At 37.1% G+C, this 144,179-nt stretch overlaps 1 protein-coding gene, 1 long non-coding RNA gene, 1 other non-coding gene and 1 pseudogene across 3 annotated transcripts; 3 read left to right on the top strand and 1 right to left on the bottom strand.

The window, feature by feature from the left end:
- Positions 1 to 23,778: 23,778 nt before the first annotated feature.
- On the bottom strand, positions 23,779 to 124,332 carry DKK2 (dickkopf WNT signaling pathway inhibitor 2). Its single transcript, XM_029919821.1, has 4 exons — positions 124,111 to 124,332; positions 28,207 to 28,357; positions 26,858 to 27,013; positions 23,779 to 24,029 (listed from the first exon to the last, which is right to left on the bottom strand). The coding sequence occupies exons 1-4, from the start codon at positions 124,330 to 124,332 to the stop codon at positions 23,779 to 23,781; spliced, it is 780 nt and encodes a 259-aa protein (XP_029775681.1).
- Positions 65,521 to 74,681, top strand: LOC115276157. Its single transcript, XR_003901843.1, has 3 exons — positions 65,521 to 65,558; positions 66,096 to 66,215; positions 74,368 to 74,681. It is a non-coding gene; the product is annotated as an uncharacterized LOC115276157 (long non-coding RNA).
- Positions 72,884 to 72,998, top strand: LOC115303016. The gene has a single exon (XR_003913766.1). It is a non-coding gene; the product is annotated as a U5 spliceosomal RNA (small nuclear RNA).
- Positions 80,057 to 81,316, top strand: LOC115276097 (annotated as a pseudogene).
- Positions 124,333 to 144,179: the final 19,847 nt, after the last annotated feature.

Here is a 144,179-nt window from a genome sequence, read left to right as displayed (position 1 = left end):
TAAATTTTCTTAGTTTTTTGACAATGGACATTCCTAATTTTTTCCTGTCTAACACTCAAGAAATTGAAGGCCTGGAAATAGCTTTCAGAATTTAACTTTCTAATGGTTTCCAAAATGATTAATTTGAGTTAAAGATACAATTTTTACAAAAGTTACTTGTTCACCTTTTAATTTACTTCGGAGTAACTTTAAACCGAATTTTAGAAACTGTACATCATGAGCTTTTTTAGTGTCTGCATTGTATTAAGGTCAAGCACCCCTCCTCCACACACTTAACTGAAAGGTCACGTGCCAATGACATTTCTCAACACAGTTGTTTTAGTTCTATTAAAAACTAGTTGTAATTAAAATAGACAGTTCTAAGCCTCCAGCCTTGTGGATGAGTCAGAAGATGAGTAATGATCTGTAGTAGGGAAGGTTCTTTCTCCACAGAATCTTCTGCTCAGACTCTTATGCTCCAACATGCCCACAAAGAAAATCTTAACTAAGATGAAGGTAGAAACGGCCACAGAAGCCCTGAAAGGGAATTAAATGACAGTACTAAGGCACATTTATTTGAAAAAAATAGAGTATGTACAAGGAAGGAGACTCTCCTTGGTTGAGATGCCAGGAAACGGTTGTGGGAATGAACCGGATGAAACCTTAAAAACATCCTGCGCTGGCTTTGAAAACAGGTGACAAAGGAGGATTTTGAAGCTGCTTAGTAGATATTCCTCTCAGGTAGCTTAGATGAAGTTCTATCTAGCAAATGGGAGATGGTTTTGGAAAATCTATTATCCCATTATGGGAATAACATTTAAAGTTTACCATTTGCCTGTCAAAGAGTTCTGAAACTATATCTCAATACATATAAAGCTTTATTTACTGGCTGCCAGGGCATGATAGCTGTGCTAAAATTGCCAGAAATTGACTTTGTACAGCTTTACAGAGGGGGAAGTAGAAGTTATTTTTGATATGATCTTTTTGTTGTTGGTTTGGTGAGCCTCTTTGTCATCTTGTTTGATACTGCTTGTGTTTTGGAAGGTCAGGACATGGAGCATCTGGAGACCAATGCTTAAGGCTGGCATGTTAGATACTGTGTTTAATAATCTGAAAGCCTGCATCACTGATGTAGGCATCATCTTTGAGGAGACAACACTTTGAAGGCAAATGTTTATGGGAGAAGAAATGGAGATCTTATTAGAAGTCAGACATAGGGCTCAAAAGAGGAAGATGACAATATAGAATTCAGTGTTAGAGCACGTATCCTCCCTCAACATTAGCAACAGACATTTCCTATTAAGGTTTACTCACTCATGTGACACTCTCTACTGGATGTTTAATTTACATCTTCAGTCCATAAGACAAATACAAGGTTTCTAACTCATTACATTTTCTAACTATAATTTAAACCCAGTCTAAACATTTTTGTACTTTATTTCTTGGCAGTAAGCTTTCTATTTTTAAAACCATTATAATTAAGACTAGATCTCCTTTTTCCCATATGCCATGAATTTATTTGATCTTCAAGATTATTTGCCATTCACGTTTAGGCTTTTTGGCATTTCCACCCATTCTTTTCCACTACAGCTGTTCAGCGTGAAGTCTGAGTCAGGGTCACCCTGCTCTACAGGGCAGATAAATGTCTAAATCTCTGCTTTTTGCCGGATTCAGATTGGGTGGGAAAGGAAATCCACAAGTGTCGCTGGCATCTACAAAAAGCCTTTAGCATTCGACAGTTGGTGATGGTCACATTCATTAAACTGGGGAATATAATTCCAAGAATGTCCTTCCCTGTATGGATCCAGATGAGAAATTTGAATAAAATCTAGTAATAAATCAGAGGTGAAGCAGATCGCTTTGCTCTCAGATGACTTTAGGGGCAAATTTAGGGATGCTTCTCTATTCAGATCTTCCCAACATTGGGTCCTGCTGACCAACAGTGGCCTCAAGACCACCCATCACCAGATGCTTGGGATGTGATTCCACAGACGTGGTCGCTACATATAAAGATTAGCATCCATAGGCCTCACCACAATCCACACCCCCTCCGCCCCCACTTGCCTGACCTAACTTTAGCAGCTGGATGTAATTGGCTTCTAAAGTAACTGGTCTATGTTTCAAACCTTCATTCTCCAACTCTTCTCACAACTGATTAAAGTATGAATACCATAATGAATTTTCTATAACACCCATTGCTTCTCTGCTATCTCCACTGAACACTAACCAATAAAATGGGAACTTGCCCATCTAAAAATTTTTGTGAAAAATTGTCTCACACTGTCGTAACCCTCTTCTCATTCTTTCTTCTATTTCTTCAGTGTTTCTGATTAGTCTCTGTGATGGCTCCTGTACAAGCTTTTCTGACAGTGAATTTCAGAACGCTAAAACAGCCAGCACAACCACAACTGCTGCCACCACCACAACAAAGCTTTTGTGAAGTTTATTCCTATTGTGTGATGATTAGATTTTTCTTTACAAAAAGGTTTAATCAGAGTTCTTCTATTCATAGATGCATATGAAACCTTGTCTGACTAGTATGAGCCAGTTATTGAGGTAGAAAATAGTAACCAAGACAGATGTCTCATTACTTATGAAATTTAAAACCTAATAATTGATTACTAGCAAATAAATAGTAAAATGCAGTATACAAAGTGTTATGGCAAGGATGACCCTACACTAGTGGAAAGAAGGGTCAAAAATATTTCCTAGAAGAAATGAGATCTACCCTGATATATATTCCAGGGAAAAGAAATACAACATTCAATTGCTTAAGATAAGAGGGAAATGGCAAGTTCCTTAAGGAGCTGAATGTGTTGAGTATGCTGAGAACACAGTCTGAGTGGCAAAAAGTAACAGAACAGGAAACAAGAGGTAAACAGGGAACATTCAAGCTGTATTATTCTAAGAGTAATAGGGACTGATTAAAAAACATTAGTCCAGGATGTCACATAACTTCCTTGTAGAAATATTTTGTTGTAGAAATATTGCTGTCTGTGCATAAAAAATGAATTTGAATAAAGGATTGATTAACTAGGAATGATAAGGGTACCTGGGTGGCTCAGTCAGTTAAATGTCTAACACTTGGTTTCAGCTCAGGTAATGGTCTCATGAGTTCATGGGTTCAAGCCCCACATCAGGTTTCACACTAATAGCACAGGGCCTTCTTGGGATTCTCTCTCTCTGTGCCTCTGCTGCTCATGGTCTTTTTCTCTCTCTCTCAAAATAAAATAAATAAGCTAAAAAAATTACTAAGAATGAGAATAAAGACAAAACAGTCAGGGAGCTGTAGGGATAATCCTGTGGATCTCTGTCTGCTTTGGGTATCAAGGTGATGCAGTGTGAAGGTTCCTCAAAAAACTATCAGTAGAACTCCCCTATGACCCAGCAATAAACACTGGTAGGGATTTACCCAAGGGATACGAAAGTGCTGACACATAGGGGCACATGTACCCCAATGTTCATAGCAGCACTTTCAACAATAGCCAAGTCATGGAAAGAGCCTAAATGTCCATCACCTGATGAATGGATCAAGAAGATGTGGTATATATATACACAATGGAGTATTACATGGCAATGAGAAAGAATGAAATATGGCCATTTGTAGCAAAGTGGATGGACCTCGAGGGTGTCATGCTAAGCGAAATAAGTCAGGCGGAGAAGGACAGGCATATGTTTGCATTCATAGGTCTAAGAGGAGAACAGGAGAAACTTAATGGAGGACCATGGGGAGGGGAAGGGGGAAAGAGAGTTGGGGAGAGAGAGGGACGCAAAACCTGAGAGACTATTGAATGCTGAAAAGGTTGAAGGGGGAGGGAGAGGGGGAAAAGAGGTGGTGGTAATGGAGGAGGGCACTTGTGGGGAAGAGTACTGGGTATTATATGGAAACCAATTTGACAATAAACTATTTTTTTTTAAAGGAATAATCCTGTGGACATGGCCCCAATCTAACAGATATTCCTAACAGATAACTAACAGAAATTTTATGGGATTTTATAACTTATTTAATACAGGGGCAAGTAGAAATAAATGATGACTCTCATGTTTATTGCTTGGGCAAATAGAAGGATGGTAGTGCCATTCACTGTGGTAAGAAACATAGGGGTCGTCTACTGCTTGCAAGGAAGGTAAGAAGATAATGAGTATAGTTTTCTATAAATCAAGCTGGAGGTGCCTATGGAATATCCAAGAGATATTATCTTCAAGATACAAATCGTAAGAAGAGATCTTGGTAGTAGATACAGGTTTTTGGTTTGTGATGGACACATGTTGTTTGGTATCCATTGTCCCCAGTAATGGAATCCTCATTTCTATGAGAAATCACCACTATTCCACCCCCAATCCTTGTAATCCAAATAGAAATTAGCATTCACAGGCTCTGAGGGTGAACACGTGACTCAGACCTGAGTAATTATAGTCCTAATGACAGGCTCTGGAATGGCCAAAGGACTTAACTCAGCAATGAAAGTCAGTTCAGAACTTCTAATAAAACTATGAACAAACTCATTTTCTACTTAGTTGCTAATCCAGGAAGAGATATATACCTGAAGCTGCTGCTGCTGACCTTTATCTCAGATATGGGGAAAGCCTACCTTATGAAGGAAGTCAGGGCTTAAAAAAAGGACCGTGATGGTGGTGCCTAGGTGGCTCATTCATTTAAGCTTCCAGCTTCAGCTCAAGTCATGATCTCATGGTTTGTGAGTTCAAGCCCCACATCAGGCTCTGTACTGACAGCTTAGAGCCTGGAGTCTGCTTCAGATTCTGTGTCTCCCTCTCCTTCTGCCCACCTATTTCCCCCCCACCCCCTGTTTGTGTTCACTGTCTCTCTCTCTCTGAAAAATAAACACTTGAAAAAAATTAAATAACATCTTGATGGAAAGGACAAGTTACTTCTCCTGCTACCTTCTCCTTCCAGGTTAGCAATAGCTCCATCATTCTGATTGTTCAAGACAGAAAATAGTTGTGTCGATCTCAATTCTCTCTCTCATATGCTACCTTTAGTTTTTCAGCAAATTCTCCTGGCTCTACCTTCAAAATATAGAGAACTCAATTACCTATTTTTAAAAATACTCTGTTGTGGATCATTGGCCTCCCTGCATACCATCTGCAACATGATTTTATTGCTTTTTCCATAAACTGATAGAATTACTTTCCCACCCCTTGCATCTTGACTGGTCGTTGACTTGCTTTTGCCAACAGAATGTAACAGAGGTGACTGACAGTTCTGTGGCTAGCTTACAATAGCTTTGCATACGCTTGCTCTGTCTCTTGAAACCCTGCCATCACCACATGAACATGCCCAGGTCAGCCTGGTGGAAGATGAAACAACATGAAGAGAAGAGGTCAGACATCCCAGCTGAGACAGTCAGAGGCCAGCCTACAATCAGCCAATATTCCAAAATGTGGGATGGCCAAGATCGACTAAGCTACCCAGCAGCCAACCACAGATGTGTAGGTAGGCACTGTTGAGACCCCACAAAGAAAACATCCAGACTACCTGAGGATACATGAGTAATAGTGAACACATATGGTTTTGAGCCCTGAGTTTTGAGATGACACATTATCAATTAGTCTTCCTGATTTCAACTTTGCTTCTTTTATTCTGTCCACCAGAATAATTTTGTCGAAACATTTGTTAGATGTCTGTCTAACATAAATTAGATCACAATTCTCTTCTTCTCAAAACATAGCAGCAAGTCAGATTTCATTCAGAGTAAAGAGCTAAAGCCCTTACAGAAGCCCCCCAAGCTTTATGTGTCCTGCCCACTGGCTACCTCTCTACTTTCATCCATGACTGTATTTGTCATTACCTTTTTTGCCATTGTTCTGGACTCCCTGCAGTTCCCACAGACTCTAGACTTACTCTGCCTTAAGGTATTTGCACTTGCCATTCCCTCCACCTAGAATGTTTTTTCTCCAGCTATCCACATGGCTTACTCCTTCAGCGCCTTTATATCTTGACACAAATATTACTTCCTCAGTGAGATTTTTCCCTGAGCTACTACTTATCCCAGCCCTCCCATTCTCTCCTCATGCCTTATTTTTCTATCACTTACCAGCATCTAACATACAATATATTTTGGGAGCATTTCAAATTATTTTATTATTAACGGCATGATGTTGAAGACTGTCTTCTATTTAGTTGATGTTTCTGTCCCTAATCCTTAAATAGTGCTTGGCTTATAGTAGATATTCAGTAAAAGCTTGTTAAATGAATAGATACATTGAACTCTTGTATCATAACTATGCCTAGGATTTTTGGTTGTTTGGGTCAATAAATAACCATTTTAAAAACATTTTTATTTATTAAATTTGAGAGATAAAGAGAGAGGGAGCAGGAGAGGGCCAGAGAGAGAGGGAGAGAATCTCAAGCAGTCTCTTCACTGCCAGTGCAGGGCCCATGGCGGGGCTCAAACCCCTGAACTCTGAAATCATGACCTGAGCTGAAACCAAGACTCAGATGCTTAGCTGACTGAGCCCCACAAATACCCCAATACCCTTTTTTTTTGAAATTCAATTGGTTTCATTTGAATTTCTGACACTTGCTTCTGTATGAGCCCTGACCAATCAGGAGTTACTGTCAAATGGTGGACTCTAAAGCCAAGGATAGGATAAGATTCTCTGGGAGGGACCACCATTCTCTGGGTGGCCCCAGAGACCATCAGGGCCACTGTCGTGCCAACACCACCAAACAGAAGGAAAGAGGATCTAGGTTCCCAAAAGACATCAAGTTTTCCAGGCAGAAAGATAACAGACTAGCAGCCTGGATATGAGATTAGTATGGAAATCAAGAAAAAAATTTCAAGACAGAGGACATAACAAAACAGTGTCAGATAAAATGCAAGCTGGAGAAGCTGCCTGGAGTTTCATCTTGCACTTTCTTGCTTAGTGTGTAGTGTTTATGTGTGTGAATATTGTCTAGGATCTCTTTTTCCTTTCTAATTGCTTTTGCAATTTTTTTTTCTAATTGCCCACATTCTTCTCACACTGGGATTGAACCCCTCCAAGAAACTTCTGAGCTTTACCTCATTTTCTTGTAGATAACCCATTTGGACTGAAACACCAATGGAATGATACCATTATAGAGACTAGAATCACTTCACCATAACTAATTATGAATTTTTTCCATATATTTTGGAGCTTGATTCAGGGACAAGAATCATTCACCCCAGCCACTTACAATGACTTCAGGAAGAGTTTTTTCCTTCAGTAATTTTAGAAACCATAGGGACCACATGAGGACTCTATAAATGAATACCACAAATTAAAAGAAAGAGGAAAACCAGTGCAAATGATTAAAAAAAACACTTTATAATGGAAAGTGTTCGCTTTTAAAGATGAGCAGCTGGGATTTCCATATCAGGCAATCAGAGCTAAACCCCTGTGTATTAACGCGCTAATGCATCCTAAAGATTTTTAAAAAGTGTTTTACAGTGAGGTTGTATATGTTCTCTCACTCTGTCTGGGAGCCTTCAGGTGCACAATTTCTAATAAAGATGACCATGGCTCACTCTTTCCCATACCTGGGGGAATCGTTCTGCTGAATAACATTTCTCAGCTTATTCATCACTTCTCCTTGAGGACTCTGATATGAAGGCTGCGCATGAAATCATTATATCTTTCCAAGTGATAAATTTTATGTTTCTTTATATTCCCCAAAGATAGCAATAGGTTTTGGGAAGTACTCCTTCAAAACCAGAGTCTACCACAATTATAGGTCAGGCTGAGACACAGGTCCTGCCACTACTTCTCCAGGAATGACCTCCAGAGTTCCTTCCACTCAGTCACAGAAGAAGTCTATCAGTAGGAAGGAAAAAATGTGTCCCAGCGGCCCATTCCTACTCTGAGTCTTTTATGACCTAACAAAGACTGCCAGTTAGACCAAAGTTGTCCTTCGGTTACATACTGGGAACTCTAGTTCTCTGGGAATTATGCCAAGACCACCAGATTTATCAAACTCACAACTTTTTACCATCACATCATTAGAATGAGTTCCTGTCCCTCTAGTCAATATTGGATTCTGACCAGTGTGAGTCAGGTGAAAGGTTATGCACTTAAAAATTACTTTGATTTTTTTTTCTATCCCTCTTACCCTTCCCCATCGTTCTAGTAATTAACTTGTGTTTATCACTTCTTAATGCAAGCTTATGTATCACTGTAGACTACAGGATTCCAGCAGGCTACTGGCTGACAAATGTCTGTTTATCTCTATATGGTCATATGATTTAAGTTGAAAAATTTTAAACTAATTTAAGAGGGGTTAGTTTATAGGAAAACTTTACAAATATGAATAAAAAGTCACTTTAGAATCTGACTCATACTGCATACACATAAATAAAACTTTCTGACTCCTCCTTTGGGTCTTGCCTTTCTGAAAAATTAAATCTTAAATGGACAGTGTAGCCTCATTGCATTGGCTAATTAGAGTAGAATAATGCCAGTGGAGAATAATTATGCAGGATGGGAAAGTAAAATTCAAGGTTCAAGGATACATTGAATTCAATATATGTCACCTATCCTGTATGAGAATGATATACCTCAAAATATTTTGGCAGTGAACATTATCAAATTATTCTTGAGTAAGCTATAAACTATCCCCTTGTCCCTAAAAATGCATCTCTCCTCCCCCATAAATCCAGCATGTGAAATGAGCATTCTTCACAGGCAAGGGTTTTGATAGCAATTTTCATTATTATAATCATTAAATGCTTACTGAAAACCCATTTTGTGTTGGAAATACAGATTCATGGGAGAAATGTCCTGTTTTCAAAATTCAGAATATCCCATTTTTTAGTACCACCTAAAGTAGCTGCCCCAAATACCTAATTCAACCCACAGCAACAAAAATTATAAATTCATGAAAAGAAAAGCAAATATATATTTTCACCTGATGTTTACAGAGGTTCACAATGGGTTTTTGTTTGTTTGCTTGTTTGCTTGTTTAGATTTGCCTTATGGGTCAAGGAATGTGTTTAAGATTTTCCAGACAGAGTGGCACTTCTTCTCCAGCTCTTTACTCTTTTTTGTCAAATAAGGAAATTGCCTCCATATTACTATCAAACATGGAGTGGAATTTTCTCTGTGCTAATAGAAATCATTGTTCAGCAAAGGTCACACCCACCTAGGAACAACTGTGATGGAATTTGGAAGGGTGTTCACTTGGAGCTAGGGAAGTCCTAACCCATCCTTCCCTTAGCCAAATCTTTAGCCTGTTCCCAGAGTGTGCTTTCTTTCCTGAAGAAACAGGCCTAGTGTTTTCTAAGTGGAACACTTCACAGGGAGCTGTCACTTCTGGCTTCTATTCCTACATACACCATCAGATCATGGAGTAACCTCGTGTAAGTGAGCTTCTCTGTGATGATGGGTAGATGGTTACCCATGTTTGGGGAGGAGGCAGGATGCATGTTTAATGTTTGCTCCAAGCATCTGGCCTGAAAGGTGTTGCGTGCTCTTTGAGAGGAAGGTTAGCACATGATGTCATTGCTGCCAACATATGCTCAGATGTTAAAAAATGAAGGGAGGATAACTAAAGCAGTACTATTTTCTTGGAGGATGGTGTCAAGGATTGAAGGAGAGGTGCACAGATAAGTAGGTGGCAGGTTGTTTTCCTACCATAAAATACAACTTTGCATCATATCACTCTGACAAGTGGAATTGAAAGGATATTTCCAGCAAATATGAGGCACACTGGAAATGTCTGATGAAAGAACATGGGGAAGTGATTGGGGACCTGGAAATATGGACTTGATTTGAACCCTTGGATGAAAATCCTCTTTTCTGGGTTGTTTCCACGACTTGTAATATTACAGTGATGACATTTGCATTCTCCAGCCCAGGATTAGCTAGAGAGGAAGTAAGGGCTCAGTTCAATTGCTTTAGTGAGCACATAAACCATGACATCTCCTGAAGATAAATCTAATTAAGGGATAGTAAACCCTAAGTCCATTTGCCTCTCAACATGGGTAACAGAATTGTATACAATTGTGACATTTGCCTAAATATAGAGGGAATTTTTCTTCATCGTCATCTGTATCCTGGTTTTGAGTTGAAAGAAGTCATAACTTTCAAATGGTGATGTCAGATCCATTCCCACAACAGAGATTAGACAATACCACAAACACAGATTTATGGTTTCATGGGAGAAGTCTCCTGTTTTCAAACATTTATCTTTAACAAGGGGCTACTGGCAGGAAGAGAGAGCCACCAGTTGCAAGTGAAAGATACAGTATTTAGTTGTCAATGATGAACAATACGCAGACACTGATTCTAGTTGCTTCTGTTGTACCCATTCCCACTCAGGACTCCCATTTATCTTCCATATTTAACATTAGCCATTATATGTTGAACACTCACGAGATACAGGGTATCACAGTTCATTTGTGTAAGAAAATTACCAGATATTCATCACACTTAACAAAAAAATATGCTAAGTTAGGGAAATTGCAGTGACAATATTACTTCATTTCCCTCCCCTGTAGGAAGATGAGATTGGACTGAAACACCAAAACCCTTTCTAGCTTTAAAACTATTCCATTGCATATTTTTTAACTTCCTATAAGTTACAAGTTTTCTAATAGTGTCATCACATGAAACTTAGTCATTTCAGAATAAATTACTTAAAAAAAATATTGGTCTTTTATGGTGGTCTAGTGCTCTTTTGTGTGTCTTTGTTTCTTTAAATACTGTGTTGTTCCAAAGGACATGAGGACGTTTGTGAATGTGTACACAGTGTAGTAAGATGAAATAAATATAGGGCAAAAGTAAGGCAAAGAGAAAATAGAGATGACATTAGAGTGAAGCTAGCATTAACATTTTCCCTTGTTTCTTGGAGATGAATCTATATTTGGATTTCATTATTCCAAAAACCCCAAAATGGAATGGGAAAACAGGACCAATTACAAGATTTTAGCTTCTCTAAAGCAGTAGTTCTGCATATGTCTCCTGAGTATGTATACTTCAGGATCCATTAGCCCCTTTGGGGAGCTGCAAAGTGAAACTATTTTCATTTGCTTTCTCACTGTCCTCCTCTCAAGATCATGCGTAGAGTTTTCCAGGGACTGTGCAACTGTGGCTCTGAGGGTGCGATCACTCTTAGGTTAATGGAATGTGTGCTTGTGTATCCTTAAAAAAATTTATTTTACTTCCTAACATGGTAAGTATTAATAGATACAGTCCACATAAATAAAAGTACTTTGAGGGTCCTTAATCATTTTACGAGTATGAAAGTGCCTGAGCAGGCTGTCCTGAAATATGAAGTTTTATTTTTCACTTTCCTTATATTAAATTCTGAAAATTGTCTTTCATAGAAGTTTAATATTGTTCCTGATGATGGACCAATGAACAACTTTCACATCATGTATGATGTATTATAGTTATCAGTAGAGCAATAGATCTTACTGGTCAAAGCTCCTTTGAAGAACTGATAAACACTTCTCAACCAGATATAACAATAGACACACAGCATTTTGCAAAGACTTGCATAAGATTTTTGAGTGCCCCCAAAGTCTGCCTGTTGATGCCATATGGTTCTAAGGACTCCTGCACAAGGACGGAGACATAAACCCACTTAAATTGGTTTCCTATCATTGACTTCTTGAAATTGTTTTAATACATTTTTAAGGTCAATTTAGGTAATATGATAAAGAGAAGTTTAATGAACAGTGGTTCCTTTTTCTCTTCTCTCTCTTGTCATCTCTGTTTCTCCCCACAGCATAAACTAAGGTGAAGTATTTCTAATGATACTCAAACTCAATCTACAGCAGAAAGGAATATTGTTTCCAGTCATGTTGGTTCATGGGAGGTTTTGCAGGCTCACCTTTTCTTCCTTGGATCCTAAAAATGATAACCTCAATTACATAGCATAAATCCATTTGTGTCAAATATTCTGTGATCTCAAAAATAGAAATGCTAAAGTCTCATAGATGCTAAACACTTGGTTACGTGCAGACAGGTGACCTGACAGGACTATAGAGATTCTCATGAGGACTGATTGGTTACGAGTGTATTTATTGCATTATTGTAATACAGACCCAGGTACTGAATGGGCTGTTTGAGGACAGTACGCCATTTGGTGGAGGCTCAACTAATTTATTGGGTATAATTCATAAATGAGTAGACATGGTATATGTGAGAGACGATATAACATTGTCCAGCAGAAGGGTTAAAAAGAATGTTCTAAATTCAGAAAACTTGTAGGGTAGAGTATTTCCTGGCTGTAGGGCTTGTTTAAATATCTTAATCTGGTCTGTTGAATTGGCATAAAAATAGTACCTAATGATGCATAAGGTTATTATGAGAATTAAATTTAGCAACACATATAAAATACAGAGAAAAGTGTGCATCATATAACAAGTGCTCAGTAAATGTTATTACAGAAAGTGCTGTGGGATGTCATGCAATGAGAAATGTAATATGATTTTGGAGAAGGATAGGCTCACCAGGGGTCGGAAGGGTCTAAGAGAGAGTTCATGAAAGAGGTAAGACTTCAGCTGCGGGGCTACGAAGTGAAGTGGGGAGTTATAAAGTTCCTGGTGCACAATAAATTTAAAATCTAATGGAGGAGAGAGGATCAGCCCCAATATGTATAAGCACAAGTGTCAGAAACATGGAGAGAATGCTGGGGTCTCTGGAGATACACGTAGAAGTGCTAAAACACAGGCGAGTGAAAGGGATAAAGGGTGGGGGTGTGTTACTAAAGTGATTGGAATGGAGCAAAGTATATTGCACTAGGTATGGGACCAGGTTGTTCCATTCATCCCTCCCAAATTAAATTTCACTTTTCTCGTAGGAATCTTTTGTGGTTAATGGCTCCAGAGGGAGGGTTTGTCTTTTATTTTATTTATTTTTCAGGAGAACACACCTTATGCACAAAGAAACACACACACTTACACACCCACATCCCTAAATGAAGCATGTTTATATGCCCTTTAAGATATGTGTGGTTTGTCTCTTCACTGAAGGAGTTAAAAAATAAATAAAAGCTTGTAAAAGGAATTTTGGAAACGGCTCACAAATACACGTTAATGGAAACAGAGATACTTCTACAGAAAAATTTCAGGGACATTCTAATGTAATGACTTTGCAGTGCTTTGCCGATTTGTTTAAATGGACATGATGGTGTATCCTGGCTTTGTTAGTGTGCTCTTCCTGATTAAGAACCCCATTACTCTAATTAAAATAACACCATCTGGTTTTAATACTACACAATAAGTCTTCTACCCCTGAATCCCAGGACTGAAGCAACATTCACAGTCTGGACCATGGAGAGGTCATGTGGTAATAGTTCACTTGCAGCTACAATTTATGGATTTGCTGGTGGAGGAGCCTGAGAGGTAGTGGTGCTGGAGATTAAAAAAAAGTAGAGGGTCCAGAAGAAAGAATAAGACACTAGAGTTGTGGGCATACATGCTAGATCTTCTCAAAATGGGGACCTTCACATTCTAGAGAGAAGACCTTTTTGAAGAGACAGCATTTGATGGACCTCTATGAATTAAGTTCAGGTGGGAGGTGTATATAGAAACTATAGTAGACAAAAGGACTGAGGGAAAGGTGAGCTTGATAAGGACAACTCTAGTGAGGAAAGAAAGAAAACAAATTCATCTGAAGTGAAGAGAGACAGGAGATGAGGTAAAGAAGGTAGGCAGAGGCCAGATCACATTGGATTTAGAGGCTATTCTGAGGTAATGGCAGACTGGGTATTTGTACCAGAGGAACATGTGACATTTTGCTTCTTTCTAAATGTACAAGAAAAAAAAGCCCAACACCCCCCCCCCCCCGCCACACACACACAGCAATGGATGCTCAAAATATCAGAAAGAGGTGGGAACCAAAAAGAGTTAGAGAACTCCAGCCCCTCTTAGCTTTAGTCACTTACTGATGCCAGAAATGCAGGCCCAGCATTTTCCTGGTGTTTTTTTTTTTTGTTTGTTTTGTTTTGTTTTTCAGGAGAATCTAGAAATCCAGAATTTTAGGTAAGAACTTTTCATTTTCTAAATGTTAACAAATAATACAATTTTTCCCCTAAAATTGGGATACAAGCCATCACACTAAACACAAGTGTTTAGTAGACAACACTAAACATGCATAGAAGCCAGATGAAGCCCAAGACTTGATAATTTACCATCTTATGATGTTAAATCTTGACTTTCAGACTGTGAAGGAGAACAGTGAAAAGAAAACACACACTAGCATTAATACCTAGGTAAAGTATCAGTTAGGGTCCTGGCAGGAAACAGATGGCAGAAAGAGACAGGTCATTAAGGAGATATTGATGAAGGTGAATTTATAATGGTTTAGGCAGTGTTAACGAAAAAGCAACAAGAGATGTTGATGGACTCAGGGCTAGGATAAACAGGTGTTAATGTTGCTTTGCCTGAAGGAGTCATTCCTGAAACCTGGAGAGGAGTCACAAGAAGGTGTTCATCGCCATCTGTGACCTTTGGTGGAGGAATACAGCCACTACCAGACTATGTGGTGTCAGGGAAAAGCCACGAGCCCTCTATTTTCACTGTCAGATCTTCTTCAAGTGCCTTCCTTGGCCAAACTGAGATTTAGGGAGCCAGATTAGGGAGCTAGAGATTTAGGGAATCTACTAATGCAGTTTATATCAGTCAGTCTTGTGGGACAAAGAGGGCAAAGAAAAACCATCAGTCAGTCAGCTACCTTTAAAAAATGTCTTTTGGTTTCAAATATGTTACAACTGAATATTTATATCAATCCAATAAGCAATAAAGATCTTTTCAACTTAGGACATTTTATGGAAACCAATTACAAACATTGTCCAAAATACTAAGTGGGCCAGTTTGTCCCTGGAAAAGAAAATCCGTGGGGAGAAATATCTGCCGGGAAGAGAGTGATAAACTGTTAGGCCTAATTCCAGCACAAACTACTATGTTTTCAGGAAAAATAAAGGAGCTGATTTTAGAAGTACTCTTAGAATGAGAATCTTAGAGTGATGAAATGGTTACAAAAGATAGACTTTAGCCTCAGCTCTGAAACTAATGGGCTCTGTGTCAGTAGGCAAGCCATAGACTCCCCCATAATCACAAACGGGATGGTTGTTTTCAATGGAGGCAGCATAAGCTAATGGATAAGAATGCAGACTCTTCTCAGAGTCAGGGTCTCAACTTGTGTCTCCAGCTCGCTCAGCTGTAGTATTTGAAGAATGACACGAGATGATGTAGAAGCACTGCTGAGCCAGCACGTCGTCCACAGTAAATTTTCAAGAGACACAAGAGTTACTAGCATATTGTAAGGAATAAAGTATCACACTGACAGCATTCTGAGTCAAAATAAAAAGAGCTGATTATTATCATTATTATTGTCTACATCCTATGAGAATGTCCCTACAAACATTCTTTTGTGCCAGCTGATTCGGAGATAAGAGCTGGGTTCTTGGCAGACTACCTGAAGAATCTGAAAGGATGTTGAATTAGCATATTTTGTTGGATAGTCCCTAAGTCACTGTTTTTTCTGTGAAACTCCTACCCCTAACAACCAGTTTTCCTCTAATTAATCCTTCTCTTTAAATGCTTCCTTTGATTTATTTCAATCCTACCAAAACAAAAATGCTTTCAAAGAAAGTTCACGTTCCCCTGCTCCCTGAACGTTTTCTTGAATCGCCAGTCTGTTCTTCTTCCAGATGGTCAATCTCGTCAACCTACCCCACTCTTAACACTGGTAGGTTTTTCTTTTTTTTAATTTTTTTCTGTTGTTTATTTATTTATTTATTTATTTTTGAGAGACAGAGAGAGACGGCGCGAGCAGGGGAGGGTCAGAGAGAGGGAGACACAGAATCCAAAACAGGCTTCATGCTTCGAGCCAGCTGTCAGCACAGGGCCCAATGCGGAGCTCGAACCCACCAACCGTGAGATCATGACCTGAGCCGAAGTCGGAAGCTTAACCAACTGAGCCACCCAGGCACCTCTAGTAGGTTTTTCTTGAGATAGTTTTTCCATGTTAAATAATACCCATTCTCTTCTGAAACCCTAAAACTGTTTTTGGGCTACTTTACACTCATTAAAGAAATAAATCCTAACTACCTTTGAGTTGTATTTACTGATCTTAATTAGAAAAAGTCTTGCATAGCATCCCTACATATCTCCACCGCTAAGAATGATTTTAAACAGTGCCAAACAGAAGCTGCTGGTGTATTTGAGAATATACATTCCAGAGAGAATTAAAGGTCCCTTGAAACATGTAAAAACGAGTTTTGCCGTGTATTTCTCTCACATATTGTAAAAGGTAGCATCTTGGAAAAAGTTATAAGACTTGGGTATGTGTTTAATAGTTTGAATGTTACTGTAAAACTTCCATAGACATTGCTTGGTTTTCCTTTTCTCTAAACAAGCGTTAAGAGTGGCATACAATTGGACAAAGAGTGGGGCATCTGGGTAGCTCAGTTGGTTAAGTTTTGGACTCTCGATTTCAGCTCAGGTCATGATCTCATGGGTTGGTGAGCTCAAGCCCTGCACTGATGACAGTGCAGAACTTGCTTGGCATTCTCTCTCTCCCTCTCTCTCTGCCTCTCTCTCTCTCTCTCTCTAAATATATATTAAACAAACAATTAGACAAAGAATAAATGAGTATTATAACAGATAAAAGCACAGTGGTAAGGAGAGATAGGCAAAGTAGGAAATGGAGGATAGAATGATCTCAATTTCATAGTCTGCCTGAAAAGCTTAAGGGGGACTTAAAATATTTTATATGCATTAGCTGATCTGATGTTCTCCATCTGTTACTAGCCCCTGGAGACTGACTGGCCATTAAACACAGAATGATGACTAGTGTAGCAGGTGTAGCGAAGTGGGAAGGTGTGGAGCAAATAAAACAAGTCCATGGCATCTATAAGAAATGTTGACCCCCAGGAAATTTTAAAAGGTTGTGCATTGTGGTATTCATGACGTATGTGTGAGAGGTATGATGGCAAGTGTATTTCTCATGAAGCACTTCAATTACTTGCATGTTGTTATTTCTTTAGAATTCCCAGGTCCTACACTATACAATTACTTAAAACTCAAAGAGAACTATGACTTGCTTTGACAAATTGCCCTTACTGCAATTCATTGGCCCAATGTCAATGGAAATGTTGCCTGGGCTACACCCTTTGCTGAAATAATTCTCTAAACCTACTGCTGTGAGTCAGCTATTCTCTTCCTGTAAGTTCTCCCTGACACTGTTTGACATCTGTATCAAATTGAAGTTTTTTATTAGCACCTTTTAAGCTTTCTAGCGTTCCACCTGATGCATCTCTCTCCTACATTAAAACTATCTCTGCTCAGTCTCTGTACTCTGGGCCCTGTTTATTCCCATTTCTGTATCTATCATTCATCTGCAACTGCTTTTCTTAGTGCATCCAACAAGCTCCCTCTTTTTGTTGACTTCATCTCTCCTCTTTTCTCAAGCTCTCAAGGTGGCTGCCAAGAAATTTGCAACTGTTAATTTGCTAAAGAATCACCAGTATTCTATGAGGGCAGTTCTTCCTTTAGGTATTAAAAACAAGGGCACTGTACAGGATAGAGTGTTTAACCCTTTTTCTCTTATCAACAATTTCTTGGTGACCTTGATCCTTGGGTTAGGCTACAGAGATTCTTTCACTCATGAAAACTGCATCCAGTCCAACAGCAAATCCAGTTGGCTCCACCCCTCAACATACCCTAAGTCCAGCTGTCTCTTGTGACCTCAATCTTACCTCAAAAATCTAAGCCACCTGTTGTTCTTGCCTGGATGTTCTCTACACAGCAACCTGGATGAACCCTTGAAAACATACTAGCTCTTGCTACTCCTCTGCTCAGAAGCTCTTGGAAGCTCCATCTCTCTTTGAAAATAAAAGTACTTATGAAGTAGTCAGTAAGGTTCTACACAATCTGACCCAACTCCTTACCTGACCTCATGGTCCAGCTCTCTCCCCTTACCCATCCTAGCTGAGTCTCCCCCTCAACTTCTTTTCAATGTCAGAAGTTTGCCCATGCTCTTCTTCCTGTGCTGCTGTTTCTCCAGAAATTCCCATTCCCAGCCCCTTACTTCACTCAGGTTTCTACTCATATTTGCCTTCTCTAAGATATCTCCCCAACCACAGAATTTAAAATATCACTGTCTCCCTCTATTTCTTTACCCTGCTTCAATTTTCTTCATGGGTCTTATCCTCTGTCTCCTACAGTATTTATATAATTTTTATTTAAGTATTTTCTGCCTCCCAACTACTGCCCTAAAAATTAACTGGAATGTAAAAACAATGAAAAGAGGAAGTTTATTGGTTTGGATTTCTGCTTCTACCCACTGTGCCTACTAAGCTGCCTGGCATACAGAAGACACTCTCCATGAATATGTGTTGATTGAAGGAATGTAAGTTGGGAGTATCTTTTGTGTCCTGGGCACCCTTTGCTAAGGTAATTTCAAGAGTATCAATAGAAATTTTATTTCAGGAATTTGATGATGTGCTTCTAGAGCTTGAATAAATGCAGGGATGAGGAAATAAGTAATGCACGAAGCAGTGGAAGCAGCATTATAGCACACCCCTAAAAAGGTCAACCTGCAAAATATTATGGAGCCCACATCACCAAGCCAAGCCTACTTTCAAGCACCAGCAATGCTGTGAATATGCTAGGTGTGTAAAAAAGAAGCCCCAGTTAAGGCTAATACCAAAAGGTGAATTTCTAAACTTTACCAGTTTTACATTAAGGCAGTAATGCTTCAAATACCACTCACTCTCTAAAAGTAGATGGAATACACAGGTAGATTCTTCTCCACCCTACCATATGATACAATACAGTGCTCTATATAATGTCTTGGTAGGATGTTTTTTCCCCAATTAAGTTTAAGCACATCTGTCATGGGTTTCAGATAACTGATCTGGGTTAGTTGACATTTTGCTTTGACATTTTTGACCACAAGCAAAAGCAAAGAGTTTTTTCTCCTCATCTATCTTCCTTCACTCAGATTCCAAGCATCTTTGTTATGGTTTTTGACAACACTGTATTCTTGATTGTTGCCCGGTATCTCTATTCTAAGAGCTAGAGATTGCCTATTTTCTAAACGTGATGACATCTTTTGCTTACTCTTATGTATCCAGAAATTAATTGGACATTATTAAAAACTAAGTCTCTCATTCCAGTGAGATACTTTCTAAGCCATAGCTGCTGAAAGAGTCCCATTCCAAAAAATAAATAATTAAAAAAAAAGAGTCCCACTCTACCCAGGCATCAATAAATACTGTGGCTGAAACAAAGCAGTGCAGAATATGGAACGAGGAAGGACAACTTTAGCCATTATCTTGAAGATTTTGAATTTCAGTTTATTTGGATATCTTATTCTAAAGAGGAAGATACCAAATATACACATTAAATTCTTTGAACTTTAACTCATTTTGACTTTAACATGCAAGATGTTTAAAATTTTGTACATTAATTTCTCCTATGGATTTCTTATTATAAGAGGACTTATATTCAAAAGTCTTTGGGCTATTGGAATTTTATGATTGGAGTACTTTTTATACATTATCAGATTCCCAATGTGTCATTTAATCTCACTGAAGAATGACTGATAACATGACAGACATAATTTAAGATGCTAAAAAGAAAGAGGAGGTTTTTCCAGCCCTGACTGTCATGTGGTCTTGGAGTCAATTGGATTAATTAATTATTTTCATTAATCTTGCCATCTTCTGGGGATAAAAATCTAAACTTTCCTGAGAATATCCATAAAGGAGTGACTGGCATTGAGGGGAAGACCTCATTGGGTACTGCTTTAGTAGACAGTTGATCTATGGTGGTACATTCAACATAGACAAATGGCTATGTGCAATGGCTTAAGAATATAAAGATCTGGGGAATGATGTGGGGGAAAGGTTTCTTCTTTCCTAGTTTGTTAATTTTTTTGAGAGACAGAGACAGAGCACAAGCAGGGGTGGAGCAGAAAGTGAAGAAGATACAGAATCTGAAGTAGGCTCCAGGCTCTTAGCTGTAAGCACAGAGCCGGATGCAGGGCTCAAACTCACGAACCTTGGGATCATGACCTGAGGTGAAGTCAACCACTTAACCAACTGAGCTGCCCAGGTACGCCTCTTCCTTCCTAGTTTAATGTGGAATGTATAATAATCCTTGTCCCACTCTATCCCTCACTCATTCCTTTCACATGCTGTGTACTACCCAGTTTTGTAGAATTTCAAATGAAATTCCCGAGTTCTGGTCCTTCCCCACCCTTCTTTGCACAAATTGCCAGAAGAAAATGTGTCATTCTGTTCTACCCATCCATGCTATGAGTTTTACAGGGGCAGTTCCCATAAATAGAAATGATATTATCTGAGAATAGGCAACTTTCTGCTATCTTGCTCTGGAATCTGTCTCTTTCTAGTATCCTCTAGCCCATAGTACACATCACAGTCTCTGATAACTTTACCAGCCTTAGGGTAATCTGTTGTCTGCCTTTCTTTCTCAACTTTTTTTTCTCAAATGGCCTGATTTTGGGGGTGGAGAAAAGTGTAATTGATTATTTCCCTTCTCAAATCCTAGGGCTTTGATAGGGTACTGTGTTTCTTGGCTAAAAGGGAAGTCAGGACAATTTGTCAGTTCTCAGAGCATCTCCCTGAGCTCAGTGGAAAAGAAAAATATTACCCATATGACTGTTATAGTCTAAAAATACACTAGCTAGAAATACAAATGTTCTCAATTTAAGGAAATGGATAACTATTTAAGAATAACTATTTAAGTGGCTAATTAGAATAATGTGGGAGTTATTTCAGCAATGCTTGAGGTATCTTCAACTCTGACCTCTAGCTATGGTACTGTTTTAGTTTCATTATGCTGCCATAGCTACACTTAATCCATCCCACTGTCACAGAATGTTTATTTTCCACATTTCCAACCCATTAACATCTCTAATACAACATGAGTTGTATTACAACCACTCCCAGTCTCAAAATTGGTGAGTACTGTTTATCAAACACTTCTGACATGTCTGTGTTAGGAAGCAGAGGAAAGACATTCCCAGGAAGTGAATTTGAGCCAGGTAACTCAGTCTGTATCCATAGAGGGATAAAGATATTTTGTAGCTTCTTTGGGCCATTGGGGGATGGGAGAATGAACCTATATCCTAAGCATGTTGGTATATCTGTTTTGGGAAATTTTATTTTATATATATGTATATACACACACACACACACACACACATTACACTTATTTATTTTTGAGAGACAGAGTAAGACAGAGCATGAGCTGGAGAAAGGCAGAGAGAGAAGGAGACACAGAATCCAAGTGAGCTCCAGGCTCTGAGCAATCATTCAGCACAGATCCCCATGGAAGTCTCAAACCCACAAATGGTGAGATCATGATCCGAGCCAAAGTCGGACACTTAACTGACTGAGCCACCCAGGAGCCCCAATTTTGGGAAATTTTAATCTGGAGAGAAGATTATAGGAAATATACTAGGTGGCTTCAAGTATTTTAAAGAAGTTTGTGGAGAGCCCTTGTTCCAAAATATTCTGGAACACAAAGTAAGAATACACGGGTAGAAAGCCCAAGCTGAAATACTTTAGTTTAATGAAAAAAAAAATAACTTTCTAACAATTACATCTGTTTTGCAATGAATAAGCTGCCTTTAGTAATAGTAAATTGCCTTGGATCATCTCATGGTGATGTCATCCAAAGGACTCGTACCCCAACTGTAAAATCAGATCAAGTCTATTTGAACTATGAAAATCTATGATTCTATGAATGTTTTTATCATAAGCAAAACACAAGGAAATTTGAAGGAGAAAAATTTAATATATTTTATCTTATTATACATTTTCCCTAAATTACAAAGTCAATAGCTGCAAATATATTCTGCTACAAAGCTTTCTGTAAGAAATATCTCTATAAGAAAATACATCTCATTAACATTTCCTGTAAATAAATTACTTCAAATAATAATTTTGGGATGTACATAAGGGAAATAATGCAAAAACCAGATTGTAGATGTAATTGCTATATAGGAAATGTTTGACTGAAATGTTCCATTTTCATGTTGCCAAGCTTATAGAAACCTGTTTGTACAGACTTTGGTTCTTGGATAGATCAGCTTATAATTTTTATGTTAGCAGACATGTGGGGAAAATGTAAATCCTTATCATCCTAGTAAATGTGTATGGGAAGCTGAAATTCTTAATAGATATGCAGGCTCACATTCAATTTCTACTGAGAAAACTTGAATTTAAGACTGCAGAAGAGGTTTAAGTAAAAGAAAATTAAGGAGTGACTTGGAGTCTATAAAAGAAAAGGTCAAAAATAACAAGATAACTTTTTCGCTTTATGCTCTAGACATAATATTTAGAATTGAGTAAAGTAAAAAAATAATAAAATGGTTTCAAAGAATTTGGAAACTGTGGTTTCTATAGGTTAACAATACATAGATTTTACACATTATTCTATTTAAATTTTTAATTTCAATGGCTGCAGAAAACAGAAATAATGTCTTTGGCAAAAGAGAAACTGGCACAGAAATTTCAAATGATGCCCTTTGCAAGTTAGAAACTTATCAAGGACAATGGTGCCTTACTATACTAATCTGTGTTGGGAATCCATTTCATGAGACCTATTATTTTAGGACCTCAAAAATATAAAATAAATATTCTGAGGTCAACGAGTGACCTACTATGCAGAATTCATCTGCACAGTAAATATTGTGATAGCAAATCCCATGGAAAACTTCCATTTAGGTTGTGTGGTCTTGGGCTTCAAATATGAATAATCAGTTTGTGCTTCAGATATATGACTGGCGTGTTGCCAAAACTCAGTATTTGACATTATTTTTCCCATTTCCTTTGTGTACTTTAGTCCAGAGCAAATATAGATCAAGTTTCTATTATCAGCTTTAGCCAACTATACTGCAGCATGTGTAAAGAATAAAAGTATTTACCAATCTAATTCTATCAAACATAGAGAATGCCAAAGCTTCAAAAAATAACAATTAGCATTGATTCTGTATTTTGGACACCTTAAAAAATTTTGCAAACTATGAAATCCTGCTCTGTACTATTCACAAGCAGGATGGTTTAGAAAATGAAATACAGTCAGGGTAGGATTCACATACAATCAAGAAAAATACAATGTCATTCTTTTAGAATGTGAATAGGTTAATTTTGTCTTCTACTGGTTCTTACTAATTACCAATGAAATTAAATATTTGAAAAACGTAAATAAACAGTTTGAAGGAAAACAAGTTTGGTTTTCCCTAAAGGCTTTCATAAATGACTTGCAATTGTTTTGAAAATATTTGGAAAATACTGATTTTCCCCCTCATCTACCAAAGCCTTTCATTGAGCAGTAGAAGTAGTGTTCCAAACTAAAAGGTGATTTTGTGTTTAACAACTCTTTTTATGGTAGAGCCTATTGTACTCCAAGGTATCCAGGGACTATTTTGTTAAACTATAACTTTGAATTAGAAATATGGCTTTTAGGTTATTTCTATAGGCAATCACCAATCTGAAGGAAACCGATCCTCCTGCTCAACTTAAACTCTGGGAAAGTCACATGGTATCCATAATTTTCACTGTGTGCTTTTTTTCAGTAATAGCATCTTCACAAATGTGTACATTATTTACATAAACAAGTTGAATAATGGAAACGCATCAGTTGTACTACATTTGTCACGGTTTCCAATCTGCTTATCCTCTTCTCCTTTTTCTCTCTCTGTGACCTCTATATTCTTATCACATTCCTTATTTTTAACCATTCTTCTGAGATCCAAACCCTATTTTCCACCATGCTGTAATGCATTAAATACACAGATTCACAGTCTGCTAGCATTGATTTTCCTCAGAGGTGATCATATTTTCTGACACACGTGGAGTCTGGCTTTGGAGGAGTAGGTGGCATCTTTCCATACTTTACATGACAGGCCCTTTGCGCAGTCACACCGCTGGAAAATTTCCAGCCCGTGAGAACCTTTCTTGCGCTGTTTGGTACAGACTTCCCCCTGATGGAGCACTGGTTTGCATATTTTGGTCCAGAAGTGACGAGCGCAGCAAAACCCTTCAATGCAGTCTGACGATCTTAGGCAGGAGTCTCCTTCGTGCCCTACAGAGATGATGACGAAAAGATATTACCATGACACTTGAGGAAAAAATTCTGCTATGCAACCAGAAGCACATATTTGTGCTTGTACTGCCTTCCATGAAGTTATCATTTACTATGGGAAATTTTGGATTCATATCAATCAGGTGTCCCTCTTATCAAATCAATTCATTATCATCCATTTTGATTATTTGCTGTCTGCGTATCAAGTTCTATGAATAGCTGGAATGTGCTTCATCTTCTCTTTACTTTGGCTTGGTCTGCTTTTAGATATTTCCCTGACCATGTTTTTTGTTGGTTTGTTTTTTTGTTTTTGTTTTTTGTTTTTTTTACTAGGTAAGTAAAAAATAAGTAACTAAGAGAAGTGCTTTCAAAATAATTAATTTGATACCTTCCTGGAAGTTGTAAACAAACTCTGATTCAAGGAGAAGGCTGTAATTCTCAGGAATTCCTAAAACCATGTATCAATGTCTAGCCAGTAAACAGAAACTTAAAACATAAGAGGTTTAATGCAGAGAACTGGACACACAGGTGGTGAGTGGCTAAGAAGCAACAGAGCGGGAAGCCACTTCCACGTTTAGGCTGGAGGGTCCAAAGGAGAAGGGCATGGAATGTGGAGCCTGGAACCACTAGCTAGGACTGAAATCCCAGCAGGCCCACCTGGCAGGCGCTGGAGCCCCAGGGAGACACAGTTCTGCCAGAAACAGTACCTGAAGCAGACTTAACATGTTGGCTTTTTTTTCTTCACTGCTTCTCTCCCACAGCCAAACCCACGTGGCCAGAAGCCACCTGACAGGGAGCCTAGAACATGCAGTCTATAAAGAGCTGTGGAATAGAGCGGAGTAGAGAAAGGCACACAGCCCCAAGGTCAACAAAGAACGCTTCATGAAAAACATATGGAAGAACACATCTGGATATTTAACTCAAAAAAAATGACTAAGTCAAGGCGCAAACACACATATCACAGTTGGGTTGATGTGTAACCTGTTTCAAGGAGCCAATAAACTTCTCTGTAATTTTGCCAGATTGTAAATATTTTAGGCTTTTTTAAGCCGTGTGATCTGTCACTCCTCAGTTCGGCTGCGTATCACAAAAGCAAATATAAATAATGCCTAAATGAATAGGCAAGTCTGTGTTCCAATAAAACATTATTTACAACAGGCAGCAGGACAGATTTGGCTCAGAGGCCATAATGTGTCAATCTTGGCCTAAAGGTTTGTCTGTTGGCCCCCATATAATCACACCACTGTGTGATATGGATACAACTCACTAGCCATTGTCATAAGAGTTCTTCCTAGTTGCCACCAAAAAATTACACATAGGCAGCGCCTGTGTGGCTCAGTAGGTTAAGTATCTGACTTGTGATTGTGGCTCAGGTCATGATCTCAAGGGTTGTGGAGTTGAGCCCTGCGTGGGGCTCTGCACTGACAGTGTGGAGCCTGCTTGGGATTCTCTCTCAGTCTCCCTCTCTGCCCCTCCCCCATTTATGGGCACACACGCACACACACTTTCTCTCTCTCTCTCTCTCTCAAAATAAACTTTAAGAAAGAAAAAAGTACACATAAAATTATATAAAAATATTAGTAAATTTGAAATTGTATTGTGACATAGATATCTATTGGAATAATGAAGGATACTCATGTAATTACAGATGTATGTGATTTTGGTGAAATAGAAATAAGAGATTGGATAAAGGACATAGGTCTTCAGAGAGTATAGACAGAGGATAATTGAAGAGGAATTGTTTATCTCTTTATCACTATCCAGGTCAATAATAATATTCCAGGTCTAACAGAAGAGGAATTTCATAGGATACTGGCTCCCCAGAGCATGCAAATGTGGGGAAATGTTTTTGTAGTCAAGAAAACATAGACAGAGAGTGTTTAAAAATTTAGTCAGATTTCCTCATTGCTGGACTTCTCAGAGCCTTCAATATACCAATATTTATTATATAAAATTCCCAAAATGGGAAGATGCATTATTACAAAACCTTTTTATTCATAGAATGTCTTAACTGAGTAATGCCCCTCAGAACACACTTGAGAAATGACTCCTTTAAAACTAGACATGTTTCATGCCTTCAAAATGTTACTATTAGTATTTAAGTTTAATAATTTCATGCTTTGAAATTTTACTGTTAGTGATTAGGCTTCCCAATATTTTGATACAAGTAAGGGGATTTTATGACCATACATCATCCCACTAGAAACTAATTATTTTGGGAGTGCTGGGTGGCTCAGTCGGTTAGTCCTCTGACTTCGGCTCAGGTCAGATCTCACATTCGTGGGTTCGAGCCCCGCATCAGGCTCTGTGCTGACAGCTAGCTCAGAGCCTGGGTCCTGCTTCCGGTTCTGTGTCTCCTTCTCTCTCTGCCCCTCCCCCTCTCATGTTCTGTCTCTCTCTGTATCAAAAATAAATGAAACATTAAAAAAATAAAATAAAAATAAAAAGAAATTATTTTTGATAAGTTGGTTTATGAATATAAATATGTGGTTGTTTATTGAAATAATATTTCTGTAATGGTGAGAAAAGGATTCAAAAGATTAGGAATTTAATCATATGACAGCAAACATTTAAAGGCAGGACTTTTTAGAAAATGGCATGATTTATCAGGGTGCTGTAGTTCTTTTACTATATATTTTCTAACAATTTAAGATCTCTTAGAAACTGCCAGAATCCTCAAAATTAAGAATTAATAAATTCAGTTAAAATCTTGCCAGTAAAGTAGCTTCCTTGTATTTTTTATAAAATCAAGGCAGTTCATGACCTCTATTTTCATTTTACTTCTTTTAAAACAAGAAAAAGTAAATGTACAACTAGAGATAGCCTACCTTTTACATGTGACATCTTAGTGTGTGGTCTTCCTAGATTCTGCCAACCCAAGTCGTGGTTTGAGTAATGACCATGGTTTCGATCTCTGTGTCGAGTGCCATCCAGAGCTGGGATATGAGGGGTTAATATGCTCTCAGTGACAGGGATGCAGATGCCTGGAGATGGTGGGTAAACAGTTAGACTTATACAGTTCTATAAAGTATGGCTCTTATCCAAGTATTCTGCTGAAATGAAGTATGAAACTATCTTCTGTCTATCTATCTATCATCTATCTATCTTTCTATCCTCTACTTAGCCATTTGTTTATTTACATAAAGATTAAATTGTACTATTTAATATTAAATAACATTAAATAGTTTGGTCTGAGCTAGGCTTCCTTCACTTGAATCTTGTCTCTCTTAAGACCAAGTGACTATGGGTAAAAAATAGGAATTAAAACATTTCATTAAGTTATTGTGAATTTGTGTGAAGTGCTTAGAATGGTGACTTAGTAAATATTAAATTAATATTTGCTATTAGGACTTAAAAAATGTCTGACCAGACATCCATCTTCAGGATCCAGCTTCCTTTGTTCAATCAACAATATAATCCTAGTTTACATTGTAAACATCTTTAATGGTATGAGGTCTTTCTTCCCTTCACTTGCCACAGGTACTTCTGAAAGGACTCTGCCCAGAGGTCGGGAGCAAGTATAGGAAAAGGAGTATGATCATATTGTTTCATATGATTAAGTTTATGTTTCTGATCACCTTCTGTAATTATTTAATGATTTTATCATATATTGTCTGTGATTCTTCATTTTATCATTAATGCTAAATTGTCTGCCTATAAATTCATGGAGATTGGGTGAAGTCATGCTTATGGAAAGGCTGGGAAATAGACTCCTGTGTTTCTTTTTGGAGGAAACAATCACTCCCTCCCCATGACTGTGGTGCAGGCTGGGGCCTTTAAAAGAAGACACCTCGAATAGAAGAATCAAGGTGTGAAACTAACATGAAACTGGAAGAGGCACTCACCACTGTGTTGCTAAATCACAGCAGGTTCTTTGGTCTCTTGTATGTATTCACTCATGTGCTGAGTGGAATAGCTATTTATATACGACACTTCAACATGGCAAATCCTAGATCACCGTAAGTTATACAATATAGAAAGTGATCAGAGTCCAGGAAAACTAGGATTTGGGAAGTAATCCAAGTCATTGTACACGTATCTAACCCATGATCCAGTCTCTGCTGGTTTTGAAAGCCTCCTTATGTTTTAGGGGGTAGCTAAGGAGAATTTAGTCTAATTTTCCTGGCAACAACCACATAAAAAGAAAGAGGCCTGTCAACACTGAACTAGACCTTACCATTATTGCAGCGGGTACCGGGACAACACATGCCGTCTCTATGGCAGCGCTTCTTTTTCCTTCGACACACCATGCAGGCCGATGATCCTTGGTGGGGACTGTGGCAGTATCTCCCAATTTCACACTCCTTATCACTGCTACAGGGGTAGACCTGTCATAAAGTGAAACAATACCATCAAATGCAAACTAGATTAGATCTTGTAACACTTGTAAAAACTGCAGCAAATCATAGTGGGGAAATAAATCACAATACATTGCTCGTGAAAGGAAACATACCATTGTAACAATGTTCTGAGCATAGATCCTATGTAGTGACACTTTACTGAAGGCCTTATGAATACTGATTGTTGGCAATAACAAAGATAATGTTGATGCTATTCATTTACTTTTGGTGACACAACTTTGGAATTGGGATTTAGATTTTGTGTTGATCGGTAGAGCTCTTTTTTTTTGTTTTTAAATTTTTATTATACTTTATTTGCTAATTTACATTCAAGTTAGTTAGCATATAGGAGTAGATTCCTTAAAGCCCCTTAGCCATTTAGCCCATCCCCCCACCCCAACCCCTCCAGAAACCCTCTGTTTTCTATATTTATTTATTTTTTTCTGTCCTTGACAGAATGTATTAAATAAGCAAACACCACCAACAAGCCAAACAAGTACTACAATGTAAAAACATTAAAAAAAGAGACAACCCTCTCACATGCATAAATGAAAGATTGCACACAAAGAACTCACATCTTTTCAAGCTTCAATAGTAAATATTCTGCTACTATGTATTAAATACTGCATGCTTTGCCCAAGCTAAGATGAAACCACATCATGAATCAATAAGCATTTGTAGAGCTCTTAAGAGTAACTTTGGGGACCCAGAAATATTTCTTGTTAACATTTTAAATATTTATTTATTTTTTAGAGAAAGAGACAGAGTGAGCAGGGGAGGGGCAGAGAGAGGGAGACACAGAATCCAAAGCAGGCTCCAGGGTCTGAGGTGTCAGCACAGAGCCCGATGCAGGACTCAAACTCATGGAGGGTGAGACCACAACCTGCGTGGAAGTCGGATGCTCCAACTACTGAGCCACCCAGAGGACCCAGGTGTACCACTGACGTAAGGTGTAAATGAAACAGTCAGCCTAGCTACATTGTTTTTCATCCACGGAATTGGATGAGGGGGAGGTTAAGTAAAATAACAAAAGGGTGTGCTATAACCTAAAACACATATTCTGCCGAGTTATGGAACAAATATATTAAGAGGGACTCCCCAGAATTTCTGCCTGTGAGGACCATGGCAGAGAACCACTTCCAGAACTGCTTGAAGTAATGAGACATTTGGCACAAAGAAATCAAGCAGCAGGTTCCTCATTCCAAACGCGGTGATGAGGAGCAGTGGAGTTCTAAATGGTCAGAGAAATGCTCATCTCCAATGACAGCATGTTCTCAGGAAACAAAAAGGCAGGCTCTTTACATACAAAAATATTCCTATGGGCTACTGCGCCTTCAGTTTACACAGAAAGGACTCTGTTCCTACATTTCTCACCGTGTGTGTGAGGTACTTAAGCAGTGTCCCATATTATCTCCCCAAAGAAAAATATAATCTCCAGTATGTACTCCTGGCCTCTTGGAAGTTTGGGGAACATTCATAATGTCTCTGTTTGCAGAGACTGAGTTGAGAAACTGCATTGTCACACCACACATCAAACTTCCTCATATTTTGAGGCATGTTGACAGGGACGCTTGTTTGTAGTTGTTTTTCTTTTCCTTTTTGTAGTTCTTTTCTGTTTTCAGAGTAAGGCATGGTTTTCTTTTAATTGAAAAATATAAAAAGTAAAAAAGAAGCTATGTGGTTGTTTTTAAGCACACATAAATGGTACAAATGTACAACTATGGGCTAAAATTTTTAAGACCCTCAAATAAGTAGTGTGATTTGAGTGCTTTGCTTATAAAATGAGGTTTGATGACCGAGGTCTGTGTGCATGATCCATTTCTTTTCCCTTGTCTTTCTTTCTCCCCCTGCCCTTTTCCTGCTATGTGTGGCTACATTCAGTCCCCACGTGTTTTCTGTTTAGATCTGATCCTCTTCATTTTGGCAGAGGAAATAAATGTGAAGCTGACATGGGAGTCTGAAAACTACATTTTCTACAGAAAAAAATTATAATTTCAGCATTATTACAATGTACTGTTTACCCTCAAAAGAAAATAGAAAAATCATGAATTTCAAATTGAAACTGCTTTTGAAGGATTGCGTAGTAGCTGTGTTTGATGCCTACATTATAATTGGAGTCAGATAAAGCTATAAAGTGACTTTGCATATTATTGTCCCATTGTGGCTCTCCTTCATCAGGCTTAGGAGACAGTCTGAACGAGGTTAAATTCAGAGTATTAGGCCATTTTTCAAAAATCCAAGACTGATGAAAACAAAACAAATGTCACTTCCCGCCTTGCCACACTCTCTCCCCCAAGCACTTTACTCCCTTCATATTTAAACCCATTAATTTTAATTGAAATACAATTCACATGTTTCTGATTCATTTACATATATTTCATCAAATTGTTTTGCAAGAAACATTTGATGTCTTACAAGTTTTTTTTCTTTCCTCAAAAATAGGACATGTTCTTTCAATGGAAATAAACATGTGCCACCTAAAACATCATGTGAAATTTACAACGCAAACAACAAATCTTCAAGGGATTCTGAATATAAAATAATACTTGATTTAATTACTAAAAAAATATATGGTAAACAAACAAGTAGTTTGCTAAAAATAGCACTTCATTTATGCAGAAAATTGTGGAAGGCACATCATTAACTTCCCATTCTCAGATGGTGCGAAATGGAAAATACTTAAAATGGAAAATATTTGATGCAGATGATATTTCAAAAAGTAATATGCATAGTAGTCCTTTGTTTGAATGGGATCACAGTAACATTCTCACAAGTTTTTCAGAGGAAAGTGCAGTTGGCCTAAGAGATAAAATATATTGCAGGATGTGGTTTTATTTTGCATGTATATTATATATACATATTATATCTAAGTTGACTTTAAATAGGAATGACACAGGCAGAAAAACATGCAGATTTTTTGTAATGAAAGATTATCATTATTGTAATGTTGCACTTGAAATGGAATCCCAGAATGTAACATTAGAGCAATTCTTTGACAATTAAAATAAAATTTTAGTAATTGAAATGCAAGGTTATATTATACAGCTTCTATTATGCTTATGAAACTCTTTGCTCCAATAAACAGCCTTCAAATATGAATGAAATAAAAAAAAATGATAAGACACATTGATTGAAGCAGGCTTTAGGTAATGCAAAAAATATTGGGGCATGCCTTACCTTCTACAGTCAATGTCCCCCAGCCCAGATCTCCTCGGCCATATAGTTTCCTTTGGTATAACCATTAGCAATAAAACACAGAACATGAGAAAATATGGATCTGAACCATTAATAGTAAATCTTGTATTTTCAGCCTCAAACATGATTTTTCATTAAGAGTTTGAAATAAGACCATCTTCATCTCAAGTATGAGGACTTTGCAACTTGCTATTGTTTTTCCCCCACATTTCGCCCTTTAACATGTCTGGATATAGTATAGTAGGCAAGAGAGAAAGGGAGGTAGAATGGGAGTGAGAGAGAAAAAAATGGAGGGAGGGAGAGATAGGGACATGGATAAAGTAGCTTTGGAGGATCCTGAAGAAGTGAGGACTGTGGCAATTAATAGACCACTGAAGGGTATTACATACATTAATGAAAGTGCCATTCAGATATTTCCCATAGAAAAAAAATCTTTATTTCCATTTACTTTGGACTCAGAAGGCTGTTCTTGTTCCCGCTGGTTGATGGTTTTATGACAAACAAAAAATAAACTTGAGTATCTTAGTCTAAGTTTCTATTTAACAAAAACAATAATACGCCTCCCTGTTACTTATTTTTATAAATTAACAAGAAGGCTGATTTTTTTTTTACCTCTATGGAAATGATTAATAGAGAACAGTCTGAAGGTCAGTGAAATCTGGCTTCATGATCATCCAGGAATATTTACCTCTATGAAAAATCATTCAGGACTTAGCCTCATCACAATGAGGAGAGAGATTCATTTGAGATTCCTAATAATAGTGGATGATAGGCCATAAATTAAAAATGTTTGAGAGCTGGCCATCATCAGGTCAAAAAACAAAGAAGTTTTGCCCAACCTCCTTCCCAGGCTAAAAATAGTGTTTTCTAGTTATCATTACAGCCAGGACATGAACTAAAACAGAGTGACACGTTGGACCCAGCTTGAAAATGAAGTCCATCAAAAATGAGCATTTCTTTTTAGTATAAGGATTTAGTATAAGGATTCTTTTTACATCTATTTACTCTGTGCGAATTTGGAATCATTGTTTACAATTTTAGCAATGAAGTAAAGAGTGGTTAAGTAAGTAACTTCTGCAAATAAGTCCTACGTACTCAGTAGCAGAGAATCTGGGGATTCAGAGTCCTGCCCTGGCTCTCAGGCTTCCCTGAAAGGTATCATGACTAAGAGCATTTACCAGAGGCGGTTTAATGCACACACAGAGAACGGGTTTTCACTGCTGACCTGTGTGCCGAATTTAGAGATTAGAAAAATAAACTTGGCCGCTTCTCTCCCTAGAAGCCTCCAAATACCAACAACGTGTCCGGGTGCAGCTGTTGGAAAGACAGAATACTGGCGGACAACATGGACAATGCCGTAAACAACATTTTCTCATTTCATTTCTTGACAACCGTTTTATGTCCACTTAAACTCGATGTAATCAGAGTTATAAGTAAAAGCCCATCACGCAATTAATGATAATTAAATAATATTCTAATGAATGAAATAAAATAAAAGATTACTACATCTAATTTAAATTAATTAAGCCTGTTATTATTTTCTTTCAGTTATTCTCAGAACTGCAAGGAGAAAATACCTATTAATTTGAAATTAAGATTTAGGGCTGATTTTATTCTTATTTTTCAACAGCTGTCCATCCCTTAAATCACGCAAATACAACAATGACATAATTGGATCCCTACAAATAATGAAATGAGAAAAGGTTTCTAGGTGTCTTAGCAGCACTGGCTATTGAACAGACTTTTGGTCACAACTGAAACCTTAGTTTAACTCCGAAGTTTTAAAAAATAATGATATTGTTCCTGTTTAATGATGGGTAGGGAAAAAAAAGGAAGAGAGAAACATCACATAGCGTTCATGTGGGACGGCCACCCATCCGGATTCTTGCAAGACTGTCCCAGTTTTGTTGTTGTTGTTTTAATCGGGACAATCCTTTGTCCCCGCAAGCAGTGTTTGTAACAATCGGAAGTTTTCTGGAGCCAGAAAAACATCATCAGCTGGGCAGGCAGAAGAAAGCCTGCAGGGGGACGACCCAGCTGTGAGAATGAAAAACATTTGGGGCTAGTGGATAGAAGGAGGTAGCAGCAAAGGGCTGGGCACTAGGAGATCTGGGGTCTCAATGAGAACATAGCAGAAGATTGGCAATCACCTGTGGGAAACCAGATCAGCTTGGCTCCCCCCACCCCCCTAGTCCTTAGAGAAAAGATAATTTCCCTTGCCTAACATTCCATATGATAATTCTCTGTTTCAATGAATATACAAGGTATGCTACCCTTTAAGGTGGTAATTTCAAAATCAAACTTTAAAATCTCAGCTTCGGGAGATGCAAGGACATAGAATTCAAGCTGGCTAATGTGCAGTCGCATAGAGCATGCCAAAGGCTGTGCAATCGGATCTTTTCCTTTGTCCACAATTACCTCTAGGGGATAAGGGTGTATCTTTGAGGATTCCTGAACATAAGGCCGGGAGGATTGAGCTATATTAAATTGGAGGGGAAAAGTTCAGATATCTCATGATGTTCTGGATGTGTGCCATAGGCTCATTAAGGCAGCTGTTTGGGTATTCATTCAAAATTCAGTAGTTATTTATTTAGCATTTATTTATTGAACACCAGCTACAATCCAGACACAACTAGTTCTGTGATCTACAAATGTTCTGCCTGTACTATCCATAAAATAATTTTGAAAAATATATACTCTCTCACATGTGCAACATGTAAAATTTTTCAGTGTAAGTTTAGCTAGTTTTAGTAAAAGGACATATAATGTCAAACATTTTATAAGATGAAATTCACAGTAATGATTAGTTTTAGAAAACATTCAGTTAAATTTTGAAATATACAAGCCATCACAACTATGTTGGATATTCTGTATCCAGAATTTTCCAACCACACACAGCTACGCTTCACTTTTAAGGAATTAATGACAAGGAAAGATGTGTTTAGGATGCTCTAATCAACCACTAAGAACATCATTGTTAAACCAATGCTCCAAATTCTACTTTCATCTATCATCCATAAAAGGTTTTATACTGCTGGTTAATGCAGTATATCAAGATTTGGAATGCATGACGATTTTGCCTTTCTTTCCGCATAAAATGACAAAAGACGTATTGTAAACACACGCACATTCCCAGACAATTTAAGGAAAAAAACTCATGCAAGTTAAGGATATAGAAATCAATTCCCTTAAAACAATTCATGCTGTGCGTACTGTGGAAAACCTTTGAGTACCTCTTCCACATGCTCATTTTAAGACTAAGATTGTTAGATATTTGGTTTTGCCACAGAAGTTCGGGGCTGAGAGACTTCTGCTAATGCCACCTGGATTATAAGTTAGGAATGATGGATTTCTGCCAGCGGTCCATTAACTTCCCCAATGTATTCAGAAAATCTCACTTAAATCCTAAGAAACCGTCATTCTATAAAATCAAGGCAAAGTCCTCTCTAAGTTGGGTTGCTCCACCCTGTTCTCTGTGTATCGTTTAGCAGAAAGAAGATTGCAGGGAGTTCTCTCCTTCGAACACAGACCACATTCTCAACTGTAACATGTACATTGCTGCTATTGATCAAGATGCAAATGGGGAAAGCTGACCCTTTCCATACGGTCGAGCACTTAGAGAAATCTAAACATTGTAGTTTACCTGTTTTTTTTTGCCTATTTTTGACCCATTTTCATCTCATTTGGATCAGATAGGACGAAAACACTTCCATGCTCAAAAAGCAGCATGTCGGGGGTGCATTTGCAGCAATGGTTGGAGCTTTTGATACTCCGTATATAATTATAAAGCCCTTTGTAGTTCTGTGATTGGTAGAGTATAATTGTTCTAACCAAAACAGAGGAAGAAACCACACAATTTCAAGTTTTCTTCCAAATCCAGGATTGAAGGTCTGCAATAAAAGATTTTCAGTGTAGCCTTACACATTTTCCTGACCTCATGACTTTCAGAAAGATAACATGGCAGGAAGAATTTTGGAGTCCTACTGCAGTTTGAATTATGCCTGCACAATTAATTCATTGTTATAAGTTACTTAACAGTCTCCGTTCTCTCCTTGATAAGATGGATATCATTTCTACTTTCAGCAGGGTTTCCCTACTTACCAAATCTTTAAAATCTGACAAGGTTTCTTTAAAAACCAGTTATTCACAGACTTGTCAGAGAGATTCTAATTTTGTAGAATTGAATATGGTCCAGGAGCCTGTATTATTAATAAATATTGTTGTGGTAATCACAGATATGGTAAGATAAGGAAACACTGCTCTATAGAACTGTTACACAGATATCATATATATATATATATGTATATATATATATACACACAGATATATATATATATATATATATATATATATGGAGAAAATATCTGGTCTCTATGAGATATGGACTCAATATTATCTCTGATAAGCAGGGATCTAAGTGGAGAATTGGCTCCCTGACATCAACAGAAGTCTAAATAAGAGATTCGCCAACAACAACTACTTCTAGGCAGGTTCACCTTTACTCCTACTAGTTAGCCACTGTATTTAGGGGTAGGCTTGAGAATTCCTGGGACCATATGAAAAAATAAAGTAACACATAACAAACATACCAGTACACTTTGGGAGATACACAGTGTAGACTCAGAGCTATCAACACACCCATTGTAGCTGGACTGTTTCATATCCTCATGTGGTGTACACCTGTGTCTTGTTGGCCAGACATAGCTTTGCAATTTTCTTTGGATCTCGTATACTGTAGGTCTTTTTACAAAACAACTATTTTTTTCTCCTCAAATCAAGTGAGATAAATAGACAGATGTGCATTTCTTTTATTTTCTATTTCTGGTATAGCATCAAATTTCCCCTTCCAGTGAAAAATTGCATTAAAAATTCAAGTATTGATATCCAGATAGATACAAAAACTTAACATACTTTATGATTATAGAATAAGTCAATGTTGGTAAATATTTCTGAGCCCAAGCATAAACACTTGTGAATTTTAAATATATGAGTTGGAGACCTTCTTCACTTGTAAAATCATGGTTTATGAATGAAGATAACAAAATCCAGTGGATATTTATGTTAATGTATGTATATATATGCTTCTGTGTGTGCATAACTTATTAATTGCATTATTTCAGGAAGTACACCCAAGAAAAGTGTAGCAGAATTTACTCATAGAAGACAGGACAGAGTTACTGAGAACGGAGAAAAAGGGAAAATTTTACTTTCCATATAAAGTCTTTTAAACATTTTCTAATTTGCATGAGATGTGTGTATTATCTATTAAAATTAATACAATTTTAAAGGAACTTATCTTAATAGATTCAACATGAAGTTTCTTATCCTTGCTAATTTATGCCTCATAGTGAATATATCAGGAAGGTTTAGAAGAGCTTGGGCTTCCTAGAGTTGGAACTTCTTGTAAGAGTAACAAGAATTCAAGCTGAAGTTTCTTGATTAAAAATTTTCTGTTTTTATTTATGGAACCTTCTTAGCAGAGTCAGATCATTAATACATTTCTATTATAGACACATACAAATAATCCATCGTTCCAACAATTCCTTGAGGTGACCTTTATTGTAGTGTTCATATAGTATAGAACATGCAAACTTTACACTTTTCTGGTATCATTTAATTCTCTTTCTGATTCTATTCTGATTTTGAGGCAACAGTTGATAGAAGCCAATAAAACTGAAAATTTTGTTCTCTGATGGCTGGGAAGATGAGAAATAAAGTACAGCAGACTATAATCCTCAATATTTGCTGCAGTGAAAAGACTCAATTTCTATGTAAGAGCTACTTTAGGCTCTGTATAAGTATTAATTGAAACTACAAAACATTACTATTCAAATTTAGAGTCATGAGCAAGAAGGCAGGCAGTGTCCTATCCCTCCAGGTGGGCTGGGATGAGAAGCAAGGACTTGAGGAGAAGCGGGGCCCCACACGTAATTCCCAGACAGTTGGAGCAAGAGGTTTACTTAATCGTGACAGACACAAAGATTGAATTGACTAAAAACCTTTACATTAAAAAAGCAGGACACAGAAGTGGTTCACAAATATAACAAGAATTCTGCCAAATTAACTCCTCTATTTCTACCTCTGCATTTGGAAGAAAATAAAAAGTACGTGTGTGAAGAGTCCTGGACTGGAATCCTTATGACATGACACACTACCCACATATGGAGGGAGTACAAGTACAAGTTACATGCACAGCATAGTGAAGGACTTTAACTCCTGGGCTTTGGATAAGCCAACTTGTCTGTTACTGAAGTGAAAGGAATAGAAGTCATTTCATTCCTTATTTTGCCATCCTTATTCTTTCCCATTTCCCAGCTTGACTCTTCCCCTAGCCATCCGAAGCCAATATTTATATAGCCTGTGAAACAGGTTAGAATTGGTGCCTCATGTCTCAACTTCATTTTTATTTTTATGGAATGTTCTGATGATAGGACAGGTCTCACATAGAAATTCATTAAAGGAACACTCAAAATACACTCATATTGTCATTTTGGGGTTCCAAAGATCATGACAAACTATGTTGAAGACAGTTTGAACTCAGTCTCAAAGTCTCTGATGTAACAAAAGGGTTAAAGCATCCAGGTTGAATCGTTGCCTGACTTTTTGTAGGATGGAATTACAATAGCTAAGGCTACTCATTTATTTCAGACATTTGCAAAATGATTGCGTTCAAAAGCCCCAGCACAGAGACTATTTTTATTTTTAGTGTCTGATAATAGCAATTATATGACCACATGTTGTTTATTAAAATAAAATACTGTTTTAAAAAAACAATCGATCTCCTGATACACACGTGGTCTTACTTACCAGCCTTTCTACCCCTCTAAACCAATTTAAATTCTTATTGGGTAGAAGAAAGAAGAGAAGGTCAGCAAGGACAAGGCAAACTTACATTGAGCGAACAGCATGGCATAAAGACATCACTCGCTGATTTACAATCTACTTTTATCAAAAAATTCTATTTAAATGCTTTGTTAGAGGATTGGAAAGGGAGGAAATTATAAGCCAGATGACAGATTCTTTGGTTTGTGTGACCCTCCTGTTCAAATCTCAGCCTCAGAAATGTGGTACATCTTATGATGACATACTCAATGTGTTAGTAATCCCCAAGAAACACATTGAAGACGTTGGTCCCCCCACGCCACCCACATCCCATTCATCTGCTTTGGTGTGGTGACCAGCACATTCTCAATAGTGCAAGGGAGGTCAGATGATTTGTTACTAGATGAAAAAAATAAAATCATGTCTCTGGGCTTAAGTCACTTCCCCTCCATTCCTTGGTCCTCCCAGACTGTGCAAAGAGTATGCTCCTCTGTATTTCTGCTGCTTCCTTTGTTGGCCTTTATTCATGACTAAGAATCCCCAGATGTACTGGCATTGGACTCTTTTTAACACCTCTAAGTCTGGCCTCACATTCCAGCAGATTTTGTAGAAAATATGGGGCATTAACGTTTGAGATGGGTGAAGGAGGGTCGGAAAGGGAAGTGAAATGTAACTAGAAAAGCAAGGACTCTCCACCCCACCTGCTCTGGGGACTGGGGTAGAGTTGTCCTTCCTCAGCACAACCCTAATGCTATGTTGGTTAATCAAAAGTCTAGGCAAACATATCAAATGAAATTCATTAGCCAAATGGCTAATAGAGTTTTTATACAACCTTGCTAGGGTTGCTCTGTAATCCTGTTTTTTCCAAAAATGTTTCACTCCCATCCATCACTACAGGGTTTCTAGAACAGTTTGGAATGCTATCTAAAATCTGTCCTGTTTGGTTTTGTTTGGTTTAACTTAAGAAGGCAGCTGTGTCACAGAAAAGATGACCAGAACACATTTTTGTTCTCAGCATGACACATGATCCCCATCTACCTCCCCAGCATTTGCATTACACATGCCAGCACTATGGGGCTACTTGAACATCCTTTAGCCACACTCCCTCATGATGGGGCATTTACACATATTCTTCTGCCAAGAATACCTTTTCTCCATTTACTTCCTCATCAGGATAAGTCCAATTCACCATTCAGAGATTATATCAAGTGACTTTATTTTAGGAAAACTTCTTGGCTGGCTCCTCACTTCCAGCTGATTTGGATGTCCCATTTCACCTACTCCCTGTTAATATTTCATGCTTATCTGTTCCATGATCTAGAATGTGCTCTCTTAAAGTCTTTTTTATACTCTTTGATTACAGAAATAATCTTTCATCCTGTAACCCCAGTGGTCATATAATGCCTGGAATAACAGCATTCCATGTTTTGTCCGGTAATGAATTAATGAATGATGTTTGGTTGTAACACTGTCTGGAGATCTGTATAATGAGTTGACAAAAAATGCTCACATGAGAAGATGGTTAAAAAAAAAGAAAAAGGAACTTGGAAATTAGTGATTTTTTGTATATTTTGAAATAGATTTTTCAACCTCCGCTAAGTTCTACATAAATCATCATGACCTACAACTGTATAGCTAAGGACATCTTATATATTTAAGAAGAAAGGAGATTGGTTGGTGAGTAAGTTTCCAGCCAGCAACTTGGCTTCAACTGTGTCATTTCGAGCCTCAGATTCACATTTTCTAGTACTCTCATCAGCTCCTTTGCATTACATTCCTATAGCTGATGATATTTTTCACATGTAATTTACCTAAAGTGAAATGTAGGCTCTTTCATTTCTAAGTGCTATCAGTGATCTCTGCCAGGGCAATAATGCCATCCTAGTGGCCATTCACAGTAATGGCTCTGGATTTCACCTCTTCCCTAATTGTCTTCAGGGAATTGTTTAAGCCTATTGGTGGATTAGAAACTATGACTCTGAGTACTTCTGAGGATCGGATGAAGCTGGTAACACTCCATCCTACATACTTTATTCTAACTTTTCTTTGCCTTTATCTCTCAATAATTTTCTCGTTGGTGGATCATACCTGATAGTGTTCCTAGTTAACCACTACCACTATGAGGTGTTATTGCAAAGAAGCAAGAAGGTGAGTGAGTAGCTCATGATGACTTCCTTTAAACATCTTGGAGGCATATAGATGGAATACTAAGGGGATTCAGTTCCTTGATACAGCTTAGTCACAGAAATATAGCAACCAGTATCTGTACCTAATAACTAAAGTGATTTTTTTCTGAATGTGTGCCTCATGGAATGCCACACCAATGCATTTTTTGGGATTTATGACTTGTTTGTGACCCTAATGAAACTGAGCTAAACAAGGTTCTTACCAGCCATGTTAAATTAGTTAAATCTCATTGCAATGCCAATTTTTACCAGAAAAATGTGGACAGTACTTCTAGATTTTGAACCAAATTTGTTTCAAATCAATTAATATTTCTGTACAAACCAATACAGCTCCATCCTTATGTCCACACATTAGAATTTTAGAGACACCCATACACTTTTCAGACCCATCTCCCAAGTTTAAAAACTTAAAGAATTTACAAAGCACTTTCTTCACCCTAAGATAGGTTTATATTTGGCATTTGTAGACTGATGAGATGGGCCTATTGCCTGGGCAAAGAGGCAAGAAATAAGAATTCTACCTTCTAGGTCAAATTTTCTAGGTTAGATGTTTGCTACATGTTTTGAGTCCAGGCAGGGATGTCATTGTGTGTTTGAAAACGTTGAGTCTCTATAAGACTCCTGTACTGTTTAGCTTCACAATCAAGAGACTAGAGTGATTGGATCTCCTTGTTCTGTACGAAGAGGACATAGCCACACCTGGGCACAGCAGGTATCAGACAGGATGGATTATGGTCTGACTCTAACATTCCCTGGGTTTAAATGAGATCACCAGAACTTCATTCACGCGGGCAAGTCAAGTTGTTTCCACATTAACATTGGATGAAGTGATTTTTATTACAAACCCCAGCACTATCCAGGCTCTTTTCTGAGGACAGATCAAAAGCATGAGGATCTGGTCATGTGCTGCTTTTCATCTCCCTTTCTTAAGCACAGCACTGCCTAATACACACTGATCAAATTCTGCCTGGGATTTTAAACAGGATGGTCTGGAAAAGCCAAGAATAAACTCATGAAATAAAACCACTCATCTCATAGTAATGAGAATTGGAGCTGTGTTTGTGCAAATGGTACATTGAAAACTGTTTACAACTTGAAAATGATGATTCCTAGAAACCTTAGAATATCTTTCTTATAGAGGAATATTAAATAACTAACAGCAAATTTGCTAAGAAGTCCAGTTCTGCTTTCTGGGAATGTTCCAAAAAGTAATGACAGAGCTTTAAAACAGAGTTTTACAGAATGAATCAGTTAAAACAGTAATCATCCAGCTACTGATTACATAATAATAATTAATATTAATATTTAACAATAAATGTACATAGAGCTACCTGTCTTCAAAGCAGTGAACTCCTTAAGTATTAACAAATTAACTCCCTCTGTCACAACTGCCAACATATGTTTATACACTCTAGGGAGACTTTTACTTAACATCCATGTGTTCTCATCTGGTAATATCTGCAGGGGGATCTTTCCACTGATAGATAAACATATTTGGATGTACAGAGTTGGGATAATAATACACACCCATGTCCTGCTGTCTGGCGGGTTTACTGCTGAGTCCTCAACCAATACCCAATCAAAAGCAAAAATGTGTTTCCAGTGATAGAGCAGTATGGTTTTCATTGAGGACAGACTTTGCTGAAAATAATACCAAAATTGTCTGGGAATTTGGGTGCATAACCTGGGTGTGGTGAGGATGAGCTTTTCACATTTCTCACTAGAGTTCAGTAACTCTCCACATAACCTCAGCCCAGCCGTGGATCCTTAAATTCACCATCTCACTAGCCAGAAGGCCTCCTCCTGCTAACAGATGCCACAGTTGCTAGAGCTGCTCTACAAACTGCACATATTTTCATGAGACCCTGAAAATTACAGGCTTCTGGAAACTACAGATATTTTGCAGATGTGCCTTTTACAAAAATGATTTCAGAATTTGCCTAGGTATTTTATCGATATGTCACTTTACAAATGAATGAAGACCAACGGCTGGTCTTCATTACAAATCGCAAATTTTGATGATAATCACTCTTCTGCTTGGTAATTTCCAAAACCGTAGGCCTTCAAGAATTCTACATACTGGATAGCTAATGATTTTAAGGAAGTGTTGTTAACCCTTAGTTTTAATAATAGCATTGCACTTATTTTTTAAAAGTTCTTTTCTCTTAAAGAAAATGGAAATATTTGTGGATAAAATAATCTGAATGTATAGAGGATTTATTTTAAAATGCCCTGCAGAAAGGGTGAGTGGGGTAGTGTGGATGAAGGAAGAGTATGCATGAATTAAAAACGATCAAAGCTACAGGATGGGTACATGGCAGGTCATTCATACTATTCTCTCTACTTTTGTCTACGCTTGAAATTTCCAGCAGGAAGAAACTACAGAACTCCTGAAACTTAGCAGAACTCTAAGGATTAAGGAGAGCCAACTCCAGACACCTTATGAAATCACTTGGTTCCACACGTAAAGCATAGGCAGGATCCTGACAATGTCGAGTCAAAATTCTCTCCTTCCTCTGATTCCATCCTTGCCTTGAAGAGGCTGTAAACACAACTTCTGATAAGGCTAATGAGGCTGACAAGACCTCTGATAATGTGAATAAACTGGAGCATCCCAAACTGTATTATTTACAGTTTACTAAGTGGAGGTAGTGGTGCATTCATTGCATTCATGAATTAGTGCTCCAGCCTCTGATGCTCTGATCTCCAGAGTGAAAGATCCCTGGAGCCCACAGGAAAACACCCACCTCAGGCCATTGCCATCCATTGACTATTACTGATAGGCTGCTCATGTAGACATCTTAGGGGTAGTAGAGATGCCCAAGACATGGTCCCTGCCCTTAAGAGAATCACACAGGGCAGAAATGAGACATTGCTTGTATGGGTAATCAGATGCTCGTGGTTAACGATACACTTACTCTGGGCCCATTTTCTTTCAGGGGGCATGTAGGAACCCCATTATCTTAGAAAAGGCAAGCAAGAGGAAAGCATTGATATCAGACTGAGTGGAAATTTTCTAAGTACCTGGAGTTTCTTAGTTTGTCTTTTTTGGTTTTGGTTCTGATTTTGGAATAACTGGTGGTATATGTGTGACCCAGAGGTGAAGGATTGTAACTCTTGATACCAACTACATCAGCTGCAGTTGGCGTTTCCCTCCGCCCATCCCCAGTTCATCCCAGGGCTGCTGCTTGAGAGGGAAAGATAAAATGTTTTCTTTAAAATGCCACATTATTTGGCAACACTTGTGAAATATCTGTCTAATTGAAATGACAGGGCTCTCTGTTTTTCAGGAAAAATAAAAGTAGCTAAGAATAGTTACTCTCTGAATAGCCTTCCCACAAACTCACATCTGCAGAGCACCTTCTGACTGGCAAAGAGCTTTCAGGCACATTCTCTCAGCCAATTAGGGAGGTGAGGTGGGTAGGCAGTTAAAAAAATATATTGATGTGAAATTCACATATTATAAAGCTAACCATCTAAAAATGAATAATTCAATACTATTTAGTGCATTCACAGTGTTGAGCAAGCACGACCTCTTTCTAGTTCCAAAACATTTCCATCACTTCAGCCCTCCGGTGCCATACCCACTAAACAGTTCGGGTAGGCATCACTACCTCTCAGTTCTACAGCATAGGAGGCTTGCCGCTCCCTGACCAGCAGAGAGCAAGTGCCAGATCCAGGAACAGAACCACTTAAAAATGACCACATAGATTAGACTCTTAATTCCTTGCTGAAAATCAGTCCTTTGTGGACTGGCTAAGCTTATTATTTTTCCCAGCATGCCCGAGAAACTGAAAACTGTGTAAAGTTTGTGCTTCAAAAATGGAAGAGGGAGAGGTATCTCCTATCATGAGTCTGACACGCAGTGCCAGGCAAAGAGTAGTCAATCAATGTTGAATGAATTAGTTTACATATCAAAGGTAAGGGGGCTTCTTTTAGTATTAGTATTATTTGAGGCACTTCTAGATATAGGACTAGGAAGCAAACCTACATTATTGACATTATGGACAGAGCTTTACGCATAGGTTAATTCTTACCCAACTCAGGTTTCATGCCAATGTCATAGTCTAACTCCACTAAAAGGTCTTAAAAGCACTGATTAGAATACCCCCTCCTCTCCTGGCTCCCTGCATGAGTTGATGCCAGTGTTTTAGCATCAACCCCAAATCATTTTCTTTGACCACCCCTCCCCCATGTGTGTACATGTGTACAGACGACAACTTGTAATATAGCCAACATATCTTTCAACATCTGCCTACCAGATCTGTGCATGCTCTCCTGGTCATTTAGCTTGAGGTTGGGTGAGGAGGGGCATTTCAGGAGAGTAAACGGTAGAGCTGACAAGGTCTTGTTTCTAAAGTGCTGGGATCCTTTAATCTTCTTTCTTCCTTTGATGTCTGAGACTTCCCTCTTTATGCAGTGACACTGGGACTAAATGAAACACCAGGAAACCATTTACCAGTAAAGGGTGTGTGTTACAAACACCTGCAGAGCCTGTGGTACCAGGTGACTTGAATTACCCACACATTTCTAGATCTCTGCTCTGTGGGTGGGTGGCTATTTTGACTCTTTTACTCTGGGTAAGAAGATGACAGCTCTGGTCACACTGCTATGACTTTAATTTATTTTCTCCCATACATAATATAATAGCACAAACAATTGGGGAAGAGAAGGAAATAGCTCTGATAAATAAAGATGCAGTTTCTTAAAAACACATAGAATCTTCGTACAGCTGAGATTTTTTATTCAAACAAGAGATTAACATTTTGTGGTCCAAGTTGCTAAAGGTCAGGAGACTAAATTCTAGGTTCAACTCCTGAGTACCATCAGTTAGCAGATAGACTTTGTACATATCATTGTGGTCCTCCAGTTTTTCATCTGTAGAATAATGGAAATCACTCTAAAAAAAGTTTGACTTTGTGTTTTGTTTTTAGCAGGCTATCTGTTGCAACTAACAAAAAAATCTCCCAATTTCCCAAGGTGATTTGTCATTAATCTGCTTTTTTTCTAGCATTACAGAAATAATATGACACCTTATTTTATTGTTCATTTGCACCTCATGAAACAAACTAGATAACTACACAGAACATTTGATAAATGTGAAATGCTATCATTGTTAACACAGCCTGGCATTACAAAATATTCTAACAAGGGCCAATATTTACTGAGAGTTTACTATGTACCACTCTCTGTGTTAAGTGCTTTACAAGCAATAACTTGTGTGTGAGGCTTCTGCATAGCGTATAATGTGTCTTGAATTGCAAAATTTTAACAGTGCAATTCCAAATTAGAATATCAAAAAAAAAAAAAACCCCAGCTCCAACAGATACATATGTTTTGTGAAGACCCCGTAGGGATGATTCTCCAGGTCTTCAAAAAATTTTTACAAATGCGACCCTATTTCTTTTGCACAGCAGTCCTCCCCATCTCAGTAAATGGCAAGTTTACGATGGTGGTTGTCAAGCTGAAATCCTTGGAGCTCTCCTGGATTCCTGTCTCTCAGTCCTAACTTCAAATCCATCAACAAATCCAGTCATCTCTCTCTTCAAAGTGTTTTTAGAATCCAACCTCTTCTCACCATCTGCACTGCTGTGCTGTGCTCCAAGCCTCCCATCCTTGCCCTCCATCCCAGAATTCTCTTACACCATTTTATTCTCAATATGGCAGCCCTAGTGGGCCTATTGAAATGACAGTTAGATCCTGTCAGTTACTGGCTAAAATTATCTTTGGGCTTTGCATCTCATTCAGCATAAATGTCAGAGCCCCTTCTGTTTGACATGAGCTAGCCCTTCTTACTAGTTCTTACTACTTCTTTCTCCTTTCTTCCTTCTTCTTACTACTCACTTACTTCTTCTTACTACTTTCTTACTACTCACCCCTTGGCTCACTCTGCTCCAGCTACACAGGTCTCCATGCAAAGGCATCCTCCAACTTGGGGCCTAGCACGTGCTCTTTTCTTTGCCTGGAAGGCTTTTCCCCAAAAACCACATGGCTGACACCTTCCTGTCCTTCAATCTTTGCTCAAATGTCACCTTATTATTGAGGCTCCCCTGACACCCCAACCCACTAGCCCCTTGCCTCCTTTGCCACTTTATTTCCCCCTATTTATAGTATTTCTTACCATCTAACATGCTCTACAGTTTTAATGTTTACTTACTGACCATCTCTCCCCTCACTGAAATATAAGCATGATGAAGGCAGGGATATTTTTTGTTTGTTTGTTTATGACTGCATCTCCAACATCTAGAACTATGTCTGGAATAGGGCAGATGCTTAATAAAGAAATGAACAGATGTATTTTATAAACATAGTATTGCACATCTATCATTAAAAAGGTCATTTTCCTCCCTCTCTCTATTTATTCTAGGCTCCTAACACTCTCCCTCTTTCAGTTGCTTTTTCTTTCTCTTGTAAAACTTTGCCCCACTACCAGAATAAACTGTTTTCCTGAGTTTGACTGGTGAAAGTTTTGTTAAAAAGAGATAATGTAGTCTCTATTTCTTCCCACCCACTATCAAATTTTCTTTCCCTTGAGAAAAATCTTTTATGAGAAACCAAATCTCTATCTGCTCTTTCTCTCTTTCATGAGTAGATTTCTTGAAAGAGTTGTTTGCACATACAGTCTCCTCTTTCTGACCACTAATTCATTCTTCATTTCATCATTTAACCTGAAACCTGATGCTCTCAATGTGCAGATACTCATCAGTCCTGGGTATACTTACCCTCTAAGAGCTGAATTTAAGGTGTCACTTCCTACTCTTTCTGCAGGACAGGATTGTCCTTTATGGACAGTCATTTTCCCCTTGGTTTCTATAGCCATCATCCTGAATCTTCACCTTGTCTTAAATAACTTCTCTCCATCCTCTCACCTAACATAGTAATTCTAAACAGCTTTGGCCTCAGATTTTAAATATTCTTATTGAATCCTTCACTCCAGAACCCTACTTACATTTATGGCTTTGACTGTCTGGTGCAGATGGCATTCTAAACGATGATGACTAAAACTTGTCCCTTGCAACTCCAGACATTTCCTATTCATGGCCCAGCATCTTCTAGATCACTTTTGGCGTCCTAAGTGTGTGTTTATATACAAGCTCACTAAAATTCAATCAGTACTGTCTCTTCCTCGTGACGTTCTTATTTCTCCTTAAATATCCTCCAAAAAGGTAAAAGGCATGGCTCAAAACTTTTAAAAGAAAACCAATAGAACCTGTGACTAAAGGAGTGCAAGATGAGATGATAGAGAGAAAGAAGGGAAGTAGTGTTCAGACCATTCTTAATAATAAAGTTTAACATGTTAAACTCTAACATTTTATTTTTTAATCAAATATGGAAAACCACTAAAAAGCTCTTAATTCTAGGTGGTGAAAGTCAGGTAATTAGGCTTTAAAATTTTTAGTGTTTTAAAATTTTCTCCAAAAATATAGCTCTTAAAAATGATGTGTTTATCCTTTGTGAAAATATTTGCATTAAATGGAAAGTAATGTAGTCAATTATTTGCTTATTTTTTCAAAATGCCATTAAGCAAAAATGGAAGTTTGGAAATTACTACCTTTGGTACAGTGTCGAGTAAACAAGAAAATTAAATCTTGAGTTTGGATGTGAGCTTAGCAATTATTTAACTCAACATGAAACTTGTATTCAGTATCTTTGACAAGTGGCCATCCAGCCTTGGCTCCAGTGAGGAAATTATGACCTCAAGGGGCTGTCCATTCCATTTGGAAACAAGTTTCTAAATTGTTCTCCCCTGTATCAAGTAAAACTCTAATTCCCTTTCTGTTTCTGTTCAGTTTTTCTGGTTCTGCCTATTAAATCTACTCACCACAAGTTTTAGACTCCTATTAGTCCAGTGGTTTTAGTCATTTCTCTGTGACTGTATCCTAAGCCACAAGAAAGCTTCCATTTGGCTTTGGTCAATTTCCTTATAAACAAGGATCTATTTTGATTTTAGATATTCTGATATCATCTAACACAAGAGTAGTTATAGCATAAATTGTTTTTAACTATAGAAATTGGGAATTTAATGAACTTTCCAACTCAAGAGATGAAGGTGAAGAACAATCACCGACTCTTAACAACTTTTTTTAAAAAAATGTTTATTTATGAGAAACAGCATGAGCGGGGATGAACAGAGAGAGGGAGACACAGAATCCGAAGCAGGCTCCAGATTCTGTGCTGTCAGCACAAAGCCCGATGCAGGGCTCGAACCCACAAACCATGAAGTCCTGACCCCAGCCAAAGTCAGATGCCCAACTGACTGAGCTGCCCAGGAGGCCCAACAATTTTTTTTTAAGTAATCAGATCCTGTGCCCTTAAACATGAAGAGTCATGTTGATACCAAAACTTTCATTTGTCTTGTTATCATTTAAAATGAGCACTTCTTCAATGTCTGTTATGTACTTAGTGAGTCGATCAAGTAAAAATAATCTTCTTAAAAATAAAAATAGCCTCAAATCCTTCAAATATAACAACACCATGTTTAATTCCATGAATAGAAGTAAGTTAAAAGTTGGTCAATCACTTCTCGGGGAAGGCTCGAGCATTTCCTGATCTTTGAACACCTTCTAGTGATTCTCAAGAGGTTGAACTGAACTGGTAGTCATGGTTACCACTTCTGCTAGTATATGTAGAGATTCTGAAAACCAAGTCAGCTACTGTTAGTCCAAAGTCTCCAAAATCTAATCAGGATTTTTCAACTTCCCAAGATGTTGGTCAATTTGCTTGTTAACATAATACAAAACTTAAACTCACAATCTTCATTTTCTTTCACTTTGGGGGAGGCACATTATCTTTTATCTATTTTTTAATCTGATATATTTCTCTGTCTTTCGCAAGTGGCATCTAATTTCCTGCTTTAGCTTGCTTATTTCTTGGTATTCCTCCTAGGTAACCACTTTTATTTTGTGGTATTCCCATTTGTGTTTCAACTCCTTATTCAAATTTTTCTGTAGACAACCAGCTGTTAAGCTTAAGAACACCAGATGTTAATGTAAGATTTGAGATGCTGTTAGCAGGACAACCAGCAGAGTGCTGGCCATTGCCATCACTGTATTTACTACTCCAAAGGGGGGATTCAGCCTCACCTTTCTCTATGGAAATAAAACAGACAAAAACATATTTGTAGCACAGATTTAAAGGGGTGGCTAGAACACCCTTCTGGGGTAAACTGTGTTTATACCTTCCTGGTGATTCTGCTATACATGAAAAGAACAAAGTAATAAGTGTTTAATAAAGAAAAATGGGAGACCAAGAAGGCTTTAATCACAACCACTTGGAGGATCAATTACAAGTGATGCCTTCAAGATTATAGATGAGTTGCCTCCCTCAATAGATGAAAAGGGAAAGTTTTGAGGTTCCCACCCCATCTTCTCTTCCCTTAGCTTAGATGCTCAGAGACTGAGATGTTTTTTTCTGTGTCCATGTGAGACAATGACTTACATAAAGAGAAAACTCACATTTAAGTCACAATATAACATAGGGAAGAGACAAGTGAGAATTCAGAGTGTTCTCTAGCATTCCAGAATCACGGAATCATGGGGCATAGAATTTATGATAATATAGCACAATCTTATCACTTTCAGGTAAGCAAAAGCAAATATTTTAGACTTCAAATTTGTACTAACTTTATGATGCTACTCCATTTATCCATAAGCTCTTGACATCTAGTTTTCTTCTGGAATAAAAGTCCTGTTGTGCAGTATGGTGAGGAAAATCCAAGTCACAGACAGAGTCTAAGCCTATCTTTTGCAAATTATCAGCCAAGCTGTGGTTCCACAAATACACAATGAGTATTAACTACTATCTGTTTACTATTTTATTGAGTGGTCAAATGAGATAACTTGTTATTTAAAGTACACTGCAAATGTTGTACACGTGTTAATATTCTCAATAAGTTACATGAAAACCCTAAAATGGAAAAAAAAAATCACCTCTGATGGAAAGCTGTATCCTCTCTCATAGGTAGCCTGGGTCACCACCATGCCAGTTAAAATTTCACAGACAAAAGATTGAGGAAGTAAGCTATTATCTAAAAGTGCTGAAATGTGCATATGAATTTTGAGTTTGTGTTCTTTTGTTGGCTGGTTCATTTTGCTTGACATAGTATTATCATCACTTATAATTTCCATTTGGACTACCTACAAGTTTATTTTTATTGTAGGAAAATAAGAGAGAGAGAAGACCTAAATTCTATAATTCTTTAATTCTATAATTCTCTAATCAAGACACAGTATATTCTCTGATATACTGCTCCATTATTGCACATGACAGCCTGAATCATTTGAGAAATGCCCATTTTTATGTAATAGAGTAAAGCAGGTCTTTGGCAGTTCACAGTATACAGAAATCACCATCAATGCTACATAGAAGGCCATGTCTGTAGAGACTGGAATGGAAACATTTCTGGACAATGCGGCGGGGTTTCCCCATTGTGGAATATGACCTCACAACTTCATAATTAATAACACTGCTTTACTTCAAGTGGAAAGCCTTGGGAAATTGCACAGTGAGGCAACTTCATAAGACTTCTCAATGGAATTTTTTAATTCATAAATCAAGTAATAATGAGCAAGACAGATTTTAATGTTAATTATCTTTGAAAATAATAACTTACTGGAAATGTAATGTTTTTTTTTTTCTTTTAATGTTATATGTATGCCCTTCCAAAGACTAAGGGCTGAGTGGCTTTTTTACCTCTCTTCTTTACCCTTATTTCTTTCCTATCCTTCCAAAGTATGAAAGGTAAAGTATTTGGACAGCTAAAACCCTCTGAAGGTAAATGTAAGGTGAATACATTTTAAAAATAGACTCATCACTGGGACCACTTGTTAGGCCCAAGCGTGAAATTTGGAAAGCTTTTATAGGGTAGGCAGAGGTGCCTGGGTTAAGTGTCCGGCTTCAGGTCAGGTCATGATCTCACGGTTCCTGGGTTTGAGCCTTGTGTAAGGCTCTGTGTTGACAGCTAGCTCAGAGCCTGGAGCCTTCTTCAAATTTTGTATCTCCCTCTCTCTCTGACCCTCCCCTGCTTGCGCTGTCTCTCTCTGTCTCTCAAAAATAAACAAAAAACATAAAAATTTTTTATAGGGCAGGCCAAGGAACCAACACACCAGAATGTGTCTATTGGGCAATTGTTTTACCTTCTGTGGATTCACACCCAATACATAGAACACATCACCCATGAATTCACCACTTATCTTTTCATATCTGACAATACCAAGGGAGATGTAAACTACTTTTTTTTTTCCAGTAAAGGTCAACAATTATCTGATATACCACGGAAACCTTGGTGAAATTGCAGCTAAATCTAAATATGCCAAATGATTCTATTTTTGTCGTAATCAAAAATACAAAGAGAGCAAATGTAAAACATTTCTTGGTGGTAAACCACTGCTATTAACTACAGAATACTGATAAAGAGAAAAACCCTACATTTAAGTTACCGCATAGTCCAGTGAAAAGTTAAGTGAATATTACCCCTCTGTGAAGCCCTCCTGTACCCTAGCCCCAGAAACAGAGCTCCCTCCCCGTTACCCGCTGCACTCAGTTCCGTTTATTGCCATGTTTATCACAATCTCTTGTAGCTGTCTAGAAGTTTCCCGAAAGGCAAGTAAGGTATTTGGCTCATCATTATAAGCAAATTTATGATACTGTTTCGGGTACATAGAAGAGAATCAGTGGATAATTATTGAATACATGAACTCTGAAGATAATTTAATTTAAGGAGTAAGAGGATGTAGTCCAAATTTGTTAAGGGATACTCTACTTGCATTTTTGAAAGGAGCAAGAACTGTTCAAAAAATATAGCTGACCACTTCTATCAAAGTAAAAGAACTGAGAATTCATTCACAATTGTCTGCATTGCAAAACATTTTGGCAATTTCTATGATCTAGGATAGAAACGACTCTTAACATGATAATGTACATTAAAAGGTTTACTAAATATATAAATTACATACGGATTATGTCACAGCCCTTGGCATGGATTGGTTTACTTTTATCTTTGTTGGGAGCTTTATTAACAAAATACAATTATCCCAAGTTCATGTATAGTAATCAAAATCCTTTTTTAAGGGATCAAAAAATAAATGCAAACTTAAGATCTATGAGAATATACCTGGATAACCCATTACCTATAATTTATAAGATTTGGACCTGTATTCAAGAAATATGTGTGATATTGTGACTCTTAATCTCATTTATAACTCCCCCCAAACCACAAATATGACCTAAAAAAGCAAAAGTCTTACTATACTGAATATATGTATGCCCTATAAAGGAAGCCTGGATTCATGGATGCACGCTTAACATCATTTTTAAAGGTTATAGTTTAGTAAAACTTTAATTAACCAAAGAGGGCAAAAAGTAAGCACTTGAGCACAGCTGCTTCTAATTTTTGGTATCCAGGTCAACCAATAGCCCTCCTGCCTAATAGATTCAGTTTTCCTCATGTTTCCTCCATTCCACAAATAAAACAAAATGAACAGAAAGGTTATTATTAAGAATTTAAGAGATGAAAAAATGGCATTAAATACAGACATATGTTTACATTTCCCTTCTTAAGAGTTGATCATATCAAGCAGACATTATTTTGGAAAGCCAAAAATATATGCCCAGTTACTGTATTTGACTTTCTACAATTGCAAGGAGTCTTAAAAAAACAATTTTATTTGCCTTTGTGGGAAAATATTCCAAACATATAAAAGGGCTTTCCTGGCGGATTAGGAATGAAATATCCCAAGTCTCCACATCACAAAAATTCATTACATTAAGCTGCTTTTATGAGTGCCTGATTGCCTCACATAAGTTCATGTTCTTGATTGGTCTCATTCTTCTTTCTTAGGGACTCTAGAAAATTGGTCTTCATGCTACTAAGAAATGACTGGTTTGCTGTACTCAATGCAAGGAAATTATCCCTTTCCTTTTCATGTAAATCTCTTCATTTATCTGGGAAGTCTACTTGATTCTTTATGCCTAACTTTTCAAATGTTTCTTAAGAGGATGCGGAGAGTAAATAGAACCTAGACCAAAATGTATAAAAAGTTCCCATAAGTAACTTCATTACAAGAACAGAATGGTTGCATTTTAATGAGATTTTTTTAACTTTAATATGGAATGTGCTTAATAAAAAATAAGGTAAAAATTAAAAATATGAGCAAAGTCATGACAGTAGCAGGATGCAAAAATGAAGTTATGTAAAAAGTTATGATTGGCAGTTCACTCTTCTTTCTCTTACACTTACTCATTTATTCAGTCAAAAATTTCTTTTGCCCCTTGTGAAACTAGTTTTCCCTTCCTACTTAAGCTCATGCACAATGAAGCTCAAGTAATTTTTTGAAATGTGATTTCTGAGTTTGCCCAACATGTCATCAATTTATGGAACAATTTGCTCATTGGCATGAAAACTGAACTGAGGGCATATAAGCTTAGACAAAAGGATAAAACTAGTTTTATGCAGAAAGAAGAACTTGGATGTCTAGATATCTATTATACATTTATTTTATAAATACTGATTCATGCCTCATTAAATAATTGGCCAACAAGCCTTAAAACGCACTGTCTGAAATTTCAAAGTGTTTTATATTGACATTCATATTGTTATACAATGTGTAAACTTTCTTTCATATCAGTTATAATTTATAATTAGAAAAAATGCTTATAACTATTTAAATTATCTTTCTTATGAATTAATAATAATGATTAATTAAATTATTAAAAAATAAAATGGCCAGGTTTATATTTTTCCCATTTCCTTCCTCCCTACTGGTTTGTTCATTCTATTGTCAGTAGCCTTCTCTATGTAAGGAAAATGACTTAATCTATAGTCATTGTGTGTTCATTTTTCATTATAATTATGCATATTTATGGAATCCAAGTATTTGATTTTTCTCTTTTTATATGAATTTTTTCTTACTAAGACTTTTTTTGTTGTTTATTTATTTTGAGAGACAAAGAACAGGGGAGGGTCAGAGAGAGAGAGGGAGAGAGAGAGAGTCAATCCCAAGCAGGTATTGTCAATGCAGGATCAAACCCATGAACCACCAGATCATGACCTCAACTGAAACCAAGAGGTAAATACTTAACTGACTCTGCCACCCAAGTACCCATGAATTTTTCTCTTTTGACTAGTTACTATATGAAGAGATGAATTCCATTTTAATAACTCATCTATTAGTTAGAAGCTTAACTAATATCTTGATACAGAGAATGTTTATATTGAGTGCTAATTTTAGCTCTCTACTACATAGAAATCCGTATGCCACCTCACCTCCCCTTTTGCTGAAAAATTAAGAATTGGCTAAATGTCTTTGTGTTCTAAAACAGTGAACCCAAACTCATTAAATCTTTTAGGGGAAAAAATGTGTATTTTGAACTTGTTGAAAAGTTGGTACATGTTGTGGGTTGTCTCCTCTACTAAATTTTTAAAGTTGAAAAATATTTAATATTTAATTATAGTAGCTATGTTTTAACACCATGTTAGTTTTCCTTAATTTTTAATCTTATTAACATTTGTAAGATCTTGAAATTTTCATAACAACGTGGTTCTAGAATTCCAACAGGGTCAAAAAACCATATAACAATAATTTTTAAAATATTTTAATCTTGTAAGGAAATTTTAAACTCTTAAATTTACAACCACCAACAGCTTGTACTAAAAGAAAAGAAGAAAGTCTGGTAATAGTTAATAGTCACAGACTTTCTTTTTTTATTTTATTTATTTATTTTTAATATAATTTATTGTCAAGTTGGTTTCCATATAACCCCTAGTGCTCATCCCAACAAGTGCCCTTCTCCATGCCCATCACCATCCACTCTCCATCAACCCTTAGTTTGTTCTCAGTATTTAAGAGTGTCTTATGGTTTCCCTCCCTCCCTCTCCTTAACTGTTTTTCCCCTTCCCTTCCCCCCATGGTCCTCTGTTAAGTTTCTTCTGTTCCACATAGAAGTGAAAACATATGGTATCTTTCTCTGACTGACTTATTTCACTTAGCATAATACCCTCGAGTTCCATCCACATTACTGCAAATGGCAAGATTTCATTCTTTCTCATTGTCATGTAGTATCCATTGTATATATAAACCACATCTTCTTGATCCATTCATCAGTTGATGAACATTTAGGCTCTTCCCATGATTTGGCTATTGTTGAAAGTGCTGCTATGAACATTGGAGTACATATACTCCTATGCATCAGCATTCCTGTATCCTTTGGGTAAATTCCTAGCAGTGCTATAGCTGAGTCATAAGGGAGTTCTATTGTTAATTTTTTTGAGGCACCTCCATTCGGTTTTCCAGAGAAGCTGCACCAGTTTACATTCCACCAACAGTGTAAAAAGGTGCCCGTTTCTCCACATCCTCACCAGCATCTGATTTGTTCATTTTAGTCACTCTGACCAGTGTGAGGTGGTATCTCAGTGTGGCTTTCATTTGTTTTTTCCTGATGATGCATCACGTTGGGCATTGTTTCATGTGTCTGTTGGCCATCTGGATGTCCTCTTTGGAGAAGTGTCTGTTCATGTCTTCTGCCTAAGTCTTCACCGAATTGTTTGTTTTTCAGGTGTGGAGTTTTGTGAGTTTCTTATAGATTTTGGATACTAGCCCTTTATCCAATAGATCATTTGCAAATATCTTTTCCCATTCCATAGGTTGTCTTTTAGTTTTTTTTTATTGTTTCCTTTGCAGTGCAGAAGGTTTTTTATCTTAATGAGGTCCCAACAGTTCATTTTTGCTTTTGATTCCCTTGCCTTTGGAGATGTATCAAGTAAGAAATTGCTGCAGCTTAGATCAAGGAGTCTGTTTCCTGCTTTCTCCTCCAAGGTTTTGATGATTTCCTGTCTCACATTCAGGTCCTTCATCCATTTTGAGTTTACTTTTGTGTATGGTGTAAGAACGTGGTCTAGTTTCATTCTTTTGCATGTTGCTGTCCAGTTCTCCCAGCACAATCTATTAAAGAGACTGTCTTTTTTCCATTCAATACTCTTTCCTGCTTTGTCAAAGATTAATTGGCCATACAATGGTGGGTACTATTCTGAGTTCTCTATTCTATTCCATTGGTCTATGTTCATAGACTTACGTTGTAAGCATTTCTTGGGCTTCTGACATGAACAATTTAGTTATTACAATTTATGAATTAGATAAGAGTAAACCCCTTATGCAAATTTATAGATATTCAAAATACTTTTAAACTTTTTCTATTGAAAAAAGTTTCTCACATAATGCTGACATTCCATTATTTCCCATAAAATTCAAATACAAAGAAACAAGCTATGAATTATAGTAGTCCTCCTTTATCCACTGGAGAGTTATTCCGAGACCCCCTGGGAGTGTCTGAAACAATGACAATAGTACACAACTAACTCTATATATACTATATTTGTCCTATACATGCATATATAACCATAAAGTTTAATTTATAAATTAGGCACAGTAAGAGGTTAACAATAATAACTAATAATAAGATAGAATAATTATAACCATACTATGATCAAAGTTATGTGGATGTGCTCTCCCTCTCTCTCTCTCTCAAAATATTATATTATGTTGTTCTCACACTTGTGATGATGGGATGAAGTGAGGTGAATGACATATACATTGTGACATATTGTTAAGCTACGATTGACCTTCTGATGTATAGACAGTAGGATCATCTATTGCTGAACTGCAGTTGAATACTGGAAACTGAAAACATAAAAATAAAACAATGGACAAAGGAAAACTACAATATATAGCAGAATAGTTAAAAGACTGTAATGGACCTGGCCCCATCACCTAAAAAACTGTATGACTTTCGGCAGGTTACTTCACCTCTCTGTGCATCTGTAAAACCTTACCTCATGAAATTTTTTCTAAGAATGATGTGATGTGAAATATAAAAGTACTTAGGACAATATCTGGCACTTGATAGGTGCCGTGTTAGCTAGTGCTATTATTATTATACTCCTGATATCTAGTGAAGTTTGATAAATTAATTCTACAGATAATCTCTAAGTCTTAGTTGATCAAACCATTATTTTTTTTCTTAATCAAACAATTGGCTGGTTCTTAGCCAGATGTCTCTGAATTGGTTGGGAAAATATGACATCTTTATTTCCACTAAATTCTAACTACACGCCCTTCAACTGTGAATGCATCCAATGGATCACAGTGGTATTAGTATTGGTGACTCTGTCAACAATAGAAATCACAGACACGTTCATATCACATTACAGTTATTTCTAGATCTCAGAATACTGTTTCTTCTCATCACCATTTTAAAATTATGGTAGTTATTAAACCTAGATCTAGATTTTGTTATTCAGTATATAAACACGTTAAAATTTGGTTAATCATATTTCAATGTAATTTTGTTTCTTTTACCTCTACTATTTTATTTAAACATTATTCTGAGGGGTGCCTGGGTGGCTCAATTGGTTGAGTGACCAACTTCAGCTCACATCATGATCTCACATTCTTGCATTTGAGCCTTGCATCAGACTCTGTGTTGACAGCTCAGAGCCTGGAGCTTGCTTTGAACTCTGTGTTTCTTTCTCTTTCTGTCTCTCCTCTACTCGTGCTCTGTCTCAAAAAATATCAATCAATCAATCAATCAATATTTTTAAAAACATTAAACATTATTCTGAGAAGGGGTCCCTAAGTAACACCAACCTGCCAAGGGGACCACTTCAGATCTTCTGTCTTACCCCCAGCCCCTTTCCTGCTTGTCTTCTTTCTCTCAAAAATAAGTAAATCTTTTTTAAAAAATATAGAAGAGGAATATAAACTGAATAGCCAATGAAGAGCAGATAAGAAAGTTGGAGACTAATAAGCAACCTGGTGTTGGTGAGTTGACTTTGGCAGACTAATGTAGTCAATTATTTAATCAAGCACTGGTTTATCTAGGTGTCCTATGCAAGTATTTTGCAGATATGATCAACATCTATAGTCAGTTGACTTTAAGGAGATTATCCAGAAAAATGTGGGTGGGCCTCATCCAATCAGTTGAAAGGCCTTAAGAGCAAAACTCAAGGGTTTCCCAGAGAAGAAATTCTGCCCAAAGAGTAGAGAATCATTTCTGAGTTCCCTGTCTATGAATTTCAGACTTGTCAGTTCTACAATCATGTCAGCCAATTTCTTTCAAAATATACATAGATATAGATACATATGTTTCTGGTTAAAATAGACATATGTTTATATCTACATTTAGATGGATAGATATAGATTCAGAAATATGGATATATGTCTATACATCTATATCTATATATATTTATATCTATAAACATTTTATATATCTCTCCTATTCTGTTTCTTTGGAAAACCCTAATTGATGTGTTTTTATTACTATTCAACCAACTTTATTTAAAATAGAATAAAGGCAAAAGGAGAAAGCTTTTTCTTTTCCATATTTTTCTTATATTCCTTTGTCCTTTTTACTTTATGTCATATATTTTTATTTCTTGACATTTAATTACTACCTAAAAAGCAGTTTTAGAGGGACAAAATAGAAATATACCTTTATCATGTTCTGCTACTATCCAGATAATGAATATTTCTTGGGTTTTTGTTTTTTTTTTTTTTTTTGGAATATCGACCATTGTGTTGAAACCATGGTAAAATACCTTTTGGTGAGCCTAATGAGTTATTTTTAAATTTGGCAGAAATAAGTTTCCTAAGAATGTCAAAGCCAAAATTTATTTATGCAAGTCTTCCTAATTAAAAAGCAGTAAAACCTATTTGAAACACCCCACCAAAAATAAGATTTAATACATGTAACCTATTTTGCTTGCTTTTGATTTTTTATATAATTTTTCCAATTTACTTCCAAAGAATATTAATACCACTGAAAAGTCCTCGATTGTATTTGAAGTCCAGTGAAAAAAAACCAACAATACATAAGCAATTTAAGATTTAAAAATAATTTGGATAAAGTGCACAATTTCAAATGAAGTTAGGATTAGATATTTGTAATACGATATGGATAATTAACTTAAGGTTAAATAAGGTGATTGAAATTATAAAATAATGACCAAGTAGTAATTTAACACAAGAATTCACCAAAAAGCAGTAGCTAATATACTGACTGCAGTAAAAAGTTGCCTTTTATGACAAAATATTCCTTCGCTAAAGAAAAATAACAAATGTTTCCAACCTTTGGAGTCAGACTCTGAGTTTAAAGAACAACGTGCAATTCATTCATTTTCTTCACACACAATGGAATTTACATGGGAATATGCATTACATCCCAAAATGTATGTAGCCTTGCTCTCAACTCCAGTCACAGGAACAGCAACTGAATAGCAACCTCATCAATTTCCTGGGGGTTTTCTCATTAGTAGTTAACTCTCCATCCCTTCTGAATTTTCAGCCATTCTAATTTTCCCAAGAATGTACGTATGTTTTTTATTTAAATGTCATCTGGTAGGAAGTAAACTAAATGTCTTGACCATTGTTCACAAATAGTCATGTTTGAAAGCACATATTGTAAGCCTCTGGGTTCTTTCTTTCTTTAGACAATATGCATGTTAATGCAGAGCCTGCAAGTCAGAAGTCTCTGGAGGCTGTCTCACAACTACCAGGCTTTTCAGTCATAGGTTTCTGGTTAATAATAGATTATGAGTGGAAGAAAAGGTCACAATAAGGAACTGTCTTCAAAGAATTATCCTCATTATTAGAGCCCGTTTGTGTAGTACAGAAGTACATGATTTTTTTTTTTATTTCAAAGAAGGATTGCTTTTTTTTTTTTTTTAAGCATTACAACCATGAACAGGGACAAAAATTGATGACAGTGAAGTGTGTTAGTGGACCAACTCATTCACTATTCACTCACTCACTCATCCAGCTAATAAAATTGAGCACTTAAGCTGAACAGGCACCTTGGGAGGCACTGGCTTCACAACGGTGGAAGAAGACAAACGATGTTTTCTTATCGTGCTTGTCATTTGGTGGAGTAGAGGTTGATAAATATGATGAGCGGAGTTAAGTGCTCTGAGTCAATGTGGCACAGTGCTGCAGAAGCACACAGCAAGAGAACCTCATCCAGATGAAGGGTCAGAGAAAGTTTCTCCAAAGAAGTGATATCCGAGCTGAGATCTGAAGGTTGCCTCACGGTTAACTAGCTGAAGGGCGAACCACGTGAAGGAAAAGTTCTGGAGAGTGGAAATGGTTTGTGTAAAGTCCCTGCACCATGAGGACAGCATGGCAGAAAGAACGGAGTGTCCCAAGGCATAAGAGCAAGGTGGTGACGCAGTGAGATGAGGCTGACTCAGACCTCATTGGTTCATTGTAGAAGAAACAGGAATTCACACACAGAAAGATTTTGAAGAGAATAATGACGCAATGCCTGGCACTTAATAGAGTCAATAAATGCTTGTTAAAACAAAGAAGGGAAGGAGGGTGGGAGCCAGAGCGAAACATCAGAGAGCAAGACAGAGTAAGCAGTACAAGATTTGGATTTATGTGGGTCAAACAGAGCCCCCATTCACTGGGTGCCTCCTCAACTTTTTCCAGAGCTTGTCTCATTTTGGATTCTATTGTCATTTTTATAGGTAGGGATGATAAGGCCAGGATAGTTAAATAACTTGCTTAAAGCGATATAACCAGTTCATATATCAACCCCCTCTCCAGCATATGTGTGTGTGTGTGTGTGTGTGTGTGTGTGTGTGTGTGTGATATGTATCATTTTCTCTCTCTCCACCCAGACGGGTCTTTATTGTGATTAAAGATGAAAAGAGTCTAAATACTGGGGCCATGCTTTATATTCTTAAGATTATTGCGAACATATTTATTTTTAATTCAAGTCGGTGTGAAACATGGTGTGCCCAACAGATAGCAGAATGCATAGTGCATAAAATGAGCTGCATAATGAGGTAATTGATTTTTCATTTTCCATATGGCTTTCTGGGCAGTTTGGCTTTGAGTATGTTGGCAAGCTTCCTAAGCTGTTGTCACACATGGGATTTACAGAAAATTGAAGAGCTGGCTCTGGTTGTCGTTCCTTCAGATTAAGAAGAAAGGAGTTAATATTATTGACTCCCCCGTTGAAGAGAAGATAAAAAGACACTCCCTCAAGATATATGGTCATATTCTTCCTCCCTTTCCCACGTTGCCAATTTGGATTTCACAGAAGCGTAACTGGTCAACTTAGAGACACTCCTGGAGTAAAACAAAACTGCTCAAGAAGAAATTCAAGGATCTGACCTAAAACAAATCCCAGTTCCTTTCTGGAATTAAGTTGAGTGCTAGGTTCCTCGAGAATAAGGCTGTGCCTTTTTTTTTTTTTTTTTAGGAGTCAATTACTTCCAAAGAAGCAGGTTCATTATCTCTGCTTAGAGTACGGTGCTGGCTTCCCTCACCCTGCCTATGCTTACGTTTTTAGCCTCCAGTTTGGGAGCCCTGTCCTCTCTCTTGTCCCACAAATCCCAGGCCATCCCAGGTACTCCCACTTCTCCTTCAGGACTACTTTCCTGGGCTCCTCACTCTTAGGACCTATTCTGTCAATAGTGCTGGTGCCCGCTTTTCCTCACCTCTCCCTTCCCATGCTTTCCACCACTCCCTCCAGGAAATTCAGCCCCATACTGGCTCCAGAATTTAAGAAGTTTTACACTGAAAATCAGTTGCATAACTTGTATCAAGTATAGTAAGTGGGCAGCAGATGAGGGAGGGCAGATAGCTGGGGGAAAAAAGGAGAAGGAATATGTTTCCCCTGTGATGTATTTTCACCATCTCTGTTGCTTTCTGGTCCTTAGCGATACCACCTTTGAAAGCTTTTGACATTTACATTAAATGCTTGCTTCAGGTGAGAGAAATATCCTACCACTTTCCAAAGTAAAGCATGCTGGGAGGAAAAAAACCAACTTGGAGTGACTCATATAGGCAATGGAAAGGAGCTGACAAAAGAAAGACACAGAATCCTTTAGAGTACAGAAACTCCCCAGGAGTTCAGCTTGGTTAGAAATATCTCCCACCCTCATAATTTCAACCTTCCTCTCAGCTCCATTAAGTGGGACTCGACCCCAGGGACGGAAGAACTGGAGAACTTCCTGTGTCTACTCTAGAGCTGGCTGCAGAACAAAGGAGGGAGCGGCTTCCCACACAGTTTCAGGGATATTCTGATTCGGATAGAATTTTATGAAAATCCAACCACTGTGATTATTTCCCTCAGAATGTGTATTTTTGAGTCTGGGTCACTCTTTAGAGTACTCTAGCCAGGTGGCTTGGTTTTGAATCCCAGCTCTACCACTTTTCAGATGCATGACCTGTAACAGTTAATTTAGTTTCACTTTTCACATTTATAAAATGGGGACATTATTGCTATCTACTTCACACAGCTATTGTGAGGTTTGAATGACTCAATGGATGTAAAGAAATGAGAACATTTTCTGGCACTTTATGGAATTGTTAAATTACAAATGTAAATAAACAAAAATTTTGGAAGCCCTCTGACTATGTGTATAAGTGCAAGTATCCAACCGTTAGTCCATTTAGAAAAGAATAAAGTTATCTATCTTTGCCATTATCACTCTGAAGATTCAGTGAGATGATGTATATGAAAATTTCAGCAAAGTGCTTGGCAAAGAGCAGTACTCAATTATTACTATTACCACCATCATCAATATGATCATCATGTATTTATTACATTATTACTAGAATGTTTGGATTGTGGTAAAACTAGTATTGATTATCATTGGAAAAATCTTTCATCAAGACAGCGCAGTTTCAGAATCTCATCAACATAAGGCTAGTTTGTACCTAAAGAGGGGGAAGCAACACCACAATTTACCTCGGAGTGTTTCTTAGGAAATCTAGCCACTAAATGCAACTGACTACTTCTTTGAGAAGGACTGAAAAAGTAAAGGTTTTCAAATGTTAATGCAACTATTTAGAAACAGGAAGGAAAACCAATCAAATAGTTGTTGTTATGTTTGAACCTTTAAAAATACCAAATTAGGTTTTATTTTGCTTTACAGAAGTAAACATTCGTTTGGGTGGCCATCTTAGAACCTATTCTAGCCCTGACTTTTGTCACAGTGTGCAAACATTTTCTTGCTTTGTGTTTTCTCTGGGTAAACATATTGAGAATGTGATTTTCCATATGCACCCTGTCATTTGCATGGCATTGAGGGATTGGATTTGTCTGAGATATGCAAGATCCCTGAGTCAGGACAAACCAAGCCACTAACTTTTTAAGCGATATTGAGCTATTCCCTGCAGATATTTTTTCATTGTGTCATGAATTTCTTTCTCCTAAAAGAAAACAGTGTTATATTACTCCTCATGCTTTCTATATTATTAAAACCATAATAACTGCAAGGTTCAATTTAATATATTTCCAAAATAATTATTAAAAAACCTACATCTATACTCTTTAATGCTAAAGTAGGAAAAGACCAAAAGATTAATGGCACATTGATGAGACAGAGCAGAAAAACTCATGCTCCCAAGATCATCAAACCCAAGGACATGTTCACAACTACCTATAACGTGGCTAGACCACATAAATGTTAAGCGATGCTTTAAAGTCTTCTGAAAAATAATGCCTCACTAAATCTAGTCACCCTAAATCCAGAGTATGAATGATGCTGTTATTACTTATTTCTACCATCTTCCATCTATTTTATAGTGTTCTTTGATCCATTCTTTGCATTATTCTTGCCTGAAAGTAATATTCTTGATATGTTTAATAAGGAGGCCCCTCCTTTGTTCCTAGATGCCGTGCTGCTGATCAACAAAAGCCATTGAAAGACTTAATCCTTTAAGCTTGGCACCACATCAGTCTGGAAGTAGTTTACATGCAGAGCCCCTTGGAGTAAATACTCATTAGAGGTTCTCTTGGCTCATTTGGTCACCCACATTCTGCAGTGGGTGGCCCAGTTGGTATCCTCATTATTTTATTTTCCACCCTTGAAAAAAATCCAGATGTAGCAACCTGAGACTACTTTCTTTAGTACTCTAAATCTATTGTGATGAAGTGTCCATCCATTTGTGATGCTAGTTAATTGGTACAAAGAATTAAGTGTCTCAGGCTGGTAATGCTATAAGAAAGTTTTTGCTAATATACCCTTTTGAGTACAACCTCCTGAAATACAACCTGGTCACTTCAAGGATAATTCACTAGTAATTTCTTACACCTGAGAATTTAAAGAATTGTGTATCTCCCTGTTCCCTCCCTCCCTCTTTTTCTTTCTTCCCTTCCTCTCCTTTTTACCCCCATCTTTACATCGAGGAACAAACCAGTTCACAGAAGCAAAATTTGTCAATGTTATTCACAAATTACAGAGCAAAACTCCTGCTTTTTCACTTACTACCTAGATAGATCTTCATTACCTAGAGCTTCTTGATTTGTACTTGGATCAGAGAAACAGAGTTTCTATAATGCCATCCTTCTAGATTTAGCAGTGAAGCTTTTCAAGAAATAACACTTGGGGCACCAGGGTGACTTAGTTGGTTAAGTGTCCGACTTTGCCTCAGGGCATGATCTCACAGTTCGTGGTTCAAGCCCTGCACTGAACTCTGTGCTGACAGCTCTGAGCTTGGAGCCTGCTTCAGATTCTGTATCTCCCTCTTTCTCTGCCCCTACCCTGATCACACTCTGTGTCTCTCTCTCAAAAATAAATAAACATTAAAAAATTTTTAAAATAATAAAAGAAAAGACAAAACAATCATGTTTTCTTGACTGCCTATTAAGTGAAAAGCAAAGTGCCTTAAAATATAAATAGGGCAAACATGTTTCTCCTTATGGAGCTTGCATTCTTGTTATCAAGCCAACATAAATAAGTTGGTACTTTTTCCTCATGATTATTTTAAGCATCTGCAAAATACTTATAATAATATCTACTGGGTGAGGTATTTATTAATGTATGTATTCAAATCTTAACATACATAAATTTCCTTGAACATTGTTGGCTTGTTTTATAGGTACTGATTGTAAGGTTTAATAGATGGAGGCAGAGGCGAGAGGAAAGAGAGAGACCAACTTATGGAGCCAAGAAAGCCTTTATTGGAGTCTGCAATTCCCAGGTGAGGTTCCGTGACTCCGGGAGTGGGAAGTCAGGGAAGTCACGCCTGGTATGGGAGAGCAAGGTGTTTTATAGGTGCAAGAGTTCCGGGTTTGACCTCAGGTGGACAGATAGCCAAGTAAGGGCATTTTTGGACTGTGGCAGGATACAAATGTCCACTTCGGTGGGGGTGGGGGATGCTGGAATTCCATGGTGAGGCATTCCAGTTTGAGACAGTCCAGATTGGAGAGTGGGGGTTGTCGGTCCCTGGTGGTGCCTGGAACTATTCTCTGACCCAAAATAAAATGGCAGCTGGTGCTTTTCAAATGGCGCGGGTCATTCCAGGTTTGCAGGTGGGGGTTGTCAGTGCATGCAGCTCTCCACAGCAAAGTGGCCACTCAGTCACCCTCCCCTGGCAACCCTTACACTGATAAGAGAAGTTATTGCATTCTTCCTATATGAATTAGCATCGATTTTCCATAAGAAAACATATAAAGTTTTTCATTTTAAAGTCCATAACACTCTAAGATTCTTTTGTTAATTTCCCCGTGGATGATAGGAAATGGACAGGAGATATGGTATTGGACAATGAGAGAGTATGACCACCTAACCGACATTGGGCATTATATTGTATATTTGCATCCATTATCTCACTTAATAATCAAAGTGACCATGCAAGGTACGTACTGTTTTCTCTATTGTGCAACAAAACAAAACTAAAACTAAAACTAAAACAAAACAAAACAAAACAAAAACCCCAAAAAAAGTGGGCCAAAAAAACTAAATAAAGAGCCAGGATGTGAAGACGAGTTCATCTGGCTCAAAAAGTCACATTTTTCTCATTCCTTGAGTTCTGATCAGATTACTTAATATCATTGTCTTCAAAGACCGGAAGACTGTAGGAAGCACACTGTCATCTTGTGCGAAGTTGCACGGTATCTTGGATTGTAACTGCTGCTAAGATTTAATGACTGTGGAAAAAACAACCAGCAAGGTGTCCTCCTGTGCACCATAAATAGACCGCTCCATGGTAGATCACACGCTCGTGACTTATCCTAGAAGGGGCCCCATGTCGCAGTTGGACAGTGTTGCTGACCGAAACCATAAGGGCTCACACGTGTTCTGGATCTGCTCTGCTAAGGATGTCACACACTCAGGTAATGCTGTGCTGTTCCCAGCCTTACTACCAACTTACCAACTTACTCACACTCAACGCACCTGCACACAGATGCACTTCTGTCTTTTCTCATCCATCACGATATCCAGATGTTTGTTTATTAAACATTGACATTTAACTGCATAAGACTTTGATAAATGGTTGAATAGATTCATAAGGGGACAATTCATAAAACTAGTCACTTTAATTTATTATCATAAATCTTAAATGACTCATCCACAGACCTACACATAAAATTTCATTCTGCTGTATGTATTTTGGTTTCTGCTACACCAGCCTATACTAAAGAAAGCTTCTCTCATTTAGAAGCCTACATGAACTCTGAAATAGTTATGATTTTAACTAGACAATTGCTGTATAGCTATACATGTTCATTTTATTTCAATGTGATTTGAAACAGCACACGCTGAGGCACTAGCACTATCCATTTCAACTTAAGACTAGATGGTCGTGTATCCAAAATACCTATACACCTATACATTTATATATATAGACATATACCTAAAGATATATTTGTGTGCACATATATAAACATCATACCTGTCTATAGGTTATCAAAAATTAAGTTTAAATGTTTAGGCTTGAACCTTTTAAGCTTAAACTTTTTAACTTTTCTGCATACTATTAAATCATGTATGATATCTGCTTAAACACAAAGTAAAGCCAATGGAAGATATGTAATTTGACTTTTATTCAGTATTATACTATATATCAGATCATAAGTAGAACAAGTAATAATTTGGACATAAGTAATATGACTTTTCTATTCTGGATGATTTACTGTGTGTGATTAAATAAGATAACTACATGCTAAATTCTTTGCAAGTACGTTCATAGGACATTCATTTATTCACCAACAAACTTGTTAAACAGATTATATCTGTAAAGGCAAATAAATGCGCTGTTTTCAATGATTCACCAAAATAACGGAGCCACATACCAGGTAGTGCAGAAGGCATTTGGAAAATTCAAAGATACATGAGCAGTAGGCCAAACCGTCATGAACTTTATTACCTAATATTATCAGATTAGCAGTCTACCAGTTTTCTTTAAAAAAAAATAAAATCACATACATGGTTTTCTCTTAGCCTTATGGCAACAATATGAAGAAAATGCATTATCTCCCCACTCAAAGTGACATGAACAAGAATTCAATACAGGTCAGGACTCCAACTCCTGAACACATTGCTCAAGTGAAATAACAATTGTTTCAAAAATACCTGCTTATAATTTTGCCAGTGCAGCATATAATAATTTAAAAATTATTTAAAGTGCTGATTGTCTCTGCTATTATCAGAGGGTCAGCCTATATGGTAAAAGGGACAGAATCAGAGTAAAGCAAAACTGCACCCAGTGGATTTATGAAGGAGTGGCCGAAATTTTTTTTAATGGTTATTTATTTTTGAGAGAGAGAGAGAGAGAGAGAGAGAGAGAGACAAGACATGAGAGAAGAGGCAGAGAGAGAAGGAGACACAATCTGAAGCAGGCTCCAGGCTCCCTGTGTCACCACAGAGCCTGGACAAGGGGCTCAGACTCACCAATCAGAGATCCTGACCTGAGCTGAAGTCAGATGCTTAACCCACTGAGCCACCCAGGTGCTCCTGGCCTGAATGTTTTAAAAAGTGAACCTAATTAACAATAACATTATTGTGATTTCATGTTGACAAATTATGCAAACAAATAGTGTTAGCTTTTATTAGGAAAATACAGATTTTTCTTATAAACCACTAAGTTTTATCCATTATTCAGTCTAAAATATTAAAAAGCAATTAGACAAATGAAAACATTCTTCCATCCTATTTAAAGCCTAAATCTTTGAATGTGTTTGGAAGGTGTTGTGAGTATAGATAGTGCCCAGGTACAAATTGGTATCTTTCCACTGCATTCAAAATGTATTACTATGCATTCATTCCCTTTGTATTTGAATCTCCTACTTTTTGAACTATAATGTCAAAACTGGTCTAACACCCCCCAAACAGAGGAACCCTGTTTTCTGGACACCAAACCTTTGTTAGGGTAATCATCTTCACATTCTTTGCATCTTTCATGGTCTTTATTTGAAATCCTGTCTCCACTTCAAAGTTTACTGCAAAGCCCATCTCCATTGTTCAGTGATGCTTTCTCACACCTATTCCCAACAGAAGGGACATTTCCCTTCACTGAACTATTTTTGTTTTTAACCCTTATTTATCATTCATTCTCTTTATTCGGCACGTATTTAACATACTTATTATCTATGTATAGCTCATCTCTTAAGGTAAATTATAAATTCTTGGTGACCAAAACTTACACATACTTTTTCTTTAGGGTTATAGCAACAACTAGGACAACTTTGGATCACTCAGTAAATATTGGGCAAGTCAATAAATGATTGTCAATGTATCACTCTAATGATACATTTTGTAATTCTCATATTATAATCTACACAATAAATATTCAAAGCCTTGGAGTGTTTCCATGTATGACTTATAAAAACTTATGAAACAGCATTTATTCTGATCTATAATTACTTCATTTATTTATTTGATTTCTTCCTCCTTCACTAGGGTAAGACCTGCATGAAAGTGAAGATCTTTGTTCAGGGAGAGAGGGAAGGAGGGAGAGGGAGGGGAAAATATCATATCTGTTTGCATACATTACTGTTTTCATCACCACTTTTGTTGAGCAGAAAGCCTCCTGTGCCCATTCCCTCGTTTCTAGGCTTCCTAATATGGAAGAAAAGGAATAAACCTAGATTAATTGGTGCTGCTGACACTGGGTACATGGTATAACAAAGGGAGGACTAAAATGTTCTACTTGTTTCCTTCTCTCTTTTGCACATTAACAGAACAACCATGAAAGTACATAACAAGACCAGTAAAATGTCAGTGTGGGTATTTTGTAAATATGAAAGAAAGTGTAAATTCGTGGCTTCCACGTACATGTTGAGCATCAAATTTCAGCATAAAGGTGCTGAAACCTTAGTCTACATAAAGAAAAGCCAGGCCACAGTGAGTTTCTGAAGAATGTGTTAAGCAGTAGCCAATATGAAAGCGAAAAAGGAAATGAGGGTGGGAGAGAGGAAAGAGAATCATTTTAAGGTAATCAAAAAAATTCAATGGAGAAAGGATAGTGTTTTCAATAAGTGATACAAGAGCAATTGGATATCTACGGGTGAAAATTATAATAGCCTTGACCAAAATCTCACACCTTATATAAAACTTAAAAAAATTTTTTTTGTTTATTTACTTTTGACAGACAGAGAAACAGGGTACAAGCAGGAGGGGTAAAAGAGAGAGACACACACAGAATACCAAGCAGGCTACAGGCCCTGAGCTGTCAGCACAGAGCCTGACACAGGGCTCAAACCCACAAGCTGTGCGATCATGACCTGAGCTGAAGTTGGACACTTAACAGGCTGAGCCACCCAGGTTCCCCTCCACCTTATACAAAATTTAACTCAAAATGAATCACAATTTAAATATAATTATGAAACTGTAAAACTTCTAAGAAAAACAAAAGCAGAAGAAATCTTTGAGATCTAGGACTAGGGAAAGAGTTCTTAGACTTGACCAAAAATAATTCACGGAAAGAAAAAACAGATAAATGGATGTCACCAAAATTTAAAAAATTCTGTTCTATGAAATTAAAAATTTTTAACTTTTATTTATTTTTGAGAGACAGAGAGACAGAGTGTGAGCAGGGGAGGGCAGAGAGAGAGGGAGACACAGAATATGAAGGAGGCTTCAGGCTCCGAGCTGTTAGCCCAGAGCCCAACACGGGACTCAAACTCACAAACTCTGAGATCACAACCTGAGCCGATATTGGCTGCTTAACTGACTGAGCTACCCAGGAACCCCTGTTCTATGAAATTAAAAGATGTGTGACAGAGTAAGAGAAAACGTGCAAATTACACGTAACAAAGGTCTAGTACACAGAGTGTATTAGGAACTCTCAAGGGGTGCCTGAGTGGCTCAGTTGGGTCAACAGTTAAGCATCAGACTGAAGCTCAGGTCATGATCTCATGGTTCATGGTTGCAGCCCTGGGTCAGACTCTGTGCTGTCAGCACGGAGCCTGAAGCCTCCTTTGAGTTCTGTGTTTCCATCTCTCTCTGCTCCTCTCCTGCTCTCACTCTCTGTCTCTCTTTGTCTCTCTCAAAAATGAATAAACATTAAGAAAGTTTTTTTTAAAAGAACTCTCAAAACTCAACAGAAAACAGGCAACCAGTTCAATTAGAGAATAGATGAACACATGAAATGGCATTTCACCTAGGAAAACATACAGATGGCAAAATGCATCTGAAAAGATGTTCAACATTATTAGTTCTTAGGGAAATGCAAATTAAAACCACAATGAGAAATCAACACACACCTATCAGAATGGCTAAAATTAAAAAAAATAATGACAACACTAAATATTGGTGAGAATGCAGAGAAAATGGATCACTCACACATTGGTGATGGGAATTTTAATTTCACGGTATTCCAGAGAATAGTTCAGCAATATCTTTAAAAAATAAAAATGCAACTGTCATATGACCCAGCAATTACACTCCTGGGCTTTTATTTCAGAGAAATGAAGACTTCGGTTTATACAAAAACATGTGTACACATGCTTACATAGCAATTGTGATAAAATTTTACCATTTGAATCATGTTTACATGTGTAATTTGGTGACATAAAGTACATTCGCAATGCTGTGCAACCATTTCCATTTCCAGAATTTTTTCATCAACCCAGATAGAGACTCCATACCCATTAAACAATATCTCCCCATTTTCGTCTCCCTTTCAATCCCTGGCAACCTCTACTCTCCTTTTTCTCTCTAGGAATTTGCCTATTTTAGGTACTCCTATAAGAAATCATACACTATGTGTACTACTGTATCTGGCTCATTTCATGTAGCATAATGTTTTCAAGGTTCATCCATGGTGTAGCATGTATCAGAATTTCACTCTTTTTTTTAAGGCTGAATATTTTATGCTATGCATGTACCATGTTTTGTTTACTCATTTATATGTTGGTGTACATTTGGGTTGTTTGTACCTCTTGGCTATTGGAAATAACAGTGCTATAAACATTGGTATGCAAATATCTTTAGCAGCTTTATTATTAATTGACAAAAATGGGAAACAAATCCAGATGTCCTTCAACAGATAAGTTGTTAAACAAACTGGCATTCCACACAATGAACTATTATTACTCAGGAATGAAAAAAAGGAATAAACTACTGATACACATAAATATTATATAGTGTATGAATCCATTTAAGGAGGACTCTTTTTTGTGTAAATGTTTTATTTTTGAGAGAGAGAGAGAAAGAGAGAGAGGAGAGCACGAGAGAGAGAACACAGGGGGGGAAGGGCTGAGAGAGAGGGAGATAGAATCTGAAGCAAGTTCCAATCCCTGAGCTGTCAGCACAGAGCCGGATGCAGAGCCGAACTCGTGAACCCCAGGATCATGACCTGAGCTGAAGTTGGACACTTAACTGACGGAACCACCTAGGCGCCCCTATTTATGGAACATTCTTAAAGTGACAAAATTAGGGCGGGAGAGAAGCATACAGGACAAAAAAAAGGCAACATGATAGATCATTGCGGAGTAGAAATCTGACTCTCATCAGTCTTGACTCTCATCAATGTCAAAACCTGGTCGTATTGTACTCTACGGTTGCAAGATGTTACCACTCGGAAGAAACTTCGTAAAAGGTCCACCCACCGGATCCCTCTGTGTCACTTACTACAAATGTGAATCTACAATATCACAAAACCAAATGTTTAACCATAAGAAAGAAAGGAAAAGAGAGAAGGAGAAAGTGAGGAAGGGAGGGTGGAAAGGCGGATGGAAGGAAGGAAAGAAATCTCACTCAGATATACAAATATACAAATTCAACCTGAGTCTCCGATGGGGACACAACAGGAATCTGTTAGCCTACTGGGCCCAGAGGCACTGTGTGAATTTTAAGATCTTTCCAGAATGGAAAGGGTGGTGACTCAGATTCAGTTTAATACCGACAGTGTATTTCACACAGTACAATTATAAAATGGCACTATTTTAAAAGTCTTTCAACTCATATTTCTTTACATAATTCCCTAAAAAGTTTTTACAGGAGCTATACTGTGACACTAAATACCTACCGTCAGTGTAGAGGAGTGTTTCTTAATGGGGATGTGTTATGGGAGCAGAGGGCATGCTCTGCTCCTCTTCATATTGTATACATATTTTGCCTGTTACTGAAGATTTATGATGAGGGAAATAACTTTGAGTCTTATGTTAATTGTTTGAGGCCTTGCTTTGACAGTGCTAATTGTTTAGTTTTAATGGAAGACATTGTTGTGAAGTGAAAGCAGAAGTTTAAATAAAAAAAATTTCAGAGTTGGTTCCTTTTAAGTTACTGGTGTTGTCATGCAGTCCCAAGCAATTTCTAGCCAAATGTTACTAGATTCTCTCTTAATGTTCTTTAAAAAGTTACAAATTTCAATGCAAGTTCAATGCAGCATACCACAGGATACATTTCTCCATAAACTATTTCAGGGAAGGAAGTATTCTAGATTTTCTGTTTGCACATAACTAGTGAGACTTATTCACACACACACACACACACACACACACACACACACACGCATACACCAACAATGAACCCATGTCAGAAGAGTCTACAGTCTCTAATTTGAAGCAGCTGGTGTATTCTAAATGTGTACAGTTCAAGCTTCTAGAATCATTAGTACCATCATTCAACAAGAGTGTACTTCATTCATACTCTAAAATTAAATCCTTTATCCCACAATTAGCCATAATCATGACCACATACGACTATGATTTACCATAACTAAAATAGATGGCGTGGGATTTATTGTTGGCTTGTGTTTGAAATAGCAAAGGCAGATTTTTGAATTAAATAATTGCATGCTAACTATTTGGGACGTAATTACTATTTATTTTGTTTTTCATATATCTCCATCTAGTTAGATAGCAAATTATTACCACGTCCCATTAGTAAAATCTAAGGGACTGCTGTGTGTGTATGTGTGTGTGTAAAATATGCTCTTTGAAAACATGATCATTCTCAGTAGAGAAGAATATACTGGATTATGAACTCTTTCCTAACAACAACTTTTTAATCATTTTTAATGACGACTTATATGAACCATCACTGTGTGTACCTATGTCAACGATCTCGTTCTAATTGCGTAATGAGTCTATAAGTCAAGAGTCTGTAAAACACTTCATTTTTCTTGCTTGTTCAATACCGCATTCCTTTTCACGGTAACAGCACCCTGATCTTTTATATAAGAACTCAACCTCTCTTACTGCAGTTTGTTAGCCAGGACACCCTACCTTCTCCTGCCCCCACTTGGCCAAAGAAAGGAATGCAGGACCCCACCCAGGCTCTTGGTTTGAAAAACCAAAGGATGAAATTTGATTAGAGTTCTCCCATTCTGGTCAAGGTGCCCTAATAATGCCCACCACGTCTTGTTTTCCAGAACTCTGATGCTCCATCAATTCATATTCTTCTGAGGCCAAATCCATTCTTTCCTTGCATTCTTTCAGTTACCTCATATTCTAACAATGAATTCCCTTTAAAAAACCATTTTGTATAAATTACTTAAGAGTTGATTTCTGTTGCTTGCACCTGAAGAACCCTAACTGATATGACATTACCCTCTTTTACAGATAAGATAATTGGGGTTTCAAGAGCAGCTAGCCCACAGTCCTACAGCATTTATGTTGCATGGCTAAACTCACATCTGCCTGATTTCAAGCTTGGCTTTTAATCCTAGGTAATATTGCCTCTGTTTTCATCTTCAGAAGAGCTTAGATGAGAAGATATCTAGGTGATCACACATTCATACTAGATTAAGCTAAAAAGTAAATTGGATAGAAGAGGAAGCGTTCCTTGCTTTGTTACATTTAATCAGATGGTTGGTATTTATTATGCACCCAAAGGATTTCTTGCACTAAATAAAGAAGTCCAAAACCATAACCAATTTTGCAGTGATCCTGTAGGTTCCTGTCATTTCCTTTTTAGTGCTTAATGTCACACAGCTGTGCACAATTCCAGAATTAACATGGGTTCAAGTATAGTCCCTACTTCCATTAAAAAAAATATTTTTATTTCACACCCATTTAGCAAGGGAGGATACGTCAAGTCCAGTGCAACAAGTGCTAACATGTGTGTAAACATCACTTTAAAACTCCCAATAAGAATTACATTGTAGGTTGGAGTAATGCAGGAGGATCAAATTATGCATAGATCATCAGAAAGAAGAACAGGAGGCAGCACTGTGACATCTTCAACCCCAACTGGCAGACCTCCATCTCTTTTTGATTTGGGTACAGTTTCCATCTCTGAGCCTCCATTTCACCCTTTTCCAGTGTCAATAAAGGGAATGAAGACTATCTAAGGGTCCACACAGGACTCTGATTAAGGATCAAGAGCAGGAGGGGGTGAGATAGAGGCTGGGGATGGGGCTGGACTCGGCAGAATGCAACCTGCCCAACTGGCCTGATTTATTCCACCAGACCTCTGGCTCTTCCTTCCTGCAGATGACCCGACAGGCCACCCCTAGAAGTAACTTTTCATGGAAGTATTATAAGCTATGGTCTTCTCTACGGCTGCTCACAAATGGTTCCCCTTAGGGCCAAAGAAGTGCAATGTGGCCTGAGAGACTGGGTAAGATGGAAAAGGAGGCTAAAGACCATCTACATTGCAAGGAAAGCTTAAAGATCAATATCTAGTATAAACAACAAATTCCCCCCTTTAAATTTTGTTTAAGATGCCATGGAATAAGGAATATTTCTTATTTGGTGTGCTAGAGTGATCCTGGGCTATAAAAGTCACACAAATCTGGGCTTGATTTTGGCGTCCATGTTTACCAACTGTGTGACCTTGGGCAAGTAACCTCTCCATGCTTCAGTTTCCTGATCTGTAAAATGAAGGTATCTCAAAACAATCCTATCTCAGGATTATTGAGAAAATTGAATTTAAAAAACTATCCAAAAATTTTCTAGCATATAATAGCCACTTAACAATATTAATATTTCCTCACATATTGGAAACATTTTTGAGGATTAATCCACTAGACCACACTGTAAAAATTGTTTAGGAAACATCGTTAGAAGCTAAATGTCACATAGCTAAAAGTGCCCACTAAATATATCCCTCCAAAAGAAACCTATTTTTTTTCTCATTAAAAAACAGAGTGGTGGGGCACCTGGGTGGCTCAGTCAGTTGAGCGACTCTTGATTTTTGCTCAGGTCATGATCCCAGGGTTATGGGGTCAAGCCCTGCATTGGGTTCCACACTAAGCATAGAGCCTGTTTGAGATTTTCTCTCTCTCTCTCTCTCTCTCTCTCCCTTTGCCCCCCACTCCCACTTGTGCTCATTCTCTCCTCAAATAAAAAAAGTAGTAATTTAGCTCAAAAATAATAAAATGAATTAATCACAGATTTTTAAATTTATTTATTTATTTATTTTTATTTTTTATTTTTTTGGTGGCAGTGAGTGGTAGTGTCAGTTGGATCCCACCAGTCAGAAACTGATAGTATATTTAAGCTGTGTATTTGAAAAGAGTATAAAGGGGCCATATACAGCAGTGTGGGCAAGGTTTAAAACAGGAAAATCCAAAAGTGGGAGCCACTATTTGGAATTTTTTAGTAACCACATCAAAAAAGTGAACCAAAACAGATAAAATTATTTTTAATAATATATTTACTTTAACCCAACATAGCCCAAATATTATTTTAATATGTAATAAATTTAAATAAGTTATTAAATGTGTTTCATTTTTTATGTGACATCTTTGAAATCTGGTGTGTATTTTATATTTACAGCCTATCTCAGTTCAAATAATGTCTCCAGTAAAATGACATCCTACCAAAACAACAAAGTTGTATTTAATGGACAAGTGTTTTATACTATTTCTGTTTCTAAAATTTTACTATTGGTTAATTTTAACCAAATAAAATTTAAAAAAATCAATTCATCAGTTATCCTATTATGTTAGTCATGCCACCAGGTGGTCATTAGCCACCTGTAGCTAGTGGCAACCATATTGGATGATGAAGGTGTAGCGAGACAAAAGCTGGTACAGTAGTCTGAGGTAAGCAGGGCAGGAAACCACTATTTCTTTTACGCCTGAAAAGGAAGCAGTGGTTACAGAAACTGGAGTAGTGTTGCTGTGTGGAGAGAGTCCCCTCCATACACCCTTTGTTGAGGTACATAGTCAACTTAGATAGCTAGGAAACAGAATAAAAGGATAAATGCCTGGACCCACACTCCTCTAGTGGTATGCTGGTAATCTGATTTTCCAACACTAATAAAAAAACCCTGATTTATAACATTTGCTCATTTTCATGGTATAAATTCTCCTAGCATGGCTGATCCCAAACTAACAACATGATGTCACTGAAAGCAAAGTTGGCAAAACTGGCTCTTTCCAACATACCACTGACTCTCCTCCTACCATTCAGTCTCTTGCTACTCCTTCCTCATGGTCAAATTAAACTGGTAACAGGCAAGGGTGTCCCTGACGCACTTCTTGCAGGTCAGCCTCCCAGGGCAAAGAACAGGTTGTTGAAGGATCAGAAAGAAGTGGAAAATATACCCAATGCTTAAATTTAAAAAATGTGTCTACTTTTTTTTTTTCTTTTTTTCCTTCTGCACATATCGGAAGAAAATGATGGCCACAAGGAAGCTGAAATCCGTAGCACAGACTTTGAAGGTAGGATGCTAAGTAGGAAAGGTATCAGATTGCTTTTTAGATTAAAAATTTTTTGTTTTATGTGAGTATAGAATTTATACAGAGGAAAAATGCCCTTCTAATATAAACTCGTGGTGGATAAACACTTGGGTAAGGCAGTTAATGTAGCTTCACAAATTATCAGAGAGCACATTTCTTTCTTTGCGATTGTTTAGGAAACTTCCTTTGTGAAAAGAATTTCCACAGACAAATATTGAAACATTATTTTTTTTGGCATGAAACAATGAGCTTATATATATATATATATATGAAAGTATAATTCTTCAATATTTTGACAAAAGTGATGCATCGCGTAAAGTGAGGCTCAGAGTCAATTATTTCAGCCTCCATTTTAGGAATCCCCCAGGTTTGTACACTTGCGATCTCTCATGACTGTCTTCACCCTTATCCTCAGAAATCTTTCAAACCTGTTCTTTAGTTCCATTCCTCTGCAGCATGAACCCAGATCTTCAGCATCCTGCTCTGGTGCTTGGACCTGCTGCACGGCCCTCTGCTTTCTCTCTTTCCTTCCACCTAGAACTCCACCTTGAACCACAAGGTGATTCTTTCTAAGACACTGTTTTTTATGTCATCCCACTGCTCAAGAACTTAAAGGGTTCTCTCTTGGCCTGGCCTTCAAAGAACACCATAACTTGATTTTAACCTACTTGTCTGAGGTTTCATGTGAGAACTTCCATGAAGGAGATCAAGTGATTGCAATTTCTAGAACACAGGCTCAGTTTGCCACAGTGCTTTTCTTCCATACTGACTCCTTTTCCATTTGACCAACATCCTCAGCTCTAAACCCTGAACTCCAGTGACAGTTAATTCCCTCACTCACTTTGCCACCTAGAGCCTCTCTTCAATTGTTTCCATGAACCTTGCATCATATCCTTTCCTTTTTCATTCCTAACACTAAACTCTAAAGTGATCCCATGGAACCAGAAAGGTGACCAAATTTTGAATTTAAGTCACTTGCTGAACCTCTCCTCAGAGTTCCAAGATAAGCAGAAGGTTATGAAACGCCAATAATTTTTACCAGTAAATGTGACCAGATTATCTCAGCTTAAACAAATTGATCTTATTATCCACAGTTACATGTATGATGCTGGTCTGCCTTAAGTCCTGAAACCACCATATTATTAGATGAAAGATTTACATTAGGTAGTAGCAGAAATACTAAAGCTTTTAGTTAAGTGCCAAACTTTTCCTAATTCTTTTCAGCATTGACAAACAACTTTTTTTATTGACATGTCAAATGCAACTTTGCTCACCTGAGCCCAGTGTCTCTACTGTGGACTCTAGAATTGCGGGAATAACATCTTTCCACACCTGCTGCCTCTTCCCCACCTCCTGGCCATTAAACATTTGCCCAGGGGTTTGCTTCTGAATTCAGGCTATTACTGAAGATCTGGAACAGCAATCCTCAATCTGTACTCTATGAGATGTTGATAGGTGTTGGTGGAGATGGGAGTGTATATTAAAATAAATTTTGGAGGGCGCCTGGGTGGCTCAGTCAGTTAAGCATCTGACTCTTGATTTCAGCTCAGGTCATGATCCCAGGGTTGTGAGACTGAGCCCTGCATGGAGCCCTGCAATGAGCTCTGAGCGAAGCACAGAGCCTGCTGCAGGTTTTCTCTCTCCTTCCCTCCAGCCCTCTCCCCAACTCATGGGCTCTCTCCCTCTCTAAAAATAAAATAAAAATAAATAAATTTGAGCTATGCTGACTAAAACAAAGATAAGCTTCCTTATTGCAGAACTTCTCAGAGACTTTATTGAGCTGATGTGAAATGTGAATCATTAAGAAGAATATAGTAGGTAGCACTTCATGCATATATATGAATAGAAAAATCTCCCACTACTACATCCTGCCCCCAGAACATCAAGGCTCACCTCATAGGGTTGTTGCAGAGATGGAATGAGTTATTGCATAAAGATCACATAGAACAGTGCTTGGCAAAAGACAAAAACCCTCTGGGCTTATTGCTATCATTGTCACAAAGATGTCTAACTGAGACCTCGCCAAGGGTTCCTGTCCCTCTGAGAAAGAAATGGAATTGCACATAAATTGAATGGGGAACTTTTCAGGAGCTATGAAGATCCCATTCAAACCCTGCATGGAACCAGTATGTATCTCCTCTTAGGATCTTTTGAATCTGAACCCAGATCAGGTGCAAAGAAGTTTATTCTCCTCCATTCCTCCCAAAGGTTGGCTAACAGGGATTCAATAAAACAGAATGGAGTAATGGTTCAGAGAGTGGCCTTTGGTGTCTTGTTTAAATCTTGGCTCTTTTATGGGTTACAATATACCCATGGGCAAATAGTTTAAAGGAGATGTGCCTATAAATCTGTTAAATTTGAAAAATAGTATTCATCTCTCTGGTTTGTTGTCAGTAATTCAAGAGATGATGTATTTGAAGTACTTGGCCTGTGCCTGATATCTGGTAAAATGCTCAATAAGTGGAAGTCTCTAGGGATACATTCATTTTTGTAGTTTACTTAAACCATGAAATACTACTTCTTCTGTTGCTCCTGGTGCTTCTTGTGTGCTCGGTTGGGGCAGACCCGGTGCCTCTTTTGTGAAGTTTCGGCTGAGGAGACTCGGATGCTCTCCATGGCCCATGGTAAATGAAAAGCCCAAGGAAGGAGTCAAGCCTGAGAACAACAATCATATTAATTTGAAGGTGGCGGGGCAGAGTGGTTCTGTGGTGCAGTTTAAGATTTAGAGGCATACACCACTTAGTAAACTAATGAAAGCCTATTGTGAATGACAGGGTTTGTCAATGAGGCAGATCAGATTCCAATTTGATGGGCAACCAATCAATGAAACAGAACACCTGCACAGTTGGAAATGGAGGATGAAGATACAATTGATGTGTTTCAGCAGCAGACGGGAGGTGTCTCCTAAAAAGGGAACCTGCTACTTTACTCCAGAACTCTGTTCCTCCAGGCCAAGAAGGCACTCTCATCAGAAAACCTCAATTTTGTTCTACCACATCCTGACTACTACTGTATAGTTTTCTCTATTCTTTCATTTTCCCCTTCCCCATTCCTTTATTGTACACAAAGTAACTGTATATGTACACAAGCATTTTTTTTAACTAAATGGACAATCATATGTTTTGATCAACATCAAATGGAGATGGGATGGGAAAAATACTGGTTCCGTGAAAATACCCCCTTTTATCCATTAGTGGCATGCTCATTCAGCTCTTATCTTTATATTCCAGTAAGTTATTTTGCTCTCACTGTTTAAGAAAAAAAAAGAAAGAAAGAAAGAAAGAAAGAAAGAAAGAAAGAAAGAAAGAAAGAAAGAAAGAAAGAAAGAACAACATAAAAATCCTTACATACCTTGCTTGATTGGAGAATTTTAATGCTTTCCATTTATCATTGTAAAACCAAGGACAATTTTATAACTTTTTTGTACATAGCTGTTAACATGTAGGGCCATCTATCTTTATGGATAAATTCCTCTAAAAGAAATGAATCCTAGATAGTTTTCCCTTCAAGTCAAGCATCTTGTTGTTTAAATAAACTTCTTGTTTAAAATGAAAAAAAAAACCCCATGAAATACTAGCTAACTTTACCCATGTAGTCACTGACACAGTATCCACAAGGACCAATTTGCTTCACACCCAATAGAAATTTAGTAAATATGTTGGCCACTTGGATTGTGGACGGATTGGATTGCTGGGTTAGGTGTACGGAGCCTACAGGGTTATTCCACGCTTTTAGGAACTGAAGGGGGAAGCCCTACAAGCTCTCAGTGACCACAGCTCTGGGCAACTAGAGCAGGCAAACGATTTCACAAGGTCCAAAAGTAATCTCAGGAGCAACTCTGGTATTCTCTTATGTTTTTAAACCTATCAACAATTCCTAATATCAGGCATAAAGATTAAGTTCCTTGTTAAAATAAAAAAGTATTCCCAAGTTTATTGTTTTGATTAGGAAGGTTGTGAATTATACCGAAGTTATTCACAATCCAGCGGTCGGAAGCTGTGGGAAAAATCATTTTAATTTTAGATGTTTCACGCAACACTGCTAATGTTATCTATCCTGTTTGGGCAGGGAGAAAACTGGCAAGCATTGTGAGATGGGGAATTTATGTGAGTTAATGGAAATGTTGTGGCTGACCAACAAAGGAACTTCCCCAGCCAAAATCAAAACAAAGATATTAACTTGGAAGGGGGAGAAAGCCTGCGGCATAATAATATCATGCATTGAAACCTTATCTAGTGGTTGAGGTAATATGGTTTGAAGAACTTAAAGAGCATTTTGTGGTTCATGGAAGCTGCCAGCAGACACTGTTTTTAGTAGCCTCTCCACGATTTTCACATGCCTTCCCCTCTTCTCACCAAGTGGGGCCATTTAGCCTCCTTCATCTCTGAATTATTAGCAACCCATCTAAGAGCTCTTCACGACAAAAGCGAAGCTTTCAGAGCTTCTGGTGCGATGCCCATGTATTGCTGGCTACTTTAAAAGACCAGTAGCCACAACACATCTGAAATTTTGCTTACGTTCACTTAAGATAATCTTTCAAAGTCCACTTAGACCATTGCAGTACAGGATTTAGACTCCTACATGCCTCTTTCTTCCAGAAAGAAGTTTTTCAAAACAATCACACACACACGCACATGCACACGCATATATAAACACATACACAAATGATCCTAAAGACAAGGCCACAATTAAAGTTTATAATAATTTAGAATTAAATAATTCAAAGAGTGGATTATTCTGAGTGAGCCAGCTATTGCAGATAAAAACTAATTTGAGGGTTAGAGACCAATACTTTTTTTTTTTCTCTCTTTTATAATTCAGTACCATGACTTTCTTTGTGTGAATGGGAGAATAACCAGAGAAAAATAAGATCTTGCTAAGGAACCTATCAAATTAACGCTTACATGGCTACTGCTGGCCCCATCTGGGCCCCAGCTGCTGTCCTTTGAAGTCCTGGAGCCCCTCTAAGGACTGTCCTGCACATCCGAACCTACAGCAAATACTACAAGGGCCCCTGGTTGACCAACACATGGATGCATGCCCTCAACTCTGCCTAAATGGTTTTAGGGCTTTAGAAAGAGCATAACTCTTAGTTCCCCATTCATTTTTGTAGTAAAATATGCTGTTATTTTACTACGGAAAATTTCTCAAGACTAGCATATTATTCTATTAAAAGTAGGTTTATTTGTTATAGATAATATTAATACCATTATTAGTATCGATTATATATAATACCACAACTATTACCTAAGTATTCATTTCCTATAATCCAATTTATTTCCTTTTTTATGTATCCAGAATTTAACATTAAATGTTATAGTAAGATTAATTATAGTTCTAATTTTATTTTCTAAGGTGATATCTTTCAGAATTATTGATTCAGGAATTAAAATATATACATTTTTTGCTAATCCTTTTATTTCATTTTTGTCTAGCTATAGAAATTATTGTAAATATATTGATTAGAGTCCTGAAAATTTTTTTCCTACTTAAGCCAGTTTATACAAGAATGTATAAGTTAAAATTAAAATTTATTTCAGAAATTTCACCAATGTCCTATTTCTTGTCTTGTTTTTTTCATTTTCAGATTTTTTCTGAAATAAAATACAGAGAAAGAATTTATTTTGCCCTTATTCACTTTTTGCTAGACAAGTCTTTAAAAAGTAAATTCACCAGTATGAACTTTCATAATCCTACATACTGCTGGAGGAAAACATACCATTCTCACATGTAGAAGGAGGTCACTGAGGAAGAGGACTCTCTGTACCTTTAAGTACCCTTTTGCCATGAGAAATGGCAAAAAAAAATTACTTCTACACTTTTACTTAGCCATGTGAATATCTGTCCCAAACTCTTAGTTTTGTGATATTGAGAGATCTTAAAAGGGGTGTGAAAATCCTGGAGAATTAAAAACCAAAAAGGTCTACTTTGGAAATCTTTCACTTGAAAGTTAAATAGAATGTACAGAAACAAAATATATTTGTCATTCTGGATCTTCAAAATCACAGATCTCTTAAGTGATAAGTGTTCATATACAAAGCTGGCCCCATCTACAATAATTTATAGATCAGATTTTAAAAACAGCCTATGATTTGAGTTATGCAAATATATGGGGGAGTATAAATTTAGAGATTTCTTGTTTCAAATGTCCTGATAAGGATTCCATTCGATTTCTAGGAAAAATAACTGAATGCCTCTCATAGACAGCAGACTGTAAGTTTAGTTTGTTATAAAGAACGGTTTTTGAATGAAGTTCTTTTGAGGCCAGAGTTCTAAGGTAAACTATGAAATCACATGGGTGTTGAAGTTGACAGATCTTGGAGGCTACAACTACCTTCGTACTCGAAGACATCAAAGAAAGGGCAACGCCTGGTGATTAACCTCACACGCAAAATTACTAGGTCATGGGCTGGAGACAGGTTTTCATAGTTCCCTTGGTGACTTGCTTTGCTAGTCTAAAAACTAGCGGGAAGGGGGAAAACAGCTGCACAACTCGGGCTCCGTCCTTTCTCAGGCAGGTGTGACAGCGATGCAACCGGTAGGTTTGTTTCCTGCTTCTCTGAAGAATGTCTGTCTGACACCTACTTTAGCTTTCTCTTTAGGCCAAGGTTAACTCTGAAAAGCTCATTTTAATTTGACTAATAATAAATTATACGTGATTTTAAAAACAAATTATGAGTTGAGAGGAAGCATAGAACTTGTCGGCAACTATCGTATATTAAATATTCCTTACAAGTTAGCACACATTTACCTTTAGAGTGTGCCTAAGGGGTTCTATAACTCAGAATAGCTCATTATTTTTTATAAAATTTCTGACTTTGAGAAATATTCAACCTATGCAAAAAGCAAGCTTGAATCAGTAACGCCTCCCATTACTCCAGGTTCCTTCTTCCAGTTACAAAGAATATCAATCCGCGTCTCACTAGCTATATAGCACAAGGGCTCTTCCTATGTCTTAGCCTCCAGCACAGGCCTGATGCACAGTCGACTCTTAGAAAATGTTTGTTAAATAAGTGGTCGGATGAATGTATGAGTGAAGGAAGAAAGGAAGGAATAAGTAATCACCCCATGGCAATACTAAAAATATTGTCAGACGTTCTTTCCAGGTTAAAAAGTTTCAATTATTTGTTCATCCTGTAAAATGTTTTTCAGACTCTTTTTTGACCAGCTGAGTGCTGCATGTTTTGGTGGTGATTTATCAATCATACTAATGCATATCATGTCAATATGCAAATTAATTCAACTCCTGAAATATAGCAAATTACCGAGAGTACCAACCATGTTAGCTGGGATCAATCAGCTGTCTAGAGACTCATGAATTACATTTCTTAATTTCCTAGAGTCCAATTTTTCTTTTACCATGCCAACTGAAAATCTTCCTTCTAATTTCATTTTTAAAAGTTATTAAACTATTTAAATAAAAAAAGTAAACTATTTAAATAAAAAAAGTTATTGGAGGATGAGAATGTGTTAAGTCCACAAACCAAAACATCTTTGATCAAGGTCCTGGTAGTTTAAATACTGATTTTTATTTCAAAAAAGCTCTAAGACTCAGGTGTACTAAATGAAATATCCAGGCCTGCAATTATGCATGAATTCGTAATTGGCTACTCAGATGTTTTTTAATCGGCATGATACTTACCTTTCTAATTTTAAATAGTTTCTTCTTCTTCTCTTTTATGGTCTACCAAATTACATCTGACTAAATGTACCTATTTAGTGAAAATGGATTCCATTAGAGTGTAATCTTTCCCTGCTATTGTTTTCTTCTGGAGAAAATAATGGAGAACATGTGCAGATGCTTAATACCAGGCTCCTGTTTCTAGAATTACAGTCTTAAAGCTGTCAGGACCGTTCAAGAACAAGAATGATACGGAGCTCCTTCGGCATATGAAACACCCTTTCCATGAACATTTAAGTAGGTGAGGCAGGAGAATGCTTAAACAACTGGCATAGAGAAAGCTTGAAACATGCAAGCAAAGGGATGCTTTCTTTTCTTCTCAGTTGTCAAGACATCCTGTTTTTCCACCAAATAAAATGAATCACATTTTCTAATCTATTTTGGATGCACTGGGTTTTTCTAGTCCATTCTGTTTCAATCTCACAATGTGGTGGCCCTCCATCTGGCCACCAAACAAGTTATTTTGCTTAAATTTCTTCTGGAAGAAGAGTACGTAAAGTGCATCCATATTTTTCTGTCAATATGTTGTAATTGCTTTGGTTATTCAAGGGGCAGAAAGGTATATTTTCATCCCTTCTTTTACTCCAGTAAGGATGACCAATGTTCCTTCCAAAAGTAATCTCTGGAATGGATGTGAGCAAGCAGTTTACAATAAATCTCATTTAAATCAGTAGCTCTGGTCAAAAAAGAGTAGTGATTTTAAAAAATAATAATAATTTTATTTTTTAACATTTATTCATTTTTGAGAGAGAGAAGGAGACAGAGAATGAGCAGGGGAGGGGCAGAGAGAGAGGGAGACCCAGAATCGGAAGCAGGCTCCAGGCTCTGAGCTGTCCGCACAGAGCCTGACGCAGGGCTCGAACCCACAAACTGTGAGACCATGACCTGAGCCAAATTTGAACACTAACCGACTGAGCCACCCAGGGGCCTTTATAATTTTAAATGAAAAGCTTTGATGAACTCTCCTGCAAAAGGAACAGTTCAATAAAGTATCAATGATCCTTCCTATAAGTCCATGTTTGATAAATTTGTTGTCAACTTTTCTGAAGGTGCACCACATCAAATAGCTTATAGCTGATCAGGAAAACTCCCCCAAGTCCTGTGTAGAAAGGGAAATCCGTTTAGTCGCACACCTTACAGAAAGCATTAAATAGCAGTGTGAGGGCCGTCTTCAAAGGCCTAAACATCCCAAGTAATTTTTTGTCATATACATCAACCCTATTATAAGCATGTGACTTTGCAACTCATAAATATAGTCTCCTGAAGACTATGTGAAAAACTTTCAGAGGAACAACTGAAGCATTAAAAATGAGGATCACAGACTTAACCAATATGCACGTAAAGTGACTCCTTAGAGTCATCCACTTGAAGTTTCTTTAGGGAAAAAACAGGCAAGATTGGGCACGGGGAAACATACAAACTCTGGAATCAAAAAGACGGATTAATATCCTGACCTCAGTGCTTAGCTTTTGTGTTTTTAGGCAAATTACATTCTTGATGATAACCTTGTGTCTACCTTCTAGATTTGCTAGAAGACTAACCACTGGCAGGCACATGGGTAGCTCCATCAGTAAAACATCTGACTTTGGCTCGGGTCACGATCTCAAAATCTGTGAGTTCGAGTCCCACGTCGGGCTCTGTGCGGACAGCTCAGAGCCTGGAGCCTGCTTCAGATTCTGTGGCTCCCTCTCTCTCCCTGCCCCTCCCCCGCTCATGCACTGCATCTCTCTCAAAAATAAATTTTAAAAAATTATTAAAAAAAAGAAGAAGAAGAATCACTGAAGTATGTGAATCACCTGGCCCAAGGCCTGGGGCCCTGCAGATTGTAGGGTTTTAACAATGCATTAGATATGGGCACCTGGGTGGGTAAGTCAGTTGATTCTTGATTTTGGCTCAGGTCATGATCTCACAATTTTGTGAGTTTGAGACCCGTGTTGGGTTCTGTGCTGACAACTTGGAGGAGCCTGCTTGAGATTCTCTCTCTCCTGCCCCTCCCCGTGCTCACACTCTCTGTCTCTCTCAAAATAAATAAATAAGTAAACTTTAAAAAGAAAATAAAAGAAGGCATTAGATGTGACTCTATTTTGGAAAGAACATGTTTAAATGTGCAGGGGCAGCGTATGGGTGTATGTGTGTATGAACATACATATAGGTGTATGTATCTTTCTTTAAGGAAACATCTTTTTTTAATTCAACTTCATTTCTTTAGTGAGGATGGATATGGCCAGCTGAAAGACAAATAGCTAATTAAAAAGTGTAAGCTCAAATTGTATTTTTCATCTTTTTAACTTTAATATTCTATAGACATATGTATCATGTAAATTTAAGTACAAACTAGAGTGTTTTAAACTGGGTAAGATTTCAACTCTTCAAATAATGACGGTTAGAAAGAATAGTGCCTGTGAACAGAAGGGCAATGTTTGGAAATATTATTGCCATGAAAATGAATAAGCGTGATGATGCAATATGTAATGTAAAAAGAAATACATGAAGAGGAGATAAGAGCACGTATAACCAAAGAAAAGGAAAGTGTGTAAAGGGGTGATAAAATAGAAATCTAAAGATCAACAGACTAAAGTATTTAAAACAATGCACAACTTTATAAATAATCAAAGATATGTTGTTATATATCTAATACATTCTTTTAAGAAGAATAGCCTTCTATTTGAATGGGAAATTTGCTTTTATAATGGATTTTTCTTGGCGTTATGAACTACAAAAACCACAGTTCAATAGTTTTGAAATGATGTTAATGACTAGAGATTAAATTACAGTGTTTCTGTTTAACTCATCAACAATATAGCACCTCTTTCATTTAGAATAAAGAATTTTGTTTACCAGATTGGACAAAATGATTATGGATTTTTCAACCTAAGCAAAATCTACACCATCAGGTTTTTAGCTCTGAACATTTCACTACTTTAAGCACCTGAAACATTTCTTCTAATTGATGGCAATTTAAACCCACATACCTCAATTTGTTATTTGGTAACTATTCAGCATCTTCTTTTTTGTTATATGCTAATCATGGTTCATTTTAATACTTTTCTTTTTCTACATGCTAATAGAGAAGCCCTGTATCAGATTTCCTAAATTGTGACCCCTTTGAGATATAATGTACCCACATAAACTAAAGGTCATAGAGAACAAACTTTTATGGTCCTTTACATGCCAGACATGATACCAGATTCTTTAAATGTATTGTTTCATAAAATCCTTATGCCATGCCTATTATCTTCACTTTACAGAAGAAGAAATTGAAATTGAATTCAGTCACTTGTCCATGGCTATACAACTAGGAAGTTTAGATCTCACCACCTGTGAGTTATGTAGTTATTCTTAGTCCCACAACTATCCGAACTGTATAAAAACTACATCTGGTTCTAAGATCATTGATTTGAAGCTTCTTGGGAGGAAAACCCAGGTATAACTGGTCTGCAGATTGACCTCTTTTTACTTCTCCCATATCATATTTCCCGGCTCTTTTCTTTGCTAAAATCAAAACAAAAAAGTAAAAATAAAAACACTCAGCGTAAAAACATAAAGCCCCACTGAGACCAGTCATTATTAACTCCGGCATCCCAAACCTGAACAACATGCAAAGGAACATAGAAAATCAAGAAACGTCAAGAATTGCCAACTACTGTCAGAAACCAAGAAGAGGCAAGAAGGAACGCTTCCTAGAGCCTTCACAGAGAGCACGGTTCTGCCAACATCTTGATTTCAGACTTCACCCCTCCAGACCTGTGAGTAGTGAACATGTTTCTGTTATGAGCCACCCAATTTGTGGTACCTTGTTACAGCAGTCCTAGAAAAGTAATACATAGATCTTGGTAATCCCAAAGGTCTTTGATTTCTAAGAATCTTCTAAATAAACAGTTTAACTCTTATATGATGATATTTATACTTACAGGACTAAGTTAAGGAAATTGTCTTTTGAGACAACTGAACTGGGGTTTAAGTCAATTAGTAGTACTGACTGTTGCGAAGATCAGATAATATATGTAAAGCTCTTAGCCCAAGGCTTGGGAGGTGTCTTGTGCTCAGCAAAAAATAGTGCATTCTCTTTCTTTTTCATTCCTCTTACCCCAGAGATCTACAGGGCAGAGATCATGGCTTGCCACTTCTCACACCATTTGGTTCCTTGTTTTGCTTATGTGTACAAAAGAATGAACTATTTTTTTTAATTTAGAGGAATGAAAAGCTACTTGTCCTTCATAAGGTAAGGCATAGAACAATGCAAAAAGACAATTTCTAAAATAATTAGAAAAAAAAACTTTTTGGGGTGTGTGGTTGGCTCAGTGGGTTAAGCATCTGACTCTTGGTTTCAGCTCAGGTCATGATCTCATGTTTTGTGAGATCCAGGTGCACAGGCTCCTCACTGTCAGCATAGAGGCTGCTTGGGATTCTCATTCTGTCTCTCTCTCTCTCTCTCTCTCTCTCTCTCTCTCTCTCACACACACACACACACACACACACACACACACACACTCTCTCTCTCTCTCTCTCTCTCTCTCTCTCTTCCCCTCTCCTTGCCTCTCTTTCTATCTCAAAATAAATAGATAAACTTAAAGAAAGAAAGAAAAGCATTTTGAATTCACAACAGACAAAAATCATTGTCGTTTAGACTGTAAAAGCCTTATCATTACATTACCATCCCTTGACTACCACTGACCTCAGCTCTGGAAAACCTACTCGTCCTTGCCTACAAGAAATATACCCATCCAATCAAAGATAACCAGGAAGTAAAATGTTACGTGCCATGAAAATCTTACTCTGAGCTTAATTTTTTGCACTTGGTCCATAATGACTTTTCCATCTTCCTTCAAAGAAAAGAAATCTTCGATTTCAAAACCATGTGTTGGAGAAAAAAAAATATGTCCTAAATTATATCATTCTGAACTAACTACAAAACACTGTTGTTGGGTTTTTTTGCAATGCCTGATTTCACAGTGAACAGATATGCAAACAAATTGTTCAAATCTTTTAAGTCTACATTTTTGCATTCTGGAACTCTAAGTATCACCGTGTGGCTATATAGTTAGCAGACCTACTGGTTCTTGCTGCCTTTTACTTGCTTTTTCCATAAGCAGAAGCTGGATCTAATTTCCAAATGAAAGACCTCCTCACCAAAAATTTATTTTTACGAAGGAATGGCTTTACAGTGTTTGCCATTTGGGTTCTTTTATTTGGCTTTTTTATTCTCTTCAAAATGTGAATGGAAAATGTTTATCTGCTGGAGGGCTTCACATGCTTCTGCTTTGCTGGCTCAATGATTTCTACTGCCAAGAAGAAAAGAAAGAAAAAGGAATAGAAAACCACCAGTCATTGAACAAATGTTGAGACAACAACAAAGTTGGTATGACCTAAAAATGATACAAAACATTAAAATCAGTCTCATATTCTAATAATGTCCAGAGTTGGGATTCTGGGTCTACTCCATGTCGAAATGTTTACTATAGCACAGTGATTAAAATTTCAGATTTGACTTCAGCTGTGCCACTTACAAATTATGTGATCTCAAGTAAATCGTTGACTTTTCTCACCTCTTGCTTCCTTTTCTTTAAATGGTGATAATACCCATCTCTTGGCATCATTGTAGGGATTAAATCAGATAACATAGGCTAAAAATGCTTAGTATAGGTCAGAGAAGTTATCACATTCCATAAATGAGTAATAGTATATAATTCAGCACCTGCCACAGGAGTACGGATAGATCGAAGGTAAATAAGATCCTTGATAATTCAAACTAAAACTTGTTACTTTAAAGGTTGTGAGAGAACTGCTCCTCCTGCGGGGGCTGATGGAGAATTTGCTCCTTGCTTCTCCCATAGCTTCTGATGGTTGTTGGCAATCTTAAGCAGTCCTTGGCTTGAGATCTCTGCCTTCTTTTTCACATAGCATTCTCCACGGTGCATGCTATGCTGAGGGAAACTTTGAAGGGAACCAGCTACTGGATAACTGTTTTTCTCTCCTTTACCCAGGTCAGATGAGGGAGCTGCATAGGACTTGCTACAGTCCTTCAGCAGATTCTCCTCTAGGTGCACTCTGCTCAGGCATAGTTTTTTTCTTTTCTTTTCTTTTCTTTTTTTTTTTTTTTAGGATAAACTGTTTTATTTCAATGATTGAATGGCACCTGTTAAAGATAATGATAGGAAGCAGATCAACCTGAGAAGGTAAGGGGGCAGTGGGTTGTATTTTAGTGTATTGCATTCGGGTTGCCTACAGGGTTTCTAAGGGGAAGTGTGCAATGGATAATTGGGTGTGTGGATTTACTCTGCGTGAAGTCTGGGCTGGAGATCTAGTACAATAGCATCACTTCGCCTCCACATAGTTCATTTAGTTATATGGCTAAGTAATGTGCTCCACACATAGAAAGGCAGATAAGCAGGAACTTTTTTCTAATTCTATACCCATATCCCTTTCATTGCTAAGGAATGGATAAATGCCCATAAAGGAAAGAGTGGTTTGGATGCCCAGACAATCTACAAAATACAGGCCTTCTTTTGGTTCTTTTGCCCCTTTGGTCCCTCAACCAACCACATACACCAAACTGGGTCCATCTTCATCACATCACCTGGGACATTGTTTAAATAATAAATATTAGGCTCTAGCCCAGATCTGCTAAGTCAGAATCTGTATTCTAATAAGGTACCAGGTAATTCATATGCACATTATAATTGGAGAAGCATAGCTTTAGAAGTTGTCTAAGTTTTGTATTCCAAACTGAACTATTGTATGGTGGTGGAGGGGGAGGGGGAAAATCTCACAGGGATGGAATTTAAATTTCCTGTTTGTTTAACTTATTTATTTTCTTATGAGTGCTGGCCAAAATTAAAATTGATGAAGCAACATGGTGTAATATAACTTGTATTTATAATACTATGTGGATTGGGAGAGAGACAGAGCAAGAATTTATAAAACAGAATAGAACAAAAAACACTTTAAATTAAGCCCACCATTCCAGACCATATAATCAGAGTGAGTGAAGGACTGGCTGTGTGAAAATGATATTGAATTTCTCACCCAGTTCCAAAGTGCCTCTTATATAGTGATATTGTGATGTGTCATTTCACTGTGACACAAATACTTAGAGATAAATAGTTTTCATCTATTAACTACTATATCTGGTACTTAGATCACAATGTTAGTGATATGTAGTGAAGAATAAACAGATTATATTGGTTGTTATTGATAGACCTATGTTTAGGATTTACAATAATGTCTTCCTAAGAAATTTTCAAGGGTGATTTAGATCAAAGCCTCAATTAAGAATCTATAAGCATCTGTTCTACCATAGCCACAAGTCATCTGCAGTTGACAAAATATACTTCTAATGCAATTTTTGTATTTACCTCACTATAATTTGTATAATTTAATAAAATCGGCATACAAATTACTGCCTAAAGGTCACACATGCTGTGTAGGCACAATTAAGATCCCTTAACTATTTCTATATCCACATATTTGGAATTTGTGAATATTATTAATTTACATGCCAAAAAGACTTTGCAGATATTAAAGCCCTTGGGATGGGAAGATTAATCTAGAATATCTGGGCAACTCCAAGCCAATCACATAGGTCTTTAAATCTGGAAAAGCTTTCCAGGCTATGGTCAGAAGGACTATATAACTTAGAGATATTACTAAGGAAGAAGGATCAGAGAGATGTAATGTGAAAGGAAGACTTTCTGTTACTGGCTTTGAAATTAGAGGAAAAGGGTCCCAGGAGCCAAGACTAAGCAGTCTATAAAAACTAGAAAAGTTCAGAAAATGAATTCTCCTCCAGAGCCCCAGAAAGGAACTCAGCCCTCTGACACCTTAATTTTGTGCCAAAAATTCCACATCTGTAAGATAATTAACATGTTGATTTAAGCCACTAGGATTGTAGTAATGTGTTATGGCAGTAAGAGAAAACAAAAAATAGTAAATAGAAAATTTGAAAATGTGAAACAGCAGAAAAACCTAAAAGATCTGTTTCTTCCATCTCAATGCTTTTAACACATTTGTCCCAAAACATATGCTGTTCTGATGATGATCTATCATTTCATTCTTTCTTCCTTATGTGGTATTTGGTGTGCACCGTTCTTTTAACTTGCCTCTATACTCCATGCATCCCATTTGCCTTATTATTTTGAACTTGCAATTAAAGATGTAGAGGGTATGTTCAAAGATTTTTGTAAGTGAAGAGATATAATGAAGAGGTTTTTATTTTATTTTGATTTTAGTTTCTAATGAATGCAAAGCTCCTTATTAAACAAATTATATTACTGATCATATAATTATCAATAGAGTTCCATGAGGTGTCTTCTTCCATCGATTAAGCTTGACTAGTTATAAGAAGAAGTATTTCAATCTCCTTCAAAAAACAGTTTTGTTTCTAGAGCAGTTGTTCCCAAATCTGGCAGCATACCAGAATCACTGGAGAAGCTCCCCAGGGAAGATCATGGTCTGTTTAAAACAGGACAACTATACAGAAACTAGAATCATAATGCCAGTGGGAGTTTAAAATAAATAGCACCCTCTGCATAAAAAAATAGTTGTGGCTTCGAACAGCGATTCCAACTTTTAAGAAAATGTCAGAAATAAAAACTAAAGGGAAGGTAACCAAAGAGCCAGAATATAGCTAATGATCCAGAAGGTAAATGGTAGAAATAAAAGTTAAAGGGCTAGAAGGTAATGGCTTGAGGGATCATATTAAAATGATTTTTTTTTAAAAACAAGCAGTTTTTTATTATTAATGATAAGCATGTTTGAATACACAATTTTGGTGATGTGGGTAGGGTGTTACAGCATGATTCAGAAGGCGAAATTTCAACATCCCAATAAGTTTAAAGCAGTTGATTTTTCTGTGTGTCTAACTAAACCCCACAGGAGGTCCTTGCCGGCTTCTGAGCCTCTTTCTGTGCTTAGCAACACGTGGTCGTGGGTAAAGGAATAACTTCAGCCTTCTCTTGGTAACCAAGGTTGGTTCATCTGGGTCAAATTTTGAGGATCTGGTTGAAATCTTCAGTGACTCCAAGCTCATGCTAAGTGTACAGTGTCTGTGAAGTATTAAATTCTGTATGATTCACTTGATGAATGGAGTACAAGATGTATCCACTTTTCTTTTTACTCTCTGTTCATCTTCTCCCCTACACCCATAGAATGTACTTGCCAATTTGACTTCAGTGAAAGCAGTGAAAGGGCAGGTGACAATCTCTGCCTTGTGTCTTGCTTTTGTGCAAAGCAAAGCCAAGTGAAAATTAAGGAAGCATGTAGCTGTTACATAAGAATCTTTTGGCAGAAATACTGTCCTAAAATTTGGTTAAGAAGTACAGCATTTAGAAAGAGGATCCCTTTTGCACTGCTGGTGGGAATGCAAACTGCTGCAGCCACTCTGGAAAACAGTATGGAGATTCCTCAAAAAATTAAAAATAGAACTACCTACGACCCAGTAACTGCACCACTAGGTATTTATCCAAGGGATACAGGTATGCTGTCTTGAAGGGGAACATGCACCCAATGTTTATAGCAGCGCTATCAACAATAGCCAAAGTATGGAAAGAGTCCAAATGTCCATGGAGGGATGAATGGATAAAGAAGATGTGGTATGTATACACACACACACACACACACACACACACACACACACACACACACAATGGAGTATTACTCAGCAATCAAAAAGAAAGAAATCTTGCCATTTGCAACTACGTGGATGGAACTAGAGGTATGATGCTAAGCTAAATTAGTCAGTCAGAGAAAGACAAATATCATATGACTTCACTCATATGAGGACTTTAAGATACAAAACAGATGAATATAAGGGAAGGGAAGAAAAAAATAATATAAAACAGGGAGGGGAACAAAACATAAGAGACTCTTAAATATGGAGAACAAACAGGTTACTAGAAGGGATGTGGGAGGGGGATAAGCTAAATGGGTAAGGGGTATTCAGGAATCTACTCCTGAAATCATTCTTGCACTCTATGCACTATATGCAATTTACTTGGATGTAAATTTAAAAAAATAAAAAGTTTAAAAAAAAGAAAAAGAAATACAGCATTCTGAAAGTGAATTGAAATGAAAACCTTCTTCATTGTAACCATTTTGAAGGGGGAAAGTGGAGGGAAATTAGAAGTGTTAATATGATAAATACATCAAACATTGATAGACAATGAACACTTTTCAAAGGGACGTGTTTTAAATGCTGTAAAGAGAAAAAATTCTTAAAAATAAGACCACTTCAAATTTTCAGAGCTAATGGGTAAAATAAACAGGTGAATTTTCTTATAAAAATAACTATCATAATAGCTTTGCTTTTTTGAGGTTAATGATTTTTCCCCAGTACAATAATCTTGAATTCATCTTAAAAAATAGGAGATTTAGGGCACCTGGGTGGCTCAGTCAGTTAAGCATCTGACTTCAACTCAGGTCATGATCCCATGGTTCGTGGGTTTGAGCCCAGGATCAGGCCCTGTGCTGACAATTCAGAAGCTCAAAGCCTGGAACTTGCTTCAGATTTTGAGTTTCCCTCTCTCTCTCTGTTCCTCCCCCACTTATGCTCTGTCTCTCCCTCTCTCAAAAATAAACATTTAAAAAATGTTAAAAAATAGATTTGTTTTGATATTTATGTTTGTGCTTAAATTGAAGCTCCTGCATGCAACTTCAAAATCTCTTCTGTGTCAATGGACTCAAAAGTAACAGAGATTCTGTTTCCTCTTTATATAGTCATGAGAACTTTAAGTTCTTTTTCAGAATGGGCTTAAGGAAGATGGCAGTAAGAAAGCAGATTAGCTTTTCATATGTATTGCTTTTCCTTGCCAAAGTAGCTATTTACTTCGGCACTCCTGAAAGTAATTAAGAGTGACTTCATTTGAGGCTCCATTAGTATTTTAAAGTAAACATCATTTTAAATTATACCACTACAAAGAAGAATGTTTTGAGAAGCAATCAAATACCTTCCTGTTGTGGTGCTATATAGTTCACTGCTAGAGGTGGTTTTCTAATCTAACGATGCCTTTCCTTGAGCACCATCATGGAGTTTAATGTGATTCCAAATCAACACTTCTGCTGTCATCTCAGAACATGTCATGTTCTCATTGATCTCAAATTGGCTGTACATTGAAATTAATTGAAGAGGCTTAAAAACTAACAATGTCTGGATTTTACACCAGGAGATTTGATTTAATTGGTCTGAAGAGAAGGCTGGGTATCTGCTGATTCTTGTGTGTAGTTAAGTTTTGGAACCGGTGTATCAGTGGATAGAGTCATGCAATATGGCAAGTGTAGATATGTAATGACAAACTTGATATTGTTAAAACTCCGAGGTAAACAGCAGGAGGCACTTGCATGTCATTATACATGCAAGGTTTGTTAATTCCTTGGGAAACAGCAACTCTCCAAATGAGAGACTTTCCAAACTAGTCTCCCGTATTATCTCTTGTTCCTTACTTCTTTTCTGGCTATACCTTTTTGATTCAGTGCCAGCGTTCTACTGGTTATTTCCCTACTTATGTTTCAGCCTCTGACAAAACAATGTCAAAAGAAAATGTGTTCTCTAATCACTACCATGTAAAGCACAATGAACTCCATCAAAAGCAATATAGAGTCATACTACCTAAGATTGAAGACTTCAAAGGATTTATAATTCAACATTCATTTATTCATTCAAGTAAAATTTCCTACACATCCACCATGTGGTCTGTTATTGTGCTAGACACTGGATATACAATGATGAAAAAGATAATATCTTTCAGTTTGGGTGGGAATGGGCAGTGAAGGATAAAATGACCCAAAACATTCAGAATAACAACAGTTATAATGAACATAAATACAGGGTGCTACTGGAACCTAGCAATGTTGTTTTGTTTTGAGAAGTTCAGTAAGGCTTGCAAGGTGAGTAAGTTGTCCAAGTAAAAGATGTAAAGGGAAAAAGAAAAAGCACCACATAATAGGTAAACATAAGTACTCTTGTAAATCATAGACTTGTGGGTCCTGTTAGAACTTTATCTTAAAGGGGAAAGGAATAATCAAATTTGTAATTTGGAAAGCTCACTCCAAGCCACAAAGTGGAAGAGCAAAGGGAGAAGGTCAAAGCCCCTTGAATCTTCGTACACACAATAACTAAACACACACACACACACACACACACACACAGTTTGAACCTTCTCTAGACTTTGAATGATCTTTTTGATATCTAATTAGGCTTATGCTTATTTCCAAATGTTTAAGGTTTAACAGTCTAATAAAATTATAAGTCAAATAAAATAATAGTACAGTTGGCCCTTGAATATCATGGGGGTTGGGGTGCACACAGTCAGAAACCCACATACCACTTTTGACTCTTTCAAAACTTAAGTACTAATAACCTACTGTTGACCAGAAGCCTTAATAAGAACATAAACAGTCAATTAACACATATTTTATATACTATATGAATTATATACTGCACTCTTATAATAAAGTAAAGATGTTATTAAGAAAATCATAAGGAAGAGAAAATACATTTATAGTACTATACTGTATTTATTTTAAGAATCCGCAAAACTAACGGAGCCATGTAGTTCAAACCTGTGTTGTTCAAAGATCAACTGTATTAATAATATTGAAGGATTTCCTAGACTTGATACTTTACTTAGCAGAAATGTTCAAGATATTTAGAAAGATGACAAATGAATATAATCAAAACTAGATTGAATAAGAAATATCAATCCATTATTCTATGACCAAGAGCATTTGATTACTTGTAATGTATTTTCACAAACTGCCAAATAATAATTTGTTCACAAATCTAACAAATAAGTGAAAACAAACATAAATATCAAGCATTCTTGAAATAGAACCAAAGGTATCTTCTCAACACCTGACATACCTTCATATACTTCCATTTTTAATGTGAAGGAATTATAGATTTCTTCAAAAGGTAGTTCAAATGGGTATCCATTGTCTTCAAGGACAGACAAAAAATTACCCTTAATTTCAACACTAGGGTATTATAACATGCCCGTCCTTGGCCAATGCTCATTTAGCAATGTTTTGAGGATTGAAAATTGCAAAAGTAAAAAAATAGTGGACTTGGAAAGTAACGTAACTGAGGAAGACCCCCAGCTATTCTCTCCTGGCAAGAATTAGGACCACTGAGAGTCAGGACAACATGCGGGCTTGGAAAGAGGTACCAGCGAATCTGAGCTTGTTCTGTATTTATGAAATATTACTACAAATAAAAAGTTGAAAAAAGGCTAGAAATGTGCAGCTGGAAGCATAGAGGGGAGAAGATGAGTTCTTATTTTAAACATATGTATTAATTATTTCACAAAGCCAGGTAGGAGTTTGCAGCTGGAAGGGCTAGAGCAAAGGAAAAACAAAATTTTATTTCGGAATAAATTTATGAAATCATGCTTCATCAAGGGAACTTGCAGCTGGGGGAGGGCAAAGGGACAGCAATATTTTTCAAGTAAGTCACTTTAATAAAATACGCAAGCCCTCACTTTGACATAGTATTGGAAGGGACATTCTTGAATCAGTATCAAAGTGGAATAAGGCATTTTGTTACGCAAAAAGCAATTTTAGGGTCCTTGGCTAACAGATATTTTTCTGTAAATGAGTACTTGCTAACCAGATTCTAAATCTCTGTAATTCTGTGGGAATTCTTCTCAAATTACAGGGAATAAGAATTTGGCCCCAGGTGAAGTTTCCTCAATTCCTCAAATTTGTACTTCAAAAGGATTTATTTTCCCCTAAGGATCCCAAAGCATTTTGCCATCTGTGAAGCTTACCATCATTTTATAGACTTAAATGAGCTGATTTTTACACTAAAACAAAACAAAACAAAACGAAGATTTTTTTTCTTCCATAACAATGATTTACCTACAAGTAGGCTGTTTTCCTACAAGAATAGGAAAGGGGTAACTGAATGATGTCTATACGCACAGCCAACGTGGGTGCTCTGAATTAGATTCTCTATTCTTTGTTAAAGATCCATCAACCTAAAACTATAAAATGTCTAATGAATCCCTTTAAAATTATAGGTTAACTCTTCATTAACACCGCTAAACATAAGAGTGGGTGGGCAATAAAAAAGGTACTACTTATTCCTAGTTTCTAAATTTAAATAATCTACTAAATACACATCAATATTTTCAACCAACAGTCTTTCATTCTTATCAGTGTAAACTAAATTTCACTTTTAACAACTCAAGCCAAATCCAATATTGAATTTAAAAACATCCTTTCTAAGGGAACAGGGGTGTTTTTGTCTTTTTCGATATTTCCAGTTCTAGGACAATATCTATCCCATAGGAGATTCTCAGTAAATTCTGAGTAAGAGAATAAATGTAGGGTTCAACCTTAGTAAGAAGGATTAAGTCTTAGAAACTAAAACATTAAACTAAAGATGATGGATCAAAGTCACCTTCCTGGTTCTCCTACTAAGTTCTGATACCCCTGAAAGTTTTCTGTTTACTTTGCTGCTTAACCACTGGAAGAGAAAGATTGATAATTGTCCTAAGAAAGTTGTTCAGGTTTTGAGTTTAAGGACACTGCTGGAGTTTTAAAAACTATTGGCGGCTTCAAAAAGCTTTTTGTTTATCCACAATAACCATATTAGAAATTTTAAAAACTTTTAACATTTATTACTTCCCTTACAGATAATAATCTTACATAGTTTATAAAAAAAACTATATTTTTAAAAGCAGAAGAAAAATATAGTGGCATGGCAATATTTTACATTTTTGAAAATCTAATGTCTCAGTTGAAGACAGCTGGATTCTCTTATCTGCTTCTGCATTTAATTTCTTGTGATATGTTGTTTTGGTTGAACTAGATTTTTAAAAATCTGGTTTCTCACAGATTCATAGTTTGAAAAAAGAGGAGTATTTTAATAGCTTTCTCATATAATTGTGACGGCCTTCTTTGATTACTTCACCAGAACTTGGCAGATGGTAGCTTCTTAAAGGTCAGTTGCAGTATGGAATCTGAAACCATGTTGATGAACCTATCATATAGTCACATTAAAACCCTTTGGTCTACTTTACATTATGATTTTTGCAACATTATCCAATGATCATTTAGAAAATGTTGGTTTGTACATTTATGCCGACCTTGAAAGCTCTAATGTTATCATGGCAACAAATATCATGAATTGGTTTTCTTGAAGGAACAGGTTCTTTTTGCTCATTTTTGAGAAAATATTTGCCAAATACTTGCTGAATCTGAATAACCACAGCTTATTTTTCAGTCATTCTCTCAGGTAAAAAAAATGATCTTCCTTAAGACAAAAAAAAAAAAAAAAAAAAGCAGCTAGTTCAACTTGCAACTCAAATATTGCAGTCATATCACCTGTGCAGCAAAAGTGCTTTCTGCATACTTCTATTTCATCACACAGGATGTTTAGAAGATGACTTCTTAAGGGTGTATATGTAATCAAATTGATTAACTTTTACTGTTTCATCAAGGGCATTCTTAACAGAAACTGACATACATATGTATATATGTATTTATAATTTTATTATGAGTGTTTTGATGAAGAATACTATGGCTACCAGTACAGTTTGATGTTACTGTCATGATTCATGCTAAAGTACCAGAAATTTTACTCACCATTGTTTTTGCACCACCAATAACAAAGGTCAGCATAGTGAAAAAAGGCAAACACCAGCTTACTGTTATCAAAATAAGGTTTTGATCTTTTAGACTTCTTGAAAGGGTCCTGGGTAAAGTCTAGAGATTATGGACCTAACTTGGAGAACCACTGGCATAAGGCAATTTTTATGTCAATAAATTAGAAAAATTAATTTACTATTCTGCTCTTATGAGAAGAGTTATAGCACCCCCTCATCAACTTTAGCCCAGGGAGTTGCTAACTATATATAACTCAGCATTTAAATAACAAAAGTCATTTAAACCACTCTCTCCAAGATGCAAAATGCATGGAAAGCTTAACTGCTGAAAGGTCTTATATCCCATGCATGCAATATTGCTGAAAGGAAAGTTTACACACAGATTTTAAAGAATCATAACCTACTTTACAAACAAGATACCCAAGGAGTGAATACGTTTAATAACATTCCCATTAGAACCATTCAGCAACAGTTTTTTGTAAATGTGATTAAAATCAACATCAGCCAGTATTTATGTTAGTTTCAGTGCTGAGATCTTAACATTAATTATTCTCTTTATTCATTACAAGTAATTTCATCTCTATTCACTATCTTAGTAAATGACAGCATTAAGATAGAAATACGTTTTGCTGAAGGGGATGTTTATTGAAGCTGTAAATGTTTTTCTTTAAAAATAAAAAAGGTTTCTACTTTCTCAGTTAGGTGGAAAATATCCAAAACCATGATGTTTTCAAAGATGATGAGTAAGCAGAGGGATATACAGGTTTATACATCAAGGGAAGATTCCAGATGGTAGGGGTGTGCTAGAGGAGGGAAGTGGTTCATCATTGGTTGAGAAAGAAGTTCATAAAAGTTTAATGACATTCTCTAAGGTTTGAGTCCTACTCTTACACAATTTTCCTTATTTCTGTTTATCATAGTGTTGCCAACATAATGACCTCTAAAAAGTGCTTTTTAAATGGTAATACTTTTCAGAGGATATGCTCCCAAATGTTGACCTCTCTCTTGAATGTTATCTGCAGATATTTCCACCTTAATGGAAAATCCTTAAGTTATACTAAGATTCCCATTCTTCTTTTGTATTACCTTTTAATTGTTTTATTTTTAAATATCTCAAAATATTTGACACATGCTAATTAAGTATTTGTAAATTATCAAACCCATCACTCAATCGAAGAACTAGAACATTATCAATAACTTGCCTCTATATACCTTACCTATAACTTACCTTCCATATACCAATTCTCTGACTACCTCCAAAATGAACACTATCCTCAATATTATTTATATTTTTTCTGTCACTATTACATATCAAAGCTTCATTCATGTTCCCTTCTAGCTAGTTCATTTATACATTGTCACTGTTCCATAACAATCCAATATATTAATCTACTGTCATTTATCTATGCATTCTCTTGTTGACAAAATAGGTTGTTTCCTATTTTTTTTAATATAAGTAATATACATTTCATATACATTTCTCTGGGTTATTTATGTTCTTAAGAGTGAAATTGCTAGGTCATAGTATATATGAATGTTCAGAATTACAAGATATTGCCAAGTAGTCATAGTAATTACACTCCCATGAACAATATATTCAAGTTTTTCCACACATTTGGCATTTGCAAGGTCTTAATTTTTGATCATCAAATGTGTATAAAATGGAAGGCCAAAATCTTACTTTGCATTTATCTTTACTATTAATAAAATTGAGGAACTATTCAAATATTTCTTGGCCATTTTATTACTCCTCTGTCAATTGCCTATTCATGTGTTTTTCCTATTTTTATTGGACTATTTACTTGCCTTTTATTTTATGTTTTAATTTAATTTAACTTCCAGGATAGTTTGTTTTTAATTCTCTGTTGACATAAAAATTGTTGAATATTCCAGACACCAATCCTTAGTCATACATGAATTGTGCTGGCTGTATATGCTCGTATATCTTCCAGCTAGTGGTCTGTTTCTTACTTTCTCTATGGTGTCACTGGATAGGGTAGTGTTCCACTTTTAATATAGTAAAATTTATCTTTTTTTTTACCTTTCAGTTAGTGCCTTGCTGAAAAAAAACTCAACAGGGTTTGAAAGATATTTTACTGTATTTTATTCCACAATTTATATATATATATTTTCTTGTTATTAATACTAAGCCATTGGAATTGATTTTTTATATGTAGTAAGGTAGTATTACAGTATCAGTTTTATAAACACTCAATTTTTCCAACATTAGTTTTTAAATAATTTCTTCTTCTCTTAATGATTGATGTTCTAGGCTCTAGTGTCTGTCTCATTGCTTAATGTGTCAATACCACAAGGCTAATTTTGTAATTTTCATCTCTGTTGAGACACAGATACTAAGGCCTATAAATGGTAGTACAAGATAACTGAAATTTAAGCAAAGGGATATACTTTTAGTTGCTGAAATTAAATGCAATTGTCCTCAAATGTCTATATACCAGTATGGCAGATAATCATATTAGTAATGTGAGTGAACATTAAAGGAGAGAATGTAATCTTATGATAAAAATTGGGACTGCGATAAATGTGCGATGACAATATCATAATGCCTCCTGTGCGCTATCATTCCCTTTTCTCTATATAATAAATAAGCCCTCCCCTCCCAAAGAGTTGAGTTAAAGCAAAGTGATTTGAAAGGCTGAGTTTCGGAAGCTAAGTCACATCTCTATATAAGACTATTAGAAAACATCATGGCCAATCTAAGAAATCATTTTCCTTGTCTGTTTAGCACCCACTGCTAGCTATATGTATTCTAACATAGAGAAAAACTAAACAAACAAACAAAACTTTTGTAAGGTATTAAGAAAACATAGCTAATACATGGGTTTGATGCTGCCTAGTCACTAAAAAAAGGATTGAAGAATCCAGACTTACTAACAAAGAACAGGACTTACAAAGTGTTTTGTTTTGATAGAATATGGCTAATGAATGCCACTTGAGTAATTTTTCCTGCCGTGGCAATACCTCTGGGCAAAATTGAATTGGTTTCCAATTTTTTTTTCAAGTTCTGAATCTATACAGATAAAACCCCCCCAAGATTATAAGCTAAATATGTTACTCACATATATATGTTGTTATTTTCTTAGGATGGTCTGCTCTGCCCCATGTGTATCTTATTCAGCCAAATTTAAATTCCTAAGTCATTTTTCTGTGAGCCACTATTAATTCATACCTTTGTAGAGATGACTGTTTTAATGTATAGAACTAAAAAAGCTTTTCCAACAGGATGAATTTGAGTGTGAGGGAAAGAAAAAAGTTACAGATGAATCCTAATCCCTTGATTGAGCAATTAGAAAAATGGATTTAATGTCAAATGAGGTAAGGAATACATAGGTGCAACAGGTTAGGAAAAGGGAAAAGATGGAATTTTTGCCATGGTCAGCTTGAAATATCTGTTAGTGGAATTGTTAGCTTGGCATTTGGGTATCTTACTCTGAAGCTCAAGAGAGGTTTTGCATTGAGATACAACATGGAAATCATTGGCATATGGTGGTATTTAAAGTCCTAAAATCATTAAATCAGGAAGGGATCGACTATAGATGCCAAGAAATAATAATATTAGTTTGCCATGATTTATTCTAAGTAACTTATGTTATTTCTTGGGTATATCTATTTCCCTGAGTACTGAATTTCATAATCTGCTCTGTAATATAGTCCAGAATCAATATCAAACCAGTCATTCTCTGGAATAAACATTTACTTCTTGGTAATCGGAATATCTCTTTGATATTATATTCTCCCTTTTAGATCAATGAGAATGGTTGAATTATCTTAACACAATGGTATAAAATCCCCTCTGGGTAATAAACTTTTAGTTCCCACTTGAGCTGAGTAATTATGTCTGCTTATCCAAAAGCAGGGCCAATCCATTTTGCAGGGCATACCTGAGTGAAGATGAGTAGCTTTTCATAAATGAGACATAATTCTCAAAATTATGTTTTGTGAAAGAGAAAATCAGAGGCAGCTCCAAACTGTGATATAATCCACTTCCCTCATTACCTCCACTACCTACCTATTTTCATTATAATTAGTTGTTAGAGGCAGCTGTTACTAAGATGGAAAGAAATGGGAAAAATCCTTTTTTTTTTTAAATTTTTTAATTTATTTTTGAGACACAGAGAGAGACAGCGCAAGGAAGGGAAGGTCAGAGAGAGAGGGAGATACAGAATCTGAAGCAGGCTCTAGGCTCTGAGCTAGCTGTCAGCACAGAACCCGACACGGGGCTTGAACTCAGGAACCCTGAGATCATGTCCAGAGCCGAAGCCCAAGGCTTAACCGACTGAGTCACCCAAGGCCCCAAAATTGGAGAATCCTTAAATATTGCTTTTTTAAAAACAAACAAACAAACAAACTTCAAGACATCTGGGCTCTGCACTGACAAATATTTTTGGTGAGACCAAAATAATTATGTAAGAGATTATGCAGAAGGAACATCAACTAAATTGTTTCTTTGTTGCCTACCAAGGCGTTTTGAAATAGCCTTTTACTTTCACAGTAGTTTTGTCAAATGCTATGAAAAGCTTAATGAATTTGTCTAGTTTTTCTCGTCTTTAAACCATGAAGATTACTTAATACTGGAATGTGGTTGCCCAATATTTGCCCATGAATAGAAACGCCACCCATTTGATGTAGAATGTTTAACTTTGTTTATTACGACAGCATTTTCCCCCTCCAAGGGACTTTCCCACCCTTCTGAGAATTACTCAAAATTCGAAGAGGTGAAGGGAGGAGACATGAAAGACAAAATGCAAAAGAGGAAATCAAAACCAAAAATTTGGCCCAAATCTTAGAACAAATCCTACACCCTGGGTCCCAGCTAAATATGAGTTAGAGGGTTATGTTATCACCTTAGTCAGAGCTGTTATTGTTAGGCCAGTATATCTGTTGTCATTGGAAAACAGCATAGCCAAGTCATACTCCCCCATGGAGGAAAGTGTGGTGTCAGAATTTCAGGAAGGTCCAAATCAGGACACCTGTGTGCCAGATAGGCCCAGCTGCACATGTGGGCTGGCCAGTGCTGTAGGACGCCATCTGCTCAGCACATGGAATGCCAGTTCCTTTGCCGAAGATGGGTTTGAAGGATGGGATTCTTTAAAGAGAAAGCTCACAGCTCGGCTGTGACATCCTTAGCCTTTCTCACATTTTAAAATAAACAATTTTAGAAAGAGAGGATTAAAGGCTTATGTCTGAGAGATGACAAGTAGGGTATATTGCTAGCTCCAGAAGAACTGCCTCAGAAGTTCTCCTTCAGATCGGCATTTGGCTTTTCATTCTGGTGACTGATGAAGTATGACTATAACTCTCAGAAAATTCCAGGTGTTAAGCATGTGCACATTCCAAAAATGCTCTATGTTCTTGTCCCTGGGTTTGCAACAATCAGACCAACAAGGGAATATCTCTCTTTCCTAGTCTTTCTGAAACATAAGGAGACATTTGGCCCACACCTTGGCTTCCTGATCATTAATGAAAATCTGGACAGAGAAAACATGGTGGACAATTCCAAATCTATTGAACAACTAGTAATAATTGCCTACCCCCCCCCCCAATAAAACTGATACTTAGAAGAGTATAAATTAACACTCACTTCTTTGTAACTTTGTCCATTGATTTTCCCACAAACTCTCTTTATTAAATCCTTGTTTAGCAATCTATTACCTTTCACCAACTATTAGTGATGATCAGATATCATAAATGTTTATTTTTTCCTTTAATAGATATTTATAGTCTACTCCTTTAAAAATTATGACAATTTTGGCTTATTCTTCAGAGACAAGAAGATAAGGACTTTAATAATATTTCTAGAATTTAAAGGTTTAGTTCTATAAAGTTGTTAAACTCCTAAGTCAAAACATAGCAAAATTGCATTATGGGGAAAACAAATTCATTCATTGTTTAAATAATTGGTAGGAAAATGGAAAGAAAACTGATTTTATAATATAGTTAGAAATATATAATATAGTTACAAGTATAGTTGCAGTTATCATCCTAAAAATGCAGTAATTATAACAAAAATCTCACAAAATCCACTTAATAGGTTCCAATTTGACCATGACTAGAATATTCCCCTTAATTTTCAGGCACAGGAACCAAGAACTCATACTCTTAATTAGGCCAATAATGTAGACTGACTTGAAAAATTATTTGCAATTCAGATTTAATGCCACTATCATTTTTCTTTATCAGTTAATGTTTCGGTAAAACATGCTAATCTGTTTCTATATAATTAAAAAATATCTTGTACAAGAAATGAAGCACATAAAAGAATAGTCAGACACACTTGCTAAATTAATTGCATATGGAGTTGTGACAGTTTCCAGCTTTGTGACTGGATTATGTCTCTCCACTTTCTTTTTTTATTCTCCTACCCACCCACCCCCATTAACCACTAATCTGCTCTCTGTATCTACAAGCTTGGTTTTTGATTGTTTGTCTGTTTACTGGTTTCTTTCTTTGTTGGATTTTATATGTAAGAGATATCATACAGTGTCTTTCTCCGTCCGACTAACTCCACTCAGCATAATGTCATTGAGGTCTACCTATGTTGTCACAAATGGCAAGATTCCATTCTTTTTATGGCTGAATAATATTCCATTATGCATATATATATATATATATGTATATATATATATATACGTATATATATGTCACAATATATTTATCCATCCATCCATTAATGGAAACTTAGGTCGTTTCCATATCTTACAAATAATACAGAGTGCATATATCTTTTCAATTTAGTGTTTTTGTTTTCTTTGGCTAAATACCCAGAAGTGGAATTGCTGGATCCTATGATGGTTCAATTTTTTAATTTTTTGAGGAACGTCCACACTGTTTTCCATAGTGGCTGCCCCAATTTATGTTCCCGCTAACAGTGCACAGGTGTTCCCTTTCTCCACATTCTCATGTACACTTGTAATTTCTTGCCTTTTTTATAATAAACATTCTAAAAAGAAGTGTAAGGTGATATCTCATTGTGGTTTTGGTTTGTATTTCCCTGATGATTAATGACATTGAGCATCTTTCATGTACCTTCTGGCCATGTGTACATGGTTTTATAGCCTGATAGTCATCTAAATCTCATTCACTTTTTTTTAAATGTTTTCTTTATTGTTGAGAGATAGAGACAGAGCATGAGCAAGGGAGGGGCAGAGAGAGGGGGAGACAGAATCCGGAGCAGGCTCCAGGCTCTGAGCTGTCAGCACAGGGCCCCTGATGTGGGGCTCGAACTCCTGAACTTGAGATCATGGCCTGAGCCAAAGTCAGACGCCTAAACGACTGAACCACGCAGGTGCCCCTCTCATTCACTTTCTAAAAACAAAGTGGTTTCCTTACTTACTCAGCAAAGCAAGACTGTTCTACATTAAAACTACAATCAAATAACTCTGAATTTGAAGCTAGGCCATCACAGGACCGCAGACACCATATGTTGAGCATGCTCATAATGTAAATGCTTACTTCTCTATGATCTTCTTCTTTGCCTGACTGCCTCTCACACACATTTACTGAGTGCTCTGCACATGACAGAAGCTCATAAGGTATTGGGAAGATTAAGTGAGATAATATAAAGGTTTTTGGCATGAAGTAGGTTCTCAACAAATATTAGTTGTCCCTATCTTCTAGAAGCAAAGTATTCACATTGTATGCTGCCTATCTATGGATAAGCGATGACTGTGATTGGAAGTTCAACCTATTTTTCCTGCTTGATTTTGTGATTCAATCATAAGTAACTCTCATTCATACTCTTCCTTTTCATGCATTTTAGCTGCAGATCATCATTCTTTAACATTCTTTTGTTAAATCTCATTATGATGGTTGCAATGGGCTTGTCATTGGACATGCAATTCTTAAATCTGATAGCATGCATTCAAAATAAATAATTTGTCCATTGTTCTGGTTATCTTGCCTTGATTCCCTAAGATATTTTATTTTTTTAATATTTTAAACTTTATTTTTGAGAGAGCATGAGGAGGAGAGGCACAGAGAGAGAGGAGGACGGAGGACCCAAAGCATTCTCTGCGCTAATAGCAGCCTGATGCAGGGCTCACACTTACGAACTGTGAGATCATGACCTGAGCTGAAGTCAGATGCTCAACAGACTCAGCCACTTGGGTGCCCCAATTCCCTAAGATATTTTAAATAGTCCTTGACAATTCAGAACATCTTTGTCTCAACTCCAGAACATTCTCTCTGACTCTCCTCATAAGTGGAATTTAAAAAAATAAAAATAAATATAAATATAAAAAAAGCAATTACTGATGAGGTTGGGCTGCATTCTTCTTTATTGACGTTTACTAAGAACCAGAATTATATTTTTTGGTCTAACTTAATTTTTTAAGTGCCAAACCATCAAATATAGCTGCTCTTTTGTGTTGAAAGCTTGTATTTTTCTAAGAGAAAAATTCACAGCACACACTCCAATCCAATTTGTAATGAATCAGTGGGATGTCAGTGGCATAAGACCTGAGTGCTGGTCACTGGTGCTTTTAACAATAAGAACAACAGAGACTAAAATTCAGTTACAATGTGTAGCAGCTGGTGTGGCCAGGACCCCACTGGAAATGTAATTTTAAGAAGATTTTTCTTGTTAAAAATAAAAATTTCCCTCTGAAGTGTTAGGAAGGTAGCAGTGAGGCAAATAGGCAAGCAAGTAAATTTACAAGGATTTCCAAAGACCATTTTGGAAGTATTGTACTAATTTGAACAATTGCAAAAACATTTTTACCAAGTTAAAGCAGTTTAGCTTTTTCTCTAAAAATTTAATAGAATATGTTTGCATTAAAAATAACTTTTCACAGACCTTTTTGTTTTTCTGATTTCAGTGTACACATTTTAACTAAGTGGCACATAAAGTTATGTGTGTCACCAGACAGACTCTAGGGAATTGCACTGGGTTTGATTTGTTCCTGCCTCTTCTTTCAGGAAAAGAGTGGGTTTTGGGTGGAGAACATACTGCTAGCTTGTACTCATTAAATGCTTCCTGAACACCATGATAATCTGAGAAATAGTAACCATATTATATAAATTCTGACCAGGTTCTTCTAATGGAGAAGACCTAATTACAAGATATTACATATATAGATACAGATATACATATATATAAATATGTACGTATTTAATTTTAGGACTATAAATCCAATTGATGGTTTTCCACCTTAAAGCAATAAACACTGAAGGGTTTACAACTGAAACCACAATACTGATTGCGTGATTCAGAATATCTTTTGGAACTTTTTGGAATTGCTTTCAGAAATAATAGCACATTTCTTTGACATCCTTACCTTTTGTTGGTTATTTGGTTAACGGAAACAACATAAAACCACTCAGTGCAAAGCATTTTAAATTAAAAAAATTTTTTGAAAACTTAATGTTTATTCATTTTTGAGAAAGACAGAGAGACAGAGTGTGAGGGGGGGAAAGGGCAGACAGAGAGGGAGACTCAGAATCCGAAGCAGGCTCTAGGCTCTGAGCAAGCCTTCAGTACATAGCCTGACACGGGGCTCGAACCCACAAACCATGAGATCATGACCTAAGCCTAAGTCAGACCCTTAACCAACTGAGCCACCCAGGTGCCCCCCCCCAATTTTTTTAATATTTATTTTTGAGAGAGAGAGAGAGAGAGAACAAACAGGGGAGCAGCAGAAAGAGGGAGACCCAGGATCCAAAACAGGCTCCAGACCCTGAGCTGTCAGCACAGAGCTGTTGTGGGGCTCGAGCTCATGAACCATGAGATCATGACCTGAGCCAAAGTTGGGCACTTAACTGACTGAGCCACTCAGATGCCCCAGGCCCAAGCTTTTTAAATGTGGTATGTTAATCAATATGTATAACATTGTTTGTGGTCGTGAGTTATAGACTAAAAAAAACATGTAAACTACTTATGAAATTAGTTCCAAAACAAAACCTAAGTGAAAATATCAAAAGAATGAGTTTTCTGCAGTGACTAATTTGGAAAAATAATGAATATGGTTGTTTAAAAAAATCTATGACATTATTTTAAACTTGTATCTTTATCAAATTTTATTCTTTGATGTATTTTAGCATACATTCCACCTCTCTTCCCCACCCGAGGTAAAATCGTGTCTACTTTACTGAACACACCCCCTCCACCATTCCATTTTTCAGTCACCAGACTCCTACCTTCCTACTAGTACAACTTTGTTATTCCTTATCATTCTTCTAATTCCTATTAAGCCTGCCTCTTACCACTAATGTTTCTTTAGTCCTTTATAAATGATAAAATTAGGATCAGACCTCCATAGGGAATAGTGAAACATTTACAAAGGAAAAAAAAAAATCAAAGTTTAATTCCTTCTAAAATATTTAGAAAGGTAAAAGCAGACACTACTTCTTTACATCATTACCATAATGTCCAACACGAACAGACCTTCTTCCTGACTGTTTATAGAGATGGTCTTATCCTCCCAGGTCAGCCTGACTGCTCATCAAGGGAATGAAATCTGTGAAGAATGGCTAAAATATTTTGATTATAATTTCTGTTAATGAGGAAGGGATTTTACATAGAGATTGATATCTGAGTTTGTCTTATTCATGCTTCACTTAAATAGAGAGCAGAATGTACTTGTTTTTGACATAATTAAAGTTAAAATAATGAGACAACTAAGCAATGCAATACAAGTGTTCATTCTTGGAACTCTTCAGAAAAAGGAAAACATATCAGGTTGTCCAGCTTTCATATCATATTAGGAATAGAAGAATGAACTGGACCATTTCTGGCTATCTCTTTCAGTCTTAAAATGCCAGCTGAATTCCACAACATTTGCTTTTATGGCTACCTATTCCAAATACCCAGCATGGCATATGTGTCAAACAAATGTTTGTTTCCTGTGACTATAGCATCTAATATACCTAAGAAGTAAGTAAGCATTTAGCAAGTTGACTGACCTGAAGAATGGAATCACATCTACATTCTCAAGTGTACCAGTAAAAGTTCTCTATCTGGTTTCTCTGGCCTCCTTTCTCTGGCTGGAGGTGGAACAGCATAGTGAAGGAGCAGGCCAACTTCAGTAAGACTGCTTAGTTATAAATCCCACACCACCCGCTCAACAATTGTGTCGCCCCAGGGACAAAGTAGAGAGAAAGAAAATAATTGATGCTCTAGAAATGGACACGAGATGGAGAATAACCTGATAAGATTTTACTTCTAAAAGCTCACTTTAGAAGTAGTACAGAGGATGGTTTAGAGAAGTACAAAACGATGACAATACTGTAATAGTCTATTAGTAAATGACTATGGTCTGAGCCAAAGCAATGACAATTGGATTGACAATAAAGCTGCAGAAGACATCAATATCAAGGAAGATGCAGAATCCTATAAATTAGAGAATAATTGCTTAAGAGCAAGGATAGAAAGCAGGAAGCCTAGAGTATTTTTAGCGTGGACAAATGGTTGGGTGAGGTTCCAACACTTGTAACATGAATGATCAGACTTATTACATTGTTCTCTAGGAAATGCCTCCTTAGCAATACAATGTGCTTTCAACAGCTCTTAAAATACCCACTTTCCTGTTTGAAGAATTCTAATATATTTCTTCTGTCACCATATATGTGATTTCACATCCATGCAACTTGACTACAATTGGCTTTTTCCCTAAACTTACCCATTCTAAACACCATAGCCGACCATGTGTCCAAAATATGACCCTCGTGTTTAGTTTCAAAGCTTTAGAAATATACTTACTTCTATTATTAAGACGCTTATCACTCCTTTCCAAGATATATTGAAAATACATAAATAGTAACACATCTCTGATATGGTAGAAAAAAAAAGACACAGAGCTCTCTTTGAATATCATAAGCAAGATATTCTAAGCAGGCAGGAGAGAGAGCAGTTTGTAGTCTGCAGGAATAAAGCAAAAACAAAAACTATGTTTTAATCTGAAAGGTGAAAGTAAAACCACTAGCACTGAAATTTTTGAATAAATCCAAGAGAATCAAAATGAATCAGAAGATAAAAAGCCCCACAAAACCAAAAAACACCTTCAACTTTCGATCTTCCTGCTTGTATAAAAAAGGCAGTCTATCAAAACAGAAACTGACCTTATGATTCCAGAGTTTTCAAACCCAACTAGATTAACACATTCTTGGGTTGACTCTAACTAATTCACATTCATCCTTCATAAATTCAGGGTGGAAAGGTCTTAATTTTGTTTTTCATTAAATAACCTCTAATGCTGTTAATTAAATAAGCAATATTTTATATTTTGCAAAGAGATAAGAAAATACAATATTATTATTAACTAACATTTTACTGATGAGAGAACTAAGGTGCAAAGGTGTCAGATGATTTCTCCTAGGGTGAGTATATAAAAAGATAAGCTACCCAGGTCTTCTGAATCTATACCCCATGCTTTTTGAGGTTCACCTGCTGTCCTGTGTAGAAACTGTAACCATTTTCAACTGTATTTTCTTAGAAATTATGTATGATGGCACACACAGCATACACCCAGGATGAACAATACTAAGATAGAATAACAGATTCCAAGTTAACATGGCTGAAACATCCAAGTACTACGTGCAGCATAGTTATGGGTCACCTATTCCTGGAAGTGGAGAGAGAGGCAAAGGTCAAGCTCATCTTAGGTGAAGAGGTCCACCACATTTAGGCCAGAGGCCGACATGCCTTTGCACAAGGGAAGTGGGAGAGGTCTGAGACAATGCATGCTTCCGTCCATGAAGACCTTCCTGCCTCTGCTTCTCCCTCCCCTCACTGGGGCTGACACTGAAGGATGGTTGATCTCCCAGAGTAGTCCCCTGAGTTCCCTGCAGGGTGAGAGCAGTAACAAATGGGATAGTGGTTTCCAAACCTCAGGTTTTGATCAATGAATTCAATGAGTCATTACCAATATGTTTTTTAATTTTAATTTTTTAAGTTTATTTAATTTTGAGACAGAGGGAGGGAGTACACAAGCAGGGAAGGAAAGAGAGAAAAGGAGAGACAGAATCCTGCACCGATAGTGCAGAGCCTAATTTGGGCTAGAATTGTGAGATCATGACCTGAGCCCAAATCAAGAGTTGGACACTTAACTGACTGAGCCACCCAGGTGTCTGTCATAACCAGCGTTTTTGTTTTGTTTTGTTTTTGTTTTTGTTTTTAGATCATTAACATTTACTCAGTTAAACTTTTGTTATTTAACAACCCAAGCACCATAACTCAAGGCACCAAACCAGGGCCATGCGCGGTCACACAGTCACACATCCTCTTCTGGAATGACAGAACAGTTAGGCCCCACAAGCCCATTCGATCACAACAGTGCACACAGTGTCACATGATCACTTGCAGTTAGACCACACGCAGGCTCCCCAACACAGTAACAATGTCCCCTCCTCGAAGTCGTCCAGTGATACAAACCCAGAGTACACCCATTGATTTTCCGGGAGGAAGGGCCAGGGGGAAGGCAGTCCCAGGGTCATAACCAGCATTTTGAAGAAAAAGAGAGGGGCACCTGGGAGGCTCAGTAGGTTAAACGCCCGACTTCGGCTCAGGTCATGATCCCATGGTTTGTGGGTTTGAGCCCCGAGTCAGGCTCTGTGCTGACAGCTAGTTCAGAGCCTGGAGCCTGTCTTCAGATTCTGTGTCTCCCTCTCTCTCTGACCCTCCCCTGTTCACGCTGTCTCTCTCTCTCTCTCTCTCTCTCTCTCAAAAATTAAAAAAAAAACAATAAAAACATTAAAAAATAAATAGCAAGAGAGAGAAAGAGGGGGAATAGAACAGAACAAGAGACTAGCATAAAACAGAACAGAAAAAAAGGACTAAAATTTTTAAAATGTCTCACACTGCATTGCCCATTGTAAGAGTATTTATTTTCGAAACTGCTTTCAGAGGTTTGTGAGTATGTACTGGGTCACAACATAAAATACATTTCTTTCTGCGCATCGCTGTCAGAAAAGTTTTAAAACCATTGGCCTCTATCCTAGACGATGCTTGGACAAAGGTCAAGGAATCTGTGTTCCCGGCAGCCCACCATTACTTCCTTCCCTTCCTTTTGTGTTCCTGCTATTCCTGTGCAGATTCTCTCCAGCCAGACTTCTTGCTAAACGTGTCATAACGTATCATGACTGCAAAAGTGAGCAAGGACAATACAGTCAAAGTCGCTCCCCTTCATTAATTTGGTGTAAATCCTACTGATATAGTTGTCATCGTGGCATTGTATTCTTTGAAAGATAAAACTCGAGAGCTGAAAGAGAGCTCTCCGTGTAATTTATCTCCCACCAGCTCTTAAATCAACTGAATTCAATTCTTCTATAAAGCTTTGTTACTATGGATTTAACAGAAAGTGTTGCTTTTGATTATTTGGAAGACTTGTGATAGAAGTCTGATAATCCAACTTCCAGCAGAAATTCTTTTGTCACAGGCACTGACTGTAGTACATTGGGGGCAGATCAGGAAATATCTCCTACAGTTCCCTCATACATAAAATGTGTGAGTTAAACTAGGTGATTTCTAATGTAACTGGCAGCGCCAACTATGCCCACTTTTATCTGTTTTGTACAAGGTCTTGAAACCTGTAGGTGATAAAATGTTCTCTTGGCTTTTCTGTAAAGCTCTCTATCTTGAGTAATATAGAATAAGCACATTTGAAGAATCCTCTTACACAGTTATGAAAGCATGTTTAAGCATCTGTCAGGCTGCAAGGAAATGTTAAGGAAGTTTTTCACACTAAAAATTAACAATTATTTCTAAAATAGCAAATAGAAAAAAATTACTCTGTGGCAAGTTGTTCAAGCTATAAAAATAAACATTATACACTGTTTAAAATGTGTATGCACATTTTATAATATGTAATGTTTAATAAGCATACATTACACATTTATTTGTGCATTCTAATCAGACATGAGTTGTTTTAACAACAGGTCTACCATAGAGAAAAAAATTGAAGGCCATTAAATCCCAAGCATTTAAATATGTAGCATTCATGGAACCTACACAGCTTTCTTTCATCACAAGTGAGTGAGAGCAGAGCAGAACATAGGAAAATTTTGGCCAATCAGACTTGATTCTTGTGGCCTGCAATAGACTAACCTAGGGCACTTTTCACCTGTTTTTTTTTTTTATAGCTATGAGAAATCGTAAAAACTTGATTGCCTAACTCCTGACAATTTAAAGTTAGACATAAATTTTGTGTAAGTTTTGATATGGGGACTTGTTTTTTTCTGCAAAGATGTCCCAAACAGTTGGACAGGTAAGGTGACTCAGGAGTTTAATCAAAGTAAGAGTAGTTTTCTGCCTGTTTGGCAAATGATTGCAAAGAAGGAAATCCTCTCAGTGAAGGGGAGAGAGTGGAACAGAAAAAGAAATAGAAAGAAGGAATTTCAGGAAATGTCCCCATTTATGGGCAGAAGGTAGTAGAGGGACCAATGAAAGAAAGAGGGAAGAACGATCCAGAAAAGAACATGGAAACATGTAACCCCAGGAGCAAGGGGATAAATTAAGTATAGGATAGGCTGAAGAGCATAGAGGATGATTGTTGGAAAGAAGACCTTAGATTTCGAGACAAATTAACCCAACGCTTCTTGAGCCAGGATTCAAAGGGTTAAGATAAAGTGAAGCTAGAACGCAAGTGAAGATCATTATTTGAGTGTGAGCTGCCTTTTCAGTTGGTTTTAAATGACAATCCCCGCCCCCATCCTCCCATTTGAACAGTCTGTTAGCTCATTACCAGATAGAAACACTTATGGGCAAGTAGCTTGTTTCCAATACGTTAAAAGACTTTCACTCTTAATTTAACATTGTTAAAATATTTCCAAATTACCTGAATCATGAAATAATCCAAATAAAACAAAGAAAGTGAAGGGAATGGAATGGGAATAAGGAGCCCTGAACTTGTAAGTCCTCCTCAAAGATCAGCTGACACTCAAAAATGGTTATAAACCTTCCAAATTCCCAGCAAGCTCTCTGGGGGTCAGGCTGTGCAGAAAGTGTCAAAAAACTTGCCTTTGCTGAATCTATCTTACTTTGGAGAATATCAAATTAATGCTGTTGGCAGCAGACTCTAACATGTTGTTCAATTATTTTGGTTCCTGTGGTTAAATAACTAATATTGCCATGGTTGTTAGGACCCTCACTTACTGTGATTGTATTTTAATGTCTGGTGTTCCCTTGCTTCTGGGTAATTTCACCAATTACTCAATTATATGCTATTTTGCTTACTTTATATAAGACAGCACTGATTCACCATCCCTTTTAATGTTAACATTCGATACAAGAAATGTGATAGCATGTTTGTGTGTGTTTTTATTTTGTCTTATTTTGTTTTGCAATCTCGGCCTTGGCGTAACTGAATTCATTTGTTTCCTTCATGAACATCACATGCATTTATTTAGCTGTCCTTGCCCAGTTTGGTGGGGAAGATTAAGCAGCCACTTTCTATTTTGTGCATGAGCACTTAACTGGTCTCACTTATTTCTGTAATGGTAGCAATATTAATCACATTAGCACAATAAAATAAATGCACTTTCCTTTCCCTCTGGCTCGGTAAGATAAGGATTATTACTCTTGGGTGCTAGTGTTAGTTATCTTATTTTACATATTTTAAAAAAAAAGAACTTAAGATTAAGTGACTTTCCAAAGACACTAAGCTGGTCAGTGGCAAGTCAGAAGTTAGAACCTCTTAGGAAATTATAGTGCTGTAGTGCTGCAGATCATCCGATTCTCCGAAAGGACGCTAGAGAAATCCAAAGTAAGGAAAGGAAAAAGCCAAGCAGTCATAGGCTCTAACCCGAGTCCATCTTTCCCTTATCCGATCTGAGCGTGAGTGATGCCAATGAAACCAACTCACAATTCTTGCAGGGAGGTTGCCGAGAAGGCCTCTGTCTCACCGGTGTCCATGGGCACCTCGTGGCACTCAGACGCGGGCAGATAGACATGGGGCGGTGTGTTTTTGCCTTTCTCCACTTAATGCTGTGTGACTTGTACGGCTGCATAACTGCTCTGTGTCTCAGAAAAATTATTGCTTTATCATTTATACAATATGTCATCATTTACAAAAATAAGGATGATCATAGGACTTGCCCTTTGAAAGGCTGCTCAGACATTCAACAGAGTTAATTTTAATGAAGCATCTGGAGCAATGGATGACAGAGAATAAATAATAAATGGAACTTTGTGCTATAATTTAATGTGTGCTATAAGTACGTATTTATTTCCTTATTTAAGGAAATAAAATGTCTGAAGATCACTCACTTTCTCCAGTCCCAAGAAAAAAAGAACACTCTTTTCTGGAATGATATAGTACAGAGAACTAATATCTTGTAAGAAATGTTTGCATAGATCCACTATTTTAAGAAATTGATACTCCTAATTGTGATATTTTGATGTTTTTCCACTTAAGGTACTTATTCCCTGATTAATTTTGTTTGTTTTAGATAGGGTGCAGCAGTTAAAATTTGTATGATTAGGAAATATGAAACTATTCTATATACCAAATTATAATACATAAATGGAATCAACAAATTAAATTAAGCACTGTAATATATTTAAAAGGATAACTGATGCACATTTGTCCCTTTTATCTGTGAGGGATAGAGAAGAAATGGCGTTTTTAAAATTTTACTACTTTTGTGCTTTTTTTCTGATTTTAATTCTACATTCATTATTTGGAGCACATAGCTAAATCTAAACTAGTATTGAGATTCCACAAATGTAGTTTGTTATACAGGTTCAGTGGTTGTGGAATCAGTGTTGAAATAATAATTCTGTTTTTTAGTGCTACATAAACTAATTACTTGAGTTAAAATATAGCATTTTAGGTCTGATATTGGAATCCATCTGCCTTAAAGTTTCATCTGATGCAATTTACCTTTATAAGGACAAGGATTTATGGGATGAGCTCTCCCTAAGGACATCTGATTAGATGTTGGTACCATTCTTGGCCTTCCATCATTGGTCTGAACCCACAAACATGGGCAGTGACCTAAAGTTACTAGCATGAGAGACTTGTTGGGAAACCACTACTTAAAATCTTTGGGTGGTGACTTTTCTTCACGTGGACATATGTTGCTATCAAAAACATCTCCCACATTTTGTATCAGTTGACCTCTTCATTTGGAAGAATGGTTTATATTTGTCCTGGAAAAAATCAATTAGAGAAAAAATGTGTTGCTGTCCTCTAGGTCCTGGCGAGAGGGGGCAGAGGAGGAAAAGGAAACTAACCTCTGCCTACCTTCCATGATAACACTAACTTTTCATTATGCATTACATTCGTAATCTTTCTGTTACCTTAGAGCAATCCCACATAATGCAAAAATCTGTCTTTAACTATTATTAATTTTTCCTCCTTTTGAATTGTTTCAAAATTATTTTTAAAAAATGACTCAGTAAGAGTCACAGGTAGACACAGATACTGCATAAATCTTTTCAATTATTAGATAAATGACTAGAGAAGCTTTATCTTCTTTTTATAGATGAATACAATTAACTAGGGGTCTAATGAAATAAAATGAATTTAAAGGGCTATGAGGAAATCACAGATAGAAAAAAGATTGTGACTCATTTTGATGTTACATCAATATCAAAGAATGAACAGGAAGAAAATATTGGGTCAAAAATCGTAAATATGTTGAGTATTATAAAAGACTTCTACAATTGAACAAATTATTTTAATATCCATTTAAAATGATTGTGCAGGAAAAAGAAGAGGAAGTGGCAACCTTTTTCCTGAACAGAATACATCAGTTTCCCTTCTATTGCATTGCTTTCTCGTCTTTAAAAACCGTAAGATTTGAAGCACCCTGCGAGGAGTCTGCGTTGGAGGGAAGCAGTAAAGAAGACTCTGGTAAGGTCACAGTCACAGCTGGGGTGAGTTTAAGTACCCTCGTCCCTTGCTCTCTCTAGCACAAAAATAGAATGATGGAAGCTCCTACATAGATGATCGGTAAAATACTTTGGCAGCTATTCACGAGGTCACCTTTCACTTGACTCGACTTATCAATTCTTTATTATTCACAGTGACAGAAAAGGAACCTTACTGTAGATTGTTTCAAAATCTTTCTATTTTGGAAAGTTTAAATTTTAAAAATGATTTGCTTTCCCGATTGCACTTAGCATCAGGTGATGTCCAGAAAAAATTGTAGATACTTATTCTCTAGCGGGAGAAAGTTGGGCTGGGGTTTAAAAAAAAGGTCATGGTTAATTTCAAAAAGTGAAGTGATCATCTACAGCAAATACACCATCCACCTTATATGTAGTTTATTCCTATGAGCACTTTCATGAGTATTTATACATATAAATACATGTGGCACTGTTATTAAAGAAAATGCAATACACAAATATTAGCGCTCTCTAACCGAATCCTTCAAGCTTCTGTTTCAACGTGTTTCAAGCATTCTTTCTTCACAGCACAACTTCATCCAAACCTATCCAAGTGCCCAAGTTATATGAGAAAATCATGGGATCTGAATTTATGTTAAACCAGTTTCAGCCTCTTTTTAGAGACGTATGCCAGGAAGCTTATTTACATTTAAAATGTAATTATATTCCACTGTTCTACTCATAACTTTCAAAAATATTTCAAAATCCAATAGCATTGCATTCAAATTAATCCATCTCCAAAAGAAAAAGGAGTAAAGAAGACTAAAAAAAAATAATTGCAAGCACAAATCCAAAGGTTTTCCATTTGAATTGCAAAGATAAATTGATTTTTTAAGTTGCTTGTTTTTTTATTTTTTCTTAAAGCAGCCTGTAAAACTCGATTACTTCAAACTCCAGAGGTGATGTCGAGCAACAGTGTACTTATTCAGAATATATGTATCCACATGATATAAAAGATTTTGTCTAAAATTATTTTTAATTTAGAACATTTGCAATAATCTCTTTAGAAAATGAAATATCTTGACACGTATATACATTAATAACAGTTCACAAGTTAGTTTACCCCATATATATATGTTAATTTAAAATACAAATGTGAATAATTCAACAAAATCATTTTTGCTAATTCTGTACCAATCACTTGAATACTGCTATATTCAATTTTTTAGGTCATTTTCCATCATAACTCACAACTGTCTTTGAAAGCAAAGCTAATAATGGGAATCGTAACACCTCTGGAGAACAGTATATTCTCTTTCTGGCCTCTCTAAATCTTTCCAGAAATTCAAAGGCATCTTCTCCAGGAATGATTTACAAATAATCCATCTTGTCTATGGAATAAATAGAATTCCTATAAATAAGAATTTTTTCTTGGTATGAAAACAGACTATGTCTAATCAAGAAAACCTTGGGGTGCTTTTGTCTCATTTTCACTTTTGTAGATTAAGAATTATTAAATTCCTTCATTAATTTATTCTGCAATGACAATACAATTTTTGTTTTAATTCTGTATTCTGAAAATAAATCAGAAAATAAATTATACCATTTTCACCTAAGGAAAAGAAGACCAAAAACTAAGTTTCTAATATACCTGCTTGAATTTGCATCCTACAGTTTCCTGTTCCTATATCTCTGAAACACACACATTTCACATCATTAATCAAGATGGGGGGGGGGAAGAAAAGCAAATTATTGGGCCTCAGGATGACATTACATAATTAGCTAGTTTGGTCAGCTGGCACTCTACTCCCAATTTTCTCAATGATATTTTTCTATTTTGATGAATAAAAATTTAGCTCAGCTACACTTCAATTCTAGATATTTTTTTCTCCATGGCATCTGTTTGAAAAGTCTTCCTAACTTGCATTCTATTATTGAAAATGAGAATATGGAGAATTTCAGAAACCACATAACTAGTAGATTAAAGAAGGTAAAGAGACACATAAATATTCAGAGAATTCCTCTTTCTACTTCAAAGAAATTAGATTTTTCTGTTTGTTTCTTCGTAATAGGATACATTTTAGATCACCCGCTAAACAAATGAGAAGCCAGAAAATAACAAGCAATAATCCTCTCATTTTCCACCTATTTTACTTCAATTCAACTGTGTTTTGTCTTATGTTACCACTATCTCTTATAAATTACAATTTTCTAACAAACCTAACATCAAATTATAAGGATATGATATTACAGCTTAGTAAAGTAAATATAATGAAATCTATTTTCCAGAACAACTAAGTTATGGGGAGTATTTAAGAAAGGAAGAAAGGAAGAAAGAAGAAAGAAAGAAAGAAAGAAAGAAAGAAAGAAAGAAAGAAAGAAAGAAAGAAAGAAAGAAAGAAAGAAAGAAAGAAAAGAAAGGCAGGAAGGAAGGAAGGAAGGAAGGAAGAAAGAGAGAAAGAGAGAGAGAGAGAAAGAAAGAAAGAACAAAAGGAAGAACGAAAGGAAGAAAGAAAGAAAGAAAGAAAGAAAGAGAGAGAGAGAGAAAGAAAGAATGAAAGAAAATGAAACTCATTTATAAAAGTAAATTAATTTTCCATTTGAAGACATCCACATAGAGTTGCAACCTCTTCAAGGAGCAGATATTTGGACAGAGCAAAATAGGCGTATCAAAACGTAAGACATAAGCTAGATTCTGGGCTGCACCCCTCATTTTAGTCCATGTAAACCCATAGCTAATGACAGTTCTGACATAATTGATAATTTGATTCAGGAATATCAAGTGTTGCGGCCCAGTGGTGACAGAAATGGAAAGTCTTTTACAGAAACTCACAGAATGTACATGGATTAGAATAAAAAGGAACCTCAAAAGATCATTGGGTCCATCCCTCTGTCCTTGGCTTAACTAAACATCTAGCTCTCCTCAACAACTGATAAGGCGGAATTTGAAGTCAGTAGCATTAGAGAAAAGTCTTATGATTTGGATTGACAGCATCTTCTCCCTCTAAACTTTGTCTCATTTCATGATGGATATCTAAGGAATGTTAAAGTCTATTGCTATCATAAGTGTCAGTTTCAGAGGGAAAAGTAGAAGGGAATGAGAATCCAGTAAGTGTGGAGGTACGAGCAATATATGCGAGAATGTGCAAAGGATATGTATGCATGTAATATAGTATGCATGCATATGTAGAGTTTATTTCCCTTGAGACCTTTAAAAAAAATCGTGATTATACACTTTGTCTTGCTTTGAGAAGATAGCTGAAATGTTTGTCATTTCAAAGCCTAGGAAGAATTCTGGACCTGCAAACCTAGCAAAACTGTTCCTGTGAGAGGGCAGTAGGGGGCCAAGCCCGGGCCAACTCTTTCCTCGCTGTCCATCCAGGACTGGCCCTTGCTCTCAATCTAACCCTGCCGCCTTAGCTAGGGGATGCGGCAAGGGAAGGGGCAGTGGAGAACACCAAGAGCTCGCACAGCGGGTGCCGCCAGGTGTTCCAATGAAACAAGGAAACCCAGGATCTGTGGGGGCCATGAGCCGCTTTCATGGGTTGACAGTTGTGCTGAGAGGTGCCTGTGCTGTTTGGCATACTGACTTTCGGTTTTGGCTTCCTACAAAAGAAGCAGAAAGGGGGAGCTGTCGTGGTTCCCAGTGCCCACAAGGCCCCCTCTCCTGGCCGTTGTGCGCTGGCCACAGAGAGCGCAGCGTGTGCACGCTAGTTTTGTTTGTGAATATTTGCGTAATTTTTTGCAAGCGACTGTCAGTGTGTCTCTTATGACACTGAGACAGATGCCCTCGAAAAGTTCCCGCTTGCAAAAGTGCTGCCGGCGTCCACCTGGCTATGTCGCAGGCACCTTGGTCGCCCGCGTTACGCGATGCTGTCAATGTCGCTTCATCATTTTGCTGCCTCCAGGATAATTTATTTACAGTGCTAAAGAATTGAGAAATGGGTTGTCTATTGAGGTTTTCTGTCTGTGACCTCACTTCTTTGAAGAAAGAAAGTGGTTGGGAGGGAAGCAGAACCTGAAAGGGGGTGAGTTTCCCCTCCAGATTGTAAAATGTAATGATTAAGAGACCAGGACCTGGACCCAGACTATTTGGATTAGAATCCCACCTTGCCACTTAACACTAGCTTGTGTGCCTTGGGCAATTCGCCTAATCACTCCTTAACGCAATTTCTTCGTTTGCAGAATGGGGGAAGCAACAGCGCCTAGCTCATAGGGTTGTGAACACTAAATATATGCAAACGCTTAGAACAGTGCCTGACACATAACAGTTGCTGTGTGTTAGCTGCTATTAACCTTATCATCGGCATTGCCGTGTTAAGTTTGGAGGACCACACCCACCCGTACGCACCGGATCTTGACCGTGCCCATGCTCCAAAGCAAAAATGAGAGAACCCTAACTCACCCGGTCCACACCCTCCAGCACCAGCAGCCACCAGCCACCCCAGCCCACGAAAATCTGCTTCTGGGAACCCCTCCCTAGCTGTGGTGCGCGCCACACCTGGGGACGCACTTGAAAGGTTGAGGCGTGCAAAGGCAAACGACGCGCTCAAGAGCGTTGGTCCCCATCGCTCTTGGTTGTAGAGTGTATTTGGAGTGTTTTCCTACCTGCCCCAGGTTTTTGCCCTTCTTACTGCCGCTGAAAGCCAGTCCTTGGTATGTGCCCGCTGATCGATTGGCGGCCTGGGCAGGCGTCTCCCCGCCCAGAGAGGACTTGATGGAGTTGAGTTTGGCCCGCGAGCTGCCGAGCTGTGAGCTCTCCACCATCAGCACCGCGGCCAGTAGGAGTAGACATCGGGACGAATCCTTGCCCCACATCATCGCAGCCATTTCCTGGCGAGGGGTCCCCAGGGAGGCGCAGAGCCGGGAGGGGTGCGGAGGCTAGGGGAGGAAGGACCCCAACACCTGGCCCCTGACTCGGGGTGAGGGGGATCGCAGGCTCTGTTCCCCCAACCCCACTTGGCTTCGGGGGCCCAGCACCGTGTGAACTCAGTCTCACGCTTCAGATCAGGAGCGAGAGCGACCAAAGCAAGACCCGCTTCTCCAGCAGGGCAGGAAGTTCTGCAGTAACTGGAAGCAATCAAAGGCGAGGAGCCCTCTGGCCAAGGAGGCGTGACCCGAGGTGCAAGACGACCCAGCCCCACAGCCCGAACCGCTCCAGTGGCTCCTCGCCCCGCACCTCCGCGGTCCCGCCGGGTCTCCGGGGCCCAATCGTCCTCTTAATTCCTCTGGAGGTCCACACCAGGTCCTTCTCCCGCGGCCTCAGTTGCTTTTTTCTCCACTTTGCCTTCCTTACTACCCCTTTAAGTCTCCACCTTCGCAGGACGCAGTGTTAGCGGGCGCTCTAATGGGGTATCAAGAACACCCCCGACGTGACCCTGGAGGTCTGTGGCCAGCGGAGGTCTCCCACGCGCACAGGCAGCCGCCGCGAAGCGTCGCTCCCTTACCCGCAGCCCACAGCTGCCAGCGACGCAGCAATGCCCTGGGAGCGGTGTCGCGCGCGGATCGGTCTCCCTCTCTCTGTTTGCTCTCTCACCGCCGCCCCCTTTGCTTTTTATAGCCTCCCACAGTGGGTTTTTTCCCTCCGCCCCCAATTCAAGAGTGACAAAGAGTGAAATCGTTTCTCGCACCCCCCACGTTCCCGCCCCACTCTGCTCCTTCCCCCTGCGGCTGCTGTTTCTGCTTCTCCCCCTCCGGCCTCTCCCTCTTGTCCCCCTCCCACACCCCTCTCCACGCTACAACGACTGAGAAAATGGGATTCATTTCCAAAGGAACGTGAGGTCTCCTCATTCCTGACCACAGCTCGAGAGGGTGGAAAGACCTTTGGAGACAGGCGGAGGGCAAAAGTGGAAGTGGAGAGGGGCAGGTTTCCACCGCCCTTGGGGACCGCCAGCACCCTTCTTTAAGTTTCCGGACCCATCGCCAATGCCTGCGTCCTACAGGAGCACTAGAAATGCCCTACAGACGATTTAGAGAAGTGAGCATCTGGACGTTAACGCTGTGGTCTGTGTACGTTCAAACGCTCAAGTTGGGTTTTAATTTTTGCCTCCTAGTAGGTGTGTGAGGCTGCGCTATGCTGTGCCAGGGGGTGCCCAGCTGACATGGATGGGGGCTTTAGAACTGGGGAGAAGAGAACCAGAGAAAGGGGAAAGATGTTCCTGTTCTTTCACCGGAGAGACATGTGGGATTTTCCAGAGTCTGTCTTCTGCACCCCTGAACCCCAGGACCCCACCACACACGCAGCGTACGTTTATCTCTCTGCGAGACTGAGGGGAACGGGGTGCCCTGAGTACGCTCCGAGGGCTTCAGTCTCGCAGCTCTACCGGCATCTTTACCGTGCCAGGCAACTGCCCCCTTTGAAAAAAAGGAAATCCCAAACTGGAATGAACGGAGGCAGAGAGCTTTTGGAGGTCCTGCCTTCCTCGGCATCCTGCCTCCCAGCTTCTGGGAATTCCATGGGAAGCCTTTCCGTCCGGCCCCCAAGGGTCCCTAGGTCCGATCTGCTTCCGAAAAGGTCTAAGGAGGGTTCGAGAGGGGCTGGGGCGCGCAGCGCGCGGCGCTTGGGGGCGCCAGTGGCAGCTGCCGGGCGAGGCGCGGAAGTACCGCAGGAGGCGAGCGGTCCCGGGCAAGCTCAGGGCTCGAGTTTGGAGCGGTTGGGCAGTGAAACGCCAATGCTTGTATTGCAATGCTGTGGCTTGTTTGGGAGTTGCTGTATTTGTCCTTCTCAGGCTCTAACGCCTGCGCGCAGAGAAATTGAGGCAGTGAGTACAGCTTGGCAGCTAAAAGCTAGAGAAGGAGGCTGATCTACCGAACTGCACTCTAGATCTGATCTGCGGTCCCGATACTAACAGGATTCCTGATCCTAACGCACACCAGCGCCCAGGAGTCTGTGTTCGACACGTCGCTATGTGAGAACGTTAGTGACTCTTTTTCCCCCAAAAGGGCCGTGTTCTAAAGTGTGAATTTATGGCTGGGGTCTCCCAGACAGCACCAGCCTTGCATATTTCTCTGCCCTGATCTGTGAGTTTGTCTGGCGTGGAATTCTTTGCTTTCAGATTTTTTTAAAAACCCAAGCAAAGAATTATTTAAACTTGAGGAACCCTCTGAAATCTTTTCTTATCTTTGGATTGGCTCTGTGCTTCATTAGAATAGAGATTTTCACATTCAATTTTTTTCCACTTTTTAAAATTATGCCTAGGAATGTATTTGTAAGGACAAAGGATGGATTGCAGGCACTGGTGGAAGGCAAAGAAACTGATTCCTGCGCTATTAACAGGTACTTGGGATTCAGTGTTGACACCTTAGGAAAGGTGTATCTTTTGCCTTCTTTGGGATATGCCAATCAGAAAACATTAGAGAAATTTAAGTTAGGAGTCTATTGGCTGGGAATTTTTCAAGAGTATGTTAGAGCAAAGGAAAAGACAAAAAAGAGCTAAATGTGGGCAAGAAATCACTCTACATTCATTTGAAGATTGCAAATATGCATCATCTGCTAAAGAGGAACATGTGTATCAAGAGAAAATTTGAAGATAGCCTGTTTCTGTCCGTTCCCTTTCCTTACCTCCAACCAAAGTAAGATCCTACATGGTTAATCCTAACTCTTGTCAATGTACCTGCCAAAATGCAAAATGATGTGAAGCTCAACTTATTTACTCTCAAGAAACCCCTCGACTCTGAGTCTCATGATAGAGATTACCTCAGGGGCTTACATGACATCCTACAAGCTCCAAAAGGAAATTTTTGCAAATCAAAGTTAAAAATCAAAGTTCACATTTGGTGCACATTTCCCCATATACACAAAACTAAATCATACTATGGAATCAAATGCTGCAACATACACAATTACACCTTAGGCTAAACAGGAGGCAAAAACTAATTGTATTCGTGATCTAAGTGCTCTCTTTAAATTGTATAACAGACAGAAGAGACCGACACACATAGCCCACACATAGACAAGTAGGTATACATACACAGAATCAACTAACTACAGATAAACATAATCCTTTAGATTACTGTCATAACCACACATGTGTTTTCTTGTGTGTCTTTCCATAAGTATGAAGATACAAGCTTCGTATTCTACTTGGAAAAGCAGATTTTTTATGCATTTGCCATAACATCAATATGGAGTAAATATATAAAGCAAAACTGTACAGAAGTAGGATAGAGGTTTTTTTTTTTATGTAGAAGAAAATGCCTCTCTGAGCACTTACTCCTTTGGCCATATTTTCCCTCCTCTCTCTGCTCCTCTAGTCATTTTGGTTCCATTGAAAAACAACTATCTCAGTAGTTGTTTCTGGATCCTGGATTTTTTCTGACTACTTAGCCCCAAGGTAAGCTAAGTGCAGGCACATCATTGCCTTATTCATGTTTTCTATCCCATTATCTCTCTCCATGCATTGGCAACCACTTCCTACATAAGTCTGTTTAGCAGTTGTTCATGCATTCACTGCATACTTATTACGCTGAAGGTCCTGAGAATACACAGGTGCATTAAGTCAGGGCCTCGGCTATGGAGAGGTTTACAGTCCACTGTCAAGGCCTTGCCTCACTGAAATCTGTGTCTCTCCCCTCTCAGTTGTTGTTATGGGTCTTCCTTTGTTCTCATCTGCTACTGAATTCTGCCAACCTCAGTGTCTCATAGAGTATCTGGAACTTCTGAACTGGATTGAATTCATGTGACTGTGGAAAGAAAATAAAATAGAGACGTCCTCCAGAGTCTTTTCTTTCTTCATAAGTTACACGTACACTTTTATAGAGTACATGGAGAAAATAGTCCTACAGAGACACTAATCATGGTCATTTTAGGTTGCTAAGAACCAAAATATGGTATTAGGCCCCACAGGACCCTAAATCATCTTGTCCACACAGATGGACATGGCAGACCTTCCTCTTATTGGATGTTAAAAGATTTGAAAAATGCGGTTATGTGAGCTTCCTCTCCATCGTAAACAAGGCTACCAGATTCTCTGTTCTACTAGTACTCACACTTTGGATCTTATCACATGAAAGTCACATGTTTCTCACTCTGCCTAAGAAACAATAGTATCATGTGTTGCTGTCAATTGCACTTTAAATAATCTTCAGAAACATAAATTAGCACTGGTATTTGAACATTTTTTGTCTGTTTCTCGATAGGGCTAATTTCCAACCAGATATGAAAATTTTGTATCTACTATTTGATCCTTGCCATAATTTTCAGTTATTAACTGTTCTACTCTGATCTGATAGACAACAGGATCTGCTAATGAGAAAACGCCTCATCACTCACATTCGAGGCCCTTAGCTATACTTGACATAAACATGCACAAACAAAATGATTTAAGGGATTTCACCCTTAATGGGATCAATCAAAAACACAATTGCTTAGCTAATGGCTTGTTTTTTGATCCTGGACCTACTAATCATCTTCTCAATACTTATCTGCCACTTATTTAAAAAAAAATTTTTTTTTACATTTATTTATTTTTGAGAGGCAGAGAGAGACAGAGCACAAGTGGGAGAGGGCCAGAGAAAGAAGGAAACACAGAATCTGAAGCAGGCTCCAGTCTCCATGCTGTCAGTACAGAGCCTGATGTGGGGCTCAAACTCAGAAACCGTGAGATCATGACCTGAGCTGAAGTCGGACGCTTAACCGACTGAGCCACCCAGGTGTCCCTTTATCTGCCACTTAAATGAAAGAGAATTATTGAACAGATCCCTCCCCTAGCACCTGAACCCAATTAATAAAAAGTGTGCAAATATTGTAGTCAGAAACTCAAGTGGACAAAACTCTACTGATTCTTGTTCATATAAGTGACCTTAGGTGAAACTGAAGTTAGAAACATTCTCCAAATGTTTAACACCAAGCTTTTCACTTTGTGATGCACAATTTCTGTTGGTTCTGTCCACTGAAGATCCTTCCTGGTGGTCCACTTACTCCCACTGCTGAATTCTGGCAGGCTGTTCTCAAGATTCTTCTTTGGAAACTACTACACTTGGCTGTGAAAGGGAAACACTTAATTCTTAAGAGAGGCTCCTTGCAAGGAATCTCATCTTGATGAGCAAGAAAACAAAGAGCTTCTCAGTAATCTGGACCGGTGACTTCCAAAGTCTATTCCTTAGGTCTTCAGGGTTCTAGAGAAGTCTCACCAGGAAGTGAAAGCTGCTGTATTTTGGATAGGATAGAGATCCAGAAACATGACTTTTTAAATGCCTGCTTTTTTATTGCTTTTATTTAGGGAAGAGATGTGTTAGTTTATTGGTTGGTTGTAATCAACTGTTAACTGCTAAGATTTGCAAGCCACAGTGAGTTAGGCAAAATATTCTATAAGCCCTCAACCTGCCAAGAACAAGATGGATTGATTTCTACCCTGTTATTATTACAGATTATTTCCAAAATAAACATTACTCAAACGGGAAAACTATTGAAAGTCTGGCAATTTATCCAGTCAGAAATGATTTGATCACTTGAAGTAGAGACTATTAAAAAATGGAAGGGCAGGGTAGCTAATGTGGTCATGAGACAATATGTTTATTCCTTGTAGTTATCTGAACCTATGACTAATGACCATGGAAAAACATTAACTATAAAATAAATTGTGGCACAGATTAAAAAATAATGTGAAAACTGTTTGCAAAAAATAAGGAAATAGGTTCCCAAGTGGCAATTTAAAATGTTTCAAGCATAACTAGGCTTAGTAATAGGGAATGTAAATTGTGTTTGGTTTATTTTTGAATGATCATTTTGTAATAGATCCTACCTTTTGATATGGGAGGAATAGGCTGTAATGCTCAAAAACAATTTGAGGTATGCAAAGTCAAGATATTAAACTATAATCAGCTGAAGGAATGTGATAGGCAAATGACTTGAAATATACAGTAGTAATAAAAAAAGTAAACAAAATATATTAAATTCTTACTATGTGCCAGCTTGTTAAGTACTTTACATGCATTACATCATTTACATGATCCCTTAGTTCATGCCTTTAAAACAATGTCCAATATTAAAATAATCACTGAGCAAACAGTAACTTGCAGCACAGGAGGCTCTCATTTTAGACATAAAGCCCAGTTAGGGCAATGATGTAGAGAGCACCTAAAAAATGAGAAAATGTGCTCATTGCGGCAGAACTTAACTCGGATTCCTCTGAAGGAGGTGAGCTTGGTTAATGGCTACAAACAACATCAATAACATAAGTAGATGAGTGCATACATTGCAGCTTCATCTAATGTAGTAGAGCCTGTTGGAAACCAAGTGATCATTTATCAGAGAACCAGAAAAGGCTCTCTGCTCTCAATTTAGATGGTGTCTTATTTTGCTCTTAGTCTGTGGCTATCACAAAATAGCACAAAATGAGTGACTTAAACAACAAATTTTATTTTCTCAACATTCTGGAGGCAAGAAGTCCAAGATCAAGGTGTGGGTAGGCTTGGTTTCTTCTGAGGCCACTCTCTTTGGCTTGTAGGTGGTTACCTCCCCTGTGTGTCCTCACTTGCCATCCCCTTCTATCTTTGTCCAAATTTCCTTTTCTTATAAAGACATAAGTCAGACTGGATTAGGACCTACCCTAAAGACCTCATTTTAACTTCGTGTCTTTTTCAAAGGCCTTATCTCCAAATGCAATTACATTCTGAGGTACTGGGGGTTAGGGTTTCAACATGTGAATTTGTGGGGGAACCATAATTCAGCCCCTAACAGATGGATTTATAGACATAGTATATATTAAAATATTTGGGGAAGGAGTAACATTTCTGGAACTCCACCAGAATTCCTCAACTTAATGTGGGAGATGTGTCATATATCCACTTAAAAATGTTACTTAAATTTTTCCTATTACATTTTACCTCTGGCCTGTGTTAATGATATTAACTTCCTCACCTTCTTTCTGTGTGTGAATTATAGCTGAATATGAACCCAGCTGACTGAGTTTGAATATGATTGTTGAGATTCCACTGGGGCCCTGAAAAAGAATACAAGCTATTTGCCAAGAAGATAAGGTCATTTTAACATTTAAAAACAGCACCTCGTTAATGAAAGATGGAAATAATAAAATACAGGAGTATATGATACAAAAATGAAATCATTGTAGATCAAAGAAAAAGGAAGCGGGAATCAAAAATAGATCGATCTAGCAATCAGCAAGTGGTTCTGTTACTAACTTAATTTGTCCATTTATTTAATTTGATTTGTTCCATTTACTCAGTAAATTAATAGTCAGTTGGAATCACAGTACCTTTAATTAATTCAAGGCAGTGCTAAATATGCGGAAGCAGGGGGAGTATCTAATTTCATTGAAACTGCTCATGAAATCATTTTTTAATAAATGTGCACTTTGACCATTTCGTTTTTAAGTTATCAAGAAATCTGACTCAGATTTAGTGCAGTTTTTGTTGTTCTTTCTAAAATCTATTAGATGCTATTTTTGTTGTTAGTATCAAGAATATATGTGCAGAATTGTATATACCTAAGATCAGATTAAATCTAGAACATAACAACTGTTTCCATGTTCTATAATTGGGTTAGCCTCGTTCCCCAATACCAATATTGTATTTTCACTAATAAGAAAATGAAATCCTCAAGTCTTTTATCAATTGGCTTTTTAGGTATAAAAATGTATTATATAAATATGATCTTAGCATGTAATAGAATTATTCAAATTTCAAAAACTCTCCTTTTATTCTACAATATTGAATATATTTCTTTCCTCCACTTAACACTGGGGCTAGCACTGGGGCCAGGGATATGCAAACTGGGACCCTTCCTAATGTGAAAAGGCAAGATACAATGATAACATCCTAAGTATTACTTTCAAGTTCATGGAATTACCTGATTTTCCTTCTATATGTTTGCATAATTCTAGGAGGTGATTCATTTGAAAAGCCTACAGTTGTAGGTTCTGATCAAAAGTGCTTATTAAAATCCACCAATTTTCAATCTCTTTAGCCAAGTGTAGCTACAGTCTAAGACTGTTAATTATAAGTTAGGTTGTACGCTGTCACTCATTTGTAAAGCGCTTTATGAATATAGCAGACATGATCATCTGCTTTTCTTTTTCAGAGTCCATTTGATATTAAAATGCCTCTAAGGAAACCACTCTAAGTAATGCCTTTAAGTAAATCCATATAAATGGGGGATAAAAATTGCAACCCATCATAATATTATTCTCTGACAAAAGAAGAAATCCTGCTGTGTGTTAGAAATAGGCTTTAAAGCAAATCCATGATCTTACACAATTATTATTAGTCTGCAAGACTAGGAGAGGTCCAAGTTCATGCAGCAGAGGGCAGTAATGCACATTTATCAATAATAAGAAAGATGAAGAATTAGAAATTATTACAAAATAACTTTTCTGGGGAAAAAATGTTTAAAGACCTTTTCTATACCAGCGTTTTTGAAGTGGAGAGATCTGACAATAAAATTCATCTACACTCGTAGTAAAGATGTTGTAATACTTGTGAATCCTAAACTGTAAGGATTAAAAAAAAAGTAAGATTTCCCTTACCCAACTACACACAAGGAGCCATCAAGGTCAGTGCAGAGTTTGCCCATGTGGCACCAAAATCTACTGAAAAAACTCTTCCCAACCACTCAGAAACAAAGGCAGATAAACAATGTTGCAAATGGTCTAATGAACGTGCAGAATGCATTGGAAATGGACCATTCCAGTTAATCTTACTACCACTTTACTTTCAAATTGTCTCTGGTTACTTGAAAAAATAAAAGCAACAAGGCACCTGAGTGGCTCAGTCCGTTAAGTGTTAGACTCTTGGTTTCTGTTCAGGTCACGATCTCACAGTTTGTGAGTTTGAGTCCCAAGTAGGGCTCTGCACTGACAGCATGGAACCTGCTTGGGATTCTCTCTCCTCTCTCTATGCCCCCCCCCTCTTAAAATAAACAAACAAACAATTTTTTAATGCAACAAAATCCAAAGATTTCAGTTCCTACCCTTCCTTTAGCTTCTGTAACTGCCCACTATCATACCAATATTTGCATCTTTTTTTTCATGGCTCTTTAAAAGTTACTTCAACCAACTGCTTCCCTCCTCATTCTCTCTGTCCTGACTCTGTCCCATGTTTTACTTCTTGTAATGAACATCAAATAAAGTAGCCCCAACACAAGGGGTTAGTGTTATTCAAAAAGCCTATCATTAAAAATTTGAAGGTAGAGTCTGGGAATACATGATGGCATAGTTTTTAAATGCCTACTATATACAAAACCAGAAAAAAGACACTGGAATATCAGAAACAAAACCAACCAAACAAACAAACACAACCACCACCACAACCACAACAACAAAGCCCACAGATAATATCTAGTGTAAAACAAGGTAATAAGGTAAGTGACCCAAATCACCAGTGGTTATAAGGCCCATATAATATTAGTTTCTGTGAAAAATGACATTGAGGGAAAAACAGGAAGCTTTAAAAAAGAGAACCCTCTAGTCTTTCTCAAGTCTTCATTGGAAAGAACACAGCCAATCTGAAAGCAGTAGACATAACCAGGATAGAATGGGTTCTGTAGGCTCTAGGTCAAAAACGAAGTTCTTCAATGAAGAAAAACCTAGGGGAATAGAATCCAAATTGAGTAGGTCAGGAAAAATTGGAACAAAAAGATAAAGTGTAGATAAAAATGAACAAAAGGAGGAAGTAGATATCAACAATATAAGAGCATTTAAAAAATCACTTTATAAACACAGTACAAGGGAAGTACTAGAATAATGTAGCTAGAAAAATTTTTCTGGCCCAACCCTCCTTCCAACATCAAGAAAAACTTATTTAACTTAAAAATGGGCAATAAAAAAAGATTGTGGCCCAATCCTGTGTAAATCGAATATGTGAAGAAAAGAGAATATGTACTAGAATAATATTACTATAAGCAAGCCAAAAAACAATTTCCAGTAAACATATAAATAGTAACCTAAACTTCTAAAACTTGTTAAAAGAAATTTTCAAAATTTGATTCTATGAAATAACATCATAAATCAGAATTTAAAACCTCTAATATATGCTTCAAGAAAAGAAAGATCTAGAAAAAAAGATGTAACAAGAAAAATAATTTCAGAAATTAAGATTGAATTGGAAAGAATAAAAGAGCAACATGTAATGCTTTGGGAGAAGTATCAGATGACAAAGAGGGACATTTGATAAAAGAAATAAAGAAAGAGACAAAAAGAGTTCAAGAAAATGATAACTATAGAAGATAGGAAAAGAAAATCCAAGAGGTTTATAACAGTTTTCCCCAAATAAGAAACCCATGCAATGGAACAAAAACAAAAACAAACCCACTAATAAAATGATTTAAGAAAATGTTATAAATTAAAATGAACGAAACGAAAAAGATATGAAATACACATCATAAAGTTACACAGGAGAAAGTCAACCCCAAAGGGACAACACAATAACACGCTTTATACTACTGAACTTGAAAAAATATTCTTTTGCAGTAGGAAAAAGATTATGTCAATTTCAACAACCATGTTTTATGTAAGGAAACAGTTAGGTAAAATATTTAAAATAGTCAAAGACAGAAAATGTGAACCAAGGGTGTTAAATCCAGCTAAGCTAATCTTCGTATACCAAGTTTCCAGACAAAATAGTTTGTGAATCCAAGTGGTCAGAGAATATTATTACCTAAACCTATCCTTAGAAATTTACCAGAAAATAAGATTTAGACAACTTCAATGATTGGGGAAACATTTACAAAGAACTGGTAATAAATATTCAATTACATATAGAATTAAGACTACATGATGGTCTTCAGAGAGAGACAGTATTATATAATGGCCATATGCAGTAACAAATTATACAAGGGAAAGATAGGGGAAGAGAAAAAGAGAGATAACAGACCAATGTCCTTGTGAAAACTGATGTGAAGAAATCTTACAGTAATAAACAAAATCTAATTGTCCTTAAACAATGCACTTTGACTAAATGGGGTTTATTCAGAAATGAAAGCTTAGGACCCATTAATATGCTCTATCAGTATAATATAACTAAAAAGGAAAATGATATGATCATCTCCATGGATTAGAAAAAGCATTTGGCAATACTCAACTGACACCACTCATGTTAAAAATTATTTTACATTATATTGTATAATTTATATTATATATATATATCTCCATCTATATTACAAGAGTTAACATATTTACTTATTAGAGAATCACTTGAGCCTTAAATAAGGAAGTCAGAAACAAGACAGAAATGACCAAAATCTCCACTGCTATTAAGCACTGATTGGTAATAGTCATTCAATTGAGCAAGAGAAATCAATTAGAGCCCTAAAAACTTAAAAAATTAAATCATTTCTATTTGCAGATAATGCAAGTATGTATCTTGAAAATCCCCAAAACAAAATTTACTAAGGAAGCAGTTTTTAACCTTAATATTCAATAATAATCATAATCAATAATAGTCCTTACATGTAACAAAAAATCAGTTAGAAGTTATTATGTAAGAGAAGACCCCTTGTCAACTGCCGAAAACAAATAATACAATTTTTAGGTATGAGCATAACCTGAAATGTACAAAATTGAAATGAAAACACCTAAAACTACTCCCGAAAATTAAAAAAAAACCTATAGACTGAAGCAAATGAAAAGCTATACAATAATTTTAGAAACAGAAGACACAACACTATAAGATGCCAGCTATACCTGAATTAATTAATAAATTTAATATAATCTCAATAAAAATATATCATGTTTCTTTTCCCCAGAAATTGGGAAAGTTGACTTAAAAATGCATTAGATGGAGGGGTGCCTGGGTGGCTCAGTCGTTTAAGCATCTGACTCTTGATCTCAGCTCCGGTGTTGATCTCAGGATGGTGAGTTGGAGCCCTGCATTGGACTCTGCCCTTGGTGTGGAGTCTACTTAAAATACACAAACATACACACACACACACACACACACACACACACACACACACACACTAGATTGAATCAAAAAAATTTTGGGAGAGTAAACAAGAGTGGTCAGGAAAACTCCGAAAAAGAAGAGTACTAATTAAAGACATGAAATAAACCTGCCAGAAATTAAAGCCTCTTACAAAAGCATTGATTTGTTGTTGATACATAAACAGACATACAGACCAATGTCACACAATAGAAAACTCAGAAGGATACTCAACTGCATATGGACATTTAGTATATGAGAAAAGCAACATCTCAAATCTGTGGTCTAAAAGTTGGACTTTTTAATCATTGGTTTAACTGGATTGTCATCTGAAAAAAGCTAACACTGGATTTATTCTTCACACTCTAATAGGTACATTCCAAATGCAACAAAAATTTAATTATAAAAATAAATGCATAAAACAATGCAGGAGGTTAAAACTGGATAGATGAACTCCTCCACAAACTGCTTTTTCCATAACCAGGGAAATATGCTTCTGATTTAAAATCAGGAGTAATAAAGGGAAAGCTTGGAAAATTTGATTTCATAAAGATGATTTTTTTTCATAGCAAAAATCACTCTAAACAAAGCCAGAAGATTAATGACAAACAGGGAAAAACATTCATATTTCATATCAGAAGCAAATGGTGAATACCCTAAACATAAAGAAGTTCTAAAAATGGAAAAGAAAAAGTCCAATAACTCTATAAAGAAAATAGCCTGGAGATAAGAAGAGAGAGTTAAGAAAAAAAATGAAATGGCTATTAAAACTGTGAAGAAAAATGCTTATACATAATATGAGAAATCCAAATTAAAACTATGCTGATATATTACTTCTTACCTCTATGACAGCAAAAATCAAAGTGTTTGACAATATCTCTACAGCAAGTCTGTCAGAAAACAAGCACCATCATATGTTGTTGGCAGGAATACAAAATGGCATTTTCCCACATGGAGGGGAATTTGCCAATCTAGCAAAATTACACATGCATGTTACCTTTGCTTCATTGAGTAGTCCCACTTTGGGGAATCTATTTCAAAGATATATTGGTAATAATAAACAAAGACATAGACACAGGGTATTTCTTACGGTACTATTAGTAATATCAAGGGTCTAAAATGAATCTAAATGTCCATAAGCAGGGCCTTGGTTGAACAAACTCAGGATATATCCACAATGGAATTCTATATATCTTTATAAAAAGAAATGAAGATATATATATTTCTTGGAGTGGCCTCCAAGATATATCACTAAGTGAATAAAAACAAGATGGAAAGCCATACTATCATTTAACTAAGAAAGGGCAGGGTACAAATACATATCTATAACCATATCTCTATGTCTTTGCTTAAGATATTTTTAATAATGAAGACAAACTACCACAGAAACAAAATTGAGAATAGGAATAGGTTGGAGGGGACAATGTACATAAATTAGTCTTATTTCAAAGAGTTGGCTATGTAACTGTATAAATATTTTACACAACTGTGAAATAATAATTCACTATTGAAATATTTTCAATAATCATGTTTTTAGTAGTGGGGTTGGTAACATTATCCTGAGACTGTGCTCTGGTTTCTATAGACTGCGATTACTTTTGTATGGGGGGGTGGGGGGGAGGGACCAGGCTTTTTGGTGTTGGAAGAAGGAGAAACAGATGCAAGATCTATGAAGTTAAGTATAAATAAACTCTATATACTGCAATTTAAATATGCAGTATCACGATTAGCTTCCCACTAAAAGTATCCAAGGCTCTTTTCAGGAAAGACAAATTGCAATTCTGAAGTAGGAAACATACAAAATCAGCTTTATCCACTTGAAAAATCAGAAAGCAAGGTCATTATAAGAGATTGGGATGTCCAAATGATTTAGAAGCCTGAAAGAGTCTCCACTGGACAAATACGCATCAATAAGGAAATTAACTACAACATGTTGAAACTCATAAAATAGATTTAGGCCCATCAATTCATAATAATATTTTAAAAATCATTGGTCACCTCTGGATGATGCAAAGAAATCAGGTTATTATTTTGAAAAATGATAAAAGAAAAAAAATAAGCATTTATTCTGCCTTTCCTATTCTAACTATACCTCAGGATAATCAAATAAATTGTCAAAAAGTTATCTTCATAAAGGGGTGAATATATGAAAGATAAATGATAGAATTAGAATATCACCATTTTGTAATCTCTAAGGAGTAATGGAATGTAGGTAATCACCATTGATGTTTGATAACATCATGGAAATCAACACAACAAAACACATGTGCTGCTTGATGGACATTCACATTACCACTTCTTAAGTTGTCCTGCCAAAAAACTGAATCTGATTCTAATCAAGCCTCTAGATCAAAGTTCAGATTTTCAGATATACAGGAAATGGAGGAACATGTTAAAAAGCACCAAAGTGATGAAATTAGTAACATCATTATCACAGCAGCAAGCACAACAACAAAATGCAAAGAAAGAAAGGTAATGGAGGAAGAAATCCATAAGTGAAAAGACAATGAAGAGACACTTAAACAATTATAATTCATGAATCATATTATGAATCTTATTCAAGCAAGCAAATTGAAAAACTTACATGACAAATATTTGATAAATTTTGAAGCTATTGTTAATTTTTAAGGTGTGATCATGGTTCCTATGAATGAGTTTTCTTAGAGAATTCTTATCTTTTAAGGATCCATAATTGAATACTTACAAGATGAAATGGCCTTATGTCTGGAATCTGCTACAAAATAATGTCGGGACGGGGTGAGTGTGTTGAGGGATAAGTTAAAGCTGAATTTGTCACAAGGTGGTAATTGTTGAAGGTGGTGATGTGTATATGTAGATTTATTATGCTCTTCTCCTTTTTTATAGCTTTGAAAATGTACATAAATAAAAGTGACAACAGCAGCAATAAAATAACAACAATTTTAAGACAAAACTTCCAAGTATACAAACAGGTGACCTTTGAAGCCAGGTGTCTTCATGAATATTGATTATAGCATTTATGTTCCTCTAAAGTCTTCATGAAAGTTGTAAACATTGAAACATTGGCTCCATAAGTGTCCTAAAGCCCCCTTGAGAAATTAACTTCTTCTAAACTCTTCTGCAATGACAAGCTGGCTTCAATGTCACTACTCATATGTATTTCTTACTAGGAGATGTACTTAGAATAAATATGTTTTGACTTTTTTTTAAGGTGGCATTTGAGTTCAAAATTTTATTCTTTTATTTCAATAATAACACCTCAGATGACATATCTTGATTTATTTTGGGGAAAAAATAGTCAGTGTACTTTTATTGGCTCAGATCGCAAGGCAGTGCATTTTTAGTGTGATACAGATAATGGTAATGCAGGTCCAGAAGCTGGAGAAAATAAGACGATGTCCCAGAAATAGTTGTGTAAGAAGATAATTCCTATACAAGTGTTCAAAGTAATTCTATTGGTATTAGAGTTGGTTTTACAATTGGATTTTTTAAGAGAAAGTTTACCTATAAGTGGAAACTTACTCAATTGGATGCCCAGATACCTACCTCTTTCTCCAAAAACCCTTTTCTCTGAGAGTGCCTCTCATTTACAGCTTTCAGAGATGCAGGACAAGGTCTCTGATGGTCATGTTGCTAAAACACCATCCATCACCCAGACTACAGTAGATGGATTTGGTGTCACATCTGACCCAATAAAGCCATTGAGCCCCTTCCTTCCTTGTGAAACTTGGAATTACCACTAACGGTCTATCTGTGTTCTTGATAGAAGATGCACACTGAGAATCTGTTGGTAGTACTTTCTGTCTTGTGGATATAAAGGAAAGAAAGTCAGTCTTCAGTGAGAGAGACTGATGCATATGAGCAGAAAGAGGTGGAGATGAATGATGGAGAGAGGAGAGTTACTAGATGATATTAGAAATGATATATTGGATGGATGGATGGATGGGGAGATGAATAAACAGGTGAATAAATAGATACAAAGAGAGGTTTAGAGGGAGCAATATAAATAAATGAATAATGATAACATGCAAATACCTCCAAGTTATACAGTTAGGCGAGAAAAGCACAATGCAGAAAAATGTACTATAATTGTGGAATATGTGTACATAAGCTGAATATCTAAATAAAACTCAAACTCTTGTTGATGGTTTGCCTTGGGCAGGGAAATAGGAGTGAAGGTAGTGGGTTGGTGAAGGATAGATTTTAATTTTTTTAATGTTTTTTATTTATTTTTGAGAGATAGAAAGAGACAATGCGAGCAGGGAGGGTGAGAGAGAGGGAGACAGAGAATCTGAAGCAGTCTCTAGGCTCTGAGCTAGCTGTCAGCACAGAGCCCAACACGGGGCTCAAACCCACAAACTGTGAGATTCTGACCTGGGTTGAAGCTGGAGCTTAACCGACTGAGTCACCCAGGCGCCCCAAGGATAGATTTTAGATGATAGATAGATAGATAGATAGATAGATAGATAGATAGATAGATAGATAGATTATATATATATGGAATTTATATATATATTCCAATATTATTTAAGTTTTGTGTTATTTATATTTTTGTTTCATTTATGCAAATGTAAAGAAACACTTACATTCAAGTAATACATGAGCAAGTAGAGGAATTAAGTTTAAAAATATTAATATCCAGGAAACACTGAGCAAGAACTCAAGGCCTAATGAGAAAAAAATCTGACTTTAAAGCAACTAGTAAAAAATTTAGGATTCAATTAAAAAAATTCTATCAATTCTTAACTTTACCATTAACAAAGACAAGTAATAGCATAAGATCCATGTTTGAAATGTAATATTTTATTTCCTTTCATAGACTGCTTCCTTGTGTTTACTTAGGCTGACACTAAATGAATTGCTATTCTCTAAGCATTCACATTCCCTGGAAGAAAGAAGCCATAAATTGTTTCACTTAGTGTCAGACGCAGGGCTGGGAATAAATACTCAGGACAGAAAAGCTAAAATAAATTACAGTTATCAAGAGTAGGGACTCTCTGATTTTCTGTTATTATAATTTTCCCCCCAAAATACCTAAGCTCTATTCGTAGGGTTTGATATTGACAAACGTTTATGAGATAAATAATTATATGTATAATTACAATTGCCATTTAGCAAACACAGTCAGTAAAAACTGACCTCTAATAAGTGTTATCAGCTACTAAGTTGCTTCACAATGATGCAATTAACTCTTTTCATTTCTGAAGATTCTGATCAATAACTGGTTTGCAGTGCCCAGCACATCTGTAGAAAGGCCCAAACTGAACTCCATCTTCTGATTTCACTTGAGCATTGTTTCCAACAAATTCCACCCAGTAAGTTCTGTACATTTTCCTTCTTGGACGCTAGAGGGAGATTGTTTGCAGTTATCTAAGTTCAGGCATATTTTTTTAGCATGGCTACATAATTTTTATCAGCATCCAGGATGTGGCTACATACAGTCAGTGCATGGCAGCTTCACATCTTTAGGGCCCATCAAGAAAACACATTTTAAGAAACACTCTTCTAATATATGTCGTAGACACCAATTTAGAAAATAGGTAACATTTATTTATAAAATGAGATTCTAAATTGAAAAATGTTAAAGAGGTAAAAATAACATCTAACCAAAGTAGAGCACAGCTCAGACCTTATTAATTTAATCATACTTACAAAGCAAAATACAGTTTTTAAAAATATAGTAATTAAAATTTTAAAACCTCAGAAGATACAACCAATCTGTACTAAAGCATTTTGGTTGAAAATATATAATGATACCCTCTGTGTTCTCTCTCTTGACCAATTCAATTCAATAAAACATTATTGCTTTGTACTTGAATTTAATAATATTTTAATGATTGCAGCATCTGTTATTGAATTGTGCTTTTCTTACTGAAAAATTACAAAAATAATAACATACAAACTGTCTTTGATAGAGTCTTATTCCACAAACACTGATGGATAGCTTTCATATCTCATCTTCCATGTGATTTGCAATTTAAAATATCTTTATTTTTTCAACATCTATGAATATGAAATCCTTTTGCCATTTCTTTCTCTTCTCTTTTATCCATTATAATTTATCTGTGTTTTGCCATTGGAGTTGCAGAAGTTTAAAAGATGGTTTAGAGTAGGAATAACCATAAGCAAAATTGTGAAGTTAGATCAAGTAAATCTTTGATGCTTTGCCAATGAAAATCATCTATTATTCTATCTCCCTTTGACAGCATTGCCCCTTGAATAACTGTTTTATCACTAGCCATCAACTAATCCATGCTAGAGTATCAACTCTGAATAGCTTAAGATACTACTGCTCTAAAAGGATATTAGTGTTTCAATAAAACTGGAAAATTCCAAGACCACTGGGATCCAAACACACACACACACACATCCCTGTGTTGGGTAATGAGAGGGAATATTTGGAATAAAGAAGAAATCAGCAGGCATTCTGATTATATCACATTAAAAAGTCTCAGATCTTAAGACTATTATTGCTCAGTGAATGGTTTTTGAATTGGTGGCTCCTATTTGAAAGATACTGATTATCATGCCTAAGAACTAGGGGTCAACAGGCAGTAACTGACAACAAAATTGTCATAACTGAAGCAGGCAGGTGAAGTGAGAATAAAGACAGGAATGGATGAAGTTTTCGGTAGATTTACCGGATATCTTTACTTATTAAGCCTCCCCGCACCATCTGTTCTTCTTGTAGTAAAAGTATCTTGGTTTTCCTTTGTGAAACTACCAAGCCCCACTGCCCCTTTCCTGCTTAATGTGACTTCATTAGTGGAGATGGGGCCCAGACTTAATAACTCAGAGCATTCTATCCCTGGTCATAGAAGTTGCTTCTTAGCAACATGGTCAGACACTTATTTGCTAGAAACATTAAGAATAAGAAGGAGAGTCTGGGTGGCTCAGTCAGTTAAGCATCTGACTTAGGTTCACATCCTGATCTCACAGTCTGTGGGTTCCAGCTCTGTGTCGGGCTCTGTGCTAGCAGCTCAGAGCCTAGAGCTGGCTTCAGAGTCTGTGTCTCCTTCTCTCTCTGCCATTCCCCTGCTCATGCTCTGTCTCTCAAAAGTAAATAAACATTTTAAAAAAGAGAGATAAAGAGAAAAATTGTTAGTTATTGTTTGAACAAGACCTGAAGCCTAGGTTAGAGAATCCTATTTTGAGAGCCAATAAATTTTCCTTCTCATCTAAGCCATTTCAAGGTTGGGTATTTTTCACTTAGAATCAGAAGAGTCCTAATACATAAAATACATATACTGAATTTAGACTAAATAAGAACACAATTTGGAAAAATCCCAGTCTAGAAACAAAGAGAGGAGATTTAGTACCTGAGCAAATAAGCATACTTTTCATTATGTTGAAGTATAACGCATGCCAGAGTTCAGGTTTGATTAGAGACAAAAAGATGCTTGAGAATTTACTAGAGAATGTTTGACGTGATTGCTTTATGTGACAGATAAATATCATATAGAAAAAAGTAATTATGATTTTTGAATATAAAAATAATCTGAAGATTGAAAAGTTCTTTTTTAGGTAGAAATGCAGATATTTTATTATTCACATATTTTGGATCTGGTAATTTTATATGAAAAGAAACTGTAAGAGAATTTTTTTCACTCTTTTGACTTTTAATACCTCTTAGGTCTTATTAAGTTTATCAATATTTGTTTATTTTTGAGAGAGTAAGGGTGAGTGGGGAAGGGGCAGAGAAAGGGGGCAAAGGATATGAAGCAGGCTGTCAGCATGGAGCCTGACCCAAGGTTCAAACTCACCAACTCGGAGATCATGACCTGAGCCGAAGTCGGACACTTAATAGACTGAGTCACCCAGGT

Source organism: Suricata suricatta, chromosome 1, assembly GCF_006229205.1.
Source record: "Suricata suricatta isolate VVHF042 chromosome 1, meerkat_22Aug2017_6uvM2_HiC, whole genome shotgun sequence".
Lineage (NCBI taxonomy): Eukaryota > Metazoa > Chordata > Mammalia > Carnivora > Herpestidae > Suricata > Suricata suricatta.
Note: the sequence above shows the minus strand (reverse complement) of the source record. Positions and strands in the feature narration are given on the sequence as shown.

Excerpts from the sequence above, each read along its gene's own strand:
- DKK2 (XM_029919821.1), bottom strand. The coding sequence starts at position 124,332 with ATGGCTGCGATGATGTGGGGCAAGGATTCGTCCCGATGTCTACTCCTA. Across the intron at positions 27,014-28,206 it reads CGGTACCCGCTGCAATAATG|GCATCTGCATCCCTGTCACT; the intron begins GTAAGGTCTAGT and ends CACCATCTCCAG. Across the intron at positions 24,030-26,857 it reads TAAGATGTCACATGTAAAAG|GGCACGAAGGAGACTCCTGC; the intron begins GTAGGCTATCTC and ends TCATCTCTGTAG.